Source organism: Hemiscyllium ocellatum, chromosome 30 (assembly GCF_020745735.1).
Source record: "Hemiscyllium ocellatum isolate sHemOce1 chromosome 30, sHemOce1.pat.X.cur, whole genome shotgun sequence".
NCBI classification, from domain to species: Eukaryota; Metazoa; Chordata; class Chondrichthyes; order Orectolobiformes; family Hemiscylliidae; genus Hemiscyllium; species Hemiscyllium ocellatum.
In genome coordinates this window covers 21,596,938-21,741,116 of record NC_083430.1, presented here as the reverse complement: position 1 = coordinate 21,741,116, position 144,179 = coordinate 21,596,938, and the positions used below count along the sequence as shown (strand labels likewise).

General features: G+C 41.5%; 3 protein-coding genes across 5 annotated transcripts in view; all 3 read right to left on the bottom strand.

Annotated features, from left to right (window-relative positions):
- LOC132830035 (platelet-activating factor receptor-like) overlaps positions 1–6,624 on the bottom strand; it is a 16,303-nt gene extending 9,679 nt beyond the window's left edge. Inside the window, exon 1 of one of the 2 annotated variants that reach the window (XM_060847497.1) lies at positions 6,481–6,624. The gene's annotated coding sequence lies outside the window, so the exon portion shown is untranslated. The remainder of the gene's footprint in view (positions 1–6,480) is intronic. The other variant, XM_060847496.1, reaches the window with a different exon arrangement.
- Positions 6,625–44,758: 38,134 nt separating this feature from the next.
- On the bottom strand, positions 44,759–106,165 carry LOC132830098 (transmembrane protein 35B-like). The gene is made up of 3 exons (XM_060847569.1): positions 106,058–106,165; positions 71,583–71,763; positions 44,759–45,450 (listed from the first exon to the last, which is right to left on the bottom strand). The coding sequence occupies exons 1-3, from the start codon at positions 106,163–106,165 to the stop codon at positions 45,320–45,322; spliced, it is 420 nt and encodes a 139-aa protein (XP_060703552.1). The 3' UTR covers positions 44,759–45,319.
- A 21,316-nt stretch (positions 106,166–127,481) lies between these two features.
- LOC132830118 (splicing factor, proline- and glutamine-rich-like) lies at positions 127,482–143,851 on the bottom strand. 2 transcript variants are annotated; one of them, XR_009646329.1, is made up of 11 exons: positions 143,104–143,851; positions 141,861–142,162; positions 141,524–141,619; positions 140,070–140,266; positions 139,530–139,614; positions 139,283–139,397; positions 137,921–137,957; positions 137,625–137,770; positions 128,799–128,849; positions 128,153–128,263; positions 127,482–127,587 (listed from the first exon to the last, which is right to left on the bottom strand). XR_009646329.1 is itself a non-coding variant. In XM_060847610.1 (9 exons), the coding sequence occupies exons 1-9, from the start codon at positions 143,716–143,718 to the stop codon at positions 135,136–135,138; spliced, it is 1,728 nt and encodes a 575-aa protein (XP_060703593.1). In that variant the 5' UTR covers positions 143,719–143,851; the 3' UTR covers positions 134,741–135,135. The 2 variants fall into 2 exon arrangements, 1 of the variants encoding a protein (XP_060703593.1); XM_060847610.1 differs by lacking the exons at positions 127,482–127,587; positions 128,153–128,263; positions 128,799–128,849 and adding an exon at positions 134,741–135,270.
- Positions 143,852–144,179: the final 328 nt, after the last annotated feature.

Here is a 144,179-nt window from a genome sequence, read left to right as displayed (position 1 = left end):
CTGATGCTTTAGAATGTTTCAGAATTAATAGCAGTGTTTGTGACAAGACATCTGTCACCAGAGGCTGGGGTTACTGCAATACAAAATAGATGTGAGATACATGGAGCTGAGGGTGATACATATTATGAATGAGCTGCAGCTTTGTAAAAGGCTTATTTTCAGACAGGTTTAAAAAGGAAGGTGGGTGTAATGACTAAATTATTGAGATTAAAAATAGCAAGTGTTCCCCAGCCCAGACTTCAGATGCTTGCATTGCAGCAGGTACAATTTCTGCACCAACTTGGGGAGGATCCAACAACTGTTGTGAGCTCAAAGCAGTTTTCAGAACTGCACCTGTTTTTCTCCTCCATTACTGAGCCAACCTACCAGCTCCCCAGGGCACTCCTTTCCTTCCTTCAAAATCAGAAGCATGCCCCCATGTGCCCAGCTCAAGATGGGTATTAGATCGCGAACAGGCCAGGTCTGTTTCACCCAGGCTGCCAACAACAGATAAGGCCTTTTCTTAAAAAGAAACATGCCCATGGAGCAAAGAGGAACAAGGGTTCTCACCCAAATAGACAGCATCTCAATCAAATCACTTATTCCCACTGCGCAGAATTCCAATGGCCTGACTTACTGACTATTCACTCCCATTGTCCTTGGAACACAAACAGATCCAAACATGCGTCCTTTTAAATACTCAAAACACTACTTAGATCGTTCAATCATTCTTGGCCTGAACAATAACTTTGTCTGTTCTAAATTAATTGCAATATATCTTGTTATACCACAAGATTTGTAAACCTGCAATGTATTTCCATGGTTAAAATACACTCAGAACCACGGTAACATTTAATGAGTAAATGATGCATTTATAAGAAAGCAAATGTACTCAGTTCCTCAGCCTCAAGCATCCTGTAGAAACTCCCCACACACAGTTTAGGTGAGTATAACCACACAAATGATGGTAATCACTTTCCCCATTTGATTCTCACAATAAATGTTGGAGAGGGACAGAATGCTGGGCGTTAAGAGTTGATCGTCCCAGAAATAAATATTAAACGAGATTCAAAATACAAAAATTTGCAGCTGAAAAATAGATAATAAATGTTCTCAATCTATGAAGGGACCAAAATTGATAGGTGTAATGAGTGAGTGAGCCTTGGTTCTGTTTGTTAACCACTTAACCATACTGCAGTCATCAGATTCTACCTGCGGTGTTTGAAGACAGGCAGCTTGGTAATAGTGGTGGTTTTATACCTCTTTGAAAAGAAGAAGTGATCCAACAGCTAGTTAGTCATGTTCAATCTCCCAAATGCTGGACTTGATCACATTTTTCTTGTTTACCTCTAAGATGATAGTTTCCATAGTCCTAGTCTCTCATTAGAGAGAGATGACTGGTGGTGCGCTTAACTGCAAGTTTAACAGACCTCAGGCAAGGGGAAAGGTCAAGAAGGCAGGATCTTCAGTGGTGACCTCAGGCATTACAGGAATTGAACCCAGACTGTCAATATCACTTTGCATTGGAAATGAGGCATCTTCTAATAACAAAGCTAATGCAACGTCAAAAAGTGTGCAAATGTCCAATCAAATGGCAAGGTTTGAATGACCAAGACAAGAGTTGTCCTTGCCACAGAGGTTCAGAACAGGGGATCTGTACAACCAACCTCCACCAAGGGACCTCAGTGCAAAGCACTTGGAGAGAGGTATAAACTATACTGCAAATTTCGAGGAGTTACCCCTCTGCATTAATGAACTGATCACTGTAAATTCAGCAAATGGGAAGGTTTCTGCTTGTTTCCTGGTTAAATCATGTATTGGCTAAATACATAAAACTAAATAATGGAATAGTAAAACATGAGTCCAGACCTGCATTCCACCCTCCTTCCCTCTCTCATCACATATGTCCCCATTTGTTTTCAACTGCAATATGGAAGCTTCCTCACATGATATCACAGCAGAGTACAGCTGACTCTCCAAGATCGGTTTACCTCATTCTGACCAGTTACACAGTGATACCAGCAGAGGTATGCAGCAGAAGTATGTGATGTCAGGCAACTAGTCATGTAATGGGGAGAGGAGCAGCTAAAGGGTTAAAAGAAAAGAAAAGAAAGGAGTTTGATGGCAAGAATGATTAAAACCCCAAACTGCTTGGGTTAGGTATGGTTAACAAAGCAGAAAGACAGCATGACTAGTCTGACATAAAAATTCTCAGATGAACAAACAAAGGAACGTTTTACTCTGACTCTTGCTCATCCAGACACCATCTGCTCTACTTCTCACAAATATAAAAATGCCAGTATAGGACCAAAGTCCAGTATTGTATTGCGGTTGGTGTGGAGAGAGGAAATGCACACTCTCTGAATGTCTGTGGTAGGGACAGCTGCAAGGTCTGGACCACTTCTCAGCAATTACACAGTTAAAATGCACAACTTCCTTGTTTGGCTCACGATATAAATTAACAAAATATGTAAATACCAATGCCATTGACGCACTTCCTTACAATAAGTACATCTACAACTGTTATAATTCACTTCAGAAATGTAACTGATACACTGCCTGTATGGTACTTGTGGCTATGTGGTTATAATGAAACAGTCACAATCCACTTCAGTCACTGCACAACAAGATTGAATTGTGTCACCCTCCAACAGGATTTTCCCCTGGTTAACAAAGTAGTTACATTTTCTGCCTTGGATAGCAGGGTGTGTTATGTGTACTGGAAATAGGTGGCTTGCAGATTGCTGCCTTTGTGGGAATATGCTAAGTGCAGACTAATCACTTCCAGACAGGAAGAGAGAATTGGAGGGGGAGTAATCTCAAGACACTGCCGGGCACCAGGTATCGGCAATGATTGAAATCTTGAAACAGACAATCCCTCTCAACCTGGATAGCATAAGGTTCAAGGAAACCCATAAAAGTAAGAATTTATTTATTGGAGAATTTAAAAAATTCAAATCAAATCTATTTACTCTAATTTTGCCAGGTGCATCTATCTAATCAGCACGGCACTTGATATTTATTGATTTTTGATGGATTAACAACATTATTTTAAGACTGGAGAATAATAGTGTCCACACAATAATCAGTGCTCACAATGGATATCAAGGCAGCTGTCCTCGGTCATCATGAACTTATTAAAGTAATTTGTTAAGTGTGCAGAGATGTAGAGTAGCAGTGAGCTTCACTGATTAGAGAGCTCCCAGAGTAGATTCGCAATCTGTGCAAGCTAATATATCGAGCCAAATGGCCAAGAGGGGGCTACTTCTGACTCAGTCCCATCATATCGATGAGGAAGCAAACAAGGGGATAAATGACAAAAATAATTAGCTAAGATTTATTACTGCACACAAGCCCCCAGTTGAAATGTATTCATTGAGGAGCGGATAGGACTCGGCTGTATCAGCTGCCATAATCAAAAGGTTTAACAGCACACAATATTTAGGCTGGCATATAAACAATTCAGCATTGTACCAGAGGGCTGGCAACACCACCTGTGGAACTGAACGTCAACAAACTCAACCTTTTAACAGCAATGGAAATGAAATGGGGAAATCCTAGGCAGCCTTTGCAGTGTTGTTCATTCCATATTACCAGGAGAAAGTGAGAACTGCAGATGCTGCCGCACTTCCATCCTTGAACCTTACCCCTCCCAATGCAACAAGAACAGAACCCCCCGGTCCTCACCATCCACTCCACCAACCTCCACATACATCACATCATCCTCTGCCACTTCCACCACCTCCAAATAGACCCCACCACTAGGGATATATTTCCCTACCCACCCCTATCAGTGTTTCAGAAAGTCCAATCCCTCCGTGACTCCCTCGTCAGATCCGTGTCACCACACACCCCCCCCCCCCCACCCCGCCCCCCCACCAGCCCACACACCACTCCTGGCACCTTCCCCTGCCACTGCTAGAATTTCAAAACCTGTGCCCACACCTCCCCCCTCACCTCCATCCAAGGCCCCAAAGATTCTTTCCACATCTGACAGAAATTTACCTGTACTTCCATACACGTCATATCCTGTCTGTATCTGTTGCAGCCAATGTGGTCTCCTCTACATCGGGGAGGCAGGACACCAACTTGCGGATTATTTCAGAGAGCATTTCTGGGACACCCGCACCAACCAACCCCACTGCCACATGGCTGAACACTTCAACTCCCCCTCCCACTCGACCAAGGACATGCAGGTCCTGGTCCTCCTCCATCCCAAACCCTCACCACCAGACGCCTGGAAGAAGAACACCTCACCTTCCGGCTTGGGACCCTGCAACCACATGGTATTAATGTGGATTTCGCCAGTTTCCTCATTTCTCCTTCCCCCAACTTATCCCAGTCCCAAGCCTCCAACTCGGCACCATCCTCTTGAGCTGTCCATCCTCTTTCCCATATATCTGCTCCACCTTCCTCTCCTACCTATCACCTTCCACCCCACCTTCATCTACCTATCACTTTCTGACCTACCTTCCCCTCAGCCCGACCCCCTCCCATTTACCTCTCAGCCCCCGGCCTACAAGCTTCCTTCTTCATGAAGGGCTTATGCCCAAAACGTCGATTCTCCTGCTCCTCAGATGCTGCCTGACTTGCTGTGCTTTTCCAGCACCACACTCTCGACATTTTATATTATTGCCGTACATTAAGATGAGAACGAGACAAAGATGTATCTTTGTAAACTATAAGGACCCAATAATCTGCAATTTGGATGGGTGAAGAATAAATATTGTCTGGGACTCGGGGGATTGCCTCCCACTTCCTGCCCTCTGTTTTAAAATAACACTATGGAAGCTTTTAGGTCCATCTGAGATGATACAAAAAGCAACCACTCCCACCAGGATGGCATCGGAGTAAGCTTATGTTGCAGCAGATATGCAAATATTTACTTTGTAATTTTTAGATTCACTTTATTTATGTGTATTATTACCAAACCCTAAGTGAGTTTAAATTAGCTCAACCCGAAACTAAAATACAAATAGAACATCATAGGCATATCCCTTCCAGCTCTGAACAATGGAGACCATGGTGAAAAAATTGGGAAAATCTGAGATAGCTAGTGAGGAGCTTCCTGGTGCCAAACATTTTAGTTTTCCATCCAAATGTTGAAAGGCAAGATGAGATTCTTGCTGATGGGAGATGGACCTGCTTGTTTGAATTAGTGTGCATTAGCACCCTCATTACTATGGTATCTCACCTCATCAATATGCAGTTTCCTATTCTCCTCCTTGCAGAAGACAACTCCTGACATGAACGTCAGAGCGGGTAGCGGGAAACTCCAGCTCACCACTTGCTCCTCTAGCCCTCCATCAGTGACCACCATCTCAGGACACACTCCAGGTCACCAACCACATGTATCCTCAACCAGCAGGGTCTCCAGGTCCCCATCAGGAAGGTGGGTACCAACTACCCCCTGTTCAACATGCCTGGGGCAGTCGGCAGGAACTGCTGAGAGCAGCTGCAGAGTGCCACAACTTTAACCAGATGCACAGCAAACCCCTAATGCTGGCACTGGAAATGCCAGGAAGAACCAGCACAGCCAATATTTACAGTTGTGGTGAGTGGGGCCAAATGACAAGTCGGATGCCAAGTAGGACATGCTGTGTTGTAATGAGGGGAGTTTGGGAATACACTGTCAGAAAACTTTCGAAAGCTCACCAAGAGAAAGTTTCCTTAAAACCTTGCCAAGATTGACACTTAGTAGATGGTAGTCTGCCCCTTCCCATTATCGAATGGAAGAGAGTATACACTTAAGTATTCAATACCAGTTGGCAGAGCAGACAACCAATCAAAAAAGCCAGAGCATAAGTTTAAAAAGACAGTGCACATAACATACACACAGAGGAATAAAATACAACACTGTACTATATTCAATTCCGATTTGTTTAATTATCAAAGACAACAAGCACTGGCAATTTATAACGTGTTAGAAGATTTCACATGCTGTTTCTGAATTTTCTCTATATCGGTTCTGCAAAAGCTTTCAAGTGTTTACAATATTTTAATTGCAGAAGTGAGGTGCTGCATCACAAGGTGCATATTGTGGCTTTGCAGCAACTCACCCACACAATGTTTTCCCAATTTCAGCCAGTCCTGAGATGTCAGTGAACCAGCAGAACTGAGATGCTGAACACACTGAGAAGAGCAGTGTCAGATGATTTGATGCAATCCACCTTCATTCTCCCTGCAGATGATTACGAAGTGACATTAGTAGGCACTTAGAGTTGTTAATATCACCCTCCAGTCCTCCCTGCAAGGGACTGGTGCTGGGCAGAGTCTGCTGAAAAAGCTGGGGTAAATGAATAACCATAATAACAGTACAGGCAACCCTAAGTTGCAAAATGTACATTGATGCACATACCAGGATAAATCCACTCGCAAACTACGAAAGAAAACAGTGTTGAAGATCATTTTTTACAGAAACCAAATAGATAAGATACTAATTTTAAAACATTTTGACTTCTTTTTGTTAAAAGACACAGAAACTAATATTGAAACACTCACCACTCACCCTAAGTCAATAGCAACGAGTCGTCTGTATTCAGAAATCCCTGCAAAAACAATCTGGAAGCAATCTTTGTGGTGACATATTCCTAGTGTATCTACATACTAAGAGTCAATGGAGCTGTTTGCTCATGTATGCTGCCATTCATGTCACTGAATTAACTCATACAGAAAGTGCCCTGTTCTTTTGACAGTTGGGACTCCAGACACACCCCTTCTCACTCATTGGTTAGTGGTTTGTTTTGAAACTCCCTACAATATCACAGATTGTGTCTGATTAGCGTTATCTTGTTTTACATGCTACTTTAATCAAAGATCTAACTTCTCATAAATTATACATAGTAAGCACATCTTCTCCGCCTCACTTCTTAGTGCTGTGGTAAGTGGATGGAATTTTTTAAAAAGTCATGCACTGCTTTTGGGACATTCTGCTTCATTTCAATATCTACACTTCAATCTATTTAACAGACAGAGTGAATGTAAATATAAATTTCACACCAATGCTAGTTAAACCTGTCAATGACGCTAACATGTTAAGCTTTTTTAATTCACTCACTGGATGTGGACATCCCTAGTCAGACCAATATTTATCACCCCTTCCCAGTTGTCCTTGAGAAGGTGATGGTGAGCTGCCTGCATAAACTGTTGCAATCCATTTGGCGTGGGTACACCCAAAACGCCATTAGGGAGGGAAAATATAGATAACATGAGCAATGTTTTTCTTCCACCTTGATGTCAGATGAATCTGATGGAGAAAGGTGGTTTAATGTGGGAAAGATTGAGATAGACATTGCATCAAAGTAACCTGCAAAATAATCTGATTGGTTAAAGCTCAAATACGAATAATAGTATTCCCAAGTCAATATAATAACAGATAACTGTAAATGCTGGAGATGCTGAAACCAACAAAAATTGCTGAAGAAACTCAGCAGGTCGAGCAGCATCTGTGAAATGAAAACTGAAGTTCAGAAGATGGGTCATTGAATTTGAAACACAAATCTGTTTTCTCTCCACCTCCATACCAATCCCTGGTTGCCTCTTCCAGAACCCCAGTTGCACCAGACTCTATATGAACATATAGGTTAGGAGTAGGCCAAGGCTACTCAGCACCCTCACGATGACGGCACCAATCCATAAGATCATGCTGACCCATTCACTCTACATTCCCACCCACCCCAATAACCTTGCAGCCCTCTTTGCTTTTATGAACATATGAATTCGGACACATTAGGAGGTATGATACTGACAATAATGGCTCATGGCCCCTACCTTATGTTTGACATTATTGACCACTGCGATTCCTCCATTACCTCTGCACCATAGTCCTTCTTCATGGCACTAATCTCTCCTGGTTCCAAATCTTTCTCAAATATCTTAAAAGCGTCTCCTCCAGCATTTGACATGTACATTAGTCATGTATGCCATTACAATTTTCTCCAAAATGCTGTGTACAAGAGCTATGTTATCTGCTCAACGTGAAGCCTTGGAAGAAATAGCCTTTTTGTTACATCTTAATGATCCTTCCTTTGCGTTAATATGACTTTGGGCCTTATTCTTTCAGTCTCCCTTGCTGTTCACTGACACTGAAACAATTGTGAAGTACACCTAAGCATCTTCAATTGGACTTCCAATGCCAAATCCTACCAATAAAAGTAAATTCACCACAGTCCCAGAGGACCGTAGGCTACTATCTCATGATGTGTTAATCTGAGGGTCACTACACCTCAGGCAAAGGGTGACGTTGAGAAGGAGGGATCTTCAGGGTAACCCAGCCAGTGTGAGTCAGTTAACTCAATTGGCTGTTTTGCAATTTGAGGTTAATTCCTGCAGCAGCTGAGGTTATCATGAAGGACTCTCCCTCTTAACCTGTCCTCTTGCCTGACATGTGGTGACCTTCTCTCGGACATTTTAGCAGGATTAGGATGACTTTAATCTATCAATATGAACCTCCAAAATAATATCTCCCTATGCATCAAAACATTAATTTAAACCTTCATCACCTTTAAAATGATTTCTTGAAAGCTGTCCAACTAGCCTCCCATTTGATGCGTCACAACCTCCACATAATGTCAAACTCTCTGATCGCAGTCCCCCGTCACATAAAAGCTATGATTTCCATCTTTGCCAGCTGTAGTGGCTCTCTATTCTCTGGTATGTCAATGTTACAGTCCTTAATTTTAAACTTTCATTTTATCAGAGTGATTTGCACCAACTCCTACTGACAGCCTCCACCTTTCCAACTGGAAATTAACTTTTGTTTCTGTTTACTTTTCCTCCACATTCAGACAACAAATCTTTTCATCACTATTTCCCTGAGACTTGAAAATTTTGTTTGCCACATCTTCCTGTCTCCAATAAATACAAAAGGCATCTTTAAAAGTGGCCATTGAAAATTGATAGTGCACTTCTCTCTGTTTTAGGCATTACCTCGCCATACTCTCCAGCATGGTTCATGCACATTATGAACTAATCCGTATATTAGTGCTTACACCTGGAGCAACCATTAGCCTTTTTATCTTTTCAAATAAGGGCTTGTCCATATGAGGTCCTTATGGTGAGGTTGGTCTCGCTGAGGTAAGTGACCCAAATGAGACTACTTCGCTACAACCAACAAGATAACTTTTTAAAATATACTAGGACCTGACCATGGTTCAGGCACGCTCCTCCTAACCTTACATTTAAAAAACACAAACCATTGCTGCACTGATATCTATTTCCTGTTCCCAAACCGGCCAGATAATCAAACTATTTCCTACCATCCTACAGTGTCCTCCTCCCAGGATTGGACATGTCTGAGTACTTGGGTCCTAATGTTCTCTAGCTTACTTTCAGTTCTTTCCTTCATATTTTCCTATCTCTCACTTCGTCCAATCATCCCAATATTAAACTGCATTGAAATATTCTTCCACATAAAGCCACCACTGATGATTGTTGCCTGATAACAAATATCAAACTATTAATCAGACTTGTGCTTTACCCGAGTGCAAAGCCAGACTGTGTACTGTCATTGATTTTAACATCCTCCCCACCACACGTTGCCCAGCAAGGATGATGCGGAGGAGAGGGAGACTGTACCAAGCTAAGGTCACTCTATTTCCACCCAGTGTCATTTGACATTTGTTGACTTTCAAGAGAGCTGAGGTTCCAGTTATGGGCAGGTGGGGGCGCCATTCCCTCCTACCAGCCCAGGCACCAGTCCTGCGATTTAAGTTAGCGCAGAGTGAGGGAGCAATAAGTTAGTCACAAGTTTCATGCTGCACTTCTTGTGTTGGTCTCCTTGTCACCTGTACACCCCACACTCAGTAAGAAATCAGTACAGCTCAAGAAGACGGTGGCTTACTGGTTAGCCTAGTAAAATATACTAGGATTAGCTCATAATGTGCTAGGGACCTGGATTTGAATCCTGCCTCAGGTGACTGTCTGTGTGGAGTTTGTACATTCTCCATGTGTTTGTGTGGGTTTCCTCCCACAATCCAAAGATGTGCAGATTAGCTGCATTGGCTATGCTAAATTGCCCATAGGTACATTAGACAGTGTTCCATAGAGAGGACCCTCCACCTTTGTTTCAAAAAAGAAGTTAAGGAAATTATTAAACTGAACTTTTGTTGCCCAAAACTGAATGTCAAGTCACATGACTGTTCAGAATAAAAAGAAAGGCAGAGAATGACCACAAGGTTAATCAGGACAAAGTGTGTGTGTGTGTAAGTACATCTGTTTAACAAAGCTCACCACAGTCTCCAATAAATACAATTTGCTTTCTCTTTTGATTACTGAAACTCTCCTTAGGCTGCAGAAAAAAAGCATTTTCATTGTACATCTTAATGAAGCTCATGTACTATGTGATTCATGAATTGTGTTATAAGTATTTCACATCATTATCAGCTAAATTGATAAATATGTGAATGAAGAGGGTACAGTTCAATGCTAATAAAAGAATCTGTACTTATATGCATTTCACAGTGTCTGCTATTTATTACTGACATCAGCACAGACAGAAAACCACATCAAAAGTACCATGCAAGACGGTAGTGAGGCTTAATCACAGAATGCTGCCAACCATCAATATTATGATGTGTTATGTCTTACAAATAGTATGTCAATATACCTTTCAAAGACATGCTCCTGATAGTATCACTGCATCATAGCATGAGACCTGAATATTCAAAGCTCTCAGACTCCATCTTGACCGGGATCCTTTGAAGCATATCATGCTGCCAGAAGCAGTCGTAATCTAACAGTTTAATATCAGCCCACTTATATAAATGAGAAATGCAACTTTTCTATACAATATAAAAACCAAAAGAACTGCAGATGCTGGAAATCAAATTTAAAAAAAACCAAATTGCTAGAAAAGCTCAGCAGGTCTGGCAGCATCTGTGAAGAGAAATCAGAGTTAACATTTCGGATCCAGTCACTTTTTCTCAGAACTCAGCTATGACACGACATCAGAGGGTCCGAGGAACGGTCACTGGACCCAAATCATTAACTCTGATTTCTCTCCACAGATGCTGCCAGACCTACTGAGCTTTTCCAGCAAGTTCTGTTTTTGTTTTCTATACAATTGTTAGCTATAATAAATATGTGATTTTTCAAATGACAATATTCCAGTCTAATTTGTAATGTAGCAAGGGGTATCAGAAACTTTGTTACATCAGGTAAAGATGCTGGAGGCAAAGATACACATCATGGTTAACAGGACTGGTAGTCAATTAAAAAAGACTCCAAGGTCTCAGTGGTAGGTATTTGGAAAACTAATTGAAGACCAACTGAACAACTGTTTTGGAGGCAAGAATATTTAGACAATCAGCAGCATCAGTTCTGAGAGTGTAGACAGAGAGTGTAACTATCTCAGTAGTCACTCATTGCTTTACCATGATGGCTCAAACTTCGCAAAAAGCCTGTGCCTATTTGTTGACCTCTTCGGTGCTATTTGACATTGAACTCAGGATTTCTGGCAGATTGGTACCATGTACTCTGTGGGCAAAGCCATCCTGTGTAGGTTACTCAATGAGGTTCGCATCTGAATCCTCTGCAGCAAAACTCATGTGTACCTCGAGCAAACCAGCACCAGCACTGACTTTGTTGCAGCCCACCCTTGCTAATATCTCACTGACATACAAATACTGCCGTTACATGAATTTTCTAAGATCCAAACAACATTAGTACCTGTCTTGATGGCTGCAAATGTGAAATCAGTGACTGTCTTCATTATCAATCTCTTCTTAGCCCCCCTCTACTGCCTGGCAACATTGCATCTCTTGGGTATTTGAAAGAAAAAAGATACTTTGATACAGTTGTGATGTGGGAATTGAGGAAAAGTAAGTGGTGCATATTATCAGAAAGCAAAAGAATGATGGAAAAATTAGAGGTGTGATGGCAGATATTATCGTCAATGATTTTAACCTGCAGACAACCTCACCAGTGGACATCCCAGTAGCAGCCAGTGCCATTGCCTCCATAGGTTAGGATATTCGTGTGTATTGGTGCCCCTGGTCAGCTCCTAATGTCTCCAATAGTGTATCACAGTGTCCTTCAGGAGAGGGGGAAATGTGACAGTTGGTTTCACACAGTCTGCAGGACTGAGGTGCTGTCACAGTTGAAAATCTGACAGTGTATGTGAAATGTGGGTTTGAGGCTTGCAGCATGCTGAACACAATGTGAAGCTCATGAAATGTTAGGCCTGATAGAAATTGTCACTAAGTGAGTGATGCAGATAGTGATTCTGGGCTACAGATTGAAGATGTGTCACTGACCTTGATGACTCAGTCGAGATCATTGATATTCTTTTCCACTCCATCCAGGTCTTCAGAGCTTAACTCCGCCTAGGTATTGACATCCAAAACCCATCCACTCCCATTGCTTTCTGACAGCATACAGACATATCCTCGATTTTCCGCCTCTTCCACCAAAGCATTTGTAGTCTGGTGTCTACTCTGCCGTGTTGTTCCATTCATCTGTCTTTCCCAGGCTGATTCAGCCCCTCAGGACTGCCAGCACCTGCTCCAGCCACAATGTACCTCCCCTCTATGCGTGTCAGCTAAATTTAACTGGTACTACCAAGTTAGATCTGGTGGCCCTGCTGACAAGTGCAACCAATAAATATCATGGTGGCTGGCTCCACACTGCAATCATTCAAGTGAGCAGATAACATGCTATTTGCATTCTGTCAGCATTAGTCTATTAAATGATCCCAGATAAGATTGCGTGGTCAGCTCCTCTCTTCTTAACCTCAACTTGCAACAAAATATATTTTTATTTCAATTTTAGTATGTAGCTATCACTCTGGAATCAAAACTTAGTAAACTTGATCAAAATCAAGGAGCAAATTCCATTTTCTTGAGTGAAAGGAAGAGGGATTTTGTTACCAACAAACACAAAAAAAAACTAACATGAAGTGCAGGCTATAAGCTGAAAAATAAGGTAGGGGTTGGGAGAAGGGTGTCTTATATAGGCAGCAAGGTAAAGGCATTTGTAGTTTAAATATTTGGAGTTCCCAATATGCTAGATTTTAATCTAATGAGTCCCGACTATTTAGCTATTGTCTTGTATCTTCAGCTGTGGGGACATTTGCAAATCTTGAGCTCTGAGTGAACAGCTGTTGTTTTTCCATCGTGTTTTTTTTGTGGGTTGAGTATGGGACAAGCAGGGAGAGGGTTGTCCAGTTCTTGCTTATAGACCTGTTTCTCTTGGTCTATGCTTTGCTGCTCAGAAGCAGCTATCGATATAAATCCATTCCTACACTCCTGATTCTGCTCATTCTTTTTTTCCAAGCTGGCTATTTGGCAGGTGGGTTTATCATTTCCCAAAATGTGAAATTGTCATATCCATATGAATTAAAGAAGATGTGAATTTCTTGACGCTGACTCAGTTGTCTGGTATCATGACTTTGGATGAAGTGGCAATTTCACTGCAATCGGGTTTTGGGTATGTCACATTGGTTTCATAAAGTTTGCCTCAGTCCAATGGTTAGTCATCACTGAGCCATTTTAAGTTCTTTTTAAAAGTCACTTTAGTCCATGAAACATTCAGATTTAAAATCACACAATGGAATTTCAATATCAATTGTCCAATTTTTACTACAATCATAAGACCCAACATTCATTTTTGGAGACTATCCAATTTACACCCACCCACCCACCCCCCCCTTTTAAGGGTTTATACACCATCCCCTTTCCACTTCTTATAACCTTCACCAGCTAAAACATAAGTTTTAAGACTAAGGTTTAGAAAGGAAAAAGCAACTGCTGATGATTTTAAAGGGGTAACTCTTACCAGACCTTCCCGCCACCTGACAGAAATCAATCAGGGAGATGGATAACACGAGGACAGCAAGTTACTGTTTGTGGTCTCACTACCTGCCGTGATGTAAAATTATCTTGCACTGTTGACCTCGCTAAAGCTGGTGAAGCCTTGGTGTAGATCCCATTTATGTCATCAAGGCCTGACATCACTATTAGTCAGAGGCCTAAAGAAGAGACCAATAGCAGCTTCCCGCCTCAGGTCAGACCTACGAGGAAGGGAGCTTTGTGTCAGAAGTGGTATAGTGGTAGTGCCTCTACCTCTGAGTCAGAAGGCCTGAATTGAAGTCCCACTCCTCCTAGAGGTGTCACAATATTTCCAAATCAGGATGGAGAGGAACTTGGAATTGCTGCACATTGCTGCCCACAGTGCTGTCTCCAATCAGCACCAATCATCACCAGTCACATCTAAAATTCAATGCCATGACATCTACCCTCCATTGAACACATCTAGATTTCCTGCAGACCTCTCTGTCATGAGTAAAACTTTCCTCTAAAACCCACAGTCCTGATCACATGCAGAACCCCCCTCCACTGTTTACTTGGCAGCTGCTGGGGAATGAACTGCTGGGCCTTCTGTCACCCAAGTTCCACCCAGCAGCCAGCTAACGGATGTGACTGGTTCAACTGCAGAATCGGTGGCAACCAACAGCAAGCAGGCCCAGACATTAAGCTTGGTCAGGCCTTCAGACACTTCCCCAGAGTCAACGGGTTCACTTTCTGCTTCAGACCTCATTGCCACTCAACCCACTCACCACCACCCCTCCACACTCCAATATCGCTTTAAATCTGACACCTAATGAGTCAAAACTAGAACAGAAAGGTATACACATCCAAAACAAATGAGGGAACAGATCAAAAAGTAAAACACTGTGGCATTTGCAATGCACCGATGTGGTTTACTAGAGATACCAACTCTCAGTGATGTGAGCCGAGATTCTGTATGAATTTTTGTAACAGTTCGAGTCTGATTTTGTTTCACTGTCCTACAATCGTAGAAACATTACAGAGGGGGATTAGTCAGCCCATTCTGTCAGTGCTACCTCTTGGAGTTATACAATAAACCTTTTGATCTGTACTTTCCCCATATCCCAGAAAATATTCTCCTTTGAGTATTTGTCTAATTCCTTTGGAGAACCTGGATCAACCAATCTTTCAAGAAGTACCTTCATGATCATAACTGCTTGTTCTGTAATGAATTCTTCCCCCATTTTTGCCAATTACTTATATCTGTTACTTCTGTCTTTTTGCCGTTGAAAACATTTTCTCTTTATTTACTCTATCAAAGCCTTCCACAAGTTCTAAACACCATCATGTATCTTACACTTCTTTACTCTGAAGGTCCTTAATCCTGGTAAGAGTCTATTCAATTTTTTTGCACTCAGCCTAAGATGTGGAATTTTCCCTGAGGCGGGATGCCTGGAATTTTCTACTTATTTACCCATGTTCAGGTGGACTATTCCTACTTTCCCTTTCAGATGATGGTGGTGTACTGCCACTTTGAACCATTGCAGTCCATGTTGATCCACAGTGCTATTACAGAAAGAGTATTTCAAGAATTTGACCCAATGACAAAGAAGGAACAGTGAAACAGTTCCGGTGATATGGATGGTGGGCTCTCCACAGTGGGAGTGCCTCTACCTTTGAGTCAGAAGGCCTGGATACAAGTCCCACTCCTCCCAGAAGTGCCACCATATATTGACATCAGCATGGTGTGTTATTTGGAGGTGAACTTGGAATTGCTGCTCATTGCTTCCCTCAGTGCTCCAGGCACCACATGTTTTATTGATCAATCAATAAAGTGAATTACCAATTGTAAAGTTAAAGAGGCAACACACTAAGCAGCAACATTAAAAAGAATTTTGAGCTTTCATGAGTAAACCACTGAGCTCACTTTTGCCCCACATTCCTGGGTTGCCGTTGAATTTTTCAGCTCCAATTGTTTGCCCCTTTTTGTCAGCCAAAGCCAGCCCCTGTCCTGCGATGACCTTAGCCATCGACACGGGCCATTCCCAACAGACTATAACCAGCTTCACTAACAGATGCTGTAACACAGACTGCACATACGCTGTGGCATTGACACTCACAATTTGCATTCAGAAGTTCTTTCGTATGAGGGAGGAGACAATGCAAGGAACAGATTGAAAGAGAAAGAAAATCTGTCTGATTGACTCAATAAAGTGAAGGAGATAAAAGAGGATCAATTCATGAAGAAAATTAGAACACATTATTGTTAAAGATTGGCATCACATACAAAACTGATAAATCCAGATTTTGATGCTCTAGAAAATTACAAAAAGAATAAGATTACCTTTACCTTAAATGAATCATTCCCTTTCATTTTTGCTATGAACCCACCTCTCTTCTCTGGAATATGTTGGAATTAATTCCAGTGTTTATATTCTTAAAAGTACATGGTTTAAGTGTGCTTTTGAAGCCAATCACGTGACCATTGTATCATGAATCTGCTACCATAGATCCTTGTGGGAATTGGGGCCTACGTAAATATTAATTGGTTTGACAAAATGAGGATATGTTTAGATTAGATTACTTACAGTGTGGAAACAGGCCCTTCGGCCCAACAAGTCCACACCGACCCGCCGAAGCGCAATTCACCCATACCCCTACATATACCCCTTACCGAACACTACGGGCAATTTAGCATGGCCAATTCACCTGACCCGCACATCTTTGGACTGTGGGAGGAAACCGGAACACCCGGAGGAAACCCACGCAGACACGGGGAGAACGTGCAATCTCCACACAGTCAGCCGCCTGAGGCGGGAATTGAACCCAGGTCCCTGGCGCTGTGAGGCAGCAGTGCTAACCACTGTGCCACTGTGTCCTCAGCCTATAAAGGTGAGAGTAAGATCAATGCTGGATGGATGCAGAAACTGTCTGCCAGCCCTCCAATTGTTCTTCATGTCCTCCCTGAGACAGCTGAAATATTGAAAGAGTTCTGCTGTGAAATCCATTATAGCATTGACTGAGCTGAAGCTGAGCTAGCTCAAGTGAACTGCAATATAAGGTTTGAGGCAGATCAGTAGAGAAGCAGCGATTGACATTTAAAGGGATATTTCAAAATGTTCAGAATTCAATACATTTCTATTATAAAGAAAAAATTCCACAGAGAGAACACACCACCTTTGTTTCAAAAAAGAAGTTAAGGAAAGTATTAAACTGAACTTTTGTTGTCCAAAGCTGAATGTCAAGTCACATGACTGTTCAGAATAAAAAGAAAGGAAGAGAATGACCACAAGGTTAATCAGGACAAATAAATTAGAGCATGAGAGAAAGCTAGTTAGAAATACAAAATTGATAATGAGAGTTTCTATAGGTATCTAAAAGGGAAAAGATTAAGTAAAATGAGTGTAGCCATTCTAGAGAAGGAGAATGATGAGTTATTAATAGGTAATAAGGAAATGGTGGACATAATGAATAAATATTTTGCTTCTATCGTCAATATAAAGAGTACAAAACATTGATAGGTCCTTTCTTCAGGATTTGTTCATGTTTGAGAGAAGTAATTTCTCCTCATCTCTGTTTTATATCTGCTATCCTTATCCTAAAACTATGACCTCTCATTCTAGATTGCCCTAAAAGAGGAACCATCCTTTTTATATTTACATTGTCCATCCCCTTCAGCAACTTATATACCTCAATTAGACTCCTTTCATTCTTCTAAACTCTACATAGTATAGGCCTAAACTGCTCAACCTCTCTTCATAAGACAAAACCCTCAGCTCCAGAATCAATTTACTGAATCTCCTCTGAACTGCTTCCAATGCAACTACATCCCTTCTCAAGTAAGGGGACTAAAATTGTATGCAATATCACAATGTGGTCTTACTAATGCTTTGTACATTTGCAGCACCACTTCCCTACTTTTATACTCTATTCCTTTTACAAAAAATGCCACAATTCCATTTTATTCCTTACTATATATCATACCTCCATACTAGTATTCTGCAACACATGGACGAGGACCCCAGCTCCCTCAACACTGGAGGACTCTGAAGTTTCTCTCTACTTTCATAGTTAGTTGCCTTTCTATTCCTCCAACAAAATTGAATAACCTCACACTTATCTACATTAAACTTCATCTTCCAAATTTTGGCCCATTCACCTAATCTATCCATATCCATTTGTAAAAGTTATATTTCTTCATTGTAACTTACGTCCCCACCTATTTGGCTGTCATCTGCAAATTTGGCTATAGTATTTTCTATCCCAACATCCAAGTCATTTACATAGTTTGTAAATATTTGGGACCCAAGGACTAAGCCCAATGGTACCACAATAGTAATGTCTTGCCAAACTGAAAAAAAGTCCAATTTATCCTAACTTTCTGCTTTCTATTCATTAATTATTCCTCTGTCCAAGGTAATGAATTATCCCTACCTACATGTGATCTTAACTTGTGTATTATCTTTTTATATGGCACCTTATGAAATGTCTTCAGAATTCCAGAAACATTGCATCTACTGGATCCCAATTATCCACATTGCTTGTTACATCTAGCAAATTTGCCAATCAAGTTTTACCCTTCCTAAAACCATGCTGACACTGATAGATTGGATTGTGACTTTCTAAATATCCTGTTATTACTTCCTTATTAATGGACTCTAACAATTGCCCAACACATAAGACTAACTAGTCTCTAACTGCCTGCTTTCTGCCTCCCTCCTTTTTTGAATAAGGGGGTTATATTCATATTTTTCAAATCCACTGGAATCTTTCCTGCATCCAGGGAACTTTGGGATATTATAAACAATAAATCCACTATCTGTTGCCATTTCCTTTCAGACTATACAATGTAGGCCATCAGACCCTGGGGACTTGCCTGCCTTCAGTCCCAAAAGTTTGCTCAGTACATTTTTTTGTAGTGGTGATGATTGCTCCAAGTTCCTCCCTTTCTATAATCTTAGCATTATCTAATACTATTGGGATTGCATGGTGCCCCTCCAAAGTAAAAACTGAAGCAAAATATTGGTTTAGTGGCTCTGCTATTTCTGTGTTCCCTACTATTAATTCCCTAGTCTCATTCTCCAAGGAACCAACCCTCTCTTTAGCTACTCCATTCCCTTTTATATATTCATAGAAGCTTTTTGCTGTCTATTTTTATACTTTGTGCTAAATTCCTTTCTTAATCTAGCTTGGCTCTTTTTATGACTTTTTTTTGTAACACTTTGTTGTTCTCAGCTAGTCAAAATAGTTTATTTCTTAAAAAAACTTTTGCAGTTCTGGTCGGCCTGCTAAAGGAAGGACATTGTTAAATTGGAGAGAGTTCAGAAAAGATTTACGAGGATGTTACTGGGAATGGGGGAGGGGGTTGAGTTTTAAAATTGGCTGGGAACCTTTTCACTGGATTGTAGGAGGTTGAGGGGTGACCTTATAGAGACCTATAAAATTGTAAGGGACATAGATAAGGTAAGTAGAAAAGGTATTTCACCTAAGGTGGGGAGTTCAAAAAAGGGGTATATATTTAAGCTGAGAGGAGAAGTTTTAAAAAGGACATAAGGGACAATCTTTTTACACAGAGAGTGGTTTGTGTTCAAATGAATTGCCAGAGGAGGAGTTGGATGTAAGTACAGTTCCAACATTTAAATAAGTGCATGAATAGGAAAGGTTTGGAGGGATATGGGCCAAATGCAGGCAAGTGGAACTAGATTAGTGTGGGGACATGGTCAGAATGGATTAGTTGGGCTGAATGTTGTGTTTCCATGTTGTATGACTCTATCGCAGGGATGCAACAGTAGCAGAACAGAGAGGGGTTATCTTACTATTGCATCCTAGTTTTTGTGATTTCAACAGCTCCTTTCTCTGACTCTCAACTCCTGCAATTTGAGGGTTAGTGTTTAGCTCTACTAATTCTGCCAAAGTAAGGCTGGTCCGACATTGTGAAGTATCATTGCACTGAGTTGTGAATAGTATGTGCAAGGCAAGGGCAGAAGAACTTGGCACATAATAGTGTAAAGAGGTACAAATACTTTGTTTGAAATTTTCTGTTTTATGCTACAAGTTCATTTAAGAATACAAGACAGATCAAAGCATATATTTTCCGTTTCGAGACCTTTCTAATTAGTCAGAACAAATAATCATCACGTTGGAGCTTAAATTTGATACGTCTTGTTCAATAAACTAATGAAGATAATGATCATTATCTTCGAACATGTTGCACTGTTTCATAGATTTGTCTCTGATATCTCTGCAGAGGGAACACTGACTGCAGCATTTAGTGAGTAGAAAAGCCTTTGTCAGACTGAGGCATAATATTGGCTTGACCATTTAGCCACAGTCTCTTCATATCTGCTGATATAATGTGGTTTTTGTCCCACAGTCTTTTACCACATCCTGAAGGCTTTTATTTTAATGCCTTTTCAGAAGAGCACCCATCATTTCAAAAAAAAGGGTAATGCATTTAATCAGGCACCAAAAGAAGCTGAGAAATACTGATCTTGTACTAACGCCATTGTGACTTTCATAAAAGTATTTTACCTTTTGGAAATACTTGTGCCAATACGTGAACATTTCTACGGAGTAATTCTTGACATCAAATGCCCCAAGGCCCTTTTAGTATCACATGATATTGCTGGCACCAATTTGTAACACAGAGGTGGATGGCATGCACGGAAAATGCAAATAATCATGCTGGCGCAATAGAGGGTGCCGTCCTGAGCAGAGGGTTGTAGCACATTGTTGGCACAGAGTTGGTGATATTTACCAATGCCATATTGGGTGGCACCGTATGACTGAAATGGGAATTGTTTTATGCCCAGCATAAACATTCTTTACTTCGAAGATTGACAAAGCATGAAGAGATGGGTCAGGGTGATGGGTCTTCTTATTTAAAGTGATCCTCATTTAGAGGAAGACTCATTAATGTTTCAATGCAACAGCATTCTGCAGTAATTGTGACATGGAAGTGAAATTTCAGTAACCTAACAAAAGAATATTAAATCTACAAGTGAATGAAGGAATTGTGATAACTTCAACATCAGTTCAACTGTTCTTTCTGTTTATTTTTTAATCCAATTCCTTTGTAAAAAAAAATTTCACAGAATGCCTGTCTAAAAGATCTGTACCAGACGTAATAAAGGTTTGACACTATATGAAACTATAAAGCAGTCAGGACATTTAGGTGACATAATAAATTGTAGGAGCGATGCTTGAGTAGTTTATGAAAGTCATTTGGGTCCTGAATTGGTGCTGCATGCTCAACACACTGTAAACCAGCTCTGCTGATATATAGCTCAGATACTTCAGTGGTAATCACCCACAACTCGTGACTCAAGAAACTTGCAGTAATGTCGCAGCAATTGTTAAGGTTTCAGTGCACACATTAGCAAGTATCACTGCTGCTGACAGCTACTCCTAACAGTGAAAAAACATTCTATCAAGAACTACATGAAGCAAATCTTCTGCAAGAATTTATAAAGTATCCAATACGTTCCTGCTTATAACGCTCTCATCAAGAGATCCTGTTTGCTTATTCCCCAACTAGCCACATTTAAACAGTCGCTCACTAATTCAAGTAATTATGTGCAAACGCAGAAGAGATGCTGGGGGAGATTGTGCTGTAAGAGCAGGAGTATAGGAGTATAATTGGGCTAATTTGAGCCTGATCCACATTCAAGGAGATCATGGCTGATCTGCTTATCCTCAATTCCATTTTCCTACTTTATTTCCCATGATCCTTGATCCCTTTACTGGTTAAAAATCTATCTCAGACTTGAATGCACTGAATAACCCTCTGCATGAATGAGTTCCACAGACTCACTCCTCTTTTCTGCCCTAAATGATTTGGTTGTGATTATAGGTGGTGTGGTTAGTAAATTTGCAATTGACACCAAAATAGATGGTGTAATGGACAGTGAAGAAGAGTATCTCGGAGTATAATGGGACCTTGATCAGATGGGCCAATGGACTGAGGATTGGCAGATAGAATTTAATTTTGAGAAATGTGAGGTGTTACATTTTGGTATGGCAAACCAGGACAAGGCTTATCCAGTTAATGGTTGGGCCTGGGGAGTGTTGCTGAATAAAGAAAGGTGCAGAGTTCCTTTAAAGTGGAGTCGCAGGGAGACAGGGTGGTGAAGAAGGCTTTTGACTCGCTTGCCTTCATTGGTCAGAACATTGAATATAGAAATTGGGACATCGTGTTGCAGCTGAACAGGCCATTGGTGAGGCCACTTTTAGAATACGGCAAATATTTCTGGTCGTCCTTCTTTAAGAAGGATCTTGTTAAACTTGAGAGGGTGCAGAAAAGCTTTACAAGGATGCTGCCAAGACTGGGGGGTTTGCGTTATAGGGAGAGGCCGAATAGGCTTGGGCTTTTCTCCCTGGAGTGTTATAAGCTGAGGAGTGACTTTCTAGAGATTTATAAAAGCATGAAGGACATGGATAGGGAGAACAGCCAAGTTCTGTTCCTTCAGATGGAAGCGTCAAAAACTAGATCACAAAGGGATCTTGATTAAATGGGTCAATGGGCTGGAAAATGGCAGATGGATTTAGATCTGAGTATATGCGTGGTAATGCATTTTGGTACAGCAAACAAGGGTAGGGCTGACACAATTAATGGTAGGGCTTAAAGTCTGGTTGAAGATTTGTAGCTCGGGTGTCTGTTGTTGTGGTTCTGTTCGCCGAGGTGGAAGTTTTTGCTGCAAACGTTTCGTTCCCTGGCTAGGGAACATCATCAGTGCTATTGGAGCCTCCTGTGAAGCGCTGCTGTGATGTTTCTTCCGGTATTTATAGTGGTTTGTTCTTGCCGCTTCCGGGTGTCAGTTTCAGCTGTAGTAGTTTGTATGTGGGGTCCAGGTCAATGTGTCTGTTGATGGATGTTCTTGCCGCTTCCGGGTGTCATTTTCAGCTGTAGTGGTTTGTATATGGGGTCCAGGTCCATGAGTCTGTTAATGGAGTTTGTGGATGAATGTCATGCCTCTAAGAATTCCCTGGCTGTTCTCTGTCTGGCTTGTCCTATGGTGGTAGTGTTTTCCCAGTCAAATTCATGTTCCTGGTTGTCTGAGTGCACGGCTACTAGGGATAGCTGGTTGTGTCGTTTTGTGGCTAGCTGATGTTCATGGATGCGGATTGTTAGCTGTCTTCCTGTTTGTCCTATATAGTGTTTTGTGCAGTCCTTGCATGGTATTTTGTAAACTATGTTAGTTTGGCTCGTGCTGGCTATTGGGTCCTTTGTTCTAGTGAGTTGTTGTCTGAGTGTGGAAGTTGGCTTGTGTGCTGTTATGAGTCCTAAGGGTCGCAGTAGTCTGGCTGTCAGTTCTGAGATGCTCCTGACGTATGGTAGTGTGGCTAGTCCTTTTGGTTGTGGCATGTCCTCGTTCCGTGGTCTATCTCTTAGGCATCTGGTGATAAAGTTGCGTGGGTATCCGTTTTTGGCGAATACCTTGTATAGGTGTTCCTCTTCCTCTTTTCGCAGTTCTGGTGTACTGCAGTGTGTTGTGGCTCTTTTGAATAGTGTCCTGATGCAGCTTCGTTTGTGTGTGTTGGGGTGGTTACTTTCATAGTTTAGGACTTGGTCTGTGTGTGTTGGTTTCCTGTGTACCCTTGTGGTGAATTCTCCGTTGGGTGTTCTCTCTACTAACACGTCTAGGAATGGGAGTTGGCTATCCTTTTCCTCTTCTCTCGTGAATCGTATTCCTGTGAGTGTGGCGTTGATGATTCGGTGTGTTTTTTCTATTTCTGTGTTTTTGATGATTACAAAGGTGTCATCGACGTATCTGATCCAGAGTTTGGGTTGGATTTGTGGTAGGGCTGTATGTTCTAACCTTTGCATAACTGCCTCTGCTATGAGTCCCGAGATTGGTGATCCCATCGGTGTTCCGTTGATTTGTTCGTCTATCTGATTGTTGAATGTAAAGTGTGTGGTGAGGCACAGGTCTAGTAGTTTAAGTATGCCGTCCTTGTTGATAGGTTCGGCCTCCTGTGTTCTGTTATGTATGTCCAGTAGGTTAGCTATTGTTTCTCTGGCTAGGGTTTTGTCGGATACCCACGCAACTTTATCACCAGATGCCTAAGAGATAGACCACGGAACGAGGACATGCCACAACCAAAAGGACTAGCCACACTACCATACGTCAGGAGCGTCTCAGAACTGACAGCCAGACTACTGCGACCCTTAGGACTCATAACAGCACACAAGCCAACTTCCACACTCAGACAACTCACTAGAACAAAGGACCCAATAGCCAGCACAAGCCAAACTAACGTAGTTTACAAAATACCATGCAAGGACTGCACAAAACACTATATAGGACAAACAGGAAGACAGCTAACAATCCGCATCCATGAACATCAGCTAGCCACAAAACGACACGACCAGCTATCCCTAGTAGCCATACACTCAGACAACCAGGAACATGAAGTTGACTGGGAAAACACTACCATCATAGGACAAGCCAGACAGAGAACAGCCAGGGAATTCCTAGAGGCATGGTATTCATCCACAAACTCCATTAACAGACACATGGACCTGGACCCCATATACAAACCACTACAGCTGAAACTGACACCCAGAAGCGGCAAGAACATCCATCAACAGACACATCGACCTGGACCCCACATACAAACTACTACAGCTGAAACTGACACCCGGAAGCGGCAAGAACAAACCACTATAAATACCGGAAGAAACATCACAGCAGTGCTTCACAGGAGGCTCCAATAGCACTGATGATGTTCCCTAGCCAGGGAACGAAACGTTTGCAGCAAAAACTTCCAGTTCGGCGAACAGAACCACAATAATGGTAGGGCCTTGGGTAGTGTTGTAGAACAGAGGGACATAATTCTTTAAAGTTTGCATCACATATAGACAGGGTGGTTAAAAAGGTGTTTGGCACACCTCCCTTCATTGCTCAGTCCTTTAAGTACAGGAAATTGGGACGTTATATTGAAGCTGTACAAGACATTGGTGAAGTCTCTTCTGGAATACTGTGTCCAGTTTTGGTTGCCCAGTTATAGGAAGGATATTATCAAGTTAGAGAGAGTTCAGAAGAGATTTACCAGGATGTTGCCGAGTATGGAAGGTATTAAGGACAACTGGATCGGTTGGGACTTGTTTCACTGGAATGTAGGAGATTGAGGGGCAACCTGATAGAAGTGTATAAAATAATGAGAGATGTAGATAGAGGTGATGGTAGTCGTCTTTTCCCCAAGATGGAGAATTTCATGACAGGGGGAACATTTTTAAGGTGAGAGGGGAGAGATTTAAAAAAGACACGTGAGGCAATTTTGCTTACATAGAGGGTGGTTCACAATTTTTTTTAGTTTAGATTACTTACAGTGTGGAAACAGGCCCTTCGGCCCAACAAGTCCACACCGACCCACCGAAGTGCAACCCACCCACACCCATTCCCCTCCACCTAACACTATGGGCAATTTAGCATGGTCAATTCACCTAACCTGCACATTTTTGGACTGTGGAAGGAAATCCATGCAGACACAGGGAGAATGTGCAAACTCCACACAGTCAGTTGCCTGAGATGGGAATTGAACCCAGGTCCCTGGCGCTGTGAGGCAGCAGTGCTAACCACTGTGCCACCCATTTTTTAAATGGATGTCCAGTTACCATTCCCAGACCTATATAAGATGTAGATTTGAATGGCCAATTCACCTGACCTGCACAACTTTGGACTGTGGGAGGAAACCCACGCAGACACAGGGAGAATGTGCAAGCTCCACACAGTCGCCCAAGGCTGGGATTGAACCTGGGTCCCCGGCACTGTGAGGTAGCAGTGCTAACCACGAACCACCATGCTGCTCAAACATGGAATGAACTTCCTGACGAAGTGGTGGATGAGGGTAAAATTATAGCATTTTAAAAAACATTTGGATAGATATATGAACAGGAAAGATTTGGAGGGATGCGGGCCAGGAGGATGCAGGTGGGACAAGTTCAGTTTGAGATTATAATCAGCATGGACTGGTTGGACAGGAGGGTCTGTTTCCGTACTGTATGACTCTATGCCTTGCCTGTGTTTATTCCATATCCCTCCAAATATTTCCAATTGATGTACTTATCCAAATGTAGGATTGACCAAAAATCCCCATCATCCAAAATACTGAAGAAGATCTTGACCTTTCTAACCTCTCAAATAAAATGACAGAATCCTGGGCTCAGAACACACAAAGCCAGAATGGTTTCTGTATGGGGCAACTGTTCAGCCTGAAATTCCAATATACACCTCCACGCTAAGAGAACATCCAACCAAACCTAACACTCTAGACTACCCAGCACAGACAGTATGGGCCTATAGAGATATCAGGCATTCAACATCAATCAAAATCCATTCATACATACTCATAACCATCAGGAAACCAGAAATACAATCGCAAGATAAGGGAGCCTGCAATCAGTATAATTACAGGTCCCCACCTCACCTGAGGAAGCGATCCCAAGAGCAGTTCCTAACAGCTATCCTCGAGAGGTATCTCCAGACGGGTTCCAAGTAGCTATTCCTGAAGGACTGTTCCAAAGAGCTATTTCCAGAAGAAGAATTCTAATAGCTGATATTTCTAAGAGCTGTCTCCAGAAGGGGGATCCTAACAGCAATACCAAAACTACCGACACAGGCCTGTTCCAAACCAGGGGAATCATGTCAACCGACATAAGAACCGACAAACTGCGAAACCACTGACCCGACCGACACCACATTCTGAGGTGAGATCCGGGCCCGCAAAAGCACCAGAAAGTTAAAAAAAAAACAAGTACTCACCCAATAAATCCACTACACGTCCTACCATTTCAGCAGACTCAACCCCAACTGAACTCAATCTACATTGTCCAAAGTCTTCATCCAGGTACGGCAAGCGGGAATAGCCAGCTGTATTTCAAAATTGTGTTTTTCTTCATTGGTGAGCTCAAACTCGAGACCCCCAAAATTTCCAACCTAGCTAGCAGGGAGAGGAAGGCAGATGGTGACAGGGCATGGAACCCCAAAGGTAGGAAGCCTGACTAAAGCTTCTCTAATTAAAACGGTTGTCTTTAGGTTCTAATAGTGTTTAATCCAGCTAATAGTGTATTTAATAGCATTACTGTCCACTGTATAAGTGATTGTGGTAATTTTGTTGTTTATTGCATTTACCTTTATTTCTTGGATAATACTTACCTTTTATATTGTATATAAACGCAGAAATTGTTTTGCCCTGAAACAGACATTGACTGCCTTCTTCATTTCACCTTTCCTAAATAATAGTGTCTAGAACCAAGGATCTGGGGGTAATTCGAACCATTTAAAACCCAGAAAATTACTGATTGCAAACCAGAACCCTCCCCAAATGTCTTTTAAACATTGTAGCTGTACTTGCATCCATCACTTCCTCTGGCAGTACCTTCCACATGTGTACTACGCTCTGCATAAAAAAAGTTGCCCCTCATGGCCTTTTTAAATATTTTTCCTCTCAGCTTAATAATATGTTTGCACTCTCCCATTTTAGGGAAAAGACCTTTGCTATTCATCTTATCGATGCCCCTCATGATTTTATAATCATCTAAAAGATCACCCCTCATTCCTACGCTCCAGTGAAAAATTTCAAGTCTATCCAGCTTTTAACTCAAACTTTCCATGCACAGCAATATCCTGGTAAATATTTTCTGAACCCTGGCCGGTTTAATAATATCCTTCCTATTGCAGGATGAATAGAACTGCACACAGTGCTCCCGAAGAGGTCTCGCCATCATCCTGAATAACCTCAAAATGACATCCCAACTCCTATGCCCAAAGGTCTGAGCAGTGAAGGCAAGCATTCTAAATGTCTTGTTCACCTCCCTGTCTCTATGTAATGCAAATTTCAAAGAACTATGTCCTTGAACACTTAGGTCTCTATGTTCTACAATACTATCCAGGGAGAAAGTGAGGACTGCAGATGCTGGAGATCAGAGCTAAGAATGTGTTGCTGGAAAAGCGCAGCAGGTCAGGCAGCATCCAAGGAGCAGGAGAATCGACGTTTCGGGCATGAGCCCTTCTTCAGGAATGAGGAAAGTTTGCCAAGCAGGCTAAGATAAAAAGTAGAGAGGAAGGACTTGGGGAAGGGGTGTTGGAAATGCGATAGGTGGAAGGAGGTTAAGGTGAGGGTGATAAGGTGAGGGTGATAGGCCGGAGTGGGGTTGGGAGCGGAGAGGTCAGGAAGAAGATTGCAGGTAGGAAGGTGGTGCTGAGGGTTGGAGGAAACTGGAGGAAGAGCGCCTCATCTTCTGCCTAGGAACCCTCCAACCACAAGGGATGAACTCAGATTTCTCCAGTTGCCTCACTTCCCTTTCCCCACCTTCTCTCAGTCCCAATCCTTGAACTCAGCACCACCTTCCTAACCTGCAATCTTCTTCCTGACCTCTCCGCCCCCACCCCCACTCCGGCCTATCACCTTCACCTTAACCTCCTTCCACCTCTCACATTTCCAACGCCCCTCCCCCAAGTCCCTCCTCCCTACCTTTTATCTTAGCCTGCTTGGCACACTTTTCTCATTCCTGAAGAAGGGCTCATGCCCGAAACATCGATTCTCCTGCTCCTTGGATGCTGCCTGACTTGCTGCACTTTTCCAATACTATCCAGGGCCCTACCAATAATTGTGTAAGTCCTGCCCTTGTTTGCTTTTACTAAAATGCAATACTTTGCATTTATTCAAATTAAACTCCATTTGCCACTCCTCAGCCCATTAACCCAATTGATCAAGATTTCTTTGTAATCTTAGATAACCTTCTTCATTGTTCACTATACCACCAAACCTTGTTGTCATTGTCATAGACAGAGAGTCATACAGCATGGAAACAAACCTTTTGATCCAACCAGTGCACGCCGAACATAATCCCAAACGTACTAACCATTTCTCCTAAATTTTCTTCCAAATCGTTTTTGTAAATGATAAACATAAGTACATCCAATACCAAACCTTGTGGAACAGGCCTCCAGACTGAAAAACAACCCTCCACCTCCACCTTCTATCTCTTACTGTCAATTCAATTTTCTATCCAGTAGTCAGGTCTCCATGAATCCATGTAGGGTGGCATGGTGGCTCAGTGGTTAGCACTACTACCTCACAGCACCAGGTTCCCAGCTTCAATTCCAGCCTCAGGTGACTGTCTGTGTGGAGTTTGCACATTCTGCCCATGTCTGTGTGGGTTTCCTCCAGGTGCTCCAGTTTCCTCCCACAATCCAAAGATGTGTAGGTCAGGTGAATTAGCCATGCTAAATTGCCCATAGTGTTAGGTGCACTAGTCAGAGGGGAAATGGGTCTGGTTGGGTTACTCTTCAGAGGGTCAGTGTGGACTGGTTGGGCCGAAGAGCCTGTTTCCACACTGTAGGTAATCTAATCCCATGTGATCTAACCTTATTAATTAGTTTATTATGTGAAACCTTATGAAAGGCATTGCTAAAAGGCTTTACCATGTAAACAATGCCTACTAGTCTACTCTCTTCAATTTTTATGGTTATTTCCTCAAAAAACTCAATCAAGTTTGTGAGACAAGATTTCCCTTGCACAAACCCATGCTGATTATCCCTAATCATTCCTTGCCTCTCAAATGCATGTAAATCCTATCTTTCAGAATCAACTTCAACAACTTACTCACCATTGCTTTCAGACTCATAGGTCTCTGGTTTCCCCAACTTCTCCTTACATCTTTTCTTAAATAAAGGCACAACATTAGCCATGCTCCAGTCCTCCAGCACCTCACCCATGAGTGTAGATGATGCAAGTAACTCTGCTAGGGTCCTCACAATTTCTTCCCCAACCTCCCACAACCTCATGGGATACACTTGATCAGGTCCCAGAGATTTCTCCACCTTCATGTTTTCTAAGACCCTCCACCACTTCCTCTTGCAGAATGAAAACTGTTTGCAAAACATCAATATTTATTTCCCTGAGTTCTCGAGCTTCCATTTATTTTGCCACAGTAAAAACCAATGCAAAATATTCATTTAGCATCTCTCCTATCTCCTGAGGTTCAACACTCAGGTGACTCATTAATCTTTAAGGGGTCCCTACTCCCTCCCTAATTGCTTTTTTGCTCTGAACGTACTTGTAGAATTTCTTCAGATTTTCTGTAACCTTACTGACCAAATCTATCTCATATTCCCTTTTTCCTTTTGTGATTTCCCTCTTAAGTATGCCCCTGTACCCCTTATACTCTTCAGGAGATTTATTTGATTCCAGTTGTTTATAGGAGAAAGTGAGGACTGCAGATGCTGGAGTTCAGAGCTGAAAATGTGTTGCTGGTAAAGCACAGCAGGTCAGGCAGCATCCAAGGAGCAGGAGAATCGACGTTTCGGGGCATGAGCCCTTCTTCAGGAACCTGAAGAAGGGCTCATGCCCAAAACATCGATTCTCCTGCTCCTTGGATTCTGCCTGACCTGCTGCGCTTTACCAGCAACCTATTTTCAGCTCCAGTTGTTTATATCAAATATATATATTTTTTAATATTCTTGACTAACTCCTCAATAACTTTATTCATCCATTGTTCCCTAATCTTACAGCTTTACCTTTCACTCTAACAGGAACATACTGCCTCTGAACTCTCATTACCATACTTTTGAAAGCCTCCCACATTAGTCATCCCTTTATCTGTGAACAGGCTACTGCAATCAACTTTTGAAAGTTACTGTCTCTTACCATTAAAATTTGTCTTACTTCAATCAAGAACTTTAACTTTAATGGAAGGCCAACCCTTTTCCATAACTGTTTTATAATTCATAGAATTATGATCACTCGTCCTAAAGTGTTCTCCTACTAACATTTCAGTCACTTGTCCTGCCTTATTCCTAAGAGAAGGTCAAATTTTGCCACTCCTCTGGTAGGTACGTTTACATATTGATGAAGAAAATTATCTTGAACATGTAATAAATCCATCACCATCCAAGTCCTTAGCATTATGGCAGTCTCTGTCAATGTTTGGAAAATTAAAGTCCCCTACTATTACAACCCTATTATTCTTTCATATATCTGAGATCTCTCTACATATTTGAATCAGGCAGTTAATGCTTTTGAATCATTACCTGATTCTGTCTACAGATGGGAATAAGTTGTGCTCCTGGGTTCTCCTTACTATGGCCCCCAATTCCCTTCTCATTCTACTGTGGCTTTGAGGGGTGGAAATCAGTTGAATTCTCCCGGGTGGCAACTGTCTCAATATTCTTGGGACGTTGGAGGATCTCATCCAAGCATTGAAAGCTGACTGTTATATCCCCACATCAGTGATAATAGACAATAGACAATAGGTGCAGGAGTAGGCCATTCTGCCCTTTGAGCCACACCACCATTCATTACTGATCGTCAATCAGTATCATGTTCCTGCCTTATCTACATAACCCTTGATTCCACTATCCTTAAGAGCTCTATCCAACTCTTTCTTGCAAGTATCCAGGGACTTGGCCTCCACAGCCTTCTGGGGCAGAGCCTTCCATACACCAGCACTCTCTGGGTGAAGAAGTTTCTCCTCAACTCTGTTCTAAATGGCCTATCCCTTATTTTTAAACTGTGTCCTCTGGTTCGGGACTCACCTGAATGTCAGTTAAAAACTGAGGGTGGTGTTGAGGATGTGAGGGAAGAATCATGCCAATGTCAATCAGGGCAAGGGAAGAGAATGCCAGTGATCGAAGAGGAGTGCCTGTTTGAACTGAGAGGGGAGGCAGCATCTCACTGCCAACTGAAGGAAAGGAAATGGCAGCACATATTGGTAGGAGGGGGATGTTGTCTCCAAGAAGAGAAGAGGGGTAGAGTGCGAGAAAGAGTGAGGAAAGTGAGAGAAAAACACCAAGTAAGAGGGTGAATAAGAGCAGATTGCCATTTTGAATTTAAAAATTTGAATTCTGTTTCATATTCTGAACAGTATGTCTGATATTGGAAAAAAGAATTATGACATTGTAAAATTACCAAGAGTATATATTACCTCCTATTATCATACCACTACATCACAGATGGTGGAGTTAATAAATGAAACATGAAGTGGTGAATAAAATGTGCGCTGGTGTAATTTTCAAATGCAAATTGTATATACTGAAGAAAACCATTTGACTCACTGTGTCTGTGCAGTTCACGTTAATGTTTGTTCGAACTCCGAAATGTTACCTAAAATATGTGCTTGAGTTTCAGTGCACATTTGGTGAAATATTTCAAAAATCACCCTTCCATAGAATAGAATCCCTACACTATGGAAGCAAACCCCATTTAATGCACACCAACCCCCCCCCCCCTCCAAAGCATATCCCACCCAGACCCCCCATTCCTGTAACCCGACATTTCCCCACACAGACCACAGGGAGAATGTGCAAACTCTACACCAACAGTCACCCAAGGATGAAATCAAACTCAGATCCCTGGCAGTGTGAGGCAGCAAACTGCTGAGCCACTGTGCTGCTCAGAAAATAAGATAAGAATCGAAAACAAAGCACTGTCTCAGCACTATTAGAACCTTCTGCTGTTTATGACAATAATTTTACTCCAAAGGTCTCCTTGGCAACTGTGTTCAGCATCAATGTTCTCATTCCTAGCAGTTTTTCCAAAGAAAGCTATGGAGTCTTCAATATTTATACACAGCAAGTGTTACTTCCCTACATTTCTTCCGCTAAGAGGTGAATTGAATAATGTTAGCTGCTAATATTCACTTCACTACGCATGATTTTACAAGCAAATGGTAATGTTTGCCTCGTAATTCCACGCCAAAGCTTTTATTATGTGTGATTCTCTACTGCAGTATCCTGACACCTCAGTTCAACACAGTAGGACAGTGAAGGTTAAACATTACAAGGTTTGTTTTCTTTGGTTTGTAGAACTCTCCGTTTCACTGCCCATGATATATGCCATCATTTGCACCAATTGTGCACCAGATTTACCTGGACATCCTGCATAATACCATTTAGGTTTGAAGTACAGGACAAAATTATACTAACTCATTGACACGTCTTAGCTGAATCTCAAATATCTTTCACTGTGCTACGGTATTGAGGCCAATGCAGGGTTTACAGCAAGTACAATAAGGAAGGAGCAAACAGGAGCCATAGAACAACAGGCTTGAGTGGACAGGTGTACGACCTGTGGACAGGCCCCATTGATTTAAGAGCACAGCTGTCACTGCACATGCCGCTCTGCGTGATGTGCATTTTCCCACAGGAGGTTTACTGTTATTAGTCCCTTGGAGCGAGGTGCAATCACAATAGGGAAAGTTTTGTAAGTACAAAGAAGTGATTGTTGGGAGCAGCATTTGTGTCGATTGCAATCACATTAAATGCATGAAACTGGCAGTAGCCAACTCCTAAAGACAGGTGGTTTCTTAATTCAGGATTCGTTGCCGATGGATATGAAGGAGACTACGTTCAGACAAGAAAGCCTGAACAGACCATTTACTGTGCTTGAGGTACAAATCCTCCAAAATGCAATTATATTTTCTACCACTACACAATTCAAACTTTACTTTGGCATTGTGTATTGATTTCAGAAGCAGGCCGGCTTTCAGGAACGGCCTGAACTGTAACATTAATATTCCAGTCCAGAATTACCACCTGGTAAACAGATGGAAGCAGGAATGTTTTTAGATTAGATTACTTACAGTGTGGAAACAGGCCCTTCAGCCCAACAAGTCCACACCGACCCGCCGAAGCGCAACCCACCCATACCCCTACATTTACCCCATATCTAACACTACGGGCAATTTAGCATGGCCAATTCAACTGACCTGCACATCTTTGGACTGTGGGAGGAAACCGGAGCACCCGGAGGAAACCCACGCAGACACGGGGAGAACATGCAAACTCCACACAGTCAGTCGCCTGAGTCAGGAATTGAACCCGGGTCTTTGGCGCTGTGAGGCAGCAGTGCTAACCACTGTGCCACCGTGCCGAATTTAGAGGAAACTCAGTCAGTATTGGGAGGAACTGGTCCAGAGGCAGTTGGGGTAGGGGTGAGCTACCACTACAATTTGAGATCAGGGGAGCTGAGGACTGGTTGGGGGTCGAGACTGTTTCAAGGTATCGTACACAACGTGTGTTGACTTGTCAGTAGGCACCTCCTATCATGATGCTGCTGGTGGATTCCACATAGTACAGACTGGCACTGAACTAATCATGTCACCCCGCTAATAGGCCTGTCCATGACTGCTGAATTTAAAATACACTAGCTGCATACTCATAGTGGGGACCCAGGTGCTTGAAACCCAGCTAAGATAAGACCCTGTCCAGTGAAAAGAAAATATCCTCAGGATAGTCAGTGGATGCACCACCATCCTGGCTGGGTGAGGAAAATTAAAATCAAACTAAAGATCTCGTCATTACGTCTGAGGTACTCGAACCCTCCAGATTATAGAATCCCTACAGTATAGATAGAGGACGTTTGGCCCATCAATTCTACAGAAAGTGTCTCCTCCTATTCCTGTGAATACACATTTACCATACTTAACCGACATCACCTGATCACTACAATGCAACTTAGCACAGCCAATTCACCTAAGCTTCACAAGTTTGTGCTGTGGGCAGAAACAGAAGATCATGCAAACTCCACACAGACGATCATCCACAGCTAGAATTGAACCCAGATCTCTGGTTCTATGAGGCAACAGTGCTAACCACTATGCCACCGCATGACATTAAATATGCTGGCTGTCCAAAGAAATTTAAGGATTCAGGTGCACCCATTTTTAAATGCCACAAATAGGCACAGAAAATAATCAAGAAAGTTTATGGAATGCTGGCCTATATATCTATAGGACTGGAGAACAAGTTATGCTGCAACTATAAAAAACCCTGTATACTTGGAGAACTGTGAGCAGTTCTGGGTACCACACTTTAGGAATGACAGACTGGCATTGGAGGGAGTACAACACAGGTTTACAAGAATGACATCTGGACTTCAGGGTTTAATTTACGAGAAGAGATTATATGTTCTCTAGAATTTAGAAGGTTAAGAGATGATCTGCTCAAAGTCTTCAAGATATTAACAGGAAAGACATGGTAGATAAAAAAATAAATTATTTCCACTGGTTGGGGTTTCTAGACCTAGGGGGCATACTCTGAGAACTACAGTCAGACTGGTCGGGAGAGATGATAGGAAGCACGTTAACACACAAAGGGTGGAAGATGTTGGAATTCTCTTCAACAAACGACAGTGGATTAATGATCAGTTGCTACTTTTAAATTTAAAATTTCAGATAGATTTTCTTTTGTTAAGGAAAGGCATTAATGGATATTTAACAAAGACAGGTAATTGAAGTTAGGCCAGAGATCAATCATGTCTCACTGAATGGCCTACTCATGGACCTATGTTCCTACTTTTGTTTGTTTTGAATCAATTATTTGAAAACTAATAAATTATGTTTTTTTTTATTATTTATAAAGCATTAGTAACTAATTGCTGTGCAAATACATATCCAGAGGACCATAATTATTATTACTATGTAGTCGTTGCTGAGCAACGATGTATAAATATAAGGCATGTGGAAAACTCAATAAATTTGGCATCAAGAAGTGTGATTATCACGAAGTTCTGAGAACTAGAAGATTTAATAAATCAAAATTAGTGATTCATTAAGAAGCACAATGCCTTATGAGTGTAGTGACTAAGATCATGAACTTATCCCCTTATGCAATTCATATATTAAAGGGGAATCTTATATGTGTAAAGTATAAACTTCCATTTCTGAAATATTGATGTAGTCTCAATTTTTGTTGAATTATGGGCAGCTTAGTCACTCTCAATATTAGACAAGATTGCTCCAATTATTTTGTTTCAAACTTTCACAGCTATAAGAGGGATCATGTCCCCTCATTTGACTAAAACAAGACTCCAGGTGAAGGGATAATCAAAGATCAGAGTTTGTTTTTAAAACTGGGATGAGCCCATGAGGCAACAGCAATTGATATAATACCTAGAGTCAACAAGGTCAACAAAGGACAGATTGTTGCCGTATCAGGCAGAATGTAATGACTGAAGGAGGAAAAAGAAGTAGTCATCAGATGTGACCACACGGACTTATTTCTGTTACGGTAGATTAGCAAATCAGTAAAATCAAACTGAAAAATGTGTGCGACAGCATGAAAATGACGAGATAAAGATAGATACGCAATTACTTTATTACACGTATACAACTTTGAAGGAAGAGATAAATTGTCTCAAACCTGAAAAGATTTTCTTTTGCGTGAGATACTGTCTCGTGTGTGAAATTTGCTACAAGCTATTTCCTGTGCAATCTATCCGGAGATCTGTGAGGACAAGTAGGTGCATTCCCAGCATGTGTTGGAAAACTTTGATTCAGTGCTATTCCAAAATTACATAACTCAACTGACAGACATAGAGTCAGGATCCTGAATGATTAAGAAACAGAATGATAGAACAAGGCCATTCAGCCTGCCATTGCCTATACTGGTTCTTTGCAAAAGTAATTCACCCCACAGCCTTTTCCCCTCAGCCCTTCAACATGTTCTTCCCCAGAAAATGATCCAACTTCACTTTTAAAGTCCCAATTAAATCTGTGTCTACCACATCCTCAGGCAGTGCATTCCAGATCCTAACAATTCACTCTATTAAAAGGTCTGTGCCCCGTGCTTCCTGGTGCTACCATCAGTTTGGACTGAAGTCACATTCTTTTTTGCACTCAATCCAATCAATGTGTAAAAGATATTTCTGAAATTCGCAAATACCACTCAAACGTTCCAATAAACAGCCGCAAGAGTTTGCAAGCATAACCCAGCAAAACTCGGAATCAAGGGGGATAGAGGAACAGAAAGAGATCTGGGCAAAACTTTGGTCGTGCAAAAATGAAGTAATTAGGATAGTTTGATTTTGAATCTTTCTTTTATTCAGCTGTCCACATGTTTAATGTATGTTGGCTTAGTTCAGGTTGTAACCAGGTCCAGTCGTTAATATAAAAACTTGAAAGAACTGTGGATACTGGAAATCAGAAACAAAAGCAGAAATTGCTGGAAATGCTCAGCAGGTCTGGCAACATTTGTGGAAAGAATTCAGAGTTAACATTTCGGGTCCATTTGTTAATATATTGATATGGATGGAACGGTCTAATGTTTAGCACAGCACAGATCTGAATACCAAATGAAGAACCAGGGGACACCTAGGAAACTATGCAAACACATTTGGCAGTTTTCATCAATACAACAAGAATTAAGCTTTAATTGGGTCTACTTAGCTGTGTGTGTGTGTGTGTGTGTGTAATGGATGTCTTAAGGTACAGACTCTGAAGCTGCTTAAAGGTCACATCTATGTCTAAATTACAGATAGCTGGAGGAGGAATTTAAGCAAGGTTATCCAGGCACAGGCAGCTAGCTGGTTAGCTATGTGACTGGTTAACAGCCTCAAGATCAAGTAAAACAGTGAGAATTTGCAGTTGGCCTCTGGATTGCCACAATTGGTGGGGACCAGCTTCAGTGTTTCCTGACACCTGACTGAGTGGTAAGTGCTCCATGGACATGTCTAAAGGCCCTCCCTGACAGCTGGTTGCTGGTGCTGCCACTGCAACAACCCCCACCACCACCCCCACCCCCCCACCCCCAACTAAACTGGAGAGAAAGTCTCCTTCGTTCTTTGTTACCTACCTTTAGAACCTACTGCACCTTCCAAGCTGCAAGGCATCTGATTGGCCCTCCAGCTTTGTGAACCCACTACCCCATCTTTCATTGCACTGTGGCCAATAGTGGGCCACCTTGGAGAAGATCACAATAGTGACTGTTCCCCATGTAGTCAGGGTTCCTGTCTCTTGGTTCAGCCTGACAACAGAGTTCAGAATGCCACAGGAGAAATCCTAAACTGGTACTTCAAAGTGAACAATGCATGTTTATTTAACATAGTCATATCGACATACTCAATGTGTTCATTTTGGTCCCTGGCGGTAGGAGGCAATCACGAACCTCTAGAATGTCCTGAGAGGATAATCCTTTTCTGTTACTTCTCCTTGCCATGCGTGGCACAGTGGTTAGCACTGCTGCCTCACAGCGCCAGGGTCCAGGTTCAATCCCAGCCTTAGGCATCCGCCTGTGTGGAGTTTGCCAATTCTCCCCGTGGCTGTGTGGGTTTCCTCTGGGTGCTCCGGTTTCCTCCCACAGTCCAAAGATGTGCAGGTCAGGTGGATTGGCCATGCTAAATTGCCCACAGTGTTAGGTGCATTGGTTAGGGGGGGGGAAGGGTTACTCTTTGGAGGATCGGTGTGGACTGGTTGGGCCGAAGGGCCAGTTTCCACACTATGGGAAATCTAACCTAATCCTTCCCATCTATGTGCAATGGCATCCTTTCTCATCCCTTGGAGAAATGGGTTTAAATTTAAATTGTGTAAATAGACCGTTTTTGCCCTGATATTCCAGGAGTCCAAACCTTTCAAGTACTCCATAGAAACTCTGTGTTCCCCTAATTTTGCCAGTTTCAGGTTCAACTTTCTTCATCCAGGGACTTCAGTTCTTTAGATCCTGAACTCTGGAATTCATTCCCAGAGTTTCTGTACCTCTCTCTTTTCTTTAAGATGCTACTTAAAACCAATCACTTTGGCAAAGCTTTCATCACCCATCCCATAATACAGGTATTGCTCTATGAGGCATTTCGTTCTAAGGATATGCTTTTGCAAAAGATAAATTTTTGGTAGTCTTATCATGTTAAGAGTGCTGTATAATTTACATAGTCCCATGTTTAGAACTCAAACATATTCTAGTTCATGTAGGGATTTCATTTAGTTTCAATTTTAATGTCTAAATGCATTTATGGTGAACTTCCAAATGAATACATATGCACAGACTGAGAGAATTGTTCAGTTCTTCCCTAGCGCAGGAGCAGTCTCTCTATTTTACATTTCCGGCGACTGTTGTTGTATGTTGTGATTCATAACTGCTAATTCAGAAACATTTTATGAGTGAAGAAGGTACCTTGTGTCTCTTACCATCCACTGGAAGCATCTGGAGAAGGACAACTGCAGCAACATAGCAAAAGACTCATAAAAATTGTCTCAATAACATACCTGGAAACAAAGACTATCAAACTGTCTTTTCAGTCTTCTCCTTCTATCCTTTAACCTATGTCTGTTTGTGTGTCTGTGTGTGTAAGAGGGAGTTCGCAAGGGATTAGTGTTTAAATTAGTAAATGCTGACAGTTTATTACTGTTTTCCAGTGGCTGAAGTCCAATTGATTGTAATAAATAGTAATTCTTGTTAAGTATAGAAACCTGGGTTGTGCTTTCAGTCAATCCTGGTCTGAAAATTAGCTAATTTGGGGATTTTTGCATCCATTGCAATATCTTTAATTTTTGTGATGACTCTGGAAATAGAGGGGTTCAATTTCCAGCATGTTACCAAAGTCTGAGGGTTCATCCAGGATTGAATTGGATTTGAAACAGAGGCAAAACAGATTTGTGATGTGGTGTTGGTAAATAATATGGCTGAAGGAATACATCAACTTCCATCCTGTGTTTAAGACATGGCACTGGATGCAACAGGTGGCAGGTTTACCACTGGCACTCTGAAAGAAGATTTCAAAACCAGTGATAGGGTTAGGGCTAGGGTTAGGTTGGTTGATTTGGCAGGTGAACTGAAAGTAACATTGTCAGACAGAGCAGAAAGACAGAGATAATTTAGATACTAGCACAGTACTTGGGCTCAGAGGAAATATAAAAGAGGCTGAGTACTTCAGGCTGAGGCTGAGTGATAAGTCAGAATTGGGTGATATCAAGTTCCAACTGAAGTGTTTGGACTATGAAGAGAGAAGGAAAATACTGGAGATGGAATTCCTAAATGAAGAAAAAGGCCAAGGAAAGTGCAAAGGAAGAGGAGGAAAGGGAAATAGAGCCAAAAAAAAATGGAAATGAAAAAAAACAAATTTGAATTAGAATTACAAAGAGAAGAAAAAGCAAGAGAACATTAATATAAATTTGAAATGATACAGCTAAAACAGGAGATGTATGATACTGATGCAGGCTTTCATGGAGAGAATCAGAGTCATAATTTGAAATTCTGTTAGAAAATGTTTCAGTTTCCTCAGGCCTGTCCACAATACATTATAACAGAAACTTGAACTGTAACCTTTTCAACAATTTCCTGATGCTAGCCAAAATAGAAATACTGTCTTTGATTATTTTATTGGAACTAACCTTGCTCAAATCTTAATGAGGTGATTTTGTTCAACTTTTTCACAGGTGCTAGATTAAAAAATAATACTACAGGCAAATTCATCTTATGCAAATAGCAATAAAATCTGCTAAATTAGGGCTCGTTGACAACTTGCCACAGATTCATTTTAATATGGTACAATAACACTTGTAAACTCTTTGGTTAAATCTTCAATCTTGCATGCTTAATTTATCTTCAAGATGTTTTCATTTACCCCATGGCTCAGCATTAACAGTTTTAAACATGTGCGCTTTGAGTCAAATTGTGCCTAGCAAGAAAATTGGGTAGGAATTGATTGATGTACTAGAGGATTCTGAAACAATATGATTTATGGGCCAATGAAGCCTATTTTGTCCAAATCAGTTTCATAATATGATGGCTATCTCTTCTCTCCAAGGATTCTAATGAAGGGTGCAAATAGAAATATGAATTTGTGCTTTAATTTGCTCCGCTGACTGTGCTACTGTGTATTTCTAGCATCTTCCTACATTTAATATTCTTCTTGTAACTACTGTAAAATAAGCTAATTCCTCAAATATGTTAATCATTCAGTCCTGCTGTATGATTCATTCTAGGGACAAAGCTAGCAATTTTCATTAAGTAAAATAGCATAAGGCTACAGGGTTTTTTCACCAACTGCTGATTCAAATTCACATAATGTAGGTCATAAAATATGCCTGAGAGTGACTTTGCTGCTGGAGGAAATCCCCTTTGACAATGACTTCCTGTTCTCAGAGTCTACGATAATCATTATGGTAACCTTCCAGTAACAAGATGTTAAAAAGAGTTGATAATTATAATGCAAAGACAGTGAACCATGTGAAGTACAGAATGAGCAACCTCAGCGCTGGTTATGTCACATATTAGGCTATCATTCAGCTTTCAGACAGTCAATGGTTTCTTGAAATACAAAACAAATTAAAAAATAGCGGGGTTTGGGAGGAGGGAGATTCATTAAGTTTGAAATTGGTTTTACAGTAAGAAATATAGTCCCTTTGCCAGTAAAGAAAATTCTGAAAAATGCAGTATAAAACATACATTTAAAATAGCCCTTGATCCTTAAACAAGAACATTGAAACCTCTGAAGATATGTTCCAAAACTCTGGGGCTGGTTGAGTGGATATGATGGTGTTAATTTAACATTTCAAATTGAGATCAATGGGCTTTTGCAGATATAGGATGCTAAGGGTATGGAACCAAAAGCAAATAGGTGGGAAAATAAGTTACAGGTCAGCAAAGGTCAAATGGAACAGTTTAGCAAGCTTAAGTGTTTGAATGGTCTGCTCTAGTTACTATAAATTAGAGGGTTGTCTTGAAATGATTCAGTGCTCTGGTTAGAGCAGTGCCATGTTCAGTAAGTTCCACTTCACCCAAGTGGACATTTCTGAGTCGGGAAAATAAGCTGGAGCCTAGATGATGTCAGCAGGTTCTTGGGAGGTTTTCTGTTCTCCTGTAAGGAAGCCCACCTCAGAGAGTAAGGAAAATCTCCACAAATAGGCACAGCTAGCATCCTAACCAGCTGCCACCTTTTGAAGACAGGTGTCGATAGAATTTTTAATTGTAACTTGGCCATATGGTGAACTATTGGGCCTATAAAATTTCAAAGCCCACCAACACAAAGCATAGCAACACTGGACTACAGAAGTGCTCATATTTGCATTTGTACAAATCCCCAGAGCAGAAGATGCTTTCTTGTCATTTACATTCCCTTTGTATACATCCACATATATTTGAGAAGATGCTTTCTTGCTCCTCCATTGAGGCTGAATAACATTAAAAGTTGTCTCTCCTTGTTCCAAATCATGAAAATGATACTTTGGTAGATGTTCCAATCTCATGCCTGCCCACATTTCCCCATTTGTTCGTTTGAACACTGGATGGATAAATTCTTTGATTATATGATCCACAAGACAACACAGGAATCACATATTTCTCATCCTTGAGCATACAGACAAGCAGTCCTGAGAAAAGTGAGTTTACGCACACAGTTAGTGGTCCATTCAAAGTCAGGAAACCTCTCTAAAATATGGCTATTGCTCCAAAGGTTGTGGCTGGATTTTACTCTAAAACAGTGTTTAAAAAACTTTCAGGAAGGCACTCCTCTCTTCAACATTCTTGCATTGAAGACTCTCAAGAACAGTCTCCATCTAAGTAATAAGTAAAATCCAGGAATTTTATAAAATTTTACCTCACAATACACATAAGTCTGTCGAATTGATGACAGGGAAAAGGTTACTTGGTCTGTGCTAGTCTTTATGTTCTGTATTCAATAAACTGAATCGCCTCCTTCTATGCTGTAATGATTTATTCTACATTCTGCAGAGAGCTCCTCCCACCCTTCATAATTTACCCTTTCGATATATCCTGCTATTCCTTCCCCACCTTGTGTAAGCTTCTGAAATGCACCAATGCTTGTGGCATTGACTATCGTTGTGATAGCAAGCCGTATATTCTAATTCCTCTCTGGATAAAAAAAATTCTCCTCAATCCCCTGCTGGATTTATTTGTGACTCTCACAAATTTATCTTCGTTTTGGCCCAATGGCCAAACATAAAGGACAACGATTCCTTAACGGGAGACATATGTTCATACATACCTGATCGATTTCAATATCTGGTAAGTCTCTACAGTCTGTACATGACAAAAGCCTTTGTTGAAGAAGTACATTTTCAGATTTCCATAGAAAGGAACACGCAGCAGCAGCATCCTCCACATTACGACATGCAACTGATAATGAATTGGACTGTACTCACATTTGAGGACTCACAAGAGAGGAGAAATTTGTGTGGATTATCAGCATTAATGATAAAGCAAAGACAGAGAAGTGAGCATATAATGATGGCTTCTAGTTCTGGTCTTCCTGTAAGTGGGAACATCCAATTCAGTTGCAAGAGGGCCATTTAGAACAACATCATTCAAACCTTGTTGGGAATTAATTCCATTCAGAGGTTCCTAATGTGTTATCTTTTAAAACCATCTTATTTTATTTGATTCTGAAATTACAAATAATACTGTTTGCACAGATTTAGCAGGAGAAGGTTAACAGAAATGAAAAACATAAAAGAGATACACACTCATGACACAAGTCAGTGAATCACATAAAACAGAATGCTGCTTCCCTTCTTAAATTAGTATATTTGAAATTTAACAATGTATTCCATCTCTTAGCAAAATGAAATGTTATAATTTGGAGATGCCGGTGTTGGACTGTTGGACATCAAAGAGTGTTATGGAGTTTTCATTCTTGTGCTGATATTCCTGGTGCTTTGAACTAAACTTATAACATTTCAAATTTAAAAAACACACAACACCAGGTTATAGTCCAACAGGTTTAATTGGAAGCACACTAAACAATCACCTGACGAAGGAGCGTTGCTCCGAAAGCTAATGTGCTTCTAATTAAACCTGATGGACTATAACCTGGTGTTGTGTGATTTTTAAATTTGAAATGTTATAAGTTTAGTTCAAAGCACCAGGAATATCAGCACAAGAATGAAAACTCCATAATACTCTTTGATGTGGAATATTTAAAACACAAGCCTTTGTTATTACGATATCCATGTTAGAATTAGCATAGTTTACAATCCTGCCTGTGCATAAAGTCAAATGGTCAGTTCTGCTATAACATGATATCTCCGTTCTTGTGCAATCCCATATTATAAGAAAATCACATAATAGTAGCAACATTTAAACTAATGGGGGCCGGAATGGCGTTATAACCAATACACAATTTAAAACTTCGCACTTAAGAAAGAGTGTCCGCAATTCATCAATCATGCTATAGCGAATTTGTATTAACAAAATACGTGTTATAACAGAACAACCTGTACTTGCTCAATCCCCTACCAGAGCTCTCAAGAAATTTTTATAACAGGTTAACATATTTCAAAAGGTGATGAACGTGTGATGAACCAAGGGCAGAATTTACCTCTTCCACAGCCCCTACTGATGAGGTGGGGGCTGTTAATCAGGCAGAAGGTAGGGTGGAGACCCACGGCCTTCCCACCTCCACCTAATTAAATTTAGGGCTGAAAAAGCCCATGAGTGACATTCCCAACAATTGAGGGCCTTAAAATGGGCAATTGGTTATCCCATCTCTCCGTCATTGGCACTTTACAGCAGAGGGAAAGTCACCATGCAGGAAGGCTGAAAAGCAAACTCTGTCAGGTTTATTTGTGGGATGCTGGGGAGTGTTGTCACCAGTTCAAAGGCACTGAATACTTTACCAAGGGGCCCAGTACTGGGAAACAGAGCCACAGGAGGCCATCCACTTTTCTTTCCTTAAAATACACCTCACCCCATGTCCTGCAATCTCATCACCTTTGCAATCTCTACCCCATCCACATTCACCTGTGGCTGCAGCCTCCACTTTGATCCTGGCCTCTAGTGGGTGCATTACAAGCAAGTGTCACTGCTTCTGAAGGGGGGTGGGCACTGATAGCAATGGGCAGATGGCAGGCCCTGACTAATTGGCGACTCCAAATTATTGGGATTTCTACCCTGCAATCCTGAATTCTGGGGAAGGTTTGATGTTGGCCATTTCAATGCCTGATGAGTATTTAATATAGCAGGCTTTTTTTCTAATAGAAATATTGCAGAGCTCCCAATGATGCTCTAGCCAACAGACTAGATCTCTGTCACAAACATTCGACGCGACCATTTATGTTTTCCTGCATTAACACTTCCAAATACAAATGCTGTCCTACTTCTTGTCTGCCTGATAGCTTATCGTATTCTGTTTGATTAATGCGATGACACTTGAACAAAGTAAAATCTTATCAAAAGTGAACTAATATTAAAAATTTTGTACTTTTTCAGAAATACCTTTGGCTGACAGTTTCAAAACTTTTACCATTATCACTATCCATTAGAATAATTGCAGAAAATTATTTTGCAAATGTTTTGTGTAAAGTACTCAATCTACCTCCTGTAATCTGCAAACATAAAACACATGCCAGATATGTTTACATCTACTGTCTCCATTCCTGTCTGTCAAGCCTAAACAGCCAAAAGAACTGCGGATGCTATAAATCAGAAACAAGAACACAAATTGCTGGAAACGCTCAGCAGGTCTCATAGCATCTGTGGAGTTAATCCAAAACATTAATTCTGATGCTACCAGATCTGGTGAGTTTCTCCAGCAAGTTTTTTTTTGTTTCAGTCAATCTATAAACTTTGACATTGAGCTTCTGAACGTCTCTTCCTCTTCCAGACACCAATCTTGTGGCCACACATGTTACAAGAAAACTGTTTACGCCTTCATGATTTCACTAAATATTCAATTGGCAAAATTCCCTCCTTATTACCAGCCAACCTACAAAATTTTGATCAAAGCACTGTACTAATTGTCATGTCGCACTTATTTTCTAAATGCTTTTAAACTACTGCAAGATCATGTAAGGTTCAAACTGGACCATAACTGGAACAGAGACTGGAACAGAGCGTTGTTTATTCTTCCTTTTGCTTCCCTTTGTCTCTTCTCCACACATAAAGGAGAAGCAGCAGTAAACCAAGGCAGACAGAAGCTGGTATACACATGTAAAGGGGTTTCTTCAGCACCATGAGGGAATGAATGGCACCTGCAGTCATAAACAAAGACAGTTAAATACTTTAGTATCAACCTTTTACAAAGGTCACAGCTTCCCCTGAACAACAGCTCCAGATTTTTAATGTAGAAACCATTTTGATAGACTCAAGGGGGGCAGATGTTCAACAGCCCCAAAGCAACATGTATTAGTTTATCTTTTGTAGTTTCCTCTCCTTTTGAAGGTGCTGCATCATATGGTCCACAGACACAACAACTTCCTCATTACCTCTCACTCATCTTTCTTGCCTAAGACCAAACCATAGCTACCCAAGTGTGAAAGACACATACACTTTGAGGTAAGATTCACTGAATAGCAATCAGAGGATGGAACCAAAGGCTGAGATTTTCCTCCTTGGTTCAGAGATTCAAAGTCAAATAGCACTCCAGCTGAGATAAACCAGCAGGTGCAAAACAACAGCAACTTCAATGTGGCTTCACTGTCCCAAATGTGTTGAGGAAGAATTTGAGCAGACAGCCCAAAGTGTCTGGAAACAAAGTTCCCCAAAATATATCATATTGCTTTCACTTTTTTTTTGGTGTAAACGTTTCTACCTTTGAAGGTGAATTTGGTTTAACAAATATATTTTGAAAAGCTGCATCCCTTGAATTGAATTTGTCTGACTTCATTCCAAGCTGTTCTTAATTGTAAAATGCAGCAGTTCCAAAGAGAAGATATGTTCTGTAGAGTATAGAGCAGAAAGTGTTTTGTTCAAATGATGAAGTGCTTTGGTCAGACCACAGTCTAAGTCCGTGTTTAGTTTGATTAATGATGAACAAGAATACGATTCATTGCGTGGAAGCGAGCAGGGTTGACTGGGATTTTCAACTCAGGCTGAATCCTGAAGGATCTTAGGATGGATCAGAGTTCTGCCCACTTGGGTGGCTAACCTGATCCTGACCCTTTACCTGGGTTCTGTGCCTATTCAGTAATGTTGACAGGCTCCTGCTAGAGTTCCAAGATCTGTTGAGAAGCCCCACCTGAGGTAGTGTATAAATTACTGCAATGTGTCAACTGTAATGTATAAGGGCTAGTTGCCTTCCCCGAAAAAGAATAGTTTTTTTTAAATTGTAGGTTAGTCCTATTTGGCCTTTACACTTTAAAGTAAAAAGTGAGGTCTGCAGATGCTGGAGATCAGAGCTGAAAATGTGCTGCTGGTTAAAGCACAGCAGGTTAGGCAGCATCCAAGGAACAGGAAATTCAACGTTTCGGGCCAGAGCCTGATTCCTGATGAAGGGCTCTGGCCCGAAATGTCGAATTTCCTGTTCCTTGGATGCTGCCTAACCTGCTGTGCTTTAACCAGCAACACATTTTCGGCTTTACACTGTAAATGCCACTTTCACATACAATACCAACACTGGGGCCCAGGAATGCATTCCAAGCACCCAGAGCTGTCCTGGTACAGATGACAGTCTCAACCAAAAGTGATATATTCCCAACTTACATTTCATAGAACCTCTGAAGATATCCTTCATGCTAATCAATTACTTTCAGCCCAGAATGACTGAAAGTGGCAAGGGAAATGGATTGATGGGAAGTCTTTCCAAAGAATTCAGTGTTATGAAAGTCTATGGCACATAAATAACGTCCTTCGGCACACCAAGGCTGTGCCAACCAAAAACAAGAAGCTAATTATCTTAATTCCATTTCCAGCAATTGGACCATAGCCTTGCATGTCTTGGTTTCGCAAGTCTAAATACTTCTTCAATATTATAAGGACTTTTTAAATGTTACAAGAACATTTTATCCCTTGAGATACCCATAGCACTGACAAATGTTCTGGCTCGTGTTGAGAAACTGAATAACAAAGAAATGTTCAAGAAACTTGACCTCCTTAGCCTTCAGCAAAACAATGGGGTTTAAAGATATTTTAACTTAGTTTAGAAGTCAATCCACAGTGGAGTTTAAAGTAAACCTTGAAAGCAGGACACCAGGAATAGGGGCCACATTGCAAATGGCTAAGGTGACAAAGTCTTCACAGGGAGTCAGGAAGCTCATGCAGTAAACTTGATATTGGACTGTAAAGGCAAAAAGTAGAAGTAAGTTAAGGTAAAGTTGGAGGCGTGAAGTCAGGATGAAGTGTCATCCTCTTATTTCTTGGCATCTACTTTGGGGGAGCCTTATAATGTTTTACACTCCTTAAACCTCAGCTTAGAATTCTGTCCCTTGCTTTTTCATGAAACACTGCTTTGTTTTGCAAAATGCAAATGCAGCCAATAATTGCGCCATAGCTAGATCTTTCATGAAGAATCTGTATTGGAATACATAGGTTAGTGATGGAGTTCCCTTAAGTCTAGATTTACACATCATTTTAGGAAACACATCATTTTACACTGTAAGTCATTTGTACAACATTATCACAGAGAAAATAGCATAGACTTGCAGACATGATTTCCTGATGGAACAACTGTCCATCTAATATGGAACTCCAAAAGCAGCGCCCAATTTCCAATGCCTGCCTGGTGATGGATGGCAAACCTCAGCTCGGGTGAAGTTCTCTAACTGACCTCAGTGTTCCCAGGTTTGGGCTTTGAGGAGATCAGTATCTGGAAACTATTAAGTCTCTGGCACATTAACTGTCCATCAACTTCTCCTCAAAGTGCCAGAAGCCTGGTGGCATTCATTCAGTCCCCCTGTATCTCCCCGGGAGAGTAATCAGAAAGGACATGATCAAACTTTAGAAAGGAAAGAAAAATCTACAGAGTGGAGTTTATCCGAACTAGCCTCACCAAAAATGCTGTAATATAATAGTGCTGATGGTTTCTGTGTGGCAGCTTTAATCTCAGCATAGCCATCAAGTTTATGTAGCAGTTTATGAGGGTTCCCTTCCAATAAACAAAAGCCTGAAAACCAAACTGAGCTGTGATCACTTCTGCCACCAGTTTTCTGAAACAAAATAAAAATTGTGGACGTCACAAATTTAAAAAGGCTAATTGTACTTTTTCTCTTAATTTGTATATTTTCAGCACCTCATGTTGCCATTCAGTTTGAGAATGAATACATCTAACTTCAAAAAGAAAAGAAGCTGGAACTCCAATCCTAAATCATGTTTTCCAGATGGAATCCGCTATTAATCAGATCTGTTTATGAATCTTCTTTGAGTTTCAAGGAAGTTAGTAGAAATTCCACACTGGTCAGCCCTCAAGCAAAAAAGTGGGACATGGCTTGTTGGCAAACATATGAGATGAAAGTTTAATTTCACGGGCCCTCCTCCTGAAATGGGAAAGGGTAAATAACTTCAAAGGCTATCTCTCCAACAGTGCAATGGAGAAGCACCCAGTTCCCAATCACTTAGAGAGTGCAGGTACAACTCTCAATCACTGGAACACACCAGTTTATCTGCACCATGAGTGACATTGCTGCCAACACAGGAACTATTTGCAAACATGACCATCACTGAATCCACACATTACTGATAGATTCTTCCGTAACGTAAAAAGGAGAATACAATCCCCTCCAAGGCATTCTTCTGTTGCCTGACTACCAAAATAATCTTACTCTATAGAACTGTCTTCTAAAATTCAAGGTCACAATTAGGACTTATCAAAAGGAAATAATTGCAGAGTTTTATAGTGTGTTACTTTTATTTAGTAAAACATTTTATTTACTTTTCAAAACTGCAAAATAACACAGTAAATACAGCATGCAGCAGTAAGAGGTTTTTACAGAAGAATGGAATTAAACAAAAATGATTAAACTTAAGTTAATCTGTAGCATAGTAAAGCACATTAAGGTAAGTAAAATGCTTCTCTAAGAGTATTCGTACTTTATAAGGTCTTAATGGGAAAAGAACCAGTGTTGGAAACATGGCTGAAAGTGACAGGGAAATCCATAAGTAATTAAGTCATAATAGTGAACTTGAAAAAAGCTATGGTTTTAACACATGAACCATCACTGTTACTTCTCCAACTATATTAAAATTAACATCAAATACAATCTCACCTTGTATAAAGTGGCGTGTTTGCAGTGAGTTACATATTCAATCCCCCTTGACACGTCTCAAGGATTTCTCAACATAGGTTTGACATGTCAGATAGTGAAGAAATCCCAGTGAATGATAGTTTACTTACATTAACACTTCAATAACGTGACCTACTTCTTCCACTCTCAGACTGCCCCAATAATCAGCTGTTTGATAAATGAAAAGATATTTCAACACAGTAAAACTTGTTTTCATTTAGCACCTTTTTTTCTATCTCAGAACTTCCAGAAGTATTTTACGCCCAATGTGATATTTTGCAAAGGATATTCACTACCAAAATGGGGAGGCCAATTGACCTACAGAAAGCTCCTGCAAACTGCATTGTTAATAACGAGAGAACTTGTTGTACTAATATTGGTAGAGTGATTAATATCAGTCAGGACAGCAGACAGCCCCCTTGGATCTACTACCTCTACTTGTGAGAACAAATGGATTCTGGCATTTTATGTGTAAGACAATGTTTCAGACAGCACGGGCACTCTCAGCGCCACATCAAAAGAACTCATGCTCAGTTCTTTAGTATGGGGCAATAAAAGGACAAACATCTCAGTCAGTGGCACAACTTTTACCAATTGAGCCATGGCTGACGTCAATAAAATAACAAAAGTACACAAAGCAAAAATAGATCATACCCCAGAACATGATAATGCCTGTAAATGCTTTCGACTGTCCCCAGTTTACAACTTCTTACCAAGTTATTTCCACATTAAATAGTTCACTGAAAATTATTTAGAAATATTTCAATCAACAACAACTGTATACCTACTGAAAGCTGGATATATCATAGAGCAACGGTGTCTACGGTTGGTAATTTCAATTCTATCAGTCAAACTATTAGCAAAGACATTCAGAACCTGAATGTCCCTCTCTCTTCCAGACTCCCATCCCATTTATTTCTTCATTTCTACCAACATATTCCCAGCTGACATTCTGAACTCACTGTATTAATCCCCTTCAGTAGGTATTTAGTACATATTCTCCTTTTACTTTGACAGTCGGCATGACTAAGAGACTAAGCATGGTCCAAGCTGGTCCTTCATGCTTAGAACTAGTTGAGTGTTGGTTACTGTTTCTTCTGTTTGTCTCTGTCTCTTTCCCAGATATAGAGGAGTGTCAGCAGTAAAAACAGGCAGCAGGCAGCTGGAAGGCACGCCTGGAATTCTTCCTTTAAGACTAAGAAGGAATATAGCTCACCTGCAGAGTCATAAACAAAAAAGAAATTAACTAGACCACTGTTGCAGACCAGTCCAGAGCCCTTACAGTATTTGAAGAAGGTAGCCTAGACTTTAACTTTTTCTTACTTTAAAGGAAAATGTAATGTGCTGTGTTCCAGAGCAATTATTCAATGTTAAGATAAACACTATTTATTCATTACTGTAGTTCAAATGCACCAAAAAAACATAGAATAACAACGCTATTGGAAAACTTAGCAGAATAATAGGTAGAGTCATCTTTACTAATTAACTGTTCCAATATAGTAACATCCCATCAATACAGCCTTGGACAAAAAGAAAAATACAGATTTTCAGAAATTCAGATTTTCTCACATGCATCACCTGCAATAGGAAGAGGGACCCCAGCTTCTAGCTGTGACCAGAAGGGAAAAAAAACGCTTCGATTTTTTCAAAACACCAGCAGCTTCTGCTGAACCTAAAAGCTAAAACAAATCTATCAATCCTGGTGTCTGAGAGCTTGCCATACACATCCAGGCTGCTTCTACTTTTCCAACTTTAAAAACGAAACCCCAAGGCCTCACAAGCTGTTTACCTTACCACCGACAGTTGGGCACCTCTTCTTTGATCTCTCTCTTGAAAGAAACCAGGACAAAATACACTTCTTAAAACCACAGCATTGTCACAACTACTGCCGATCTTTTACCTGGACAGAACTTTGGGCTTTAAACACCGATGACGAAGAGGCTGCACATTCAAGGAAGACCCTATCCAAAACCACACTCAACATTTTAGGTATTTTTCCTCTATCGGAAGGTTCATTGTGGGATCAGTAGCGTCAAATTTCTTGTTACCTTACTTTTCTTTATGCTTAAGTGTACACCAAAATTGGCAGCATGGTAGCTCAGTGGTTAGCACTACTTGTCTCACAGCACCAGGGACCCGGTGCGACTGTCTGTGTGAAGTTTGCACATTCTCCCCGTGTCTGCGTGTGTTTCCTCCGGGTGCTCCAGTTTCCTCACACAATCCAAAGATGTGCAGGTCAGGTGAACTGGCTATGCTAAGTTGCCCATAGCGTTAGGTATGTTATTCAGGGGTAAATATGGGGTGGGGGAATAGGTCTGGGTGGGTTACTCTTCGGAGGGCTAGTGTGGACTTGTTGGGCTGAAGGCCACGTTTCCATACTGTAGGGAATCTAATCTAATCTATAGGTGTTGGCCAACTACAGGAACCACAATGAAAGACTATGCAACAAAGCCGAACTGCCTCCAGAATGACTGGATCATGATCAGGGTTGATAACCACAGCTGGTATGCACAGCCCTGGTTGAGAAAAGCTGCAATAGCAAAACAACTTTAAATGTGTACTTACAGATCAACATAGCTTCACAGTCAGGCATCAAATCCAAGTACGGTTAAGAAGGAATGCGTTAGGGCTAATGCAAAGTTTTATTGAAAAGGTAAGTTAGAGTATAAGCTGAAAATGGAAATTTCCTGGTGCATATGGTTCAGTATTGAACAAAGTTGTAAAGTCAAATTGCAAGAGTTAATTCACTTGTCACAATCATATAAATGGCACAATATAAGGTAATTTGATGAGGAATGTTTGCTCTGGATTGAAATTTGCCATTTTGGATATTGTAAGCAACCTTTTTATTAAATATTTGTATTGGAAGATAAACAAGATTTCACAAAATAATATTTCAATGGAAGTTGAAGCAGCAAAGTATTCTATGACAATGGCCAGTCTGCATTCCTTGCAAAGGGCAGCATTCTGGTTTACAGCAAGGAGATTAACATCATAACCTGGTGACAAGCAAAGCACCTAGCCTTCTCTCTAGAGTCACCAGTAACTCAGTCATTCTGACAAGTACTTTTCCTGTGCAGATAAAATTATGAAGAAATAAAGTATCAATGTCTACAAGATACTGGACTTGTTGCATAGAGTCTGGAGTTCCCCTCCAAAAATCAGACTGCATCCTGCACAAAAGAAAATCATAACTCTTAGGTTTTTTCATTGTGACTTGTTAGAAGCAGCCAGATTTAGAGAATATTGTTAATAAGGTTTTTTTTTAACTAAGAAAACAACCAAATAGAAGATTGAGATTCATGCAAATCAATGATTAATTGAAATCAGGGGGCAGTTGAGAAATGGCACAGTACCAAAAAAAAACCCTGTAACATCTCCTGACAATGGGACACCAATGTAGGATTAAGTGGCATTTTTGAATGATTGCGATAAAACTGTCCTCAGAAGGCTTGACTGTGTAGCTTTAGAATATGAAGTAAATTTCAAACTGTGATATATTTTGGATTCTGAAATCTTGTCCAAAGCTGCTGTTCACAATTTGAAGAGCTAATTCTAACTCCTGAAATCATACCAACAACATTTTCTGTTTCTTCAATGCCAGATAATCAGAGTGAATTTATAAGTAGACCTCTTGGAGATAGATCTTCAGATTTGTTCAATAAAGTAGCAAATAACCGACTTAATAGATAATTATTTATAACTTGCTAATAAAATAGCTGGTGCACAAATTCTTAAAAAGAAGCAATTTTACGCGATATAATTCTGTTCCTCAGAATGGAAACAATAATACAAAAATCAGCCAATCTTGTCATGACTGTAATAGTGACCCAACAAAATTTTACAAGCAGTTAACATGCTATTCAACCTTAAGATTGAGCAAGCAGATTAAATATCATTCATCTCATTGTTATTCACAGGACACTGCCTGGACTCAGGTTTGCTTACTAACTTGGAAACTTTTCATCAGCATGATCTGTTTTAATTACTACCAAACAAAAACTTGTGCAGTGCTAAAATTTAATGACCATGATTTCCTGATAGAAAGACACTTGTTGCTGTTGTGTGGACAAGAATTACACACCGGGACCATGTGAAAGGCCCAATGCAAATGAGTCCACTGAAACTGCTTGCTAAATCCAAACTTCTAATGGGCAATTAACCAGAGTCCAAAAAAGTCATCAACTTTGAGTCAGACTTGAAGACTTCAGAGGGTTCACTTAAATAGTTAGTCAGGAAAAGTTAAAGAGATTAACACCTGCTGCAATTTTGAACAACTTTTAAATTGACATCACCCCCACTTCCCCATTCCCCACTGCCCATTTGACACTTTCAAACCAACCTTCTAGTGTCTCCAACCTGGCTCCCAACCCTCCATGGACCCCACCTCCAATCCAAGCTGACCTAACTCTTCCCCTGCTCCCCAATGGACTCACTTGACCGCCCCAACTAACTGAGATCCAACTGCACCGAATTTACACTATGCCCTCGCCCACTTGACACTGTTAAGAATCCACCCTGACTCTCCTCCAGCCTCCTGACATCTGTACCTTTCATCCATCTGGCATCCTAGTCTATCATTCACCTTCCTCCCTACCTCCTCAGTAAGCTTACACATATACCTTCTCTCAGTAGTTGTTGTAGTCACAATGTGCTTTGAACTTCTAAGCATGACATAATGGCACCTTCTGCTACAGAAGGGGTGTTGTCTCGGCACTGATCCATTCTGCTGCAGCCTGTGTGGATTCTTAGACTCAAGCGCACTGTTTTAACTGCAAATGCTCCTGGTCTGCAAGTCTGCCACCAAACTCCTCCGAAGCTAAGTGGCCAACGTTTTGTCAGATCTGGGTTGGAAATATGGATTCCAAACCAGATGTAAAGATTCAGGCCAATGTTTAAAATGTTCCTTCAGGTTATTTTACTTTCTCTCTATCTTGCATTCTGCACAGAAGTTAGGATTGATTCAACAGTTTTAACTGTCTCAAGGAAACGTGAAACAGAGTTGTGCTGAGTTGCACCTGATTTAAATGGGACAGGAAGGCACATGTAACACTTTCGCTCATCTCCAATCTCTGCCTTCCTGACACTCCAGAGAACCAAGAGGATAATGACATTGTCCAGGCCCCTAACACATGATCCCATCAATCCTTACTCAGGGATTCAATCTTGGAAACAGCTTCCTTTTAAGTCTTTATGTTTCCTACCAAGTCTTGACCACGTGGAAGACACCTTCCTACCCTCAACATGCCAATATCCAGTACTGTACCAGATTCTCTTCCGAACTAAGTTATGATGGCAAAACTGCTAAAATTTAGCCCAGTGTATTCATAAGACTATCTCAGATTGGAGATGTGAAATGCTTCAAGTTGTTCAAAATGGAATCACAAGTGAGGTCTATTAGGTTACTAGTTCAGACACCATCACTGGTAGTCATTATATCTGAACAAACTAATGGCAGTAGTAGAGAAGCTATTCTTTCCGCACCCGACTGCACCACTTTGATGACCTGCAGAAATCAGGATTAGTAACACAAACACAAAATACTGCAGATGCCAGAGATCTGAAATCAGAACAGAAAGTGCTGGAGAAACACGGCAGGTTTGGCAACATTTGTGGGGAAAGCCACACAGTCACTGTTTATGGTTGTAGCTCTATTAGCAGAACTAATGAAAAATCAATGACCTGAAAGCTTTATTCTGCTTCTCTCCTCACAGATGCTGCAAGAGCTGCACTTTCTGTTTTAATTTAAGATCAGGATCTGCTTCCTTTACTAAAACATTGACCGTGGTGTGGAAGGTGCAAAGGAGGGTATCAGCTTAATGGATTAGCTTCCCAACGTTCAAGTGCTCATACTCCTGTCACGTAATTCTTGTTTATTTGCAGTGTCAACTTTTTCAGAATGATATGATCACTTCTGCGATTTTGGTTAGTCGATTCACATCCGTGTCAGATGTTGCACTTCTTACGTACTTTCCATTCAAAATGGGTTTTTTACTTTGGTGGTAAGAATTGGTTAAAACCTGGCAGAACTTTTCAACCACATTAGCACATTTCAAACATTCTTTAAAAAAAGACTTCTGTTCACCAAGCCTCTCGAACTAGCTTATTACGAGAATGCTTGGAATCAGCGAGGTAAACAGCAATTTCCTTTACACGATAAATGAAACCACAAGCAAAATTCTGTGTACAGTAATAGGCATCATGTTGAAATGGGCAATCACATCAGCTTTCCTCTGTGACTCAACAAACTTCAAATCATTTCCCATCTAAAATGTATAGTGGATGAAAAATTACTTGACATACACCATGTGGTTGTATGTCTGGTCCCATTTCTTATCTGCTCTTGTTCACCGAGTATTTGTAAAAGTTATTAAAATCAATGGCTACTTCAATTCTACCTCATTCCACTTCAGTTAACAACTTCAATATTCCGAGGACGAGTCACTCAACCAGAAACATTCTCTCTGATTTCTCTCCACAGATGCTGCCAGACCTGCTGAGCTTTTCCAACACTTTCTATTTTTGTCTCTGATTTACAGTATCTGCAGTTTTTTTGGTTTTTATTAACCTTTAATATTGTATTGATAAGCTTTTAAATTTACTGTTTCCAATTTCCCTCACAGTAACAGAACTGCAAACACACTAAACTCCTTGTTTTGATCATAGGACATCTGTGGACGAATAAAACTAGAACATTAAGCATCAAAATAAGCTTAGCGGAGTTTGATAAAAAGTCATGCATTTTCTAATACACTTAATTTTCATTTAAAAAGTTGAATTAATCAGTCAGTTGATCTATGACAATCCTGTGACATTCGGTGGGGGAGGGGAACGACGGAAATGCTTTAGTTCACTGGATTTACAATTACAACATTTAAAAGGAACCTGGAAGGGGGTATGAAAAGGAAGGCTTGAACGAGATAGGGGCCAAATGGAACTAGGTCAGATTAGGATGTCTGGTTGCCATGAACGAATTGGTCTGAGGACTCGGCTGTGTGATTCTATGATTCTATGATTGCTGGGGCTGGACAAAATGAAGTGGAGCTACCCCAGTGCAGCAAGTCCCATCAGCCTCTCAATTTCCCTACGGCAACGTTTGCACAAGACTGTGGATGCTGGGAATCGGAAATTAAAGACTGAAAATGTTGGAAATGGTCAGCAGATCTGACAGAAGCTATGGAGAGAGATAAAAAATTAATGTTTCACTTCTTTTGATTGTAATGGAATGTCATTGATATGAAAACCGTGTTACATAATATTTGAACACATTGACGGTCCCAACATCATGAAACAGGGATTCTTTATTCCACTGGCATCAGTTCACTACAAACATTTGGAATTAAACCTGTGGTCTACATCTAGTTGAGGAATTTGTCTGGATGATCATTCTCCTCATGTTGCCTGCTTCCCTTCCCTCCATAGAAGGTCAATTCAAATGCTGCTGTGGCCCTGCTCAGTACATCCTTCACCATTGAGACATGCTGCTTGAACTGCCCTGCTTGGTGTTCTCCCTCGCTGTCGGTGTCTGCTGCTCTAAGTTCTGTCCGACACAATTTCTCCAGTTTGCATTTATACAGCCAGCCAAAGTGTTCCTCCAAATTTGGCTGAAGACATGAAACTCATCAAAGAGTGTGGTGCTGGAAAAGCACAGCAGGTCAGGCAGCAGCTGAGGAGCAGAAGAGTCAATGTTTCGGGCATAAGCCCTTCAACAGGAACGGCTAATGCCTGGACCATTGATTTTCCTGCTCCTCGGATGCGGCCTGACCTGCTGCGCTTTTCCAGCACCACACTCATTGACTCTGATCTCCAGCATCTGCAGTCCTCACTTTCTCCTCCTTGAAGACATGAAATTGCTTACTTATCTCAGATGTAAAGAATATGGCAACATTTCTACAATCCCTGTCAGTGAACATAACTTTTACTAGGCTACACACACTACAGACCACATACCTTAGCTCTGATCCAACAACATCTGATCTGCAGCAAGTTGTACTTAAAGCCTCATAAAAACTGGGTTTTTAATTCAGCCTCACCTGATAGACAACTTATTTGTTGAAGGTGATGTGAACAACATTTGTGAATAGGGTAAATGGACAGAGGCAATTGCAGTCATATTATTCAACGTTTAGATAGGGAACAATCTCAAAGGTAAGCACAACATAGTTGAGAGAGAGAGAGAGAGAATGTCTAAGGAGCTTTTATGTTGGCTAACAACCCGAGAGCTAAATCTGAGAAAGCACTAGAGCTGCAATGAGATCAATCCAGAAGACACCAGAGGAAGCAGCCACATCCCAGGGAGGAGGATTTTGGAATTACAAAGGGACTGAGTCACTGAGTAGCTGGAGACAAGTCTTCACCACATAATATCATGTGACAGCAATCAAATATAGGACCTTAGTATTCAATGTAACACTTGTAGAAAAACTCCAAAACAATACAACAAAAACCCGGGGCCGCTTTCATGCATCTGTGGTCAGCGCTACAAACGTGGGACTGCATCTGAATATACAGGTCAGTCTGTCAGCCCAAGGAACAACCTCAACAAATGTTACCGTTACCCTTAATGCACACTGGCCATGGCTATAACCCTCAATAAACGGTCACATTCCCACCAATAAACACAGTCACATTCCCACCAATAAACACAGCCATGATTCCATTCATTACATCATTCTGTGGGTCGCTCCCTCAGCAATACAGCCATGAATCCCCTCGACAATCAGCAAATGTAGTAATGACTCCCCCCTTGATAAATAGCCTGTGACCCCTCCATCTATAAACATGGTCATACACCTGTCAGTAAGTATGTTTGTGATTCTACCTAATAAATAATACTGCACCTCAATTGTAGCCACTCTCCCCCTGAGAAATACAGCCAGGAATCTTAGTCAGCTCTTTTAAAGTACAGAAGCCATTGAAATAACATAAAACTGGATCTGTGATTCAACCTTTTAATGTATTGATCCTGAGAACAGCTGAAATATTTCTGTAGCAAATCAAAACTGTGAGAGGTAACTTAGTGCTTGATTTATTTCGTTTCATTTGATTAATGCACTCTGAAAATTTACAGATGTTTTGGGTGTTTAAAATGAAAGGCGGTTACATTCTGACAGCTGGAAGTATAAATGGATTACCTGCAGCAATGAGGGCAGAGATGGAAGATTTTGTCACACAAAGAGACACAGGACAGATTTGACAGTTAAATTATGACATGCAGGGGACAAAGTAGCTGGCCTGTTTGAGATTTTCCCCTTGAGCACCATCTGTTAATATGTAATTAATGCTTTGTCAAAGTTCCCTTGATGGCTCAGTTGTTTAATGGAATACTTTAATGTGAAAGTAGAAATCTTTCTGGTTTAATCCCTGACTGGGTTGAGTTTCCTGATCTCAGACTGAGCTCCTCAAATGCCTTCATTGTTGCCAGATTTTCTGCTCCTCATGAATAATCCCCAGCCCTACAATATTAATAATGTCCCCTTGGGCAAAGTCTCATAGGGTTGCATAGAAACGTACATTGGTGCGAGTGTGCATCCTCCTGAGGGTTAGTTTGGGAAAATATTAAATATTTAATACCAAGGAGATCATTATGCTAATGCTGTCAATCAATAAATTTTGTGCAAAGGCGAGATGAAAGAAAAACAAATTTTTTTTTAGAAGTGGTATTAATTGAAGGATAAATATTATAGACAATAGACAACAGGTGCAGGAGTAGGCCATTCTGCCCTTCAACCCTGCACCACCATGGCTGATCATCCTTAATCAGTATCCTGTTCCTGCCTTATCTCCATAACCCTTGATTCCACAATCCTTGAGAGCTCTATCCAACTCTTTCTTAAATGAGGCTAGGCCTCCATTGCCCTCTGGGGCAGAGCATTCCACACAGCCACCACTCTCTGGGTGAAGAAGTTTCTCCTCATCTCTGTCCTAAATGGTCTACCCCGTATTTTTAAGCTGTGTCCTCTGGTTCGGCACTCACCCATCAGCAGAAACATGTTTCCTGCCTCCAGAGTGTCCAGTCCTTTAATAATCTTATATATCTCAATCAGATCCCCTCTCAGCCTTCTAAACTCAAGAGTATACAAGCCCAGTCGCTCCAGTCTTTCAGCGTTAAGGTAGTCTTGCCATTCCAGGAATTGACCTCGTGAACCTACGCTGCACTCCCTCAATAGCCAGAATGTCTTTCCTCAAATTTGGAGACCAGAACTGCACACAATACTCCAGGTGAGGTCTGCAGAAGAACCTCTTTGCTTCTATACTCAATCCCTCTTGTTATGAAGGCCAGCATGCTATTAGCCTTCTTCACTACCTGCTGTACCTGTATGCTTACCTTCATTGACTGGTGTACAAGAACACCCAGATCTCTCTGTACTGCCCCTTTACCTAAATTGATTCCATTTAGGTAGTAATCTGCCTTCCTGTTCTTGCCACCAAAGTGATAACCTTACATTTATCCACATTAAACTGCATCTGCCATGCATCTGACCACTCACCTAACTTGTCCAGGTCACCCTATAATCTCCTAACATCCTCATCACATTTCACCCTGCCACCCAGCTTAGTATCATCAGCAAATTTGCTGATGTTATTACTAATACCATCTTCTATATCATTAACATATATTGTAAAAAGCTGCGGTCCCAGTACTGTTAGCCAGGACAGTGTGGAAAACTGTCCTTCCCTTCTTCATTGTAAGCCATGGTATCTTCCATATTCTCTCAAGAGGGCAAATGGAGCTGCAGTTTTAACATCTAACTTGAAAGACAGCACCACCAACAGTGCAGCACTCCCACAGTACTGCATTGAAATGTCAGCCTGGACCTCATCCTCTAGCCTCTTGGACCAGGACAAGTGTGTGAGTGGTGAGTGTGTTGGTATTGCAGCATGATGACATGCAGAAACAGAGTGGTGACAGTGCAGCAAAGTACAGCAACAGTATGGTATTGCTGCCTGTCCTCTCTCGACAGAGAGGCTGTTTTCACAGCAGACAGCACCGAGACGGCCTGGCTGAGTGAGGTGGGCTCTCTAACTTCAAGATGTACACAATACATTTAAGAACTATTGTCGTTACAGGTCAACTATGGGGCAGTGTTGGTTTAGTGCAACATCGAGAGTGTGGGTAGACGTCTGTCTGCTCTTTCAGTATTGAACCGTGCACAGCCTGCAAGTGCAGCATCATCAGTAGCTTCTCAGAGTATAGGTTTTTTTCACAGGAAGCACAGCACACAACGATTTGGGCTAACTGTTATCCTGTGGTCCAACCGAAAACCGTCACACAAATTGTTGTCATACATTTGCACGCAGAGTCTGCAATCCCGTTCAACAACCATCACTGCTTTCTCATGGAGAGTGAGGGATAATTATTTTGCACACCTCTACATATGACATTTGAATGTTACAGTTTGTTCAAGGAGCCTGAGTCACTGTAGCATTTTATAAACACATGTTATGGTCCGGAGCCATGGATGGTGATGGCAGAGGGTTCAACATTCCTGCAACCAAACTGTCAGACGGGAATCTGCCCAGCATTTACTACCTGCCATCAACAAGTATCATAAGGATTGTCAGATTCATACTCAACTGGGTTGATCACACTATTTTATAAACAAGTCCTGAGGTAGGTCTGAATCCCAAGCCCTAGCTTAGGAACACCACAAAACCTCTTCCTGGAAGCCAGTATCGGAAAAAGGACTATTTCCCGCTTTTTTCAGATGATGTTCCATTTTTGGAGATCCTTTTAGCATTGGCTATTTGGTTCCATTGTCCTCGTACACTCACACTGACAACATCACCATAGCCCCTGTACTTCCTATAACCCAGGGGGATGTGTCTTTAACCTGCTGAATATCTCAGTAATACGTTGGCACATGTGAAAATCCTTCACTGCATGGCGGCATCTCAGTTTTTGGCCTCAGAAGGTAATAGAATAAACTGTGCAGTAGTGGTGTCCATAGGACTAAGAATTATTTAACAGATTCACTGAACAGGAATGGACAAGTGAACAGAAATGATAATACATTAGGCCTGATTTTCCAAGAACAGCAGCAATCTCATGCATGTTACCACTGCGGCTCGTTTTTACAAATGAAGGGAGCACAAAATTCAGATGGAAAGTTTCACTCAGAGTTCCCGAGAAGGTACGGAGATGTCCTTCCATTCTGACGGTTCTTTTGTAGCATGTAACTGCCAGGCAAAGGCAAACCACTCACCTTCCACCCCCTTCACGACAGTCAGAGCTGCTGTATTCTGACATTTAAAAGTGCTGACAGTCATTGGGTAAGTATTAAGTGTGAGAGATCTTGTGGTGCAATGACAGTGTCCCCATCTTTGAGCTAGAAGAGCTAGTCTCAAATCCCAAATATCTCTTGTAACCTGTGTAAACAGGTTGATTTAAAATATCCAGGAATTTAATGATTGACCGGACTTTTTTTTTGCATAACGGTAGTGTCCCTACCACTAAGCCAGAAGTTTTCAGTTCAAGTTCCATCTGCTCCAGAGGTGTGACAATTACAGACCACAACAGGTTGATAAAAAATATCTATAAAGTGAATGTAACATTGAGTTGCTGGGAGAGTAGGGGCAAGGATGCCAGGTTAGAGATCTAGCTGGGACGGTGGGGATACCAAGTGACAAGGAGGAAGGTGGGGGGTGGGGGGGAGAGCAGGTGAGTGATGCAGTGTTTCCAACCCCAGAAAATGGGCCTGCCAGGGGCTGGTAAGTGGTGTTGGTTCTGGCAGGGGTTGCGGGGGTTGCTAGATATCAAAGCTAGTGGAGGGGCAATAAATGGGGGTGAAGATTGTGTTAGGGTCTGGGGAGTTTAAGTCTCCTGGTGGAGGTCATCTTGGGGGGGGGGGTGTGAGATAAGCATGGCATCTGTTTAATAATTACTGAGGAATTACACTATGTAACATGTCTAGCTTTTACTGAGAAATTATTTAATCTCATTGCAACAATGCGAACTCGCCGGTTTAAATTGAGATTTCAGGGAGATCCTAGCTTAGTGAAAATTCCCAGCAGAAAATTCAATTTCCTGTGCAATTGCTTTGGAGTCTCTGCATGTACAATTAACAACCTTGTACAATTAACAGCTGTCTGGTCACTGGAAATTCTCCCACATTATATTTATAATATTTGCACATTTAACCATCTGACCTCTGGTAATGGGTAAATTGCAAAACGAATCAGACATAAAGGTCCTAGTTTTAATTCCTGTGCCCAGTGATGAGAGAATGTCAATGATACTGGGATTGAAGAATAGGATTCCTCAATTCAGACTCTGCATGAGGCTTCTGCTAATATTCAGAAGTGGCACCTTAATAATACTCTGGGTGCAAAGACTTACTTTCATCCTCATCACTCTGCAAGCCCCTGAAGCAGCAACATCATCATAGCAGGAGAAACCAACTGCCTCGAACAGGCCTAAAATACGGCCAGGAGACGCAGGAGAGCTGGGCTGACCTCAAATGCCTGTCCATCCCGCCAACTCTCATTTCTCCAGATTGCATTCCATCCCCTCTCCCTGACGCCTGCACATATTCCTGCAGACACCACTGACTGTGGCTTCATGTCATTAATTTGAACTACCGCTTGTTGCCAGACTCTCAAATCTGGCCAGCTCTCAGTCAGAGTCTGCACTGATTATTAAATGAGGTCCTGCCATTGAGATCAGCTTTGTCTCCATGTCGTCAGTCTTGGCAGATTTGGAGTTCTCCCTCAAGTCTCCCACTCCACATTCCCCCACCTATCCATTAATACTGGGACCAAAGTGCTTGACTATGAACCTTTCTGTACTTTATTTCAGACCATCCACAGGTGTTCCCTCTGGCCTGTCAACTGTCCCTGGTGAGTTTTTTTTTGCAAGGCAAATAAAATAGGTGCAGGATTTTTCTCAGCAAAAAAGGGACCAAGGAAATTCAACTTGATATCTCAAACTCATGTCATCCAAGAATAATCAAACAAAAATCCACATGTTGCTTGAAGCTGAATTGAAAAGCTTGTTCCTTCTCTCTGACACATAGACTAATGTCAAACAAAGCTAAGCCAGCCCATAAAAGCGACTGACTCTATACTCAATCAACCACAGATAACATTAAATGTCAGTAACCTGAAGTAAACTGGCTGAGAAGGATATCTGACAATCATCCCTCACATATCGTCAATTACTAACTCTATAACCAGTGGGAGATGAATTATGCTTTTTCAGCACACCAGGTTAGGAACATACATGCTCAGAGTGATAGATTTTAGGACACTGGTTCAGATCTATGCTTTCTAATATCTCACAGACTGCAGGAGATGATGTTTACTCTCTGCTGAGTTGAAAAAGATTAGAGGGACTGGATTTCATTTTTTGTAACCACATCAATTACATCTCATTAATGTGTCCACAACAGCAACATCAGAGGTTTGAAACTTGATCTCAGCCCAGTTAGCTGATCTAAATATCTTCAAAGGAGGTGATTTTGTGGAGACGGAGATAGTAATAGGCACTGTTAGGGAAAAGCATAGTGGAATCTAACTTGTTTTTACTAGTTCATTGCCAATTCTACACAATCCCAGTATTCTATGAGCTTTTATGTTATTTAATTCATTGTCAACACCCAATGTTTGCCCATCAATTAGATATTGCAATATTAAATGGAAAGTTTAATCTGAGCAGAGTACTATATTTTACAACATGTGTGATATTATTTCTGTGTAAACATCAAACACATATAATATCAGGGAAGCTCACTACAATAAGTAGTTGTGTACATAAACTTGCACTATGCCGTGTCCTAGGGCTGGATCTGACTTATTTCTCACTTTCACCTTCAAGGATGAGCCCTGGCCAGATCTGAAAACCCACAGGGTTGAATATGGTAACATGGGAACTGAACTCTCAATTTTGGAAGATGGCACTCCATGCATGCGTTGGCCTCATTATAACATATATGACAATATATTATAATAGGTCATACAACAAATGGAGAGACAACGGTCTAGTGGTATTTTCACTGGACTATTAATCCAGAGATCCAGGTAAGGTGTTCAAATCCTGCCATGGCAGGTGGTGGAAACTGAATTTAATAAATACCTGAATTAAGAGTCTAATGGTGATCATGAATCCACCGTTGATTATCAGGAAAACCCCATCTAGTTCACTAATGTCCTTCAGGGAAGGAAATTGCCATTACCTGGTCTGGCCTACATGTGACTCCAGACCCACAGCAATGCGGTCGACTCTTAGCTGTCCTCTGGGCAATTAGGGATGGGCAATAAATGCTGGCTTAGCCAGAGATGCCCACATCCCATGAATCAATAAAAAATCCCTCCCTGGCTGCACTGCAGTGCAGCTCACTGTTTGCTGTGAGTGCACGCTAAGTTGTGTCTGCTGCTGTTTTTCACCATTATAAGCATGGTATTGGTGTACAGCTCAACATATAAAGCACAAGAACTAGAAGCAGGCAGTTCAGCCCCTCGAGCCCGTTCGTCCATTTGATACGATCATGGCTCTCTCACCTCAGCCTCAATTCAACTTTCCTGCCCACTCTCCATGACCCTTCAACCTATCGTTAATTACAGATCCACCCAACCCCTCCTTAAAATTACTCACTGTCCCAGCATCCACCACACTCCCAGCTGGTGAATTCCATAGATTGATGACCAGTTGACAGGAATAATTTCTTCTCATCTGTTTTAAATCTGCTATGTCCGTACAGTCTTGCCATCGACTGTCACCTTGAGCTGCAGTAAGGAATTAAGGATTACGGTGAGTGGACGGCTAAGTGGAGCTGAGTCTGTGAAATGATTGGCTATGATCTTATTGAATGGCGGAGCAAGGGCGATGAGTCACATGGCCCACTCCTGCTCTATTTCTCATGTTCCTATATACAATTACTCAGCGTGCTCCTGTTAGAGACCTTGCCAGTGACTTGTGGATTTCGAGGATGGAGGGACACTCCTGAAGAGGGAAAAAGGGCAGTTCCGCCTTGAAGTGACTATAGCCCTCTGCAAGGGGCCACACTTGTGACTTGAGTGAGACACAGTTACCTGGGCAAGTCAAAGGAGCCCATCCTTGCCATCAAGAGGGAGGCAAACACAGAGTTTGATCAGCTGCTGATGTCCTTCGCATCAAAGACAAGGATAGTCTGCCTACTGACCCAGATCCTACAGCCTCCCACAGTAAAGAATTCCAAGATTCATCACCCTCTGAGAGAAGAAATTCCTCCTCATCCCTGTCGTAAACATGGATGACTCCTTACTCTGAGATTATGTCCTCTGGTCTTAGACTGTACCACAAGGAAAAAAGTCTTTTTATATCCAACTTATCAAGCTCCTTAAAGATCTGGTAATGCTTCTGTAACTGTTCTGTCTCTTTAACCCCATTCAAGCTTTATGGGTGAAACTGTAACCTTCACTCCCACTAAATCGTTCCCAAGTAATAATTCAATTCCAACCAAAAGTAATTTCTAAATAAGTCCTGCTCCCACTGATCCAGTTAACAAGCCATAGTCTTTCAATTTATTTTATACAATGGAACTGGGATGCACTCTCCACTTATCCCGTTAATTAGCATTTTGGCTTTCATTTCACTCTCGAGAGGGAAAAAGAATTCCTTCTGTTGCAAAACAGTGATGAACAGCTCCAGTGCTCCCTTAATATAGTTATGATTTTAATGGCATCACCTGAAGTAAAAATAGTTATCTTCTCTTTTGATATAAACCTTTTATATCTTTCATCTACCCTTTTCACCTCTGTTGCACTCAGCAATGTTTACTTCCTTTTCTCTAATTGTAATTCAATTTGGAATTTTATCCGTGGGATTTACATTTTGAGCACCTTTTTTTTGACTCACTCCTACAAACTCCAATAGGTCCCATCAGCGTTTCTTGCCATGTACAGCATTCCGAACAATGAAAATATCTAAACATGCTATGATTTTGCCTCCACCTTCAACACCTTCCCTGTCCCCAATTTTGCTTCTTGATACATGCTATAGTGACAGTGCAGGATGTTTACCTTTTGATATTTGCAAGGACCTTTTCAGTGGAAGGAGCAAGTGTGAGGTGCCCCATTTGTGCTGGATATGACTCTGCTAGCCATATATTAGTCATGCACTGGTCAGCTGCTGCTGTTCCCTACCTGACACTAGTCAGACCAACCAACAAGATCCTGGATAACTGACAGCCCTTTAAATGTCCCTGTACTGCACAGTTTCTTGCTTCTCCACAACAAAACTCAAAGCTGCTTTAAGGACTCTACACCATTCAATTACCAAAAGAAAAGGAAAGATTCGTACTTTGTTTTCCCCTCTTGGTTATTCTTGATTTCTTTTAGTCTTCAACTTGTAATTTCTTTCAAGCTCTGAGCTGGTGACACCTCATTTCAGTCATGATCTACTTTTGCTTTTGCTGCCACCTAGTGGTCTAATCTAGAATATCAATGAGGCCCAACTCTGTCTTATTTCTCAGTGGAAGTTCATTCATCAAGTTTGGATGAGTCTGCACAGCCTTGAGAAAAGAAATATGAACCTGATATAGATTTAATCCTTCTCCAAGTGATTTAAAGCTACAAACTAATCCCAGGTTTGACAACAGTAGGAAATAATTTTAAATGTGAACTGACATATTGTCAGGCAGCAGATCATAGAATCCCTACAGCGTGGAAGCAGGCCATTCTGCCCATCCAGTCTTCACCAACCCTCTGAAGAACATCCCACCCAAATCCACACGCCTACTCTGTCCCTGTAACCCTGCATTTCCCATGGCTAACCCACCCAGACTGTACATCCCGAAACACTATGGGTAATTTAGCATAGCTAGTCCACCTAACCTGCACATCCTCTGACTGTGGGAGGAAACCCTCACAAACACGAGGGGAAAATGTACAAACTCCACACAGACAGTCATCCAGAGCTGGAATTGAACCCGGATCCCTGACGCTGTGAGGCAGCAGTGCTAACCATTGAGTCACCATGCTGCTAGATCCTGGTGAAATATGACAATTTGGAATCGAGCAGGTGTGGACTGATGCTTGGGATAGGGATTATTTAATATATATGGCTAGCAGAGTCATCTGCACTGCCAGTCCTCTGTTGCCACATGTCTGGGTCTTTGTCAGATTTTCATTGCTTCCTGCTCTATGATTCCATGACAGCCATTTACAATTCTCTGCAACCAGGTTTTGGTTCTAGATCATTCTCATATTGATTTTCATCATCACACTTCGGTCATTTGCTCATACCCCTCCTTATCCTGTCACAGTCTTATATGAGTCTTACACAAATGAAAAAATTCCACACAGGGAACAAATAAGACTATACTCTTATAGTCCAACCTTTCAGCATGTGTATGCACCATCTCACATAAGACAGAGTCAAAGACACCACCCTTAAGTTAATGGGTCTAAGCCAGAGTGGCAATAAGATCTGCTCACTGATCCCAGCAGCCCAAACGTATCACCTCAATGATACAATAACTGGCTGTTCAATAGGCTCATCCAACTCATGCTTATAAGGGTAGCACGGTGGCTCAGTGGTTAGCAGTGCTGCCTCACAGCACCAGGGTCCTAGGTTCAATTCCACCCTTGGGCGACTGTCTGTGTGGAGTTTGCAAATTCTCCCTGTTTCCTGTGGTTTCCTCCCACAGTCTAAAGATGTGCAGGCTAAAATTGCCCATAGTGTCAGGTAGATCATTCAGAGGGAAATGGGTCTGGGTGGGTTACTCGTCAGTGTGGACTGGTTGGCCGAAGGGCCTGCTTCCACACTTAAGGTAATCTGATGTCACCTTTAACATAAAGAACATCCCAAGGTGGGTCTAAAAAAAAACTCTTCATGTATTTCTTTTCTTAATACATTCATAGGATCTGGGTATTAGTTACCAGCTTATCATTTGAGGGATAGATAACAGCCAACCAAATTGCTGTGGATTTGGTGTCACATGTAGGCCAGAATATGTAAGGATGGCAGATTTCCTTCATTCGAGCACATCTGTGATGTTAATGGACTTTTTTAATCAACTGTTTCAATCAGAAACAGATTTTTCACTGAATACAGATTTCACCATCTGCCCTGGTAGATTTTTAACTCATGTCCCTAGACCATTACCTTGGGGTTCTGAATTAGGAGTCCTGTGACATTACACCTACATCACTGCCTCCTCCACTGTGTATCTCATCAATTCAACAGCAAATGAAATAGAATATGTACAACAATTAACCAACTGGCTGACTGCATGTAAAGACAATGAGTGAATGGAATTATTATCCATCAGTTTTGTACTGTCCGACATAGACTGTTGGCAAATTCGCCAGGAATGGTTATGGGCTGTCACACTGTGCCCGAGTTGGATTTTAATAAGCAGCTGTGGTTTTGCCTAGAAACAGTGAAATTTCCAGCAAGCAACAGGAGACAATGGTCATAAGGTGGAATGCTGCTTGATTCCCTCCCCAGTCTCACCTCCAGACAGTAATGCAATGGGGTATTGAAGTCTGGAAGCAGATATAAGGCAAAGCTAGGAAGCCTATTATCAGCTGGATATTCCTTCAAAAATGTGTTCATTTTCAAAATCACTGTCCTGACATTCAGCTTCCTGGTGTGTCCAATTGCAGAGAATACCCTGAGTTCAGATCAGTCATGATCTTGTAAAAGACAGAGCGGACTTGAAAGGCCAAATGGTCTACTTCAGCTCCTATTTCATACATTAATATGTTAGTTAACTCCAGCAGAGTTCCCAGTCTATGGGCATCACACTTGTATGGATCAATTAACACACATTATTCTCCTGCCTCCTGACAACTATCTATAATAGCCAGATGCTCCACCTCACTCACTTCCTCTCCTGTTAAAATCCTCATCTACAGCCCCTGTACTCAGTCCTCTACTCACCAACTGCTCCACTCCTTTCCTCTCAATGCCCTTCAAACCCATCTGGCCTGAAGCATTAACTCCACTCATCCCTTCACCAAAGTTGCTCATAGTCCACAGAAACAGACCCTTCAGCCCAACCAGTCCACACCAAACTTCATCCCAAACTAAACTAGTTCCACCTGCCTGCTCCTGGCTAATATCACTCCAAACCTTTCCTACCCATGTATCCATCAAATGTCTTTTCAACATTGTAATTGTACCGGTATCCACCACTTCCTCAAAGTTCATTCCACACTCGATTCATTTTCCGTGCAAAGAATTTGCCTTGTGTCTTTTTTAAATTAGATTAGATTAGATTAGACTTACAGTGTGGAAACAGGCCCTTCGGCCCAACAAGTCCACACCGACCCGCCGAAGTGCAACCCACCCATACCCTTACATTTACCCCTTACCTAACACTACGGGCAATTTAGCATGGCCAATTCACCTGACCCGCACATCTTTGTGACTGTGGGAGGAAACCGGAGCACCCGGAGGAAACCCACGCAGACACGGGGAGAACGTGCAAACTCCACACAGTCAGTCGCCTGAGTCGGGAATTGAACCCAGGTCTCTGGTGCTGTGAGGCAGCAGTGCTAACCACTGTGCCACCGTGCCACCAAATGTCTCCTCTCACCTTAAAAATGTGCTTCCTTGACTTGAAATGCCCCTTGTTATTTCTGTTTTAATTTCAGATTTACAGCTACACTTTGCTTTTGTTGCAGAGAATGTCCTGCCCTGTCTCCAAGACTGACTAGTTCACATTCTGAAGGCAAACCAATAAAGGCACTGCGACACTCTTTCTGACTGGATGGCTGGGGCGTGAAAGCACTATTCGGATTGGGTCAGTTCATCAGCTTTCTGTCGATCAGAGAAATCAAGGACTCGACTGCAGCAGAGGTTGTGAGAAATGGAGTAGAGAAGTCAATGAGTATGAGAGAGACTGATTTGTGTCATGGTTGAAAGCTTCAACAAGACTTTGGAATGAGATAAAGCACAGGAGAAGGCCAGCAAGTAACAGTTGTCAGAAAGTGGTGGATTTCATTGAGTTGCTGAAAATGATTAGGGTAAGATACAGAACATAACTGGTGCAGATTTCAACTGAATAGTTCACTCATTCAGTTCAATTGAAACCTGGATTTTTAACTGGCATACAGCTAGCAGTATCGGAGGTTACAAGTATACAATTTCCAGGTTACAGGCTATCAAAACCACTAACATTTTTACAATTACAATTAAATAGAAGATAATAGAGTGAGGGTAGATGAGTTCACTTATTCTCTGTCCTTCCACTCCAGCTCAGTACCATCCCAAACTACTGGCTTGAAAGAGGTTCACTTTAGATCCAGTTTCCCAGTGCACAAACTGTCCATTCCACCTCATTTAAGAGTTTACAAGAAACCAAACTGGGTGTGATTTTTCCCTCTCTCTGGAGCTAGTGACAAAGCTGTCAAACAAGTGAAATGTTAGGGCAAGTTGGCCCTGGACAGGAACTCACCCAGTTCTTTACACTTCATTAGCTTAGCTCTCAATATGGATGACCAGCTTGATCCACCACCAATTAATGCCCTGAAGTGGTCAAGCGGGCAATCAGAGGCACAGATAAATGGCAAGGGGGTGGCCTGTGAAAGCCAACTCCTGCCCTTGCCACCAACCTCCCTGTGCCCCATCTCTCCCCATGTCGCCAACCCAAGGAATGATATAAAAAGTAGTTGGCTTCTCGCAGTTGGATGCGCCAAGGGCTAGGCCTCAACTGATGGACCTTTGGAGTCAGATGCTGCTGGCCTCTGACTGGCTGGCAACTTGGGATGCCAGTGTTGAGACCTGTGATTCTCTGAGCTGATTGGTGGGTCAGTTGGAGGATCTTCTCAGCTGTTGGGGTGGCACGTTAGTCGTCACATCTCACCTCCTGCTGCCCAGGACCCCCCCAACCCAAATCTCCCCAGAGTGAGGAAATTCCATCCACTGATGCATTGCAAAGGTAGTCAGGAGAGACAGGGGTCGTATTTGCTGTGCTGTTTGATATTTTACTAGGACCTCATCGCTCACCATTATTTGAGGGTGAAGAGCCTTGTTTCTTCATTCAATTCTCACAGTTCACTTCACTGATTACTTTATCCTGTGGAGTTAGATGTACCTCAGCACTTGACTACCCTTACTTGTCAGCGATGTGGAGGAATAACAAGAGTTTCTGATTGATCAGTGTGCTCACAGCAAGAGCCATAGTAATCACGAGTGAGCCTGACTGAAGTGCATTTTACTGGACTTTGGAATTTCTTACCCATCATGACGATTGAAAGGGCAATATTACTGACTTCCTGCATGAACTTCAACCCAAACGCCAGGAGAAAACCTCCAATCAATTCGATCCAGCCTACTGCCTTTTGGTAATTCATGGGATCGACCTCGATCCCCTCATCGATTAAAGGAAACACTTGAGCGAATTTCACAAACTCATCAACCTATGGAGAAACAACATATAAAGGGAATGAAAATCAGTAATATTGTGTGGCAAGACAATGTGATATGCTGGGGGAGGCTAAGTAAGCAAATAAGGACAGCTTATTTCTTTGTTCAACCCCAACAGCACAAGGTCACAATGAAATCTCCTTCATGTACCACTCTCCTCTTAACACATCTGTACAGTTTTCATAACTGGCATCAACTAATCATTTATCCAAAACACAGAGGCTGGTATTGCAGTGCCAGGACTCAGTGCCCGGTCAGAGATGTCCACTTTCTGATGGGACATGTTGGGGAGAATCTGCTATCGGGGTACCCACATTGGGGCTAGGGAGGGGAGCACCATTATTAAAGCAGACACTGTCAGATACCAGCTAAAACACAGCCATGTAAAATAAACCCAGCCACTGCAGGACTGTCTGCCTGGGGCCACATTCCTGGGGGATTAGAACATGTCCGCCAGTTTCAGATCATCCTGTTACACTCTCATTGTTAATAAAGGAAACCGGTAACTATCGGATAGTGTAAATCGCACCGATACTACACTTGATTGATAAAGTACTTGCTAATGCCTCCGCTGACGTCAAACTCATTCGGGTCCAATGTTAAATGATAATATCTGTATATTCAACTATGGAGAACTATTGTGAACGCCCAGACAGCCAGACGCATGGCAATGAGGAAACCCTTCCAAACAATGAACTTTTAATTTACAAGATCGGAAACTGCCGAACCCAGGATGTCTGCCCATTGTTCAGCACAGCAGGAGTGGGACAGGTATCTCGGGGCAGCCAATAGAGACACTAATCCATTCACAGACAGGTGAACCGACCAATGAAAGGGCCGAACAAGGGGAACCTGACCGGGAACTCGAGGAAGCGCGAAGTATAACCGCACCAGATCCGAAGGGAGAGACAGAACGCCTTCTCCAACGAATTTGCATGCTTTTGAATTAGTTGTATAGTTTGCCAGTCTTGATTCTGTAATAAACGGTGTTTTTGCTCCAAACTCTAGCCGGTTTGATCTCTCCTTCCAACGAACACGTAGAGACGAGACCATTCGGTTTCCGTCTCAACAGACATTAAACAGAGATCACGTTAACCCCTTCATTTTGTTTGAAATAATGCCATGTGATCTTTTACAAGAAAAGCAAGAGTGCTTTACCCAGTGTGCTGAACAATATTTACCCCTTGTCCAATACTGATCATTTGCTTTTTGTTGTCTGTGAGACTGCCACACAAACTGGCTGCAAGCTTTCTTACATTACAAAGCTTGCAAAGTACATAATTGGTGATAAAAGTGTTGGAAATTGGAGATTGTGGAAGGTTCCAGAGAGATGTAAGTCTTTCTTTCTATAAAAAAGTTGAACTCAACATCACACCTCATATTCTCATTTGCCCCTTGGAAACTTTAACGTAGTGATCAATCTGCCTCCATTAAAATTGTACAATCCTCCAAATGGTCTTGTAGCACAATGGACAGTGTTCCCACCTCCTCGCTCAATTCTCCAGGTTCCATCTCCGTTTCAGGACTTAATAGCTACAGAAGACAAGGGCATAACGTGGCCAAGCAGATTGATTTTTAATGTCAAATCTTTCCAAATCACCCCTGGTACTGGTAAGATTGGGAGAGTCTCCTGTTTCGAGTAAAAAGTGAGGTCTGCAGATGCTGGAGATCAGAGCTGAAAATTTGTTGCTGGTTAAAGCACAGCAGGTCAGGCAGCATCCAAGGAACAGGAAATTCGACGTTTCGGGCCAGAGCCCTTCACACATTCCTGATGAAGGGCTCTGGCCCGAAACGTCGAATTTCCTGTTCCTTGGATGCTGCCTGACCTGCTGTGCTTTAACCAGCAACAAATTTTCAGCTCAGAGTCTCCTGTTTCCCCATGTTCAATGTAGAGTGGTGCCCTCAAATCATAATTCCTTGTGACAAGGTAGCAGGAAAATCTAGCAATGGAAACATATATATATAAACATATGCCTTGACTGCTTCACAGGCCAGGAGGCATGGGATGCGGACATTTTCTTCAAATGCATTGTTGTGAATTCCCATTTGAACAAGAGGAAGGTATGACTTATATGATGATTCCAGCTACAGCAATAGTGACAAGTGAGCTTCAGGAATGGAATTTGGCTTGACAGATCCCAAATTTATTTTTTGCAGATGGTTACTGTTGTGGTTAGTCACTAAAGCATATTCACATGAGGCTGCAAATGTTTTTGAACGGAAGAGTATTATACTATTACATAAAAGAAAGAAAACAAAAGCTGTATATTTTACTACATATGAGACAGTTACAAAGACCTTAACACAAACAGAAGTTTCAACAGGTTTCCCTGCACTACCCTTTCACAGACATTCACTCACACAGAAATATCACTCCCATCTCAATTCTCATAATGCCTTATTTAACTGACTGTTCCCAATTATTTCCTTTAGATTCTGAGAGGTTTAAGTCTGCTTTCATATTCTGTTGGAATGAACCTTTTTTCAATTCTAATGGCCTAAGCTTCTCTTCAGTTCACATAGTCGAACTCTTTACACACTCTCACAACCTGGATGCTTCACAAACTAAAAACAATTCTGCCATGGTGATTTTTTTTTCTGATTTGAAGACTCTAATTTGAGGTCAAAACAAAACAAGAGGTGCTGCACTATTTACCCTGCCCGTCATAAACTCAGCAGTTTAAACATTTTGTCCATTAACACCATAGCTGTATGACTAGCACTTAACTGAAGTCACAAGCTTTTTTGGAAATACGTATTCAGGTCACTATTCAAATGGATTATTGGACCTCATAAGGAAAAACATTCACAACACTGACTAAAATCTGTCTCTAAGATCCAAATCCCAAATGATACTGATGTATCTACAAATACACATTCTATTACACTTACTCCTTTTCAGTAAATTCCAACTACAACTTTAAAACACAGAGAAACTTGCATTGCAGAGAGAGGGATTACAGGGAGACACGGTCTGTTATGAAAGAAGTTTTATTTATTTTTTTGCTTATTAAGGTGAAGGATTTCCTTTTCTTCTCCAATTCATAGTGATATCTCAAATGAGCATGTGAAGTTTTAGTTCTTAATAGCTAACAGGCAGGTTTTTACCCTTTCTCGCATACACACCCAATCATCCTATCCCTGTCAGAGTTCCTTCAATTAGCAATGCATCTCGACTTTTGATCTCTGTTCAAGGTTTCGTTTTCAAATGCAGTGGAGCAAATTCTCACATGAAGAAGAGGATAATTATGACAAAGAGTTATCACTTGACTAATGGTGCCCATCTCCCTGCAGCCGGCATGGCTGTATCATGGTGGTTGATAGCTTCCTTTCTAGGACATACAGTCCAGAAGGAGGGCAGAATTGGATACTCATCAAGGAATAGGGTTTGAATGTTAGACAATGCACTTCTTTTCCACCGGCCACTGTTATTGGGACAGGAATGGCTCCCGTAATGGTACTGACCACCTTCGGAATTTTCACTATCGATCTGCCTGGCAGAATTTATCATTTTGATCATCAAGCTAAAGAGAGGACCTCCTGGTGTCAATTCATTTACCATTATAATCATATATCACATTAGCAAACAGACACTGCGTATTGCAAACATATAACTTCTAAAAAGCCCCCTTCTTATTCTTTGCTATGTCCCCTCCTCTCCTGATAAAGGTTTAGAAATCCGGGCTGGAATTACAGCTAGTCCATTACTAACTCGCCAAGTGACAAATCATTATGCAAATATCTGCTTCTTTAAGAGCTACAAATCCTTGTGTACTGTTTCTAGCGCCCTGGTTAATGCATTCTGATAAATTCCTGCATGTCTCTGTTTGTGAAACAGTTACCAATTGATGCACACAAGCATTTGGATCAAATATGTCAAGAACTGTGCAAAAAAACAGCACACAGAGAAATATCAACTCAAAGCACTTATTTATTTTCTAATGCTGAAGGTGATAGCAGATATCAGTGTCCAGCACAGGTTACCAAGGAGAAAGCCAAGGGCCGAGAATGCAATCCACATTGCAAGGAGTTAAGGCGTCTGCACATTGAATGCAGGTCATGTCCTTCGGGATAAACTGCTTTATAACATGAAGAGAGCACATTGAAATAAATTCAATCTGCTCCCAGCACCTAGTGCCTGACCTCACTTTGAAACCATTATGGAAGGAGACAGAGTAAAGATGCAACCTGGCAGCCCCATTGGGAAATGTTGGAGCACTTAAAGATACAGTGGCTGCACAAGCAGCAGTTTTGGAACAGAATTTCTCCTCCTCGATTTTCTAATATCTTTTAGGGCTTGACAGCTTTTTCAAATATAATATAATATCGAGGCACAAAACAAAGGATGTGGATGAGTAATGGAACAATACAAACTCCAAGCTTAGTTTCTGACCGGGTTTCCAGCAGATATGAGGCTGCAGACAGGATTGTAAAGAAGACCTCTGTGAACATTCACATAAACATGCTACTTAGGGCCACTCAGCTTCTCAAACCTACTGCACCATTCAATAAGATCATGGGTAAGTTATTAACTCCACAGCCCACCCCCTGTAACTTTTCACACACTTGTTTATTAAGAATCTAACTATGGCTTTAAAATAGTCATAACCTCTGCCTTTTAAGAAAAAAGTTTCAAAGACTCACTACCCTGAAAAAGAAAATTATCTTCATCGCCATTTTAAATGAGTGACCCCTTCCTTATTTTTAAACATTGATCCTGAGCTCAAGATTCTCACACCTGTCAATACCATCTAGGATCTTGTCCGATGCATTGAAACCATCTCCTCTTCTAAATTCCTGTGAACACAGGTCTAACTGGTTCAACTTTCCTCATAACAAAGCACAGATATTAAACTGTGTCGATAGTAGTCATGATTTGGAGATGTTGTGTTGGACTGGAGTCCAACACAACATCTCCAAGTTAAAAATCACACAACACCAGGTTATAGTGCAACAAGTTTAATTGGAAGCACCCTAGCTTTCGGAGTGACGCACCTTCATCACCTGATGAAGGAGCATTGCTCCGAAAGCTAGTGTGCTTCCAATTAAACCTGAGATTAGATTACCTACAGTGTGGAAACAGGCCCTTCGGCCCAACAAGTCCACACCGACCCGCCGAAGCGCAACCCACCCATACATATACCCCTTACCTAACACTACAGGCAATTTAGCATGGCCAATTCACCTGACCCGCACATCTTTGGACTGTGGGAGGAAACCGGAGCACCCGGAGGAAACCCACGCAGACATGGGGAGAACGTGCAAACTCCACACAGACAGTCGCCTGAGGCGGGAATTGAACCCAGGTCCCTGGCGCTGTGAGGCAGCAGTGTTAACCACTGTGCCACTGTGCCACCTGTTGGACTATAACCTGGCGTTGTGTATTTTTAACTTAATATTAAACTGAGTAAACCACCACTAAACAGCTTCCGATACATTTCAACCACAAAGAACTTCAACCACAACTTTGAACACAAGAGAAAATTGCACTGGAGAGAGAGAGATTACAGGGAGCCATAGTCCATTATGAAAGAAGTCTGATTCCTTTTTTTTTGATTATGGAATGTTAAGGGGAAAGATTTCCTCTTTTTCTCCTATTTTTAGCAAAACCTTAAATGAGCATGTAAAGGTGTAGTTCTTAATAACTAACAGTCAAGGTTTACCATTTCCCACATACCCACCCACTCATCCCTCTCCTGTCAGAACTCCTTTGATCAGAAAATCTCAAATCAAATGCTGACACCCCCAGGAGGCCAATATACTGTACCCAGTACCCAAATGTAGTCTCACCAACAACTGAAACTTAATCTCCTTCCCCTGTAATAAAAATAAATTCTACTAGTTTTCCAAATTATTTGCTCTGTTTGCATACTAATGTTTTGTGGATTGACGCAACAGGACACCCAGATCCCTCTGCATCTCAGATTTGGCAATCCCGCACCACTTAGATATTTGTTTTAAAATCATTCCTGCCAAAATGCACAATATTCCCACATTATACTCCATTTGCCAGAACTTTTCCCAATCACCTACAGCTCTTTGTGGCCTTCTTACTTCCTCTTCATAACCTACTTCCCTAACTAACTTTGTCATCAGTAAATTTAGCGATCATGCCTTCTATCCTTTGATCAAAGACACTTGTGAAAATAAGGCTCCAGCATTGATCCTGTGATACATTTTTTGTTACATCTTGCCAACCACAAGATGACCCATCTATATCTAGGTAGCTAATCATCTATCCATGCCAAGATGTTTCCCCTGTATGATCAGATTTTATTTTCCGCAATAAACTTTGATGTGGTACCCTTATCAAAGGCCTTCTATAAATCTAATACAGTACATCCATCAGTTTTCCTTTATCCAGATGTTACTTCCTTAAAACATTATTAAGAGAAGGATTAGTAGGGGGTGGCTCATTGGTAACACTGCTGCCTCACAGCACGAGGGACCTGGGTTCGCTTCAACTCTCAGGCAACTGAGTGCAATTTGTACATTCCCGCCGTATCTGCATGGGTTTCCTCCAGGTGTTCGGGTTTCCTCTCACAGTCCAAAGGTGTGCAGGCTAGGTGGATGGCCATGGGAAATGCAGGCAAAGGATAAGGGATGGGATGTGCTTCAGATGATCAGTGTGGAAGCAATGCGACGAAAGGCCTGCTTTCACAGTACAAGGAGTCTATGATTACAGATTGGTGAAACACGATTTTTCTTTCACAAAACCATTATGACTCTGCCTGATTACCTGGAACCTCTCTATGTGCATTGCTATAACAACTTTAATAATAGATTCTAACACCTCTGTAATGATACATATTAAGCTGACTAACTCGTAGTTCTCTGTATCCTGTTCCTTTCCCTTTTTGAATGAAGGAGTTATATATACTATTTTCCAACCTAATGGAATCTTCCATGAATGTAGAGGATTTTGGACAATTGAAGCAATGACTTATTTCACTGCCCATTTCTTCTCAGACCGTAGAATGAGTTCTATCAGGACACAGGGACTTGTCAGCCATAGCTCCAACAGTTCATAACGTTTTCTTCTTTTGTTTTGCCAGGCATTCTGTTGCTTGTCTCTGTGCGATCAGTTCTCAAATCCATACGGCTCCTATATAAGTAAGATTCCCTTGCCTGAACCTACACGGCTTTTCCGAATTTCCTGCCCCCTGCCCCAGAGCATATATGATCCACTCTAACTTTGGTCCCAGCATGGTTAGCCCTGTGAGCTTGCCTCAGTGCAGCTTCTCCAGCACAGATCAGGCCTGATCTCCACAGGATTCCTTCAGCGCCTCCTGTCCCATGTACTCCTTCAGATTCTTTCAATACTCCCAGGCTTACTACACTAACTACCAGTGTTAAATAAAATATACTCATCACGTTGCAGTGCCTTTCTGATGATCTGATACAACTTTCCTGTTTGTGAAGCCAATTGTTAGAGTAGATTACTTGACAAAATAATCTCAGGAGCCTTGAGGTACAGGTAGATGATCATTTATTGAGCTAATGGTGGGAGAAAAGGTTCCAGGGTAGCACTCTGATACAAGGATCCTTCAGAAATGTCTATATTGTAAGTCATGTAGACAGTACGTTGTGCATTCTGAAATGATCTGTTTGAGACAAATCTCTTGGTTTTCACACACTCCAGAAGTGACAAGTTACTTGCTTCCCCCGCCCCCACCCGTCTGACCCGCTCTTCCCCAGTGCCATCTCCTCTCCGAATCCTGTGCTTCGGTCTTGTCCTTTACTAAACCCCAGTGCTTTGTCTTTCTTGGCTTGGTGTGGGTTCATCCCCAACAACCCATTTCCAAACAAGGCCTTGGGGTTAATGCCAATTCAGTCAACTTACATTTTCACTGAAAATCTGTCTGCCTCATCAGCATCTGAGCATGTTCATGCAGTTTAGAGAATTTTCTTTTTTTAACCTGACCACTTTCTTGAATAAAAATAAATGAAAAATGTCTCGTAAATGATTTATATGATTTAGCTTTCAAGTTAACTACAACACTCTACCTCACTAATCCCAGTTGGAATCTCATGTGGATTTACTTAGAGTCATGCAGCATGGAAACACACCCTTCGGTCCAACTCGTTCATGTTCCCAAGTTTTCCAAACTAAAATAGCCCCACTTGCCTGCCTTTGGCCTATATCCCTCTAAATCTTTCCTGTTCACGTACCTATCCAAATGTCTATGAATGTTATAACTGTGCCTGCATCTAGGGTCAGTGTGGACTCGATGGGCCGAATGGCCTGCTTCCACACTGTAGGGACTCTATGAAAGTTAATTTATGCCATACCCAAATATCCCCCTAACACATATTCTTAATTTCTTTTGTTAATGAACTAATGTTTCATTATGGAAGTGAAATCTGCAACATTGCATGTTAACGTTTTAGTGAGTGCCTATGGTGTTGAAACCAAACCAAAACAAAATATGGTGATCTATCAAGCCAGGTTTCAGTTTGGGATCTGATTTGTCCAGTAATAATATCAGCTTGGATCATAACACTTGCCCACAAAGTCCCACATATTCTTTATTGCACCTCTATATATATTAACCCCATTATGGAAACAGGTGCTTAGAGATACTGTTGCTAGGTAAAAGCAATATTATCAAGATCTACGTAATGTTCTACGCACTGGCTTTGAATCCCATCATGGCAGTTGCTGGTGTTTGGCTTCAACCAAATCTGGCATGATAAGTCTAATGATGACCATGAAACCATTGTTGAATGTTGTGAAAACTTACCTGGTTCACTTATGCCCTTTAGGGAAGAAATTTTGTCATACTTACCTTGGTAGGTCTGCTTGTGACTCCAGACCCACAGGAGTGGCGGTGACTTCGAAATGCCGTTTATAATGGTGGGTGTATCAAACCACTGAAAATGTAATCAGAAGTAATGTCAAAATTTGCCCTGTCAACACTGCAAAGTCATCCTTACCAATATCTGGGAGCTAATGACAACATTGGGAGAGCAGGCTCACAGATCAGTCAACAAATAGCCTGACGAAGGGCTCATGTCCAAAACGTCGACTCTCCTGTTCCTTGGATGCTGCCTGACCTGCTGCGCTTTTCCAGCAATACATTTTCAGCTCTGATCTCCAGCATCTGCAGTCCTCACTTTCTCCTAAATAGCCTGAAATAGTCATACTCACGGAATCAGACCTTACAGATATTGTCGTTCCAGCAGAGTGGTATAAATTTGGGCAGTTGGTGTTTTGGGAGTCTCCCATATTGACTCTAGAACCCATGACGTATCATGGCATCAGGTTAAATGTGGGCATAATCCTTCTCCTTGGATGCTGCCTGACCTGCTGTGCTTTTCCAGCACCACTCTAACCTTGACTCTGATCTCCAGCATCTGCAGTCCTCACTTCCGCCTATAAATACCTTCTGCTGATTATCACATGCATTCTCACTCTCGGCTGTTGAACACATTTGGAGAAAGTACTAAGTGTGGTAAGCTCAAAAAATGAACTGTCAATGTTTTCAGTGCATTAACACTACTGATTGAGCTGGTTGACTCCTGAAGACGTAACTTCTGGACTAGGTCTGCAGCAGATGGTGAGATAACCAACAAAAGTAGAAAACATACTTGACCTCATCCTCATCAATCTGCCTAACACAGATGCAAGTATCCATGTCCAAATCAGTAGGAATGTCCACCACACCCTCCTTGAGGAGACAAAGTCTTTTCTTTATATTGAAGATATTCTCAAATGTGTTGTGTGGCACTATAATTATACTAAATTGGATAGATTTTGACCAGATCTAGCAACTCAAACCAAACTGTACTCCAATACAATCTGCAACATCATGACCTGGCATATTGCCCACTTTACTATTACCATCAAGCCAAGAAGATCAACACTGGTTTAAAGAAGGGTGCAGACGAGCATACCAGAAGCAGAACAAATATACTTTAAAATGAGATGTTAACCTGGTAGAGTTACAAGACCGGATTACTTGCATGCCAAACAACATGAACAGCAAGAGATAGAACTAAGCAATTCCATACAGGCAAATCAGATCTAAGTTCTATAGTCTTACTATATTCAATCATGAATGGTGGTAGACAATTAAACAACTCAGTGGCAGGTGAGGCTCAGAGATATCTCATCTCAATGGGTGACCCAGTGTGAAAGCACCAGTGCATTCTTCAGAGTCCACTGGCCTTTAGAGCATTTCTTACAGGATTGGAAAAGCAGAAGTGCCTCTTCCAAACCTCAGGACAGTCTTTCACCTCCAATTTGTCAAATAAAGACACCTCTAGCATCGGTCATGATCACTGCTAACATTTCCATCCTGACCTGTTGGCTGTCCCCCGAGGATATCTGACCAGCTTTCTTGCCCTGCCTTTCCCACCACTCCCCAATCTGCAGCCAGCCTTGCAGTCCCTCCACCTGAAACCTCTGCTGCTGACGTGCCTTCCCAGCAGCTGGCCAGCCTATTGTTTTCACTGACGTGAGATGTGAAAACAAAAAATAATGGCAAAGGCCTGTTACTACATTTATCATTAGCTTTACTCTATAGCCTTTCCAGATTCCCCTTCTGCCTGGAAGTTCCTTGTGAATAACAGGGCCTATATTTAACCTGAGCTCACAGTAAGCTCTTGTGTTGTGTCTAACAGTCAGTACGCCTCAAAATATCTTCACGGTCTCACCACTATATCATATGCACGTGACTGGAGAGTATAAACGTTTCATATTCCACCTTATCTGGCTTGAAGCATGACAATCTACTGGAAAGATGCTGCTTGGTTGTAACCTAATAGTTTAACATTAGCCCAGACATCTGTGCGCCTGGGGAATATTATGTTTGTTCTTAGTTGTGATAAATGTCTGCTGGATTCTGCAACACCACTCTACAACATTCAGTTTTTTTATACTACAGGAGATAACAAAAGCATTACTGGACCGAGGGGCCTGTTTCCGTGCTGTTAGACTTGATGACTCTGTAAAACCCCGTGCTGAATGTAAACTCACATCATAATGGTAGCAGTGACAACCTACAGAAGGAACAATATCCTAGTGACAAATAGTTGTAAAACTAACTGAAGACCAACTGGATAACAGTTTTGGACAACAAAGATTTCAGGAAAAAGGAGAGTTCCTCAACATTAAGTGGCATTAGCTTCTGCAGCTGTTACAGATCAGTAGATAGGGCATTAACCACCAAGGAGGAAGTAGGACTGCAGATGCTGGAGATCAGGGTTGGAGAGTGTGGTGCTGGAAAAGCACAGACAGTCGGGCAGCATCCGACGAGCAAGAGAATTGGCGTTTCGAGCATAAGCCCTTCATTAGGAATGAGGCTTGTGGGCGAAGAGGGCTGAGAGATAAATGGGAGGAGGGTGTAACTGTACTAATACAGCTTGGCTAGGAACGCGGCAACTTCTGGAGCACAAGTCTTTAGTACTGTTGCCGGAATGTTGTCAGGACCCATTGCCTTTGCAGTATCCAGTGGCTCCAACCGTTTCTTGATATCACATGGAGTGAATACAGTTGGCTGAAGACTGGTATCTCGGATGCTGGGGGCCACTGCAGGAGGCCGAGATTGAGCACTTACGAGACAACTCTGCCTGAAGATTGCTGTGAAAGCTTCAGTCTTGTCTTTTGCATTGATGAAGGAGGAGCGCATTGAAACTTCAGAAATACTGGAAGACCTGGAAAGTTCTCAAGAATTAACTTCAAAATTAAAAGACTCAAGAGTCTATTGACCAGTTTGTCAAAAGATGCCACAGCAAAGGCCACGAGTGTGATTTCTTTCCAAGAGAGGCTGTCATCAAGACTCACTCAGTTAGTCAACACCCCCACAACAGTTAAAACCTTTAGGAAGGATCTTCTGAAAAACAAAAAAACGCCATACCATTGGCACATTACTTGAGGATGGAATCAAGATTGAATGCAGAGTTTTTTTTAATTTCAAAAATATACTTTATTCATAAAATATTCATAAAATAATTTGATACACTGTACATTAGGTAATGCCATATATATTTCCATATTTACATACACAGCTCAGAATTTTTATTATTACATACAGGTCTGTGCATTTCTCACTCATATATTGAGCTGAGGCGTCAGCAGAGCCCAAATGACTGCATGGGCCCCCTGTTCTTCTTTAGACATGCAGATGTTAAACGGTGGTCTTTCCCCACTGCGCCTTGGCGGCAGTTGCCCCAAGCATCAGCGCGTCCCTCAACACGTAGTCCTGGACCTTGGAATGTGCCAATCTGCAACACTCAGTCGGGGTCAACTCCTTCAGCTGGAAGATCAACAGGTTTTGGACCACCCAGAGAGCGTCCTTCACCGAGTTGATGATCCTCCAGGTGCAGTTGAAATTTGTCTCGGTGTGCGTCCCGGGGAACAGGCCGTAGAGCATGGAGTCCCGCGTCACGGCGCTGCTCGGGACGAACCTCGACAAATACCACTGCATTCCTCTCCAGACTTCCTCTGCATAGGCACATTCCAGAAGGAGGTGTGTGACAGTCTCGTCCCCCCCGCAGCCGCTGTGATGGCAACGTGCGGTGCGGCAGAGAGTCCAGGCGTGCATAAATGATCTCACAGGTAGAGCCCTTCTCACCACCAGCCAAGCCATGTCTTGGTGCTTGTTGGAAAGTTCTGGCGATGAGGCATTCTGCCAAATTGCTTTGACAGTCTGCTCAGGGAACCACTCAACAGGATCCGCCCTCTCCTTTTCCCGAAGGGTCTCAAGGACGCTACGCGCTGACCACTTCCTGATGGACTTGTGGTCAAAGGTGTTTTTCTTCAGAAATTTCTCCACGGAGGACAGGTGATACGGAATGGTCTAACTACTCGGAGCATTCCGCGGCAGCGAGGCCAGGCCCATCCTTCGCAACACCGGGGACAGGTAGAACCTCAGTACGTAGTGACACTGGGTGTTTGCGTACAAGGGATCCACGCACAGCTTGATGCAGCCAGATCTTTGTATAGTGAGTCCCTTCGGACCCGGTCCATCTTTGAACTCCATATGAACTGGAAGATGGCCCGGGTGACTGCAGCGGCGCAGATTCTGGGAATAGGCCAGACCTGTGCCACGTACAATAGCAATGACAGTGCCTCACACCTGATGACCAGGTTTTTTCCCATGATGGAGAGCGACCGTAGCCTCCATCTGCCCAGTTTCTGCCTCACTTTACTGATACGCTCCTCCCAAGACTTGGCGCACGCCCCAGCCCCCCCGAACCAAATACCCAGCACCTTCAGGTGGTCGGTCCTGACGGTGAAGGGGATCGAGGATTGGTCGGCCCAGTTCCCGAAGAGCATGGCCTCGCTCTTGCCTCGGTTTACCTTGGCCCCAGAGGCCCGTTCGCACTGGTCACAAATGCACATGAGTCTGCGCACGGACAGCGGATCCGAGCAGAAAACGGCGACGTCATCCATATACAGGGAGGCCTTAACCAGCAGGCCCCCGCTGCCCAGAATAGTCACCCCTTTCAGGCTCGCATTCTTCCTGATGGACTCGGCAAATGGCTCTATGCAGCACACAAACAAGGCAGGAAAGAGAGGGCAGCCCTGCCTGACTCCAAATCTGACTGGGAAGCTATCTGATTCCCACGCATTGATTGAGACTGCACTGACAATGTTGGTGTAGAGCAGTCTGATCCAATTGCAGATTCCCTCCCCAAAGCCCATTTTGGAGAGAACATCTCTCATATACCTGTGTGATATCCTGTCAAAGGCTTTCTCCTGGTCCCGGCTGATCAGGCAGGAGTCCAAACCTCTGTCCTGCACGTAGGCGATCGTATCCCTGAGGAGTGCGAGACTCTCAGCGATCTTCCTGCCCGGCACAGCACAGGTTTGGTCAGGGTGAATCACCGACCCCAGAGCAGACCTGACCCGGTTGGCGATTACCTTTGACAGGATTTTGTAATCCGCATTCAACAGTGTGATCGGTCTCCAATTTTTGAGTTCCTCCCTCTCCCCCTTCCGCTTGTAGATGAGGGTGATGATGCCTTTCCTCATGGATTCGCTCATGGTACCCGCCTGAAGCATATTGACATACACCTCCAGCAGGTCCTGGCCAATCAAGTCCCACAGAGCGGAATAGAGCTCGACCGGTAAGCCATCGCTTCCGGGAGTTTTATTCTTTTCGAAGGACTCGAGGGCCTTGGTCAGCTCCTCCAGAGATGGCGGCTGGTCCAGCCTCTCGCGTGTTCTGTCACCTAAGACCTCTGTGATAGACGACAGGAATGACTGGGAGGCCGCGCTGTCGGTCGGCTTTGCGTCATACAGACTGGCATAGAAGGATTTACTGATCCTCATGACGTCAGCCTGAGATGACGTTATCGAGCCGTCTTCTTCCTTCAGGCTGCTGAGCACAGAGCTCTCTTTGTGCACCTTCTGGAAGAAGAAACATGAGCACGTCTCATCCTGCTCCACCGAGCGGACCCTGGACCGGAAGATTATCTTGGAAGCCTCCGAGGCAAAGAGCGAGGCTTGCTGGCCCTTCACCTCCTTGAGGTCCTCTGTGACATCGACCCCCATCGTCTGCAGCAGGAGCAGGTTCTGCATACTTTCCTGGAGTTGGGACAGTTTTCCCCGTCTCTCTCTCGCCTCCTGAACACCTTTGAGGATGAAGAACCTCTTGATGTTCCCTTTAACTGTTTCCCACCAGTCTGCTGGAGACTCAAAGAGGGGCTTCACGGTTCTCCAACCTGCGTAGTCCCTCTTGAGCTCCTCAATGTTTCCCGGGGTCAACAGCTTAGTGTTCAGCTTCCACGTTCCCTTGTCTGCCCGCTGCTCGTCCTGTAAGTGACAGTCGGCCAGCAGGAGGCAGTGGTCAGAGAAGAACACCGGCTTGACGTCGGTGGATCTGACCGAGAGCGTTCGGGATACAAACAGGTAATCTATCCTTGAGCGGATAGACCTGTCTGCCCGTGACCAGGTGTATCTACGCTGCGCTCCGTCTGCAGGGGTGCTGAAGACGTCGTGCAGCTTGGCATCTTTTACCGCGCCCATCAGGGCTCTGGACGTGGCGTCCAGTTTACTGTCCCTCCCGTCGGATCGTCCATCTGCATCAATGATACAGTTGAAATCTCCGGCCAGAATGACCAGCCTGGACGTAGCCAGCAACAGTGGAAGCTGCTGCAGGACGGCCAACCGTTCACTCCTACCCACTGGGGCGTACACATTAATCAGTCTCAGGGGAGCATTCTTGTACGTAACGTCAGCGACGAGGAGGCACCCGCCCACCACCTCCTTAACAGGATGACAACAACGATTGCTCTGAATGCAACCAACATTATAGTCCGCTAAAATCTGTGAGAGATGCCATTTGTAGCACACAACTGAATCAGAGTGACCTTTCTTTATGCTTGCAAAACATGTGGCACCAAGAGAGACTGGGCAGAAAATTTTTTTTTTTAAAAGGCCAAGCCAATCCCCAGAAAACAAACACAAGTGACGAACAAGCTGAACACAACCACAGGACTGACAGCAAGGAAAGTGTAATCAAAAGGCAAATGTCGGAAGATGACCAAAGTTCCTATGTTGTTAACCACACACACCATGTTGATGTAACAAGGCAATCAGAAGCTTTTACAGCCGTTAACATCAGGATGACACACTTAAACTGACACCGGAACTTTAACAAAACATTACCAAGACACATCTTGAAAGACATGTACTTTAGAAAGTGGCACTCCATGGTGCAACTGACGAGAAACCAGTTTACAACATATAATAGATCATCCATCCATTCTATGTATTGGCAGAATAACACTGCAGTTTAAATGCCCTAGCTCATCTTGACTTACTGAAATCTATCAACAGTCCAACAGCAGCAAAACTATATGCACAGATCTATGTATAGCCACAGTCCATGAGAATTAAACCATACCCACAGTGGGGTAAAGACCATATGATGTAATTGGATTAGTTTTCAATGATATGACTTTGAAGTAAGATATAAGCCAGATGTGTGAATCTGATAAAATAAGCAGATTATCCAACTCACACAAAGATCATAATATTCTTCTTGATATAGATGTTGATGCCTTAGATGACAAAGTTGAAGACATTTTCAAGTTTGAAGCCAGAGCCACTGTGAACATGTACAAGCCTGTGATTGTTGAAGAAGAACAAGGTTTACAAAAGATCATTATCCTGAGAAGGCCTGGATAGTATTAAAGAAGCATTCGAGAAGATTTGTTCATTTTGATAATACAAAAATGAACATATTACACAATGGATGTATGGACATTGAATACACAAGACAGTTCAAATATGAATCTGTGCACTGGCCAGCAATGAAACAAGGTTTTCTTATGACTCTTCAATACATATGAGGTATAAGAATGGGGAGATACAATGGAGGGAGCTTCGACATCCACATGTCATTCCATCAACCTCTTGGATGAAATTAGCAACAGACCGTTCATGGGGAAGGTTACACCTTTCTGGTGATTACTTCCCCAAATTTCCCAGTTTGACAGCAGAGTGGAAGACAAGTGTGACAGTAGTTAGGTCAATGACACTTTATTAGATGTCCTAATCAGACAGTGACTGACAAAAGATTGCAGTTCCCCAGCAAACTGTTTTAAGACATATGCACTACATGGAGAGTGATCCATATCACATTATCACCACACAGCCCACATCAAATGGTCTGGAAAAATGTATGGTATATGCTGTCAAATTGCTGATCATTTAGTGTCGAACAAAGCAAGATTTTGAAGGTACGTTGCTGCTTCTTGTGCAACTCCAGTGGGGGAAGGAATACCATCACTGGCACAATTTATATTTGGAAAGCAAGTCCAATCTTGCCAGAAAGATTGTTTAGCCATTCCAAGATACAGGACCAAAAAAAAACCAAAAGAACTGCAGTTGCTGGAAATTTGGAACAAAAACAAAAATTGCTGGAAAATCTCAGCAGGTCTGGCAGCATCCATTGAGAGAGATCAGAGTCCATGTTTAGGGTCCAGTGAAGAAGGGTCAGGTCACTGGACCCAAAACAATAATTATGATTTCTCTCCACAGGTCATGCCAGACCTGCTGAGATTTTTCAGCAATTTCTGTTATTGTCCAAGACACAGGACATTCTTTCTCAACGACAGAGCAGAATGAAGAGATATATGTCAAGCAAACAATTAGAGAGATACCAAAACTGCACAATGGGCAGTAAATATGAATTAGAAACAGAAGTAAATACTTAGCAGAGAACAAAGGTTTCTCGAATATACAAGCAGCCGCAATCATTAAAAGTCATCATGGATCATGGTACTTCATTGTGAAGGAACAGAAACCAGTTCAATCTGATGTATGGCACACCAAATATGCACAAAGAAAGTGAACATAGAACAGTACAACAGCAACAGGCTCACAAAGTTGGTGCCAAACTTGATGCCAAATTAAACTAATCCTTTCTGCCTGCCCTTGGTGCATATCCCTCCATTCCTTACATATTCATGTGCTTCTCTAAAAGTCTCTTAAATCCTCCTATCATATCTTCCTCCACCACCACCCCTGGCAGCGTATTCCACACTCTCTGTGTAAAAAACCTGCCCCTCACATCTCCTTTGAACTTTCTTCCTCTCATCTTAAATGCATGTCCCTGGTAATAGACATTTCAACCCTGGGAAAAGATTCTGACCATCAACCCTATCTATGCATCTCATAATTTTATACACTTCTATCAAGTCTCCCCTCAGCTTCTGCTGCCCTAGAGAACACATCCTGGGCTTTTCTAGCCTCTCCTTATAGTTCATACTCTCTAACCCAGGGAGCATTCTCATAAAGCTCTTCTGCTCCCTCTTCAAAGCCTTCACAGCCTTCCTGTAATGTGCTGACCAGAACAGTATGGCCTAACCAAAGTCTTATAAAGCTGCAACATGACATCCTGACTCCTGTACTCAATTCCCTGACCATTAAAGGTAAGCATGCCATATGCCTTCTTTACTACCCTATCTATTTGCATTACCACTTTCAGGGAGCTATGGACTTGAACTCCAAGATCCCTCTTTACATTAATGCTGTTCAGGATCCTGCCATTAACTGTGTACTTTTCCTTAACATTTGATCTCCCAAAATGCAGCATCTCACACTTACTGGGAGTAAGCTCCATCTGCCATTCTCCACCCATATGTGCAACTGATCTATACCCCACTGTATCCTTTGACAACCTTCTACACTATCCACAACTCAACAATCTTTGTGTCATATGCAAAGAAGTGCTACATCCTGGAATAGGTTCTCCAAGTTATTCCAAGATGGAATACCCCAAGTTGTTGACTCCCTTTGTGAGGAGGGACGAACTAAGTCCTTTCCTTCATTCAGGCACACCCTTGGTTTGAACAAAACAAGTTTGGTAAACAAAGCATTCCCTCCCTCTGGGGATTTTTTTTCTCCCATATAAAATGAATTGATGTTTTAAAAGGAGGAAATTTAATCAGGTTTTCCTGAGTTAACAAGAAGAGAGAATTTATTGGTTACTAACTACAAGATCAAATAATGCAGCATATGAAGCACAGACTGAAAATGAGAAACAAGTTCAAAAGTTAAAAGATGTATGGATCAGTCTGTGGGTCAATCATGAAAAGTAGGTGTGGACACTGGTAGTTCAGCAGTCGGTTTCAAGATTCCTGGCTTTGCAATTTAGTTGAAATTCTTTTGCTCTGTGTTCTTTTATATGATTGGCTGGCAGCACTCAACAGTGCAGGAAGTGCTTCTTTTATCCTGTTTACTATTGTAAACTTCCTGTTTACAATAGCCTGTTGGCAATCTAGTGTCTAGCAGTCGGAAAGGGAGAGAGTTTCTTTTACCTGCAAAACAGGGTGAGGTGTGGGTGTTCTTTGACTGCGATCTTCTCAGTGCACCCAAGCTGATACATGAGTACCTCAGCTCCTCTACCAAAGTTTAACCGACACTTAATCCATGTTCTTGTATTCTTGAAAGAGGAAGATACAAAACACACATCTCATCCAGACTGCTGTGTCTTCTCCCATAATGATGCAGAGAGGCCAGAGTTTGAATGCAGTGGACAAAGTTAAAAAGCTCACAACACCAAGTTTATTTGGAAGTACAAGCTTTCAGAGTGCTGCTCATTTGTCTAGTTAGTTAGCGGGGCAGGATCACAGGAGACAGAATTTATAGTAAAAGATCAAAGTGTCATACAATAAAAACTGGACAGCACAGTGGCTCGGTGATTAGCACTGCTGCCTCACAGCACCAGGGACCCAGGTTCAATTCCCACTTTGGGTGACTGTCTGTGTGGAGTTTGCACAATCTCCCTGTGTTTGTGTGCATCTCCTCTGGGTGGTCTGGTTTCCTCCCATAATCCAAAAATGTACAGGCCAGGTAAATTGGCCATGCTAAATTACCCATGGTGTTGGGTGCATTAGTTGAGGTAAATATTGGGAAGGGAATGGGTCTGGGTGGGTTAATCTTCAGAGGGTCGGTGTGGACTAGTTGGACTGAAGGGCCTGTTTCCATAGGTCAGTGCAAGAGAGAGAGAGAAAGAAACTTACATTGCTAACTGACAGAGTTAGCAGTTACTGTTGAATTCATATATCACTGGACATCGGAGTGCATCTGGGAAAATTTTAAAAACAGCAAAAGTCACAACTGGTCTTGGAGGAACCTTTTGGGCGAGGTCACAGCACAGCAACAGATAAGTGGATGTTTTAAGCGTGGCCTCAAAATAAGTCTGCAGTAGTGAGTACAGTGGGTTCTTTCTTGATTATATGTTTTATTGAGCTATGCCTCTTGTTTAAACTTAAATTATAAGCCTTAAGTATTAATTTAACCTGGAACGGTGTTTTACAGAGGAATAAAAAAGAAGCAAAAATGGTCCTTAGTAGACTGATACGCTCTTCTTGTTGGATGTGGGAGTTTAGGGGACAGTGTACGAGTTACTGAGGATTATATCTGCAATAAATGCCATTGCTTGCGAATCCTATTAGATCGAATGGATTGGCTGGAGAGGAGGCAATGAGGAATTTATAAGACTAAGGGGGTGTGATGGAAGGCAGTTATAGGAAGAGGGGGACAGTCTCAGATACAGTCACATAGATGGGTTAACTCCAGGAAAGGTAAGAGAGGTAGGCAGGTAGTATAGGAGTCTTCTGTGGCTATCTCCATTTCAAACAAGTATGCTGTTTTGGAAAATATAAGGGGCAATGGATTCTCAGGGGAATGTAGCACGAACAGCCAAGTTTCTGGTACTGAGACTGGCTCTAATGAGATGTACATCAGGTTCCAAGCGATCGATTGTCTTAGGGGATTCTCTAGTCCGAGGTACAGACAGACATTTCTGGGGCCAGCAACGAAAAATCAGAATGGTGTGTTGCTTCCCTGGTGCCAGGATCAAGGATGTCTCAGAGAGGGTGCAGAATGTTCTCAAGTGGGAGAGGGGCCAGCAGGAGGTCATTGTACACATTGGAACCAACGACACTGGAATGGAAAAGGATGAGATTCTGAAGGGAGATTACAGAGAGTTAGGCAGGAATTTAAAAAGGTCGAGAGTAGTAATATCTGGATTACTCCCGGTGCTACGAGCTAGTGAGGGCAGGAATAGGAGGATAACGCAGATGAATGCATGGCTGAGAAGCTGGTGTATGGGACAAGGATTCATATTTTTGGATAATTGGAAGCTGTTTTGGGGTAAAAGTAACCTGTACAAGAAGGACGGATTACACCTAAATTGGAAGGGGTCTAATATACTGGGAGGGAGATTTGCTAGAGCTGCTCGGGAGGATTTAAATAGTAAGGTGGAGGGGTGAGACCCAGGGAGATAGTGAGGAAAGATTTCTTTCTGAGACTAGTACAGTTGAGAACAAAGGCAAGTCAAATAGTCAGAGCAGACAGGGACAAAGCACAGAACAAGGCAGGACTGATCAATTAAACTGCATTTATTTCAATGCAAGAGGCCTAACTGTGAAGGCAGATGAACTCAGGTCATGGTTAAGAACATGGGACTGGGATAAATAGCAATTACAGAAACATGGTACAGGGATGGACAGGACTGGCAGTTTAATGTTCCAGGATACAAATGCTACAGGAAGGACAGAAAGGGAGGCAAGAGAGGAGGGGGAGAGGCGTTTTTGATAAAGGATAACATTACAGCTGTGCTGAGGGAGGATATTCCCGAAAATACATCCAGGGAAGTTATTTAGGTGCAATTGAGAAATAAGTAAGGGATGATCATCTTACTGGGATTATGTTATTGACCCCTTGATAGTCCAAGGAAAATTGCAAAACAAATTTGTAAGGAGATCTCAGTTATGGTAGGGGATTTTAATTTCCAAACATAGACTGGGACTGCCAGTGTTAAGGGTTTAGACGGAGAGGAATTTGTTAAGTGTGTGCAAGAAAATTTTCTGATTCAGTATGTGGATGTACCTACCAGAGAAGGTGCAAAACTTGACGTATTCTTAGGAAATAAGGCAGGGCAGGTGAATGAGGTGTCAGTGGGGGAGCACTTTGGGGCCAGCGACCATAATTTTATTAGTTTTAAAATAGTGATAGAAAAGGATAGACCAAATCTAAAAGTTGAAGTTCTAAATTGGAGAAAGGCCAAGTTTGACAGTATTAGACAAGAACTTTCAAAGGCTGATTGAGCGCAGACGTTCGCAGGTAAAGGGACGGCTGGAAAATGGGAAGCCTTCAGAAATGTGAAAATGAGAGTCCAGAGAAAGTATATTCCTGTTAGGGTGAAAGGAAAGGCTGGTAGGTATAGGGAATGCTGGATGACTAAAGAAATTGAGGGTTTGGTTGAGAAAAAGAAGGAAGCTTATATCAGGTATAGACAGGATAGATCGAATGAATCCTTAGAAGAGTATAAAGGCAGTAGAAGCATACTTTTAAGAGAGAAAGCAGGAGGGCAAAAAGGGGACATGAGATAACTCTATTTGCCAAAGCTAAGGAGAATCCAAAGGGTTTTTACGAATACATTAAAGACAAAAGGGTAACTAGGGAGAAAATAGGGCTCTTCAAAGATCAGGGAGAAAGCGAGGACTGCAGATGCTGGAGATCAGAGCTGAAAATGTGTTGCTGGAAAAGCGCAGCAGGTCAGGCAGCATCCAAGGAGCAGGAGAATCGACGTTTCGGGCATGAGCCCTTCTTCAGGAATGAAAGAAGGGCTCATACCTGAAACACTGATTCTCCTGCTCCTTGGATGCTGCCTGACCTGCTGCGCTTTTCCAGCAACACATTTTCAGCCCTTCAAAGATCAGCAAGGCAGCCTTTGTGTGGAGCCATAGGAGATGAGGGAGATACTAAACAAGTATTTTGCATCAGCATTTGCTGTGGAAAAGGACTTGGAAGATATATAATGTAGGGAAATAGATGGTGACATCTTGAAAAATGTCCATATTATAGAGGAGGAAGTTCTGGATGTCTTGAAACGCATAAAAGTGGAAAATTCCCAGAAGCTGATCCCTAGAACTCTGTGGGAAGCTAGGGAAGTGATTGTTGTGCCTCTTACTGAGATATTTGTATCATCAACAGTCACAGGTGAGGTGCCCCAAGGCTGGTGGTTGGCTAACGTGTGCCACTGTTTAAGAAGGGTGGAAAGGACAAACCAGGGAACTATAGACTGGTGAGCCTGACATTGGTGGTGGGCAATTTGTTGGAGGAAATCCTGAGGGACAGGATGTACATGTATTTGGAAAGGCAAGGACTGATTAGGGATGGTCAACATGGCTTTGTGCGTGGGAAATCATGTCTCACAAACTTGATTGAGTTTTTTGAAGAAGTAACAAAGAGGATTGATGAGGCAGAACGGTGGTTGTGACCTATATGGACTTGAGTAAGGCATTCGACAAGGTTCCCCATGGGAGACTGGTTAGCAAGGTTAGATTTCATGGAATACAGGGAGATCTAGCCATTTGGATACAGAACTGGCTCAAAAGTAGAAGACAGAGAGTAGTGGTGGAGGGTTGTTTTTCAGACGGGAGGCCTGTGACCAGTGGAGTGCCACAAGGATTGGTGCTGGGCCCTCTACTTTTCATCATTTATATAAATAATTTGGATGTGGGCATAAGAAGTATTGTTAGTAAGTTTTCAGGTGACACCAAAATTGGAAGAGTAGTGGACAGCAAAGACAGTTGTCACAGATTACAAAGGGATCTTGATTAGATGGGTCAATTGGCTGAGAGGTGGCAAATGGAGTTTAATTTAAGTAAATGTGAGGTCCTGCATTTTGGAAAAGCATACCTTAGCAGGACTTATACACTTAATGGCAAGGTGTTCGGGAACAAAGACACCTTGGAGTGCAGGTTCATTGCTCCTTGAAAGTGGAGTCGCAGGTAGATATTATAGTGAAGAAGCTGTTTAGTATGCTTTCTTTTATCAATCAGAGTACTGAGTACAGGAGTTGAGAGGTCATGTTGTGGCTGTACAGGACATTGGTTAGGTCACTGTTGGAATATTGCATGCAATTCTGGTCTCCTTCCTATCGGAAAGACGTTGTGAAACTTGAAAGGGTTCAGAAAAGATTTACAAGGATATTGCCAGGGTTGGAGAATTTGAGCTACAGGGAGAGATTGAATAAGTTAGGACTGTTTTCTCTGGAATGTCAGAGGCTGAGAAGTGACCTTATAGAGGTTTATAAAATCATGAGGGGCATGGATAGGATAAATAGACAAAGTCTTTTCCCTGGGGTGGGGAGTCCAGAACTAGAGGGCATAGATTTAGGGTGTGAGGGAAAAGAGATAAAAGAGACCTAAGGGGCAAGATTTTCACACAGAGGGTGGTACGTGTATGGAATGAGCTGCTAGATTAAGTGGTGGAGGCTAGTGCAATTGCAACATTTAAAAGGCATCTGGATGGGTAAATGAATAGGAGGGGTTTGGAGGGAGATGGGCCAGTTGCTGGCAGGAGGGACTAGATTGGGTTGGGATATCTGGTCGGCATGGACGGGTTGGACCAAAGAGTCTGTTTCTGTGCTATACATCTCTATGACTCTAACTGATGCAATATACTGAACCAACCCATATTGCTGCTAAGTCTTTAATCACTTAGATTGGGTTGCAGGTTTCGATTCATTATATGTAAATCTCAGAACTTCTTTCAAATCACATTCCTGAGATAACAAGGTTTTTGTTAAAAAAAAAAGTGACTTCTCAGCTCAGAATGCAATAAAGGTGCGAGGTTAGAGTCTGTCTGTATTCCAATCTTGAGTTAGACTGGTTGTATTTTCAACGTAGGAATTTATAAAATATCACATGGATTGACTGCCTACAGATTGTGTGCTTTTTTGAAAAAATAGGATGTATCTGCAAATACAATTCTGGAAATGCAAATTCACCTCATAGACTTTTATGTGTATGTGCGCGCGCACATGTTGGGGGGAGAGACAGACAGACAGATTGTGTGTGTATGTGTGTGTGTATGCAAAAGTGTGTCTGAAACGTGTGTGCACATTTGACAGAGTGTGTATGTGAGTGTGATGGAGTATATGCCTGTGACAGTGTACGCACATGGGTGTGAGTGTAGGGGATGTGTGTGGATGTACCTGAGAGTGTGTGTAAAGTTGTCTCCTGATGGAGACAAACTCACACTCAAGCTGTGTTTTAAATGGAAAGCACTGACACGCTCAAATCTTCTAAGAACTTCAGCCATCAAACCACTGTGACACAAACACTGTGAGCACTGTGCAGTCATCATAGACCTCGTACTTTGGGAAATGCAGTTCAGTTCCAACAGGCAATCATGCCAAGCTGTTTAGTGTGAAAAGAGAATGATGCGTTAGGTACCTGACTGAGCTGTGCCAGCACATCAACTGATTTTGCAATTTGCCATAATGAGGCACAATTTGCCTGCAGGCTGGCTTATTCCAAATGGTAACAGTTCTTCCAAATGACATCCTGCCGAAATTCACAAGACAGAGTCAATACTCTCAGTTACTGGCTGATAGGTGAGCTAATACCTTCCCATATATTTAGAATCTGCTCATTCACCCAGAATCCTTTTTAGTCTAGTACCATAATACACTTAAAGTAAGTAAATTAATTACAAAGACTAAAAAGAAACAGTTACAGATAGTTTTCTATAACATGATGATCGTGCTCTTTTATGACTCTGTGTTATAGAAAAACCGTGTTTTATAACCAGGGCTTAAAGTGTTGACGATGTAATCACGTTACAGCCAACACCTGTTTTAAAAGTTCACGCTTTAGAAACAATGTCCCCAATTCGTCAATCGCGATACAGCGAATTCACGTTAACGGAATGCGCATTAACACAGAACGACATGCATTTAAAATTTCTCAAAGTAATAGATTTGGAATAGCAGTAATGCTATACTGAGAGAACTTCAGAAAAAAAATAACTTTTTGACACTTTAAAGAGCTGATCTTTGCATCAGGCGTCTGTTGATCCCAGTCCAAGCAAAGGAAAAAGAGCAAAGCTGTATTATCGTGTCAAACATACCCAGAAAGATGCCTGAAAGCTGAGGCCTCGATGAGACTCACTCACGACTTGTGCCCAAGCTCTCAATGCCACAGCCCATTGTGAGACACGGTGAATGAGCACTTACACAGCTGCATTACGAAGGAATTGCAGCCACAGATGTTGATTGTCCTTTCACAATCTAAGGGCAGTTTTGCAGAAGTACAGAACCTCAGACAGGATTAAATCTGACCAGAATGCCCCAGGGACCATCACACCACAATAAAGTTCATTCAAGTGAAAATTTATCTGGAAGTTTTTAAACAATGTACTGAATATTGCTGCAAATATACACTCTTTGTCAATGCTTTTTGTCTTGGATTCATCAAGATATTTTGCAAGAACATAAATTCAAAAGGAAATACAACTTTTTTTTTCCTTTTTCTCTTTTTTTTATTTACCCCCATACTACCACCTAAGAGATTTTATTTTCCAATAAATTCCAAACCCAGCACCTTAACGACTTGGCTGCAACAACAGTACCTGAAATCCAACATTAATACATAATGGAGAGAGTAGAGATGGCTGTTTGGTGGGCAAGTGAGTTCTTGGGTGTACTGGAAGCTTTAAGTATTAATGCATAGGGTCCTGATCTTTGCAAACAGAAAGAACATGTACACGAACTCAAAATAATGAACACCATTCAATGGTTCATGAGGGAAATGTCCTGACTAATCAGAGATAACTTGCCTGGTTTAAAAATTTAAACAAAGTCTGTCTGTTAACTGTCAATCAGCATTACTGGATGAATTGGCCATGGCAACACTTTTACCAATCAGATTTCATCTCCCCTCATGTAATATAAGTGTTGATTTCCCCCTTGAATTTGTTCTTGCAAAATGTCCTAATGGACACAAGATTAAAAGCCTCAACAAAAGTGTCTTTTTTCAGCAGTACTCAAATTCTGCACTATAAATATATCGAGAACAGGTAATCAATTCACAGAACGCATTTAAATCAAAGAAGTTCCTTCTCCCACTCCAACTGAGCAATAAATAACGCCCTAAAGTCTCCTTGATACAGAGCCAACCAAATCTGTCAATCTCTCAGAAATGAAGTTCAAAAGCAAAATGTAATCAATAGTCACATCTCAGTTAAATGAACAGCTGCCAAGACCTCGGTCAGCACTCTTTGGTTAGAACTGCTGACAAAGAGAGCTGTGAACAGACAAACCCTGAGCCCATCATGAGAGGCTTATACCCTCGTTGATCATTAATCAAGACTCAAGCTCTAAATTATGCCATCTGAATACATTAGTGGATCAATGCTTAGCGCATTCAGATAAAAGGTTGCCTTCTCTTTTAATGAAGACAGAAATTTCATTCAATTAAGGTAAATATTTGAACAGCAGACAACATATTTTTGAGGCCTCAGGCTTTAATAAACAACTCTCAGCACAGGGGATGCTTCCATGACACTTGAATGTATCTACATTTAAGTCTCACATGCAGAAATCGTGGCTTGTGAATGATTAGACATTTTCTTCATATGTCTGCAAACACCAGAATGAGGGGGTTATTTCAGAATTAGCAACCCAAATTATGATTAAGGCAAGGTGAACTACACAACATTTTTTAATTAAAAGGAAAATTCTGAACTATAAGTAGCTTTCATAGGTAAAATATTCACCAAGCTGGTTTTATGCACTTTAAATGTATTTTGAACGAAACAGCCTTTAGCAGCTATTTAACACAATGGGGAAAGCAGCACAAGAGCAAGCTCATGTCCCCAGATAATGTTGCTCATTGCTGATCCAATTGCATTTGTTCACTTGCAATACAGTGAGAGATATAATTGCAAACAGACTCAAAAACATGAACTGCTGTTCAAACAGGAGTTATTCGCTTTTCGAGAGATAACCAAATTAAAAGGCTTTCCAGCTCTCGCAGGCTCACTGTCTCCATCTTTCTAGCAACAAAAGAACTCATTATTGAAAATGTACTGACAACGCACTGCACATTATACACAGATGGTGGAACTGTCATGGAAAATATCACAACTGATACAATATACTTGTCTGCCTACAGAATTTACAACTTACAATGACTGGGTTCTGGAGAGACCCAATATTGTGGGAGTCTTTTCATGTAGGGTCAAATGTTACCTTTCTGTTTAAGAAAAAATAACCTTTAATAAACTAAAAATAATCTTAATAAACTAAAAATGACCTTTAATAAACTAAAAATAACCTTAATAAACTAACAATAATCTTTATAAACTAAAAATAACCTTTAATAAACTAAAAATAACATTTAAAAAACTAAAAATATCCTTAATAAACTAAAAATAACCTTTAATAAACTAAATACAGATTAAAATTGTGTCTCTGCCTCAAGGCTGCTGGAAGAAACACTCCTAATAGCCATGTGATTTTACATCACTTCCCAATGATATAAATATTAACATTAATCGTTTACATTACATGAAATAGATTCGAATCACTGCCCATTAATCTATGTTGAATTCAAAAACCTGATGGCTGGGCCAGATGAACCTCCTACTCAATAAGTAGATGACAAAGTTTGGGATGGACTAATGACAAAGATTTACAAGGATGTTGCCAGGGTTGGAGGATTTGAGCTATAGGGAGAGGTTGAACAGGCTGGGACTGTTTTCCCTGGTGCTTTGGAAGCTGAGAGGTGACCTTATACAGTTTGATAAAATCATGAATGGATAAATAGACAAAGTCTTTCCCGTGGAGTGAGGGAGTCCAGAACTAGAGGGCATAGGTTGAGGGTGAGTGGGGAAAGATATAAAAGGGACCTAAAGGGCAACATTTTCACACACAGAGTGATACGTGTATAGAATGAGCTGCTTGAGAAAGTGGTGGAGGCTGGTACAATTGCAAAATTTAAAAAGCACCTGGATGGGTCTATAAATACGAAGGGTTTGGAGGGATATGGGTCGGGTGCTGGCAGGTGGGACTAGTTTGGGTTGGGATATCTGGTCGGCATGTAAAAGTTGGACCAAAGGGTCTGTTTCTGTGCTTGTACATCTCTATGACTCTATGACAAAGAGCAAATACATGGACAAGAGGAGAACACATTGCTGCGTATATATGAAACAGCAAAGAGCCACCACTTAGTACTGGAAAAAAAGAAAGTAAAGCAAAGAAAACCTTCAAACAGATGGACTAATATTTCCTTTGGGATGTGCACAGCAGTGAATACCTAAGAAATAAAAAGAAACCTGTTGCAAAATTAATAGATCTCACAGGCTACCTGCCTTCCTTCTTTTCCAGTGGAAATCACAACCAATCGGGTTTTAAGTTTATAGTAAGGGAAATAAATAAGACCTGGTGACATAACCAAGGAACGAAGGCCACATCAGAGTTTATTTTGGCCAAACATTTATTCGATTGTTAATGATTGCAGAAAACATGTCTCAGCACTAGGACTCAGTCGTAATAATGACTGCAGTTCAGACACATTTTATAAAAGCATGGCTAATATAAAAACTTTGAGGCCAGATGTCAATAAACATGCTTAGGATCAAAGGGCCTAAAGGCTCTTGATCATGTGGTTACAATCACATTGGACAGAGATGCAGAAACCATGAACCTATAAAATTGGGTTATGCTCACTTTGATATTTAAACCTCTGGCAAATATGTCAACTTAAGTGCATAGGTACAGCTGGCCCAGAAACTGCTCACCAGCTGAGCAGTGTCTGCTGAGACCAGTGACTGAAAGTGGAGCTTTAATTTATGATGAGCCAGCATCAGAAACAACATGTGAACCCGCAGCAAAGTTACAGCAAATCTTAGGTATAAAATCAGGTAAGATATCCTGATATTTAAAAAGGCATAAAAAGAAGCCTTTAAGAAACGTGGAATCTGTTGGGCAGGAGTTAACCTCTGGACACTGCATTGTGAAAATAAATATATAGATGGGCAGGCCATGAAATGAATTCTAATAAAATGCATCATCCAATGAGAAACTCTCCAGAAGGTGATTCTAATAAGACAAGAATAAAGAAACGATGCAAGATTAGGAAATTTAAGAGTAGAAAACATAAGAATTGAACGACTCTAGCGAAAAGTTCCTACATATCGAAAACTCACAAAAATGCAAATAAGCTTTTCAAATTCTAAGGTAATGTCAATTACCCTGTAAGCTCCTGTAATATGAATTATTAAACCAAACGACCAAATACAGACTCAATGTGAACACACAGGGAAATTCTGCTCGATAATAGCCCAAGTTGAGCAGTTCTCACAGAGCCAGTTATAAGACCCTGCTCATATTGCAGATTGCTGTAGTTCAGATTCGAGCACAGATGCTTCCCAAATGGTCAGTCGTAAACCCACTGAGGTTTTGGGATCACAAGCTCAGAGACTGCCATGAAGCTCAGATTGAATATTGTAGGGGAATGGGTCTGGGTGGATTGCTCTTCGGAGAGTCAGTGTGGACTTGTTGGGCCGAAGGGCCTGTTTCCACACTGTAAGTATTCTAAACATCTGAACAGCTACAAACTCCTTTAATCCTCACATCTTTTTCAAATAAGACCATGAAATAAATGCACTCCATCCTGCACTCGAGAGCTTAACCCCCTCTCTGCCAACCGTTCAAGAAATAACCCTTGACCCGCCTCCTCAAGAGTTTAAACACACACTTCCGCACACACAAGGTTACACAAAGACACATCAGGGAAAGGGTTAGGAAGCACCGTTCTAGGTTACTAACCTGACCTGCCCAAGGTGCCCTCTCAGTTTGATATTTCAAGTGACTGGTCTTCCTGATGTAGGCTTGTATTAATTGGAACCATGGCCAGGTGGATCTCATTGGCCCAGCCCCAAATCAAGGATCTCATAGTCAATCAGGGAGAGCTGGCTCACAAACATAAACAGGAGATTTGAGGTTTGTCCTCATTTCCCTGAAAACTGGTTAAACGGTCGGGTTTGGGGCCTGGCTTTGCTGTCCCTCCCCCCTGTAAGTTACTGTTTCTCTGTATACGGCTATTAATGTTAAATGTTTACTTGCAAATTGTATTGTTTAATAAAACTGTTTAAAAAACACAGAAAATTCAGAGTCTCCTCAGCCTAGAGACTGGCTTGGAACTGGCTGGTCAGAAACAGAGTACAGGACACATGTAAACAAAGGGTGATTTGGGACACCAGCCTCTGTGCAGTTATTTCAAGAATGATTAGCCAGATCGTCATAGAAATGTACAGAAGACCATCATTTTTCCCCCATATTTGGAATGTCCACAAACTGATCAGATAAAGAGACAATTGTTCATTTTCTGTTGTAGATCCACTTTCCCTTTTTGTAACTATAAAATTTCTTCTTGTGGATTTTGATGTCCCTTGCAAGTTTCATTTCATAATCCCTTTTTGTATTTCTTCTAAGCTGACTTGTGGCCCTTTACACGTCTATCTTGGGGATGTCAGTGACCTTAGTGGCACATTAGAAATAGGGAAAATGGTACAGTGGAATTATCAACTCTGGTGGTAAATAGGGCTCAATAATCCTGTCGGTATAACATTTGGATAAAACAATGATGCTCACTGTTGGGCTGGCACTAAGTCAACAATAGCTGAAATTTATATAGTGCCTTTAACACAAGAAGTCCAAAGAAACTTACCTTAGTTGAGTAATAAAGGTAAGATTTGAACGGTTTTACCAAAACCTTAGTCATGGGAATGGATTTTAAAGATGGTGGTAAAAGGAGAAAGAGGGATTTATGAATTTCAGATTACTGAGCCTGGACATGAACTATGAAGCACAAAGAGGTTTTGGGGGAGTACACAGACTGAAATTATTCAAACAGTATCTGGGAGATGTGGGAGGGGCAGAGGAATTATGAGGTCATTTTGGGTGGCAAATACGCAGACAATAATTCCTTGTGTTCATGTGGTGCCTTTACCTTAGCAAAATACACCAGGACACTTAACCATAACAAATCATTGCTTTAAATCTGAAATCAATTCAAAAAAGTACATAGTCAAAAACTCTCAAAGACTTTTGACAAATCCGTGCATTAATGAGAAATATACCAAAAGTTGAAGGAACCACATCTTTAATATGGCAAAGCACTTTACATCTGTACAGCCCACAACTGTGCTTAAGCATTTCTTGCCCAGATTTCTGTTTTTTGCTCTGCTCTTGCCAAGAATTCCAATTCTGTGGATAGACTGCTAATGGTGAATTTAATCACATCTGGAAATGGGAAAGATCTCTGACATATGGTCTAGACCACAAATAAGTCCCATTGTGCTCAAAGTGTGTAAGTCTACTTAATTTCCCATGTAAAAGTGACGGGTAGAATTTAAGCAGCAGTTCCAAGTCAAATTCAGCTAATTACATCTTACTGGCGAAGCACATACTCTTTCTATTAAAAAAAACTGAACCAAACATAGTGAGCTAGGAATTTATGCATACTCTTATAATGTCAGTCACATCTGTACTTTATCTGCTCGCTAATGGTTCCACTCAACCTTTCCTCTTCCGGTTTTGTTGAAGATTGCTAATTTAATAACCTTAAATTCCAATTCATGGGCTGAAACCATCATTGGGTTAGCAAAGCCATAACAATAACATGAACACAGCTGTAGGAGCGAAGTATGACTTTTTGAAAAGAACATACAGGTGTTCCCACAAGTAGGAATATGTTTATACGCAGGGTCAGTTCTGAACCAGGCTCTGCTGTTTCACTGCTGCTATCAGTGATGTTTCAGTCACATGGTCGCACCAGAACAAACACTCTCTTGCTCCGGAACAGATATGCAAGAATAGTCGATGTGTTGTCGTCTCCAATTTTCCATGTTTCTCGTGAAACGTTTTTGCACATTATTCTATCCTAGGATGGCATTGGCTTTGCTTATCTCTGTGAGAATGTCAGGTGGGATGCTTGATTTGCCACTTGCTCTTTTACGCCAATAAGTTTCTATACCTTATTGGTACCTAATGACCTTGCTGAGTTTATAGACATCCAATGAAAACAGGATTTAATTCATCTGCTTCTACTACATAATCAAATTGCCACTGGCACTCATTTCTGTATGCACATGATAACTGGGCACAAATTTACAAAATGATTACTGCCCAAAAGGAGCCAACATCCTCATATCCAAAGGGTAAATCTGGAATCTGCTTTGTGTCTGTGCTGAGGCAAGCCTGTGCAATGTCAGACTGAGGGCTTGCTTGGTATGCTGATGTGATAGATGAGGCTGTCAATTCAGAGTCAGGTATGCACTGGAGCATGGACACCTGCTCCAATGTATACAATAACTCCAGCCTTACGGTCAGCATGAAGAAAACTGAAACAACGTATCAACCTGTTCCAAAATAGCTATAACTCCAGACCATGACCAGAATCTATCAGCAGTGGTTAAGTTAACACCTCAGCAGCACACCAGCTCAACTTGTCCAAATCAAAAAGGCACGTGCAGGAATTGCTAATTTCGGAAAACTTTGAACATCAGTCTGGGAATGAGGAGAATTAAGCCTGCCTACCAAACAAAGCCTTCAAAGCAATAGCGTTCTCCATTCTGCTCTGATTGGACTGTGTCTACCAACATTGACCACTGTTACTTGAGCTACCTTCAGAAATTTTTAAAGGTCACACGGTCTCACAAAATACCAGACACTGAGGTGCTCACCTGAGCTGGTATCCAAAGCATTGATACCACAATGAAGCAGTCAGAATTGAGTTGGGCTGGTCACCTAGCCAGAATGCCTGACATTCTCTAGTCTGGACTGCAGTTTCATGGCAGTCAGAGGAAAATCATTCCAAAGACTTCATTTGGGGATTTTGGATACTGACCCCCCACCCCCTACCCCCCCAAACCATGCAAGAAGCTCCTCTAGGATCATTGGACCTCATGCAACCAAAATAAGTAAAAATGGTGGCCACCTCCTTTGAAACTAAGCACGGTTCAGAGACAGGATAGGAAAAGGGTAATGGTTCACTGCACAAAAATCTGCTGTGAAAATTCCACATCCTGACGATGAAATAGTGCAATCCTAGTTACACTCTTGTACCAAGTTGGCGCTTTATATTTTGGACTTTTCTCTTGCACTCTTCTTCAGTTTTAAGACCTTGTCCATGAGACCCACTTCTTGTTTGCTAAATCCTGCCCAATATTTTTTTCCTATCATTCACATTTCCATACCAGTTGGCCTGGTAAATGCTTCCCCTTTTCTGTAGGTCACCTGCCCCACCATCACCTCACTTCCATCACAAAACAAGTTCTTAACCCCTCTACAGTTGCAATCTCCCACCTTCCTCTTCTCTCGAGGTTATCGAGTAGGATATTGCCTCCCAAATCTGTATTTACCTTAACTGCAATTAAAAGCCCGAACTGCTCCAATCTCCAATGCGTCTCCTCTCTTTGCACAACATCATTTGAGTCCCTTTACAAGTCTGCAACCAAGAACTTGGGAAACGTGAAAGCAACTTCAGTGACAGTGGGGTGGGCTGGTGGGGTTCATTCACATTGAATTACACCTTTCAGGGCTGCATTTTTTAAAAATGACTTCTCATCCATGACAGAGCACGTCAAATGCCTGTTGCTTAGGCCACATGTAAAAGTTTGGGTCTACTCTGTAAACAAGGTGCGGACCGAAAGAAAGCGCAAATTCAGATGTGCAACGCATCTGGAATTGTTAGAGTGAGAGCAAAGTGCATTTGGAGCGCAGTTGGTTTTAAAATGTTAGCACAAGCCTCGTCCTTTTTAATTCCTCGTGCCTGCTCTGGGTAGCAGATACTGACTTGGAAATGGGTGCCCACATGTGTGTGTTAAAGCAGCTAGATCTTCCCTGAGTGTAGCAGCCCTTCCCCAGCCTGCAGCCCTGGTATAATTTAACGCCAACGTGGACGGCTGTATCTGGTGTCTGCGGGCTGCAGGCAGCCTGCAGCGCTGACCCTGCTCATACCCACCGCCTCCGCATGCAACTCCGGGGAGATCCGATCCGTCAGCTTGATCGCTCCCGTCAGCATGAAGAACAGCCCCAACAAGACGCGAATAACCACGAACACAAGCGCCATGCTCGCCGGTTCACCCGAATTAAACTGGCAGCAAAGGGCGCAACTGGCTCCTTAAAGGGACACACACACTCCTCATCAGCAACCAAACACTGGCTCAGTGCCATCCACTCGTCTCACTTTCTTCCGCTCATTTACCCGTTTACAACAAAAAATGCCTTTGTATGGTCACTAAAGCAGTCTGCTTCTGTACAGGAGCCTATGAAGAAACTAAGATTGCAATAAAAACGGAAATAACTGCTGGAAACCAGAAACAGGAATTACTGGAAAGGCTCAGCAGGTCTGGCAACATCAGTGAACAGAAATCAAAGTTAACATTTCGGGTTCAGTGGCCCTTCCTCAGAATAAACTCTCTAAATAAACATTGGAGTTTGACTCTATTGGCCAGCTACAAACCGCAGATATTTCTTACATATGCAAGACTATATTTACATGTATTTGAGGCACGAGGAGGGTCCGAAAACTGAGTGGGTCCCCAAATAACTTGGGCAGACAGACCTCAAGACAGTGGCTGCTTCCCAAAGCCCCTTGGTGGCAGCCGCCCCAGGCTTCAGTGCGTCCCCCAGCCGGTACTCCTGGACCGTGGAATGTGCCAGTCTGCAACTCAGTTAACTCCTTGCTCTGGAAATCCAAGAAGTTTCCGACAGACCAAAGAGCATCTTTCACAGAGTTGATGGTCCTTTAAGCTCAGTCAATGTTTGTCTCAGTGTGTGTCTTGGGCTATAGCGTGTGGGGAAAGAGTTCTACTGTTAGTGTCCAGGGAATATCACAGTCCCTGATTTACTCTAACTATCAACTCCAGCCTTTACACAGATGACAATGAAAGGCTCGCTTGGTCTGTAGCTCCTTGTTTTTTGTACTCTGTTATGGACTGTTCAGTTTTATTAGTGTGCTATGCAAAATATTAATTTGTAATATTGACTGGACTGGTACTTCAAAAGAACATTTTGCAAAGCAAAAGACACTGCAAAAGCAGCAACAAAGTTGCATTTGTAAGGAACAACTGTTTGGTTGGAGACACCAGGTCTGCAACACTTGGTGAGAGAGGTCACATGATCCAGTTTGTGGTTGGAAATAAGATTGGATTTGAAGGGTCTGAGAGAACTTGCCTCAGGAGCAAAAGCCTTTGACACCCCTATTTCCTCTGAAATCCTGATCAAAAATTTGTAATTAGTAAATCCACTAGAAAATCACATCACTACAAGTGCAAGGTGCTGAAAGCAGAATTCGAAATGTACCCCACTGTCAGTTCACTGCTCCTAACTACATTATAACACTAATGCCATCTGAGCTCAACTGCATCCCTCGATAATCAGAGCACATTCACACTTACTGCACTTCACTAAATGAACAGAGACTAACAACAGATGATGCAATCCCAACCCCTACCCTCTCACATCCTAGATGAAGAGGTATACATTAACTCCTCGGAAAGGACTTAAAGTTAAGGAATGAGAAAAAAAGTCAAAGGGACATGTTCTTTGCAAGTTCTTGGGCCACACATCAACTCTCAGCGAAGTCAATCATCTAAACTTACACGATACACATCTCAGTTCACAACAACCCATTCTAACCTACTCTTAGTATTTTAATGTGTTCAAGCAGGAAAATAAAACAGAGAAAGAAAGCGAACTAGATCCCTCTGCTTCTAATCCTACCAGCACTGATTTACATGTGCCATTACTCAGTCTTTCAACATGGTGCACTAACTCACAAACATTCACTCAAGGGAAATTAAAGAGGAGCCGAAGGGGAATACACTCAGAGCTGTACAGGGTAGGAGAAGCAGTTATGGGTGGAAAATGGGACAGAATGCATTGCTGATGGCAATGTCAACAATCCTTGTTTCAGTGATCAGATCTCGTGGGCCTTGCTTTTAAAAAGATTCTAACACTTCACTGAATACATTTGCAGGTATTGGCAAAGGTTCTCCATATTGTGCAGCAGATGCCAGAGAATCCACTGCCTGCAACCCGAGCATCATAGATCCACAACTGCAAAGTCCTTTAGATCAGGTTCATTTTACTGCATCAGCCATAAAAACATTTAACTTCTGCCTTCAGTGCTCAGATTTCTGCTGTAGAGGGTTTACACCCAGACTGGAAATGGAGGTTTGTTTTGTCATCAATATATTTGCTAACCAACTCTCAAAATTTTTCAGAACTTATTGGTGCCTCTAGGTTTTCTTTCCAATTCATCAGTGTCATGCACTGACACGAAATGCAGTCTGCTGCAGATCCATCTCAGGAGATAATTTGCTTTCCAGTCAGAAATAATTCAATGTAACTAGACAGAAACTACCTTACGTATTCCTATTGCAAAGGTGGCATTTGGATATTGGGTTTAAAGGGTCATGTATAAAAAAAAGCTGAGTGGAAAAGCATAGGGTGCATACACAACATGGACATTGATTGAAATTATAGTTGCTCTGAATTTGTGTCCATGGGAGCACTGACCCCAAACTTGTGATCAGTGGCAAAGAGGAAGCATATGATCTAAAATGACATTCATACTTTTCTCATTGCCTGCAGCAGGAACTAGCTTTTCTATCACCCCATAGGTCCATTGATGGAGTTAATTAGGAAAGTTGACTGGTGATGTGCAATTCAAGCAAGACATGCTTGCTTTGATGTCAGAGTGGCACGGTGGCACAGTGGTTAGCACTGCTGCCTCACAGCGCCAGGGACCTGGATTCAATTCCCGCCTCAGGCGACTGACTGTGTGGAGTTTGCACGTTCTCCTCGTGTCTGTGTGGGTTCCCTCTGGGTGCTCCGGTTTCCTCCCACAGTCCAAAGATGTGCGGGTCAGCTGAATTGGCCATGCTAAATTGCCCGTAGTGTTAGGTAAGGGGTATATGTAGGGGTATGGGTGGGTTGCGCTTCGGCGTGGACTTGTTGGGCCGAAGGGCCTGTTTCCACACTGTAAGTAATCTAATCTAAAAGGTGTAGATGTGTCCTTTAAAGTCTTCCTTACGCTCAATGACAGATAAGAGTTTTAATTATTTTAAATGTTTTCTTTGTTTCGCTTTTAATTCTAGCACCTGGTTCATCTCCGACAGCATTGCGACTCAAGGGCCAGTGTTACGGAAACACAGAAGGGTGAGGCATCTAAACATAACAATGATCATTCTAAATTGAGAACCAATGGCCTTTGTAAGTCTGGGACAGGAACAATAAATGAGTGAGACTTAGTGGGCAATAGAATACAAACTGCAGTTTTAGATGAGCTAAAGTCTAAAGATTATGATGAGAGACCAGCCAAAAGTGAGTTAAAATAGTTGAATTCTGAAAGCAGATCTGGTTGCTCATTTTAGATTTAGTGTGCTTGTGTTTACTGTTAGTCTAACAAAGCAAAGAGGTTAACTTGTGTGTCACCCTGTGCCACTCAAATACAATAACCACTAATATTATAAGTAGCAACCATGCACTTCAGATGATTGATGACAAGAAGTACTTCAATTATGCTGAAACTGAAGAATAAGTCATTCATAATCAATAGCTAATGAAGACTTTTTAAATTAGTTTCTACCAATTACATTTACTGTTATGTTAAAACTATTGTTAGAACAGACTGTGGGAAAGTGTTGAGCAAGGCTCCTCCAGAATCGTATCAATAGTGCTGCCCTTGAATCTCACAACTATAAGGACACTGATGAATAAAAATTGTTCACTTTTAAGATTAAAGAAATACTCTTAAACCTAATTATCTTCAAATTTAAAGCAATGTGCACAGACAGATAAATTTAATCAAATTGACTATTACCACATTATTAGCATAACTTTATTTCAACAATAACTTTTAAAAAGCAAGGGGAGGTTAATTCCAAACTGGATATAAACAGAGGGTTGTGAAAGGAATTACTTTTGAGTATTTCATTAATCCTGTAACAATTTGAATATATTCCTGCCTCAGATTGCATCTAGATTGAGCTCAGCTAATTTACTTTTTGAGATATATTTCTCAAGGCAGATAACCTCTGACTGTGAGTTGCAATCCTGTCAGCATAAAAACTAGTGTTTTTCCTGAATGATAGAAGAGATTTCCTGTTTGTGAGCTGGATTTTGGATATCCATTTTAAATTCCATCTTGTGTTTCTAATAAGCATATCTCATTATATCTGCTCATCTGTTAGTTAAATAGCCCTAGTTCCTAGGTGACTATATCGTTTGATTGATTATACGTAATAAAATGTGATATTGTTCATTAGCACATTAATTTTCGAGTCTTGCCTGATGGTATGTCTCTACTGAATTTGGGCAATCTAAATGAAACAGTTTAAAGGGCCTCATTCCAGACTTCTAATTAGATGAGATAAGCCAAATTGAACTCATCGAAGTTATTTAAAGAGTCTTTCCAACTTTACATCTTGCAGTTAACAATGTTTGACAGATTCAGAAGCTTACATTTCAGCTGTGCTGGCAGTACAGATTATTGTCCATATTCCGCCAACATTCTTACCAAACCAAGAATGACCTGCTAAAATGGTAGGTGTGGCAATGAAAACATTTAAATGGAAATAAACCAAAGATGGGTTTAAAAGATTTCAAATGTTGGGGTTTGACTATTTCTGTCAAGAGTTTTATGCATTGTTGAATGGCCCTTGGTGGGGTGAAAGGATTGTAATTTTGAAACAAATTATGTTTATAGTTTGAATGATGAGGCAGAGGTGGGAACGGAGGTGGGTGATTGTCCAGATGTGAAAGTAAGTAGACAATGTTTTAGAGAGGATGCAGGGTCTAAGCTCAGTTCAGAGCCTAATAGCGTTTTAGGTGGGAGCTGTATGATTTCAACCTAAACACTGTTTGGAAAAAGGAATGCAATCTTTGACAAGGATAAAGGGGTTTTTCTGAGACCACCAAAATTCATGGATGAAACCATCAAAATCTTCAGTGAGTTGAATTCATCCATGATTGGCTATTGGACAAAACAGTCTCTGACAACATGGCAACATTGGAGTGATTGAGTGAGCTATGGAGCGATAAAGCAGGCTGCCTCAGCCGACAGATCTTCTTCATTCCATTCTCTTGATGATACAGGACATAAATGTATAATCAAGAGAATGGAATGGAGAGTAGAATCTTGGAGATGCAGAGAAGGGAAATTATCACTTGAGATGACTTAGCTACAGTTTTAACAAAGCAAGGCATACCAATGATCTGGAGAATATGGAAGATGCATGACAGAAGGATAGTATGACCATTCATGTCAAATCCTGCTGAGGTCAGAGTGATTAAAAAGTACAGGACGTCTTGCCAGAAGGAACATCACACATACCAAAAAATGAGATGTCAACCTTGTGAAATCACATCACAGGACTGCTTGCATGTCAAACAACCAAAGCAGCATGCAATAGAGAGGGCTAAGCAATGCCATAACCAACAGATCACGTCAAAGGTCTGCAGTCCTACCACATCCACTTGAGAATGGGAGTAGACAATCAAACAATAAACTGAAGGATGAAGCTGAATAAATATCCTCATCCTCAACGATGGTGGAGGCCAGGACATCAATGCAAATTACAAGGCTAAAATATTCACATCCATCATCAGGTTAGAACTGCCAAGTGGATGATCCAGCTCAGGCTCATTCTAAGGTCCCAGCATCATGGATGACAGTCTTCAAACAAGTAAATCAACTCTATGCTATATTACGAAATAGCAAAATGCAGTTGCCATTGTAAAAGCTATGGGCCCTGACAAAATTCTGGACATAGTACGTAAGATTTCTGCTCCAGAACCTCTGAGCTCTAAACTAAGCTGTTATACCACACATTCAACACTGGCAACTATACAACAATGTTGAAAATTGCTGTTGTTTCCTGTCCATGACAAGGTCAAACTCCAAACCAGCCAGTTACTGAACCACCAGGGTCTTCTTGACTATCAGTGACATGATGGGAGGATTTGGTAACAGTGCTACAAGTGGCACTTGCTCAGCAATAGCCTGCTCACTGATGTCCAGTCTGAGTTCTGCAGGTCCACCCAGCTCTTGACGTTTTGCAGCTTAGTCCTAACAGTGAGCAAAGAGCTGGACTCCTGGAATGAGGTGGAAGTGGTTGTCTCTTGAAATCAAAATAACATTTGACAGAATATGGAATCATGGAGAAGAGCAAAACTGGAGGTAATGAACATCTCTCCACTGGTTGGAGTCATAGCTAGTACAAAGAAAGATGACTGTGGATCTTGGAGGTCAACCATCTCAATGCTAGGATTCAATCATGAGTTCCTCAGGGTAGTATCTTAGGGCCAACCATCTTCAGCTAATTCATCAATGACCTTCCCTCCATCATAAGGTCAGAAGTAGGGATGTTCTACAATCCTAAGATTCATTGATGACTTCTCAGACACTGAGGCAGTTTGTGTCCATTTGCAGAAAAACCTGGATAACATAAAAGGCTTGGGCTGATAAGTGGTAAGTAACATTTACACAACCTAAGTGGCAGGCAATGACCATCTCCTCGTAAAGTTTAATGGCATTACCATCACTGAAGTCCCCCACTATCAACATGTCTTTGGAGCTATCATTTATCAGAAACTGAACTGGACTTGCCACACAAACACAATAGCTATAAGGGAAAATAAGAAGCTAGAAAATATGGGGTGAGGAATTCACCTTGTGTCACCAATGCCTGATCATTATGTATAAGGCATAAGACAGGGCTGTGATGGAATACTTTTCACTTGCCGAGGTGAGTGCTGCTCCAACAACACTCAAGAAGCTCAACAAGATAAAGCAACCAACATGGCGGCACGGTGGCACAGTGGTTAGCACTGCTGCCTCACAGCGCCTGAGACCCGGGTTCAATTCCCGACTCAGACTGTGTGGAGTTTGCACGTTCTCCCCGTGTCTGCGTGGGTTTCCTCCGGGTGCTCCGGTTTCCTCCCACTGTCCAAAGATGTGCGGGTCAGGTGAATTGGCCATGCTAAATTGCCCGTAGTGTTAGGTAAGGGGTAAATGTAGGGGTATGGGTGGGTTTCGCTTCGGCGGGACGGTGTGGACTTGTTGGGCCGAAGGGCCTGTTTCCACACTGTAAGTCTAATCAAAATGACTGCCAACCGTTTCACCACCGTTCACATTCTGCCTCTTTTCACCACTGATGTGTATATCATTCACAAAATTTACTGCAGTATCTCACCCAGGTTCCTTTGATAGCATCTTCCAAACCCATCATCTGTATCACCGAGAAGGAAAAAAAAGGGCTGATTCATGATCGTATTGAATGGCCTGCTCCTGCGCCTATTTCCCATGCTTTAAACTCAAGATTGTGTGACTCTATCACACGAGAATACCACCACCTGAAACTTTGCCACACAATCTTGACTTAAAGACATAGAAATAGGCACATGAGCAGGCCATTCAATGTGTTCATAGCCTATCATCCAACTTGGTACCCTGTTCCCATCTTTCTCCCCTTATTCTTTGGCTCATTTATCCCTGACAACTATATCTAATTCCATCTTGAAAACATTAAATCTTTTGGCATGAAACGTTTCCTGTGGCATAGAATTCTACAGGCTCACAACTCTCCAGGTGAAAGCATTTTTTTCTTATCTCAGTCCTAAAATACCAACCCCACATCCTTCGATTGCAATCATTTCCAATGTCAGCTGATGTGTCAACCAGAAAGGAAATTTTGGTGGCCAGCAATGTAATATACATAGGGGCCAAAGAATCAGAAGGTGGGTCTCATTGACAAAACGGCTTCAGAGAGGGCATGAAGGAAAATAAGTGAAATGAGAAAAGGTGTAAGATCAGAGCGAGAGAAGGGGAGTTTGGAAAGTTTGGCCTGTTGGATGAGGTAAACTAAGGGAAGCATTAAACACAGATGAGCAGACCTTCTCAATCATAGACACTATGATATTCTTGCTATTGAAGGGAGAATGGAGGGAGCTACGGAAAAGAAGAAAGCAATGTCATTTGCATGAGGTGCTCTCCTATTTATTTTCTCAAGTTGTCATCAATCTTCCCTTTGGTCTTATGGGCAAATGAGCCTAAAAAAAAATCTGAAGTTAGATGAGAGATGCAGGATTGGGATTAGAACTAGAATGTAGTTGCCAGTGAGTTTATTCAAATCAGCATTTTTGTTACTGTCTTTCACACACATGAATACAGGGAGGGAAGATAGTCATTTATCATGTTCACATCATGTACAATTATAAAACACTAAAATAATCATGTGTAATATTAAAGTGCAAACAGTATTAATTTGCAATTATTTTATGCTAATTTTGCAGAGGCATTAAATATTTATTGCAAAATACATTAAAAGAATAATTTTCTAAAACAGCGGACAGAGATTTTAAATGAACACATTAATAAATCAGACAAAGTATTACCTGCTGTCATGTCACAGTCAGTATTTTTGTAACCAAGTATTATATTCTAATGTGAAATGTACCATCATGGTCCAGTGTTTGGCAAACAAAGCAGGTACAAGGTTCAACCAAATACATTCCATTTACCAATCCCGAGTCAATATTTTAGGATCAGTTTCAGAATGTTGTGATGGAAAAGAGGCGAGAGGGAGACACAAAGTTACACCCTCTCATGCTAACACTCAGGACAAAAAAACTTATGGTACAAATCAAGCATATTCCTGTAAAGATAAAAAGTGGCATCTTTCAAAGCTTGAACTCCTTTGATTGCAATGCAAACACAGTAATGGTGAAAATAAAAACAGATAAAAAATTTATGACAAATGCTCAGTATAAAACCACACAAACAGAAGCTGAAAAGGCATGCAGGAATAACAAAGAGGAAACATAAGAGGAGCTGAATAGGTTACATAAAAGTAAATACTAAAAACATTTGATTAGGGCAATTATTTTTACATAAATAACACTTACTTCAGTATAGGGAATGTAGTGTTCAAGTTTGTGAATGATACTAACATTTAGCAACATAAAAGTCTTACCATCCGTGGGGGTTTCATTCCTTGAAAACCACAAACTTAACTTCACAAAAGGCAAAAATATGCATACATAGAGCATGACATATCCACAGTATGTACTTTCTACTCAAGGAAATAACTTGTCTTTCATCTGTTTCTTTAAACCCATAGATAAGTGAAAATTTGAACTGTAATGGACAGAATGGTGTACAGCAAGTTTTGCACTGTTAAGCAAATTTGTAAAAGGTGGAGGTGCAAATGGCAGAACTTTACTGTAGTAAATAGTGATTAATAATAGTAACAGACAGTAGGATAACATTGACTGGTCAAATGAACAGACACATGGTAGATGCAATTTATTGTAAAAATACATCCAGTGATGTACTTTGGAAGAAACAACATGAAGATGCAATGTAATGGAAATGGTACTAACTTGACAGCATGCAAAAGCAGAGGAACCTGGGATGCACATTCACAAATTATTGAAGGTGGCAAGGAATTTTGATAGGCCCTTAAGAAACTGCATCTGAAACTTGGGCTTTGTAAGCAGAAACACCAAACATAAAATCAAGAAAGCCATGTTATATCTGGACAAATCACTAGTTAAGCGTAAGCTTGAGTATTGTCTACAAATTTGGGCACTACAAGTTAGGAAGAATGCCAAGGCCATTGAGACAGTAGAAGACATTTGGCAGGATGATAGCAAGAATGAGGGACTTCAACTCCATGAAGATACTGGAGAAGCTGAGTTTGTTCTCCTGAGACCAGAGATTACTGGAGACCTAATAAATGTATTTAAAGCATGATTAGGGTTTGATGTCGCAATTAGATAGAAACATTCCTCTGACAATTGTGTCAGTGACTGAAGGCCATGGACTTAAAATAATTGACAAAAGAACTAAAAGAGAAAGGATTTCAAGCAAACAAATATTACGATCTGAAACACACTATTCAATAAGTATTGAAATCAGATTCAAGAACTTTCAAAAGGCAATTGAACATGCAAATCTTTTCTCTTCAAGCACAAGATTATAGAAGAAAACAAAACTGGCATCTGAGCCTATCTTTGACAGCTCTTTCAAAGAACACCTGCAAGATAGCCCAATGGTATACGACAGTACCATAAGGGTCTATGTTTTAACCAGCAGCAGTTACACTATATCCTCCGTGAATTGGCTATTACAAAGGACAGTGACATCACTTTCTGTGCACCACACTCCAATCCCTAATCATTTCAGTTCATTTGCTTTAACGTGCATGTTTCCATGGGAACTACATTATGTTCTTTGAGACTAGCCCTGGATCTCTCACCATCTGCTGGAGAATATATTAGGGCTCTCCTCACACACAAACGAATGCATCTTGCAGCAATTCAAAACCAATTTTCAGAGATGGCAACTGCTTTCGCTTGTTTCTGAAGAAACACTCAGTTCAGCTGAAGACAGCAAACCATTGATAAAGTGCAGAATCACACTGGTGCATAAAAAATTCTTTCTTTTATTCTTAAAGCCTTAAAGTGCAGACAATTAATACAGCCACAAAACTATATGCCACATTTTACTCAGCCATCCTTTTACTTCTTTTCAAAGAATAAGATTATTAAAGCGAGATATTTCATGATTTTATTTTTTAAAAAAGGAAAAGACAGGAACCAACTATTTTGCTCTTGACTACATTTGCTAATTAAACCTTTCGCTCTGATTTTCAGCTTTACCTCTGTAATATTAAAGAGGTTCACTCCAGAGCTTCAAGTTTCAGCAATGCATAATGAGGTAAACGGAGCAGTAAAGTCAAAATGCAATCAATTCTTAATCTGTGTTGAGTTCGGCTGCCAGCAGACTATGCAGCTTGAAGCTGGGGTGGAGATTATGATTCGCTTCCATCATTAAGACTGGTAACCTTGTCAATAGAAAACAAAATATCCGTCTGTTTCCTCCTCCTGAATGTCTTCCATTCGGTCCTGAAAAACATACATATTTTCACCTTTAATGAAGCAAGATCTTCCTTAGCTATGCTGGTGTTCACAGCCAACCATGCTATCAATGTACAATCAGCTTATTTGCTGGCATTTATTTGAGCAACCAGAGAGTTACTGTGCAATCGTACTTCAGACAAACCACCAGCTGCCAGAGTGTGGGTGAGTATACTAAAGGAATGCTCCAACTTTGTGAATACAAATACTGAAAATTGGAACAAAAAATCAGTATGGCAATACAACTCCACAAAACTTCAAGTGATTCGTGAGATGAACTGGTATTACCTTTTTCAATAAAATGACAATACTTTTTAAGACAGAGTTTAATGCCACACGGTTCATAACAAGCCAAAGATAGATGGAATACGTCTAAAAATTGAGAAATAGTGCTTTTATTAAATAAGACATCAAGAGACTCAAGGATATTTTAGAACAAAAGGGGATACTTCTTGCTCCTTCAAAATGCCAAAATTAACTGAACATGGCCTTCATAGTAATTGCAAACCTATAACTAACATCAGCAGGATTAAACTGCAGGATAAGGGTGGTGCTAATGGTGTTAGAGGGAAGCACAGTTCCTTTTCCATACCACAAATAAGTATTTGAAAATGTCATCAGAAGGTCAGGACTGACTGATCAACATCAGCTCCTGATCTGGTGATACCTCAATCTTAAAATCCCTCCTTAGCACCAATCCGTTTTATCTCTGTAACCTCCTCCAATTCTACAACTTTTCAAGATCTCTGCACTCTTTACATTCGCCTGGTATTTTTCACAGCACCTTTGTTGGCCAAGCCAATACATGCTGAAGCCCTAAGTTCTGTAATTCCCTCCAGAAAACACTTAACCTCTTAACTGCCCTCTTCTCCTTTATGATGCTCCTTAAAAATGCCCTCTTCAACTAAACTTCTGGCCAATTCCCCCACTCATTGTTTGTGGTTTGTGTCAAATTCTAACCAATAGTGTTTTCCTGGAGTACCTCAAGATGTTTTACTGTGTTAAAGGTGCACTGGGATGCAAATTGTTGACATTCTAACTTCAGCAGAAATCACTTTCACATGAGGAGCTGTAACTTGATGGGAAGGAGAGATTTTAAGATTGAGGTATCACCAGAGCAGGAGCTAATGTTGATCAGCCAGTCCTGACCTTCTGATAACATTTCAAACTGCACTGCAATCTCTGCTCTGCACCAGCTAAATTGTTGGGCAGGGAGAGTAGAAGAGTCTGTACATGATTCCAGCAGTCGCCTTGCAGCGACTTAACATTGGAGCAACTTGAATTGCTTCAAGATAATTCTCATACACCACTCTTGGGAGAAGTGTAATGAAAACGCCTCATATGAGACATAGATGCAGTAGGCCATTCAGCAAAAAAGCCTGTTCTGTGATATAATAAGATCTTGATTGACTTGATTGTGGTTTCAGTTCTACTTTCCTGCCTACCCACTTTACCTTTGACCCCTTTGTAGATCAAAATCACAGCAAAACCTTGAATATAGTCAATAATTCAACATCTACTGTTTTTTGTGGAAAAGAATACCAAGGACAAATATGAACCTAAGATATAGCAGCAGAATTAGGCCCATTGAGTCTGCTCTGCCATTCGATCATGGCTAATACGTTTCTCAACCCCAGATCTCTTGCCTTTTCCTCATAAACCTTGAACGCCTCACTAGTCAAGAGCCCATCTATCTCTGGCTTAAACATACTTAATGACAGAAGGCCTCCACAAACCTCGTGGCAATGAGTTCCACAGATTCATCGCCTTCTGGATGAAGAAAATCTGCCTCATCGCAGTTCTAAAGTGTTGTCTATTCACTGAGGCTGTGCCATTGGGACCTAGTCTCTCCTACTCGTGGAAACATCTTCTCCATGTCCATTCTATCCAGGCTTCTTCATCAGATTCCCCTTCATTCTTCTAAACTCCATTAAGTACAGACCCAGAGTCCTCAACCATTCCTCATATGACAAACCCTTCATCCCTGGGATCATTCTGGACCCTCTGGACCTCCCCCAACTCCAGCAGATCCTTCCTGAGATATGGGGCCCAAAATTGCTCACAACATTCCAAATATGGTCTACCAGAGCTTTATACAGCCTCAGCAGTACATCCCTGTTCTTGTATTTTTGTCCTCTTGAAAAGAATACCAGCATCACGTTTCCCTTCCTAACTGCCAAATGAACCTGCATGTTAACCTTAAGAGAATCGTGAACTAAGATTCCTAAATCCCTTGGTGCTTCAGCTTTCCAAAGCCTTTCCTATGTATAAAAGTATTTGAAAATGATCTTAGAAAATTATTGTTGAATAAAGAAATTCCCCTTCATCTCTTAGATAGCATCACACCACCAGCTTCTCAAGGATATCTAGGTTTTGACAGTAAATGGTGGTTTCAGTCAGCTGTATCCACATCTCATGAGTGAATAAAACAAAACTGTACCACCTAGTTATAGATTCCTCCATAATGGGAACATGCTCAACATCCACCTCACGGAATCTTGTATCTTTCAATAAGATCATCTCTCATTCTTCTGAAGTCCAATGAATATAGGTTCAAACTTTGCTCATACAATACTTTCCTCCCAGGAAACAACCCGAGTGAACTTCCTCTGAATTGCACTTCACAGGCATACTGACAGCATAACATCTAGACACAGGGGAGATAGGAGATCTGATGGCAAAGAGCTTGGTCAAAAAGGTGAAGAGAGGGCATTCCAGAGCTGGGTTCCTGGTAACCGATGCGCAGCTGGAGAAATTAGAACAGCAAATTGATCAACCGTTCACAAAAGATTATTATAAGGAACCATTGGAGCAACTCTCCTCCTGCCAATTCTACCATCAAAAGACATATGTGAATTATTGGACATCTCAAGAGTTTTCTACAAGCCAAGCAACACTTGCATCACCATTCCTTTATCGAGTTAATATCCTCCCCATCTGAAACCACTGGGATAATAATATTAAGATGAGCAGCTGCTGCAGTCAGCATGATCTTTATGGATTTCAGTCAGGGGTGCGACAAGATTCCCCATGGGAGACTGATTAGCAAGGTTAGATCTCATGGAATACAGGGAGTACTAGCCATTTGGATACAGACCTAGCTCAAAGGTAGAAGACAGAGGGTGGTGGTGGTGGAGGGCTATTTTTCAGACTGGAGGCCTGTGATCAGTGGAGTGCCACAAGGATTGGTGCAGGGTCCACTACTTTTCATCACATATATAAATGATTTGGATGTGAGCATAAGAGGTACAGTTAGTAAGTTTGCAGGTGACACCAAAATTGGAGGTGTAGTGAGCAGCAAAGAAAGCTACCTCAGATTACAATAGGATCTTGATCAGATGAGCCAATGGACTGAGAAGTGGCAGATGGAGTTTAATTTAGATAAATGCGAAGTGCTGCATTTTGGGAAAGCAAATCTTAGCAGGACTTATACACTTAATGGTAAGGTGCTAGGGAGTGTTGCTGAACAAAGACCTTGGAGTGCAGGTTCATAGCTCCCTGAAAGTGGAGTTGCAGGTAGATAGGATAGTGAAGGCGGCATTTGGTATGCTTTCCTTTATTGGTCAGAGTATTGAGTACAGGAGTTGGTAGCTGATGTCATGGCTGTACAGGACATTGGTTAGGCCACTGTTGAAATATTACATGCAATTCTGGTATCCTTCCTGTCAGAAAGATGTTGTGATTTACAACGATGTTGCCAGGGAGGTGGGACTTGAGCTATAGGGAGAGGTTGAATAGGCTAGGGCTGTTTTCCCTGAAACATCAGAGGCTAAGGATTGACCTTATAAAGGGTTATAAAATCATGAAGGGGTAGGATAAATAGACAAAGTCCCTTCCTTGGGGTGGGGTGGGGTAAGTCCAGAACTAGAGGGCATAGATTTAGGGTAAGTTCAGAAGAATCAGCAGCTTCAGTGCAATGAGAGAAAAGGGAGAGTAAAAAATACAGTCTATGATCCTTCGCGCATGTGGAATGTTATCACCAACCAATGATTCCATGATCATCTTTCCATACAGCAATGGAGTATTCAAAAGTTTCATTTTGCAAGCTGGATTAGCCAAAATAGAAAGATGCAGCCTAAGTATAACAGTTTTTACCAGAATCAAGCATCTGTACAATACCAGATCAGAGATGTGTATAGACTTCTGTTCAATTTTTCTGCAAATTCTGACAATTGTGGAACAAACTTGGCTTGTGTCATGCTCCCATTTCAATTCTATAAAATACATGACTGAGCAGAGCACAAAATGCTCATAGCAACTACCTCAGTGTAATTAGGCAATATGCCATGAGTTTTGGTACATGTTTAAATTGCCTTTTCAATATTTGACAAAACTCATCATATAAATAATGAATTGCTGTTCAACAGTGTGGAAACTAATACAGGCATAAAGATTTCAAATTACACATGTGCCAGTATTATTAACTATTCCCAGTGGGACATGCATCAATTTCCCCAAGAGAAACAGAATTTTCAGATTATCTCATTGAAAGGGTAGCTAGGATGTTCTTAAAGTAAGAAATCTGTAGTTTGTTGAATAAATTATTGCAGAAGCCAGAGGTTTGCAAAGATAAAAAGCATGTCTGAAAATATGAAACTTTGGAAGTTCCTAAAAAAGTGCAGACCGAAACAATAACCATTTTCTTTCTAGATATTTTCCAACCTGCTTACTTCCAACCTGATCTAATTCTACTTCATCTCAAATTAACTTAAAAAAAACATGCAGCACCTAATTTTCAACATCCTTGTGCCTTTTGCTTTTTAATAAAAACAATTAAAATCGAAGTGCAGTGGTGGTTTCCCAGCTTTGGGCTAGAAGGATCAAGTCCCGCTATTCCAGAGATGGATCATGACTGAACAAGATTTGATAAAAAGAAAATGGAATTCAGCACCCAAGCCTGAAACTGGCACAAGGCCCCTTATTTGCATGTGGATAGATTCGAGCTCACTCTAGAAGAACTAATTGCATTCAAGATGGAAATACAGAGGTTACAAAAGTATTTTGTAAAACAATGGATCGGCCAGACTAAAGTGCCACATTTCTCATTGTTCACATTATAATGAGAAATGGAGATGTAGCATTCTCTTCCATTTGTGTTGGATGCAACACATTAGGTATGATTAAAATGGACCAAGTCAGTCAGAAGGATTAATTCTGAGAAAATACTGTCTCTCCTTGGATATACAGTCTGTTGTGGAGTTCAGCCTGTTTAGCGATCAGCACAGCTTATGGCAATGCAAAATCTTCTTTAGACTTTTTTTAAAAACTGACACTGACAGTACTTCATCCAGTAACCCTACTGCAACATGATCATGTTTCCACATTGGCAATTATTCACAAAGCAGAATTAATTGCTAACAAAGGGGTCAATGGCATCCACTAACTTGTTTTTTAATTTGTTCATTGGACATTTTGCAATGCGCTGATGGGTAAATAAATGCTGGCCTAGGCTGCAATGCCAGAGGGAATGATGAACACTCAATCCAAAGATGCGCATGCTAGATGGATTGGCTATGCTAAATCACTCCAAAATATCCAGGATGCTCTTCCTAAAATTGGTGCAGACCTGATTTGCTAAATGGCCTCTATCATCACTCTAGGGATTCTATGATTCTCAAACACCCAGCGTCGCTCGGAAGGAAAATCCACCATTTTGACTGAGTGATGGCAAGGAACAATTACATAGCCTGAAGTGAGGATTGCATATTTGACAGGTAAATTTGCAAATAGTGCTTTCCAACCATTTGCTGTCCTGGTCCTGGTCCTTCTAGGTAGTACAGGACACTGATTTGGAGGGTACTGTTGAAGCAGATGACTTAATTGCACCTTCAAGGTGATACACACTGCAGCTATTGGGCACTGAAGGAAATGAACACTGAAGACAGTAGATGGGGTGCGAAACAAGCAAGCAACTTTTATCCTGGATGGTATCAAGCTTCTTAAGTGCTGTTGCAGCTCCACCCACATAGACAAGAGTCAGGTGTCCAGCATAGAAACAGACCCTTCGGTCCAACGCATCCAGCTATCCCAACCCAATCTAGTCCCACCTGCCAGCACCGGGCCCATATGCCTCCAAATTGTTTCTATTCATATACCCATGCAGATGCCTTTTAAACGTTGCAATTGTACTAGTCTCCACCACTTCCTCTGGCAGCTCATTCCATACACATCACCACATACTGTGGTAAAGTTGCTCCTTAGGTCTCTTTTATATCTTTCCCCTCTCACCCTAAACCTATGCCCTCAGGTTCCAGACTCCGCCACCACCAGGGCAAAGACTTTGTCTTATTTATCCTATCCCTGCCCCTTTTCATTTTCTAAACCTCTATACGGTCACCCTTCAGCCTCAGACACTCCAGGGAAATCAGCTCCAGCCTGTTCAGCCTCTCCCTGTACCTCAAATCCTTCAACCCTAGCAACATAATTGTAAATCTTTTCTGAACCCTTTCAAGTTTCACAACATCTTTGATAGGAAGGAGACCAGAATTGCGCACACTATTCCAACAGTAGTCTAAATCATGTCCTGTACAACCACATGACCTAATGCCTGTACTCAATACTCTTGATCGATAAAGGAAAGCATGCCAAATGCCATCTACCTGCGATGCCACTTTCAAGAAGCTATGAACCTGCACTCCAAGGTCTTTGTTCAGCAACACTCCCTAGAACCTTACCATTAAATGTACAAGTCCTGCTAAAGATTTGCTTTCCCAAAATGCACATTTACCTAAATTAAACTCCATCTACCACCTCTCAGCCCATTGGCCCATCTCAAGATCCTGTTGTAATCTGAGAGAACCTACTTCGCTGTCCACTACACCTCCAATTTTGGTGTCATCTGCAAACTTGCCAACTATACCTCTTATGCTGACATCCAAATCATCTATGTAAATGATAAAAAAAAGGACCCAACACCGATCCTTGTGGCACTCCACTGGTCACAGGCCTCCAGTCTGAAAAACAACCCTCCACCACCACCGTCTGTGTTTGAGCCAGTTCTGTATCCAAATGGTTAGTTCTCCCTGTATTCCCTGAGAGCTAACCTTACTAACCAGTCTCCCATGGAGAATCTTGTCAAATGCCTTACTTAAGTTCATCTCGATCACATATACTGCTCTGCCCTTGTTTGAAAGATGTGATTTCCCACACACAAAGCCATGTTGACTATCCCTAATCAGTCCTTGCCTTTCCAAATACATGTACATCTGGTCCCTTAGAATTCCCTTCAATAACTTACCCACCACTGACATCAGGCTCACTGGTCTATAGTTCCCCAGCTGGTCCTTACCACCTTTCTTAAATAGTGGCACATTAACCAACCCCCATTTTACAAGACGACACCATCTATTTCACTATATTCTGTATCTTCCACATCCTTTTCCACAGTAACTACTGATGCAAAATACATTATTTCCCTGATCTCCTGTGGCTCCACACAAAGGCCACCTTGCTGAACTTTGAAGGACCATATTCTCTCCCCAGTTACCCTTTTGTCCTTGATGTACTTGTAAAAACCCTTTGGATTCTCGACTGACAAAGCTGTGTCCCCTTTTGGCCCTCCCAATTTCTCCTCTGCCTTTATATTCCTAAGGATTCATTCAATCGGTCTATACCAGACATATGCTTCCTGACTTGTGCTTTTATGATAGGACAAGCAATAAGAGGAGTTACTCAGGATGGAATTCCTAGCCTCTTACCTACACATAGTTCTTCAGCTTCTGAACAATTGTAATCCCTAGTATGTTAAGTGAGGATTCAGTAATTGCAATTCTATTGAATTGCAAGGGGAGGTGGTTATTGCTTGGCATTGTAAGGCTTGAATAAAAAAAAACAAAAAAACCATCAGCTTAGCATGGCAATTGCCTAGGTCTTGTTACAATTGATAAGGAAGTCTGAGAATATGCAAGTAGTGCTAAATGCTAAACACAACTGAGTAAATTTAGTGGTCTCTGGGAAAGATCTGCAAGAAACCTATACATTTTCCACCTGTAGAATGATAGGTAAACTTCATATACACATGGAGACAACAGATAAAGGTGGCTGCCTAACCTGGTTTAACTTAGCAGAAAGCCATCTTTTACAAACTGTTTGGTCCTCCTAGGAACATAAGCAAATATTTTCAACTCAGAAGAGCTCTTACACCGAAGTTTGGGCATACTAGAGTGGGTTCAAGCATATACTATTAAAGTCTGTCAAAGATGACAGTTGGGATAAGGGGTCATTATCAGAAATGGCAACCTGCATTCTGTGAAGTGCTACAAGGATCAGTGCTAGCATAATTTGTGACTATTAGTAACAGGTGCCAAATGAATGCACTATTGCCAAGTTTGCAGGTAACAAAAAAATAGATGGGGATGCAAGTAGCAAGAACAACAGCCAAGAGATAAAGGCTGGTTAAGTGTTGACAAGATCTCAGCAAATAGCATGTGGAAAAACAAGTTTATGTAGATTGACAAAAACAGCAAAATATCATTTAAACAGTAAATTCTGCAGAAAATGAGAAAAAGGGACTTGGGAGTTTTTTTGTATGAGTAACATCCTCGTTTCTAGGTTAATAATGAAAGCAAGATGGAAAAAAAAAGGCCAACAAATATTGAAATATTAATGGACAGCTTGCTAAAACTATACAAGGAACTTCTCAGACCACAACTTAAATACTATGAAGTTTTTCCCCACAACTTAAGGTATGTGTAGACAGGCCAGGAAGTTCATTATACTGATCCTGGATATGAAGTTTTGAGGTTGATCTTGCACTTATTGCCGTTTAGAATAAGAGACCTTATTAAAACAAAGACTCCATAGGAAATGAGAACCAATTCAATGGATTAAACAGCCAAAGTCTGCTCCAACACATTATGGCCTTTTCAAGCCATGTGTATATGGAGACAGCAGCTTCATAAAGTGCAAACGTCAAGGAAAACAGCACCTTCAGTCTATTCCAGAAAAAGTGTAAATTTGCATTGTTAATTCAGCATAAATGTAATGTTAAGAAAACCGCCTTCAAAATAAACCTTCAGGTTGATTGCCAGATATGCTGCAGATGCAGTGTGTGGGAGCTATACACAGTGATCACACATGCATCAAGTGTTGGTTGCTCAAGGAATTTAGCTCTTAGCTGGAGTAGATAACATGACATATCAGGGAAGAGTTACCTTGACACTAAGAATGCAGTCATACCATTTACATTACCATATAAAGTTTGCCTGTGGTTGTGATAACAAATTCAGCTAAAATAGGTACAGGAATCTAGAATTCAAGCCAATGACCTCGCTCAAGTAGGATTTACTGAGGTAACAGTTTGATCATTGCATATTCAGTGATGACAATTCCTCATCGATAATGCACTAAATGTAATCTTCAGTATTAAAACTCCGTGAAGAAAATCATATCCGTAAGAGATTACTGTTGTTGGCTCTACAATTAAATGGAGGACAAGGTCAAAAGTCCCTAACACAAGGTTATCATCCAATGGGTTTATTTGAAAACACTAGCTTTCAGGGCATTGCTCCAAGTGTTAGTAAAGGAGCAGCACACTGAAAACTCGCATTCTCAAATATATCCGTTGGACTGTAACCTGGTGAGATTTTTGACCTTGTCAAACCCAGTCCAACACTGGAACCTCCAATTCAAAAGAGAAAGCTGAGATATTTAAAATATCACAAACAGATGTAGAAAATCAAAGCTAACAGAACACTGGCATTTACATCCAGTGGACTGAAATACAGGATGCACAAGTTATGCTGCAGCTGTATACAAAGCCTAGGTTTGACCCCACTTGGTATCGACAGCATATGTGGGCAGCACACCTCGGAGGAAAAACTGGCCTTGGGAGCACAACACATGAATAAACAGTGATGATATCAAGACTTCAGCAGTTAAATTTGAGGAGCAATAATATAAAGTAAACCGGTTTTCTCTTCTAGAGAAGTGATCTGATCAAAGTCATCAAGACATTAACAGGAAAGGGTAAAACATTTCCACTGGAGTTATTAGAACCAGGGCAGACTGTCTGAGAATTAGGACTCGGCCACTCAAAAGATGTTAGGAAGCACTTCTACACAGTGGGTGAGGGGGGGCTTGGAACTCTTCCAAACAAAATCGTTGACACATGATCATTGAAAAAGTAAAGGATTGCCTACAAGTTTGCTCTCTGAGCTCAGCAAGCAAACTTACATCCAGAACCTGAGCTACAAACCTGAAAACGCATTAATATTACGGGATATGAGCCAAAGGCAGGCATGTGGAATTAGGCCACATCAGCCATGAAATCAATAAATGGGGCTGAATGACTGCATGTTCCTAAGCTGTAACTTTATTAAGATTGTGGTGGTACATATTAATATTCAAGCTTTGATGGAATAATCTTCCAGAGATAACCAAATCCCAAGTATCCTGGGTGATACAAGAAAGATTGAGGCAATTGTTTAATATCTCAGTAATTGCAAATAAGAGCAAAGTTGGGTCAAAATGAAACTTTATTTTAAAGAATCGATCAAATCAATTACACCGATGCTGCATCCAAGGTTGACAAATATTCATGGTTCTTCTCCTTCAAAGACGATCCTAATGAGAGAATGAAAAACATCAAGTCTGAGGATTTATTTTAAACAGTCCACTACAGACATTTGCCTGCCACAGTAGATTCATCTTTGCAATGCAGATAGTCAGTGACTTTTAAAAAAAAGTCTACCTTTTGCTACGAAAAGATCAATGAGTTGGCTAGATTATAGAATGACTTGCTTTGACCTTGGTAGCAAACATGGTAGATGAGTACTAAAGGTATTCAGCCCTCCAGCTGGAGGCTTTCAAAGCCCTATTATGACTTCTGCATGCTGCTGAATGTTTTGTAATAAAACAAATTTAGAATTTGACAATTTTAGAAATTATTGCTGATATGGAGATAATATTTAGGAAGCCATAAAGAACAAACAAACAGAAGTCAGAACTTGTTATAACATGCTGTATCAAGTGAGCCATTCACACAAGCGGTGACTAGATTCCGCCCAAGACCCCAATTTAGTTTAGATTAGCTAACTAGCCAATCTAAATATTGGTATAGTCAAACCTGCATGATGCACTTAAATGCAAGATTGGAGCAAAACTCCAAACTTAAAGTTAGAAAACCTACCTTTTCAGAAATACTATCCATTTATGTCCTTCAGCTTTCGCTCTATGCACCCCACTCATTTCTGGTGACTGACCAGATGTGAAATATTCTGGTTATATCATTTCACAGGAGCTGTAAGTGAGGAACAAGAATCATTTTAGGAAGCATCCCCTTATTCCCAGCTGAAAAGGCTCCATATATTGATTATTCACAAGGCTGGGAATCATTTATCATTTGACACCTAGTTTAACAATAAACTCAGCTACAGTGAATAAAAATAATACTGTCAGGAACCTTTAACAGGGCAAAAAAGGTCCAATGATCCCAATTTGAGGATGGTCAGCTGTAATCACTTGCAGGGACCATATGAGAAACACCTCAAATTGCTGACATTACTCTGAATCTCACTTAAGGAAAACTGAGCATTCTATGAAATGGAAGACAAGATACCTTTATGCCTGCATGCATCTGATTTGACTAAACACACCCTTCTAGGAGTGGAGATTGTGCCAGTGGAATCACAAGGGTCAAAGCTAAACTCAAAAATACTTGGGTATCTACAGCAATACACAGGCACTTAAACTACATGACAACTTAGTCAAGCAATATGATTAATCACTGTTTCAGATAGATGGTCTGGCACAGAACTGATCAAACAGCTACTTACTTGCATCTTTACTGCATCAGAGTTTCAACATGCATCAAGCCCTTTCCATGCCTAAAGAAAATACATCAAGTTAGTAAACACTTATCACTTCCATACACAGCAATTCAGAACTCAGTTCTACAATAACCCAAAAGGTCAAGTTACTTCAAAATATGTCATGCCAATCTATCCCAGATGTAGACCCGGAATAGAAAGGCTGACTGAATCCCTAACAGCCTGTGTGGTGCTGTAATTATTAATATTTTATGGGGCCAGAATAAAAAAAAAGTTGAAGGCAGGGTTTAAGGGTATATACAATTCATCCAAACTGAAACATTTCAGTGGTTAGCCAGAAAAGTACAGTATATTTTTACTGACTAGTCTGACAACCCTACAGAAAAGGATGCTGTGCGCTTTAGGCCCAACTTTTCCTAGGCTAGTACAGCAGTGAAAAATTCTCAGCAGAGGATTAAACAGTTAATTCTAAAGCTTTGGACAGGCCAATTAAGAGTTGACCAAGTTGGCACAAAAATGCCCAGACGTGATTGCATAGAAGGGAAACTGCACCCACATCTTGGAACACAATATTGTAGCCTATTTTGCAACACTGGAAGAACATGTACCACATATCCCTATTATGTTCTGGCATCACTTTTCTGATCAGAGACATTCTAGTCAAAAATTGAAGCCAATTGCACTGGGAAAGCTCAGTCATATGCAACAAAATTTAGATGGAATACAGTGTAGACACTTGGCTACTGTTTTAATCCCACTTGCAAGTCCAGTGTAACAAGATGGAACATCACTTCTGCTCCTTGGACAGGTCACTGATACTTACACAAGAAAAAACATTTAATTGCTTGCTCTATAGATTTGCTAAAATTTGACCTAACAGGCCAGTTATGTCTCCCATAAATGGAATACACAATAATAAACATTACAGGGTCAAGACCTGGAGCAAGACCAATCTTGCAGTCAGACCTGTGGAACAAGCTGCAGATTTTAAAGGAACAGTGCCAAAATCCCAGCATTGCAGTAAGACAGAACTCAAGTGGCACAGGACTTGAAAACAGATTAGCCCTGGACCATGTTTTGCCACATCTGTACCACTCCAGGACTAAAAATTCACAGCATGTCATTCCATCCAAAGCAGATCAACAACTAAGCAGTCAATCGCAAGACCAATATTCTGGATTTTAATAACCATCTCTAGCCAATTTCAGGGATAACTGGCACAAAATTCTTAATCAGCTTGTTCAGTCATGTTATGACACGTTTGGAGCTGGTGGGACTTCAACTCAGACCTCAAATTTACACGACGAATGCCTTCATCACGCTTTACACCGATACTGATGGTGAATCATTGTGCCTGTTAATATACAGGTCAACTTAAAGTTCTGATTGAAGTCATCAAGCCTTTGATTATAATCAAAAACAAACTAATTTAGCAAATGAATCCCAAAGCAATACAATTAGGCTATGGCCTAATTCAATTGCATATATACAAAGTGAAATTTTAAATCATGAGATGAACAGGCAAATGGACAGCAGAAAGCCTAAGAACTTGGTTTCTACTGAGTATTCCATTGTATTTGTTCTTATTCGAATCCTAGAAACACTTGAAACCTAAGCAGTGAAAGTGCATCACATTTACAGTATTTCAATTTTCACTACATGTTAAATCTGCCATACTGCTCTACGGTAAATATCTTACACGTCGGTACACAAGGTCTGAGCTTAGGGATTTCAGGTCAGATGAGAACAGCCAAGATTGATGGCAGTTACAGTCACTGCAAGCTGGATTGGTTAAAAAAAAACTAAGTAATTCCTCTGGTCTCCAAACTACACCAAAATTACAAGAGTAACATCAAATACAGTAAGTCACTATGTAATTGTTATGCATTTGAGGGGTAGGGTGCCTGATGGAGGTTCAAGAGGAAGTGAAAGTTTCTCATGCCCAGCACAATTCCCCCAAACCCAAGCAGGCATGCCAAGTTACCATTTTGTTGATACAATGCAGACATCTGTCCAAATAGTCAATGCCTTTTAGTTTGGCAAGTATAATCTGTGGTGCTAAATGGCCTATAGTACATTTATTCATCATATACAAGTAAATCACATTGCTGCTTTGTAGAAGTTCTGGCAAAGCTTGAAAGTACAGAGTACATGAAAAGACAAGGTAAAACTAAACCACAACCTTCCTATTCACAGTCTAAGTCACAGCTTTGTTGAGCTCAAAAAGGTACAGACAGAAAGCGCAACTACCCACTGTTGATAATTCAAGGTGCCAGTGAAATGTCAATGTTGTGAATGCAGTACTCAAACTGCATACTAGCTGTACAACATTTGGGCCATTATATTCTGATACCAATCAGTATTCACCAGTAACAGCCCAACTATAAGTGGTACACTGTATTTCCACAGTCAGAAAGGTGATGCCTGAACCATTATACTCATTGTTTAAGAAATTACGAAAGACATGTTAACAAGTTATTTGTACATACCTGTATGCAGTCTTTAGTGTACCGCAGAACAAGCAGGAATACTATTCTCCAGGTCTTACTGCCCAATCCCATTTGCAGTACTACAGATCCTCAATGCAATGTATTGCAGACAAGCTGACTGTATTTATTCACTGTAGAGCGGCATTACTTGCAAGGATGCAGCACAATTGGCTGCCAGCAGCCGCTTGCTGGCTTGTAACTCAGATGCGTTGCCATGTAACCTGAGAATCTGAAACTGTTATAACTGCCACTGAAGAATACTGGGGAAGACAAGTTATTTCAAGTTGTGCCCAAACTTAGTGGGCATTGCAAATTCAGCACCTAAATGCCTAAACAACAACAGCTAAATCTTTGTATTCAGCCAATACCATAAATCAAATTCAAAAATGTGAAATGTTTTAAAAAGGAGGGGCGCAAGTCGATAGATGGTGACATTGATGAAATTATACTGCAGGCATCTCATGCAGTATTTTGATTAAAGTTGAAATTCATTACAAAGAAGGGGCATTTCATAAAAATAGCTCAAGTACTGCTTGCAAAGCCTAGATTACTGTTAAAATAGCAGAAACAATGGACTAATTTAGTAAAAATTCAGGTCTCTAGCTGCAAGTACCATCACAAAACTAATTTTTCAAATTTAAGGTGAACCCTTCGGCTTTCACTCAGCTGAATAATCCAGACCAACTTGATTTATCATGGAATCCATGTTCAAATACAGCAACTCTGCCAAGGAATGGCAATGAAAATTACTGAAAGTTTGCAAAGAATATCCAACAGGAAATCAGAGCAGCTGCTCATTCAAACCCCCAACAGCTCATAATGAATAATTTAAGTTGCACACATTTTGCCAGAAGTAAATTTGATGGACCAACACCAGATTCTGTACTGAAACATTTAAACAAAAAAAAGGATGATGAAAATTAAGCCTTGCTCCAATTAAGAATCTGCACTCAAACTTAAAAAACCCACCATCCCAGAATTTGGAACATCTGATCTTGGACTACAATACTTGCTCGGTACATTAATTCTTAAAAGATTGAAATTAGTGGAAAACAGCATCCAAAGGCACGATTTGTTTCTACGTCCAAACCCCCATCCCCACACACAAATAAGTTTTAACACTTACCATTATCACAATCCTAAAGCAGCAATTATTTGTTGGCATTGCATGCTACTGCTTGGTTTCCAGTTACCCATTGAAGCTGTTCAGCTTCGCTAGGCAGAGGGTACAGAAGTCACGTTCTGGTAGTCCGGGTATCCTGATGCAAATTCATTCCTACTGAGTACATCTGCAGCTCATATCTTGCTACTTGTTTCCAATTGTGACTTTCCAAATCAGCATCCCCATTCACAAACGCAGAATAGCAAAATTTTCCAAAACCCAAGGTTAACTTCCACAAGTTATTGGTCGGGGAGGTCCCCAAAGTTGGGTCGGAAGGTTTAAACGAAAGCATTGTGGACCATTAACTCCAAGTCTTTAAGTGATCACTGCACTGGATATGAAGTTCATTTAAAAGTTAAAACTGTTTCCTGTTCCAGTTTTCCAGCAAACCTGCCCAATAGAACTGAAAGACCCTGTACAGCCAAGTTACTTAAAAGAACTTCCAACTCCAGCTAAGATACCATAAGTGATGTGTTAATGCAATAAAACCATGCACTGAACAGTAGTAGAAGATTCATGGTTAAGTATTTTTCCTCCTGAGTGCATAGCTTTTGTACACTTTACTATATTGTATAGCCCAAAGACATCACTTTTATTAGGATTACTCAACTTGCTGAGTTGCTATTTGTAACTGGGATATTGCCATTGCAGATTTCCTGCTGTTAATCTGACAAGACTCTGTATTGGTGTACAAACCTAGCATTTAAACACATTCATTTGGATGCAATAGTGACTAGCTTTACTGGTATAATAGCTGCCATACTCAACTACTCAATGGCACTTCAAGCCAGATGAGTAATGCAGTTTTTAATAAACCACATAAGAATTCAATACACTAAACAATAGAGTGTAAGATTTGTTACAAAATAAGGCTTTAATAGGCTTAAACTTATGGCAACAGGTGAAGGTCCAAATTCTGCCACTCTGCCCACCAACATCAAATTTCAGTAATTTAAATTGATCGAATAATGAAGCGGAACATGCTATTTTGGGAATTCCATGCATTCTGTAAAGATATTGTAGCAATTAAATTGAATCAAGATAAGCATTCATTTTAGAAACTTCTATACAATACACAGTGAGGGATTATACACATCACCTGAGAGGCCTGACTGACATTTGAACACTAATGAGATGTGCCACTGCCATGAAGACAAATCTGAGTAAGCTGTTAAACTTCTCTATTCACAAAACCCGAAATGGACAACTTCACCCTCTTCCAAACACAGTTGGGAACAAATATCTGATGGTCCATCATAAGTCTAAAGACAAAAACTGTTGTACATCCTTGGACTATGGATCAAGTGAAACAACGATAAATGTCAGGCTGTGCCAATGAAAGCAGTCAACAGTATAGCACTGCAATGGCCGATCCATGGATGGTAAAGTCAAGGGAAAACTAAGCCAAAGCTGATCTAGTAACCCTTAATTATGCAAAAATCATTGTGCAGGAAAAATCAGGCTTGACTCCAAGTTAAACAGTTTCACCACAATCTAAGTTCATATGAGTCACTTGGAATTGTTGCCCAGGGCACAGTTGATAATCAAAAGCTTCTCAGCACGAAAGACCTCCTGAAGAGAGAGTTGCAGTAAGTTGTGAACAGAGGAGGAAGAAAATTTTGAAATACAGGTGTGCTTTGCATAATCAGTCAAAACACAGTTAACATGTTTTGTAGTACTAGCTACAATAACCTTCCTTGTCCCAATATCTATTTCAGAACATGCAAACCAAGACAGAATCTCCAAAACGTGAGTAGCATTGTCAATAGACTTCATCCCACCCCAGCATAGACTGGATTTGACTGCCACAATACAAGCTTTAGAACAATCCAGCCTATATCTGGAACCAAAGCCACACAAAATTGAAATAAAAACAAAAATCTTCCAGTTAACACAACCAAATTAGGTGGCAATTTAAATATAAGTGGGTCCAGACATGTCAGGACTGCCATTTTAAAATTTAGAAAGATCTTTGCAGGACCTAGACTTCCCTTCCCTTCCATTGTGTGGCATTAAGACACTGTATGAAGCTAGCCAAAGTTTAAAAACGGGTTTTAAAAAAAAATCAAAGTTGAGCCTAAAAGTGGAACAACTTAAAATATAAAATAAATAACCATGACTAAATGCTTTGTTTTCAGTTTCCATTGGAATCTTACCTTATTTTATTAAGCAACTCCAATAAGTGATACGCAAGAGTTTGCAAACATTAGTAAATGCAACACTTGGTCTCACTTAAAGCAGAAGTTGACAACTATACTGTTACTTTGCCCACGGTTAAAAAATCATTTCAAATCATGAACACTATGAATGGGTTTTAATTTAAAAAGACGCACCAAAATACAGAATGCCACCATTTCAAAACAGGCTTTTAGCCTACACAATTTAACATGCTTCTAGAACAATTCAGAACAAAAAAATACATGGAGCATACTTTCTAGAGGTTTAATGGCACGTCAGCGTACACAGTCAAAAGTACTGGGAAAAGATGCCTATGAGCACTATCACTGTTGTTTGACATAATTCAACATTCACAATGTGCCAGCGTGACTTGTTACAGTTTACAAAGTTTTATCAATACACAAATCTATATAGGCATAAAATGCAACTTTGCCACCAACTAAAAAAACGCAAGAATGAAGAGTTCAAGTCTAAATGAAAGACTAATCTGGAATGCACTACCGTACTATGAATTCTAAAATCTAGGCTTCTTTCCGCCTGCTTCATATTCTTCTCTCCCTCTACTAAAACTAGGCCCAGTAGGCCCCATAGGACGGGGAGGCTGAGCATTCATTGGACCTGGGGCTCCCTGTCCAAAGCGGTCATTACGCTATTGGGAGAGATTTTAAAGTTCATCATACATGGTAGCATTCAATGTCCATATAAGTTGCACGTGACAAAGTGAGTAAAATGTGTAACATTAGGTCAGGGAAGACATCCGCAGTCAATGTTCGTCGATTACAACCAGGAATAGGGCGATCCACAGGTACCAGGCACATAAAAAGAAAAAAAGAGGGCAAGTTGTTCATTAGTTTACTGACCGGTACATGGAGGAATCCAAGGTGGGTATAAATCCTCCCATGACGACTTGTGATAACTTAAGAACAGTGGCTATTCTGCTTGTAGTGCAAGCAAACCACTATTACCAACACAGGAATGCATTCAAATATGCATAAGTCTGATCTGGGTCAACAGATATATTTGCTTTATCATTACAATCTCCACATCATAGTTTTCTGAGAGATGCAGAGCTTTAACACTTCAAGTTAAATAGCCTCTGCCCTTAATGAAAGTCACAAGTAACCGACATATCCCAACCCACCTTTTCCCCCCATTTTAAATGCAAGCTGACCTTTGATCCAGTATTGTAGTACATGCTCTGCAAACTTTCAAAAAGTAATGCATCAGCTGCTGGGTATAAGGATTTGACATTACAAAGCTAAACTTTAAACAACTTCCACCAGTTAAAGCATGATGGGCAAGGAGAATTTGCATATCTCCCTGTATTAGGGAGTCAATATTTGATGTTGGTTTGGAATAATAAGAAACTTAACTACACTGATTTTTATTCCAGCAGACAAACCAAAATTAACAGTTACAGTACAGCACAAGTATGACAACACTGGATCAGCATTACCATTCAAGTTTAACTGGGTAAAAAATGTATATTCTATAAAACATTACTCATTTAGTGCAAAAAGGTAAAAGGACACTCCCTCAATCATCAATTTAAAATGCCTAATGTAATTTTACCACTTGCACAATACACCTCAAAAGCTGAGGTTGAGCAACTGGGTTTGCCATGACCAATGGCACACGGATGTGCTTCGGGAGGGCACTCTATAATCCCTCCCTCAATTCACTCAAAAGCAGTTTTCATGTGGCAAGACAGCCAAACTAAGGCTGGCAAACAGTCAAGGTCAGAGGATTTTAACAAGTAGCATTGTGTTAATGTGGCAGCATTAGTACTAATCATCCTATTCACAAATCAGAACATTAAACCTAGTGACCGTTATGGATAATCTAAAGCGATCTGTGCTCATTTCCCTCTTATGTCACCCAAAGTGTGCCACATCATCACAAACTATAAAATCAAACTGACTGCATCACTTCACTGTACTAAACCAGAAGGTCAGAATCAGATTTTGATGCAAGGAAATGAGATTAGACAGCAAGGTGAATAGCTTAACAACTGCAGATGTAATAGGACAACTGGCTTTTTGTTTATGCTGCAATATGCAAAACTATGCGGCTGCCCACCTCAAAAGAACGAACATCTGCAATTCAGAATAGAGCTACTATCGTTACAGTACTGCCTCATTTTGGAGGAAAGTTCCACTTTTGTGCAAACACCAACACATTGTTTTAGATTTAGTTTATACTAGCAGCTGCAAATGCTAGCCTTCGGATTGAAAACTGGAATTTTACTGCAATGTCCTGTAGAACAGAAATTGGTAACTTGTGAATAAATGTTCTAAAGTAGAACAAACTGCTATCATGCAGACCTTTCTTCCTTGTTACTCAAATGATCAGTTTCAATCCGGATTGACATGCCAGTCAGACCAGTCATCAGCAACCCATAAATGGTTTGGGAAGTTTAACTTAAAATAATCACGTTTCTGATCTGCCTACCTCAAGCACACAAACTTTGTACTGAGACTGTAAAGAAAATATTTGATTGGCTATCCAGATTAGGCAACTCATTATTTCAATAGTTTTAAACATGCAGTTCTGCAAATTGTTGCAGTATATGCATGTTCTTGATCATTTCACTTGTAATAACCATTGTAACTAATGTTGATACAGCTAAACTTCAGGAGTAATATAACAATTAGAATATAGCAATCAGATGGCATGACGTAAAGCATCTGATTAGTCTGTCTGCAATGGTTATCAGATTTACATGTTACAACTAAGTGCACATTCCTGAAACTCAATCCTCAAAATCCATGCTGAAACAGCATTGCTTACAGTAGCTTATTCAAGCTGCCCTACAATTGGATATTTTGGTACTTTACGTGAGTAATTAAGCTTTCACTAAACCAAATGGCACCCCTCACCTCCCCCATTTAGTTCTTCCAAGATCCCCACAAGACTTTCCTTCAAACAATACACGCACATTCATTTAACTTTACAATCCAACCATACATCCAAGCATTCACTCCAAACCACAGTACACTTTACCCCTGCTATGTCGCTTGTGTTTCCACTGTTGCTCATCATCTGCCCAGTCATTGCACTTGGTCCTCCAGGGCTATTCATTGCACTGTGACCTTCATAGCCCATTGCTGCCATGGGTGGAAAGCTTTGGTTTGTAGCAGCATATTGTTCTGAAATGTAAAGCATACATTCAAGTTTTTCTATGAGTGAAAATGGAACAAGCACAAGAATAGGTTGCCTGTTTACAATCAAAAGCCAGGTACTGGAATATTAAAATAGTACATTCAAATTTCTGATTTACAATTCAGATTGAATCTTACCTGCCATTCCTCCAGCCATGCGCAAGTCACGTTCTCTCTGGAGAGAGAAATTTCAGTAATGAACACCAAGGCAAATATTTCACTTTTAATTCTGAATTTAGTTCAATCAATGAAGAGCTGACCAAGTCTTGTTCAGTTGTTATACTAGTGGCTGAAGACTCAAACCAAAGTGAGCTTCAGTCATTTCTTAAAAACTGACCAAATTTGGAACAAGTGAAACATTACAGATCTCATTTGAAGCTGTTGCAATGCAAAATCATTTCTTGCAAACTGCTTGGATTACAAAGGGAACTGATATCATTTGAATCCCAAATGGAGTATTGTTTCAGAATTCAGTGGCCAAGCTATCCATTCTCATTTGATGATGAGAAATACAGAACGCAAACAAAAGAGAATAAACCTCCAGATGACACCACTCAGTCAAGGAGGCTTGGATATATTAAAGATTCCTCACCACCACTAAACTGAACAGAAATTTCAGAAGCAAAAGTTAAATTCTCAGTAAGCACATGATTGCCACCTCTAAAAAATTAAAATAGTGGCCGACTTAAAATCGATTCCAAATAGTATTTCCACAGGGCTTGCAGCAAAATATCTGGTGCATAACCTGCAAAATTAGCACGGTCAAGACGAAGACTCACTCTGATCCAGTAACCTCAACTTGTTACTGTTATGCCCGAAACCAGGTACCTCAAACAGCAATGCACAACATACCTCAACAAAACTACAGAACAGATTAACTCATCTTAAGTCTCAAAAGGCTGAAATCAATCGCAATTTTCATAAGATCGAATCTGTCAGTTCAGTCTTTGGCCAATCACCAGCATAAGGACTCAAATCCAAACCTGAGACTAAGGTTAGGACCTATCAGGCAGCAGTAATCTTCAGGCCCCCAGACAATCAAGCTATAGCAAGCACCTGATAGCACTGCGGCAGTACCCATTAGCGCCATCTCTGGACATTTTCCCAAAGGAGTACAAAAAAATGCCTTGCGAATTCCTAGACCAGCCTACTCAATACAGAGGTATTAACTCAAAACCACATTCTGCTGGGTAGGATTCTTCAATCGTAAACCTCCAGATTCCTAAAGCTACTCAATTTGATAGGAAACTTGCAAAATTACATCAGAAATTGTGTGAATACTGAAGCATCCCTGAAAAATTCAATTGTGGCTGCTGACAAAACAGAGGAGACATTCAAGTCACCATACAAATCAGGTCATGCAGAGAAAACGTGAGGCAGTAAAGGATGCACACAAACTTGCATTCTACACTATGAATGGAACTAAAAAATTTGCTTGCTCACTATTTTGACTCAGTTTTACTAATCTAAGCACAGCTGTAATTTATTGATCAAACTCACTGGATCCATGTATCCCATTCGGAAATTCTCCTCCCTTTGGCGCCTCATCATTTCCTCTTTCTCCCGCTGACGCATCAACATCTCCTCCTCTCTTCTACGGCGCTCTTCCTCTTGCCTGACAAATAGAATTCAAACCAAGCCTTAATTCGATTTCAATTCAATTAAGTCAAGCTACACTAAAACAAGCAAGATAACTGCAAAAACAAACTAAATCCATGGAAAAGCATTGTTCAAAAATCATTCTTACCTCAATTCCAACTGTTTACGCTTCTGAACCTCTTGACTATGAAGCTCTTCCATGCGGCGAAGCTCTTCTTGACGACGCATAAGATCTGTATAAAAACAAATTAGAGCTTCCTGAAGCACGCATCCAATAAGAAACAGTTGCAGCACTGAATAATTCATGGTAAACATCCTCACTAGTGAAATTTTTAAAAATCAACTTCAGATGTTTTTATAGCCTCTAGGAAGAGATGGGAGCTGAGCCCAGACCTCTTGGCCCAGAGTGATGTACACAACCACCAAGTCAAGATCTCCTTTGTACAGTATGAGCTTAAGTTTTCTCCAATTGCTTTTTCCTCTTCCTCGCAACCAGAAGCAAGATGCACGATCAAAAGGCAGAGGACAGCCGAAAATTTCACCTATAAGTATAGCTGCAAGCCACTTCCACACATCTTTTCCATTAGTATGAACTGATGTTCCTCAGCACACATGGCCAGAAGTGAGAAATGTGAGCTGTACATTAAACTTTATATTTATTATAAACAGTCATTTATTTCAAGCTTACCTTGTCTCAGTAACATTGCTTGATGCTCATGGTATGCATCTTCCATTTCATTTTCCAGCTTATCTCTGGCCTCTCTCATATTTTTCTCCACTTGTTCTCTTTGCTGTTTTTCCATTTCATCAAGAGACTTCCATCGTTGGGAATATTCAAACTCAAATGTTCCATGCTGGGCAAAGCGAGGAGGATGCTCCCGTTCCCTAAAAAAACCAAAAGGCTCCTATTTGGCAGATACCATTTAAATATATTGAAATGAACTGTATTGCAACAAATGACATCCACTACAAAATGAAACTCAAGTAAAACGGAGATTGAGGCTAATACGGCAACATGGTTACTCAGTAGCTAGCACAGCTGTCTCCTAGCATCAGGAACCTGGATTAGATTGCATCCTTAATCCTGTGGTCAGGCCACATTTGAAGTATTGTGCAGAGTTTTGGGTCCCATATCTCAGAAGGATGTACTGGCCCTGGAGCGTACTCACAGGAGATTCATGAGAACAGTCCTAAGAATAAACAGTTTAACACGAGGCACATTTCAGGACTCCAGGTCTCTAATCACTTTTAAAAAAAAAAGGAGGGGTCCCAAGTGAAACTGAGTAAAACAGAAGACCTTTCAGAACGGCGACAAGGAGAAACTTCTTCAGATGATGTGTAGTGAATCTATGGAATTCATTGGCACAGAGGCCAGGTCTAATTGAGCATTAGATTAGATTCCCAGCCATGTGGAAACAGGCCCTTCAGCCCAACCAGTCCACACCAACCCCCTGAAGAGTAACCCACCCAGACCCATTTCCCTCTGACGAATGCAACTAGCAGTATGGGCAATTTAACATGGCCAATTTAACTGACCTGCACATCTTTGGACTGTGGGAGGAAACCAAAGGACACTCATGCAGACACTGGGAGAATGTGCAAACTCCACACAGACAGCCACCTGAGGCTGCAATCGAACCTGGGACCCTAGTGCTGAGAGAGGCTGCAGTGCTAACCAGTGAGCCACCGTGCTGCCCAATATATTTAAGACAGAGACAGATTGGTTCGTGATTGTGAAGAGCATCATGGGTTACAGGGAGAAAGCAAGAGAAAGGGGTTGAGAAGCTTATCAGCCATGATTGAATGGTGGAGCAGACTCGATGGGTTGAATGGTCTAATTTCTGCTCATGTCTTATTACTGTTGCTGGACTTTGCACATCCAAAGATGTGCAGTTTAGGTGGATTGGCCATAGCAAATTGCCTAGTGTCCAGGGATGCATTAGTTATGGGAAATGTAGGGTTATGGAGAAGGTTTGAGTGGGATGCTCGGAGGGTTGGGTGTGAACTGTACAGGCTAACTATGATCAACTAACTGTACAACGATGATCAACTTCCACTCCAAATCAGCTTTAAATGTTGAAAATCAAAGATTACCCATTTGAAAACTATTAGACATTGAAAACCACAAGTTATAAAACTCACTTCTGATACATAGGATTTCTCTGCGCAAGCTTCTCTGGAAGACCATCCTCATCATCATACTGTTCCATTGGTTCCACAATCACAGGCCGTGGAGAGCTACAAATTAGGTTTTGAAGAAAAATGGACAAATTTGGACTTATAAAGCATGTTTAGAGGCTCATTAGCAACTGGTAGAAAATAATGCATTACAGTTTAAAAAGTGAAAAAATAAAACTGCACAGATTTCAAAGTTAACATTTCTCCTGCAAGTCACAGCTAATTTGCTTCAGGGTAATACATTTTAAAAGGGGAACAGAACAATGAATCACTGACAGAAGCCAAAAAATACATTACTTACGCAGTTAGGAGGAATACTCCTTCATTGCAACGTTCAAGGGCCTTTCTCGCAGCTGGCTTTGTTGCAAATTCAACTATGCCTTTGCCTGTTGATCTCCCACGATCATCCACTATTACAATGGCCCTTTCCACCTGACCAAATTGGGAGAATGCTTCCTCAAGTAGTTCATTTGACACATAAGGAGAAAGATTACGGACAGTCAGAGCTGCCGAGTGTGTGGCAAAACGAATGCGAAGAGGTCGGCCCCTCATGGGTGTATCATCAAGTTCAGCCTTGGCTATTTCAGCCAAAGTTCGACTTTCCTTTGAAAGACATAATTGATATACAAACTAAACATTCAGTCCATAAGTTTTTCATGAACAGAACTCAATGTAACTAGCATCCTAAATTTGAAGTTTTGCCACACTGACATTTCTTCAGTTTTAGACAAGATTTCAATTCTAAAACAGCAGACCGAATGTTGAGAACAAGAAAAGGTGGCATGAGTCAGGCAAATAATTTGCCCTTGCCATACAGCCCACAGCTCAACGTTTTGCAAAGAACAGGATTGGAAAATTCTACATGAACTCAGGAGTTTAAGCAACAAAAACAAACTGCTCGAAAATCTCAGGTCGTCTGGCAATGACCAAGAAATTTAGAATTAAATGCTTTGGTCCGGTGTGCCAAAGGCTCACTAACTGACTTCTCGTCACAAACACTGCCAGACTTAGCGATTTTCCGATTATTTGCCTTTGTTTCAGATTCCCGGCACCCTTTCCAGATGTTGAGGCAGCGTGGTTAGGGACCGCCAATAACGCGGACAAACTGCGAGTCCATCCATGGAGAAAGAGGCGGGCGGGGACAAAGGGCAAGACGGGAGCACTGGAGGGGAGGATAAAGGAGGAAGGGCCTGGAACGAGGCTTTTAAAACAGAACACAAAGGGAACGGAGACGAGGTAGTGAAGGGGGAGACAGGAAAGGCGCGCCGCCCACTGTCCACACAAAATGGAGAGAGAGAGAGAGAGAGAGACAGAAGCCGACATGGAGGCGAGGAACAGGAAGGAAACAAAATGGCAGACATAGACTCGCGCCCATCTCTCGGCGCGTGCGCGCCTCGGGCAGGCGGTTGGGGCCATCGGCGCGTTCGCGGCGGGACGCTGGCGCGCTCACCTCGGGGCTGGGGGTGAGGAGTTTACTGTCCGCGGCCGCTAGAGGAGCAAACCCCCTTACCCCCCTCTTCCTCCCCACCCCCACACACACTCACCAGGCGGATGAAGCCGAACCCTTTGCCTTTGTTGATGAAAACCTCGCCGGGCTCGCCGTACTTGTCGAAGAGCCGCTTGAAGTCGTCCTCGGTGATGTCGGCCGGCAGGTTGCCGACGAACAGGCGGCACCGCTGCGTGTAGGTCTTCTCGCCGGGCTTGCGGAGCAGCGAGAGCTGGGCCCGCAGCACCGCCTGCTCGCTCTCCGCCTCCTTGACCTCGCGCGCCTGCCGGCTCTCCGAGGAGCCCGAGCCCGCCGAGCCGCCGCCCTGCGACGACGCCTGCTGCTGCTTACCCCCCTCGCCGCCGGCGCCGCCGCCGCGCCCGGTCGAGCCGCCCTGAGAGGCCGCCGCCTCGCCGTTCTTCTTGTCGGGCTCGCCCGATTTCTGCGAGCCCGGCGCCAGTGATTTCTGAGGGGGGGTCTGCTGCGAGGCCGCTACCTGGTTGGAGGCAGAGGCCGCCGGCTGCTGCTTGAGGGCGTCGGCCGGGGCTCCCGCTCCGTTCGGACGGTTAGGAGCGTTGTTGCGGTTGCTACCGCCGCCGCCTCCCCGGAACGGAGGGCTCATACCACCCCGTCTCTGAAATCCTGTGCGGTTCCTGAAGCGATCCCGAGACATTTTGTTTCTTGGGAATGTATTAGCTGGCGGTTCAGGTTTTACTTTCCCTTCCCTTTTTTTTCCCCCCCGATCTCTCGTTTGTCCCGATCAAACCGACTGCAAAGGTCAACGTGGAAGAACAACACAAAATGGCGCCGGGTAGCGACTGGGGCGGGCACTGTCTGTTTATATACCGCCCGCGAGCCTCGCCTCCGCTCACAGACGATTGGCCAACTCTGGGTATCACATGACAGCCATCGGTGATCGATTGGCTTCAACAGCTATCAATCGCCGCAAGCGCTCCATTATTGGACAATAGGCAGCCAATCAGATCTAGTTCTTCTCCAGACAAAGGATTGCCTCTTGTAGAGGGGGAAGTCCTGACAACAGATTTGTTTCTCTGAGAAATGGATGGTCTTGGCCTTTCCCACTTGATTCGAACGTTATTTGGATCTCTTCGCTCTTCCTTTATTCTCTTTCAC

Excerpts from the sequence above, each read along its gene's own strand:
- LOC132830118 (XM_060847610.1), bottom strand. The coding sequence starts at position 143,718 with ATGTCTCGGGATCGCTTCAGGAACCGCACAGGATTTCAGAGACGGGGT. Across the intron at positions 142,163-143,103 it reads GGTTCGGCTTCATCCGCCTG|GAAAGTCGAACTTTGGCTGA; the intron begins GTGAGTGTGTGT and ends TGTCTTTCAAAG. Across the intron at positions 139,398-139,529 it reads CGTAAACAGTTGGAATTGAG|GCAAGAGGAAGAGCGCCGTA; the intron begins GTAAGAATGATT and ends TCTATTTGTCAG.
- LOC132830098 (XM_060847569.1), bottom strand. The coding sequence starts at position 106,165 with ATGGCGCTTGTGTTCGTGGTTATTCGCGTCTTGTTGGGGCTGTTCTTC. Across the intron at positions 71,764-106,057 it reads CGGAGTTGCATGCGGAGGCG|GTTGATGAGTTTGTGAAATT; the intron begins GTGGGTATGAGC and ends GTTTCTCCATAG. Across the intron at positions 45,451-71,582 it reads CCTTTCAATCGTCATGATGG|GTGCCATTCATTCCCTCATG; the intron begins GTAAGAAATTCC and ends TTATGACTGCAG.